This window comes from Pinus tabuliformis, chromosome 6 (assembly GCF_031772625.1).
Source record: "Pinus tabuliformis cultivar Carrire ecotype Pingquan chromosome 6, CPIR1, whole genome shotgun sequence".
NCBI classification, from domain to species: Eukaryota; Viridiplantae; Streptophyta; class Pinopsida; order Pinales; family Pinaceae; genus Pinus; species Pinus tabuliformis.
The window spans coordinates 1,066,158,589-1,066,302,767 of NC_142292.1; the positions used below are offsets into that span (position 1 = coordinate 1,066,158,589).

Consider the following 144,179-nt stretch of genomic DNA (forward strand, 5'->3'; position numbering starts at 1 on the left):
TCGCCATCTTCTTTCACTACTAGAATCGATCCCACAAATCTCCCACTAAACAGGGTCTACCACATGCCCGAGAAAAAACCCTCAGCAACAAAGGCATCCCCTTGAAGCCAAAACAGCTTCGATACCAAATGTAGGTTTTAACCCCGTACAGAAATTACCTGCATAAAAATTCTAAAACACAGAAAATAAACAATGCGAGAGCATAACACATAAAACACATATACACAAAGATTTTCCCCTAGATCCCAAAACTAGGACTACCAAATTGATTTTTCATTATATTCCTTTCAATGTTACAATACATATTTATACATGCCGAAGCATCTAATACCATGGACCGAAAACCATCGCGCCCAAAACCATGTTCAAAAACCATGCACAAAATCATAGGTAGGTCCGCCCAACCTAATATAGGGTCCAGAAAAAATTCCCCGAGGCATTGCCCTAGACCCTGTAGAGGGGGGCTACCCACCCCCCTCTAACCCCTCGGTTAACTATGATAGCTAGTCGTGGAAATAATTTAACACAACCCAACAATTGTTTTAGCATATTACGATTAGCAGTTTGAATCGACAAGGAATTTATACATGGTATTAGAGCAGAAATCACTCTAGAAGAGGAGAATACGAGTTTGTCTTTTGCAGGTGAAATCGAATTCAGGGTATCATACTTCAAAGCCAGCAAGATGTCGTTGTATGGATGGATACTTGCTTATGCCCTTGAGGGTAGTTAGAACTATATTGCTTGGAAACATAGGATGGAGGCAGTGTTGGAAAACAACGGGCTTAAGGAATTCATAGATAAAGATATTCCTAAGCCTTCAGTAGTTGATGCTCAAGATATGGTAGAGTGGAGAAAATGTGTTGCAGAGGCGAGAAGGATTATACTATTAGGAGTTCGAGATCATATTGCCTTCAACCTCCACAGTAAGGAAAATCCATATGCAATGCGGAAAGCCTTGAGATACCTGTTTCAAAACATCGGAGACCACAGGAAGTTGGCACTGAGGGACAAGCTCAGAAAAATCAAGATGGAGAAGGGTGAGAAAATACCAAAGTACTTGACCAGGTTCACCAAATGTCGGTATGAGATTGGAAGTGTTGGTGTTACAGCTTCTGAAGATGATCTGGTTAGAATAGCACTTCTAGGCCTTCCCAAGAGCTGGCATAGCTACTGGGACTCAATAAATGGGAGGGAGAAGCTACCAGAGTGGGAGTATTTGTGGTCTGACTTCGTGCAAGAAGAGATTCAGCGAAACACCAAATATGGATCCTCATCCAAGCATGATGATGAGGATAATTGTGTCTTAGCTAGAAAGGCGAAGAAAGGGAAAGGGAATTCATCTCATTCCAAATCAAATTCCAGTCAAGACGGCAAGAAGAAGGACATGTCGAATATTAAATGTTTTCGTTGTCATGAACTGGGACACTATGCCACGAAGTGCTCACACAAGAAGGCTAGAAAGAAGCCCTTAGGAGGAGCAGCAGGTGAATGTCTTGCTTCACAATTCAAGTTAGATTTCACCCTCATCACTTGCATGGTAACATCAGTGATGGGTAGTGTACGATATCTGAATAGTGGAGCCTCATTCCATGTGACCGGCAACAAAGAATTATTTAGTGACCAGGAGGAGAATGACCTCCAAATGCACATCGAAATGGGAGATGATGGGAAGTGTAGCACGAATGCCATCGATATTGTTACCTTTCAGAGGGAGTCTAGTTCTCCTCTCACATTAAAAGCTTTCATGTATGTTCCAGGTTTGAAGAAGAATGTGGTTTTAGTTTCCATGTTGGAAGACCGTGGCTATGATGTGATATTTAGAAAAGGAAAGGATTTCCTTCGTCACATAGCCTCAAGGCAAGTGAAGCAGATCGGGGCTTAGATGAAGAACCTCTACAAATTGCATGTAGAACATTATGATGCTTTTAGCAAAAAAGAAGGTGGTGCAGAGGCAAGACATCAGTGAGTTGTGGCATAGAATATTGGGTCACTTGCACCATGGAGCTTTGAAGATCGTGCAGCTAATTTCTACAGGACTTCCCAAGGGTGCACTAGAGCAAAGAGACACATGCAAAGGGTGTACATTATGGAGGTACACCAAATCTACCTTTCATGATAAGGACAGTCAAGTGCAAGCGATTCTTGAAAGAGTTCACTCAAACGTGTGTGGACTGTTCTTGACAGCCTCCACATCCAAGCATAGGTACTATGTAATATATGTTGATGAATTTTCTCTTAAGTGTTGGATTTTCTTCATGTAGAAGAAAGATCAGACATTTGCTAAATTTTGTGAATTTAAAGGACTTGTTGAGAAAGACACTGGCAAGAAAGTTAAAGCTCTCAGGAGTGATAACAGTGGAGAAGATATGTCAAATTAATTTAAGAATTTATGTGCATCAGATGGAATTCGACGAGAGTTAATAGCACCCCATAACCCACAACAGAATGGGGTGGCTGAAAGGAAGAACAAAAGTATTGTGGGAATTGCACAGGCAATGTTACATGATCAGGGCCTACCGTTGCACTTGTGGGTTGAAGCATGCAACACAGTTGTGTATGTGCAAAACAGGAGTCCTCATCGGATTCTTGGGATGAGTACACCAGAAGAATATTTTGTAGGTAAGACACCAGATGTGGCACACTTTAGGTTCTTTGGTTCATCAGTCTACTATCATGTTACCAAGGATACAAGGAAAAAGCTAGAACCAACAGCTGAGTTGGGCATATTTGTGGGGTACATTAATACACCTCATAACTATCGGGTGTACCTTCCATCTCATAGGATGACAGTGGTTTGTAGAGATGTGAAGTTCGATGAAGATAAGGCCATGATATGTTCCATTGAGAGGGAGCTTCAGTTACATGGAGAATAAGAGATTTTAGATCCAAAAAAAGGACCTCGGGATGATATGGAGCATCAACATGTAGATGAGAAGAAAGTGGAAGCACCCGCTCATGCAGATACTTCTAGAGATGGAGGGAAGCACACCAAAGATGATGGAAAATTGATGCATGATGCTAGAGAGAATGTAGGAGTGACCACATCACATTGCAGGTAGAGGAGGTCACCAGATCGGTACACTGGATACATGGATCTGATGAGCGAGAGTGTAGAGATTGAGCCATCCTCATTTGAGGAAGCAATGCAGCAACCAGTATGGGTTGATGCCATGGTTGAGAAGTATGAATCCATTATCAGAAACAATGTTTGGGAGGTGGTCCCAAGACCAGCAGACAAGTCAGTGGTGAGTTCCAGATGTCTTTACAAGGTAAAGCAAGTAGCATATGGGAGTGTGGAGAAACACAAGGCCATATTTGTGGCTAGAGGGTTCTCTCAAGTTGAGGGAATTTATTATGAGGAGACCTTTGATCCAATAGAAAGGTACTCTTCAATCAGATCTATTCTATCACTTTCACTGCAGATGGGATGAAAGATACATCACACAAATGTGAAGGCAACATTCCTCAACGGTGTGATTGAGGAAGACATGTACATTGAGTAGCTAGAATGATTTGAGGTATAGCACGAATGGCATCGGTACTATTACCTTTCAAAGGGAGTTTGGTTCTCCTCTCACATTAAAAGATGTCATGTATATTCCAGGTTTGAAGAAGAATTTGGTTTCAGTTTCCATGTTGGAAGATCGTGGCTACGATGTGATATTTAGAAAAGGAAAGGCTTTCCTTCATCACATAGCCTTAGGACAAGTGAAGTGGATTGGGGTTTAGGTGAAGAAACTCTACAAATTAGATGTAGAAGATTGTGTTGCTTTGAGCACAAAAGAAAAGAAGGTGCAGAGACGAGACATCAGTGAGTTGTGGCATAGAATATTGGGTCACTTGCACCATGAAGCTTTGAAGATCATGCAGCTAATTTATACAGGACTTCCTAAGGGTACACTAGAGCGAGAGACACATGCAAAGGGTGTACATTAGGGAAGTACAACAAAGCTACCTTTCATGATAAGGATAGTCAAGTGCAAGCGATTCTTGAAAGATTTCACTCAAGCATGTGTGGATCATTCTCGACAGCCTCCATTGCCAAGAAAAGGTACTATGTAATATTTGTTGATTATTTTTCTCTTAAGTGTTGGATTTTATTCATGTAGAAGAAATATCATACATTTGCTAAATTTTGTGAATTTAAAGCACTTGTTGAGAAAGACACTGGCAAGAAAGTTAAAGCTCTTAGGAGTGATAATGGTGGAGAAGATGTGTCAAATGAATTTAAGAACTTATGTTCATCAAAGGGAATTCGACGGGAGTTAATAACACCTCATAACCCACAAAAGAATGGCATGGTTGAAAGGAAGAACAGAATTATTGTGGGAATTGCACGGGCGATGTTACATGATCAGGGCCTACCGTTGCACTTGTGCGTTGAAGAATGCAACACAGTTGTGTATGTGCAGAATAGGAGTCCTCATCGGATTCTCGGGATGAGTACACCAAGAGAAGATTTTTTAGGTAAGAAACTAGATTTGGCACACTTTAGGATCTTTGGTTCATCAGTCTATATCATGTTACCAAGGATGCAAGGAAAAAGTTAGAACCAATAGCTGAGTTGGGCATATTTTTGGGGTACACTAATACACCTCACAACTATTGGGTGTACCTTCCATCTCATAGGATGATAGTGGTTCATAGAGATGTGAATTTCGATGAAGAGAAGGCCATTATATGTTCCCTAGAGAGGAAGCTTCAGTTGCATGGAGAATAGGAGCTTTTAGCTCCAAAACAAGAACCTCGGGATATATGGAGTAGCCACATGCAGAGGAGAAAAGAGTGGAAGCACCCGCTCATGTAGATAATTCTAGAGATGGAAGGAAGTGCACCAGAAAGGCTAACAAATTGATGCATGATTCTAGAGAGAATGTTGGAGCACCCACATCACAGTGAAGGTAGAGGAGGTCACCAGATTGGTACACTGGCTACATGGCTCTAATGAGCGAGAGTGTAGAGATTGAGCCATCATCATTCGAGGAAGAAGTGAAAAAACCAGTATGGGTTGATGCCATCGTTGAGGAGTATGACACCATTATCAAAAATAGTGTTTGGGAAGTGGTCCCAAGACCAGCAGACAAGTCAGTGGTGAGTTCCAGATGTCTTTACTAGGTAAAGCAAGTAGCATATGGGAGTGTGGAGAAACACAAGGCCAGATTTTTGACCAGAGGGTTCTCTCAAGTTGAGGGAATTGATTATGAGGAGACCTTTGATCCAGTATAAAGGTATTCTTCAATCAGATCTATTCTAGCACTTTCAACGCAGATGGTATGGAAGATACATCACACGGATGTGAAGACAACATTCCTCAATGGTGTGATTGAGGAAGAGGTGTACATTTAGTAGCCGGGAGGATTTGATACCTTCAACAGAGAGTCTCATGTGTGCAGACTCAAGCGAGCATTGTATGGAATGAAATAAGCACCCTGTGCTTGGTACACCAGGATTGATAGTTATTTCACCAGGTTGGGCTTCACCAAAAGTGAAGCAAATGTGAACCTTTACCATATTGTGGTTGAAGGTAAATTATTTACTATAGTATTATATGTCGATGATTTAATTCTAACAGGTGATGAGAAGTTGGTAAAATATTGAAAAAAGGATCTTGCAAGAGAATTCGAGATGAAGGACCTGGGGCTCATGAATTATTTCCTTGGTATGGAAGTATGGCAAGGAGATGAGGAAATATTTGTCTCTCAGGAAAAGTATGCCAACAAGATATTGAAGAAATTCCACATGGAAAGCAGCAAACCCATGGAGACTTCTCTAGCAGGAAATTGGAGGAAGTAAGATGCTATTTCAGGTGAATTAGTGGAGGTTACTATTTACAAGCAGCTTGTGGGTTCACTTATGTATTTGGTGAACACACGGCTGGACATATGTTTTGTAGTTAACCAGCTCAGTCAAGCAATGGTTAAGCTAACCAAACTATATTGGAAGGCAGCTAATCATGTGTTGAGATATCTCAAAGGCACCACTCAATTTGTTCTTTGGTACAGACAGATAGAGGGAGTGAAGCTGCAAGAATCCACAGATGCAGATGTTACACAGTATTTTGTCACACCTCCTACACTTCCCTGTGTCATATCCTGAAGTGCCCAAAACTTGGGAATCATGCAGTGTACCCATCTTGATATGCAGCTCATATCCTCCCTGAAACATTGATGGAAACATGCCTTGAGCCTTCCCTGAAGAAGTGATCTCTAAAACCCTAATTTCAAGATCAGCGTGACCCTAACACTGGAAACTCATGTTGATTGCTAGTTTCACTATACTAGCCTCACACTGCAAGCACAGTTTTTTCTTGGATACTTGTGTTGATCCCTAAAAGGAAAGTTTTTCCAAAGAGGAAAAGAAGCTTCGTGATCTAGAGGCTTCCAGAACGACGAGTTGGAGGTTGTTCGGTGTGGATGTGGTCGAATTCTCCCAATATTTCCCTTTGATCTTATCCCTATGAGATACCTCCTTGAGATGAGAGCCTTCTCCTATCTTTGGAAAGATCCTAACTCCTTTTCCCTACCTATATAATCATCCTCTCCCATTCCCAAATGGTTGGTCTTTGGTTATTTGCACCCTTATGTTGAGATAGTGCCTACATGCTACTCATTTAGCTTGGAGAAGGAATGCTTGGAGAGCTTGAGCTTGGACTTGGACATTCACTCAAGGAGAGCTTATTGACATTAAGGCTTGGTTGTATGCTTCCTCATTTACCTCATTAATATATACAACTGCTGGTTCACTTTCCATAAATTTTTGTGTTAATGCATCATTTATCTTAATGCTCCTTGATCTGTTAAGTGGATTACTTTCATTTATGTTTGTTGTACTTGTATGCTTTTTTGTGTCATTCATATCTTGTGCAAGTATCCATACGTTGTGAGTAGTAGAGCTGAGCTTTAGGCACAAGTGATTCGATGTCTTCAACAAAGGAGTATGTTATAGCATCAGAACGAGGTAGGCCATCTTCCTCTTCTCTCATTTCAATTGTAATTTAGGAAAGTGTCCTTGTAGATTGTCACGCAAGTTACTAGTCCCACTGATTGGGCTAGAGGGATCGTCTATGTCCATAGAGAGGATTTTCCTAGAAAACAAAATGGTGACTCCACTGGGGAAACTATAACCCTTTCCATCCATTCCTTCAATCAGATTCTCTGATGAGTTTGACCAACTGTCAATTTCTTGGATTTTGTCTATCATTGTAGCTATTTGCGGTGACTGGTTATTTCCTGAGGATGTTTAGCCTGCTCTAATCTTGAAGTTTTTTTATTTTTTCCTTAGTTTTCTCGCCCAATGTGTTTTCTACTCTGACAGAAGTGCTATCAGTGCTGGTTTTAAATTTATAGTTGCCCTGGTCTAGTTTTCATCACCTTTTTAACTTTAACATGTGCATTAATCCTAGAGGATAGAAGAAAATTAGGGTTTCTTCTTGTTTTCAGTGTTTTTTAACCTCTGTCAGTGATTTTCCAGTGTGACTATAGTGTATTTGTCTTGATTGACATCCTTGTGTGATTGCAATTTGTCTCTTGGATTTGTTGAAGTGTTTTTTGAAGTTTGAGTGCTTTCTAGGGTTTCTAGGTCACCCTCCGCTCATCGCTTGGTTTTCCTCTTTGAGATTAATTGTTCTCAAGTTGCTTTTAGTTCATGATTATGAAGTTATTTTCATTAGTATTTAGTCATTTTGATGCTTTGAAGATTACTTTTGCTCCATTGTTAATCATAGATTACAGTTGCATGCTTTGGAAGGATTGAAAGTGAATTCTTGTTTGGTTTCTTTGTTTCGAAAAGAAAAGTGAACGATTTCCTCATTTAAGTATTTTTTAAACAATTTGCATTCGAAACCATGAGTGAATGAAATTTTCATTTTAGTTGTTTTGGATTGCATTTTCTCCTTTGCTCATTGCATTAGTTTGCATTGTTGAATCAAAGTAAAATGAAAAAGATAAAAATTAGTGCATCTTAGTGAAAGAAAAGTGATTTTGGTTTCTCTTAGGATTGCATCTCGGCATTGCATTTGTTTGTGAAAGCGAAGGATTAGGTCTCATTTTTGCATTTTGCATTGGAAAGATAAAGAATTGTGTTTTAAATGCATTTTTCTCGATTGATGCATTATTTGGTTGTCTCTTTTCCTTCATTAGTTTAGCCTCCATTGAATGAAAAGATTTCATTTTTATCATTTAGTTTCATCATAGGTAAATGTGACATCGTTGAGCCATCAAATTGAAACTTAATTGAAGATTAACTTAAAATTTACCTCAATTAACCTAAGGAGAATTTGTAACCTAACGCAAATATCTATAGGTCTAGGCTATAGACGTGTTCATGCGTCTTTAAACATAGCAGTTGTCATTAACTACCTACATTGTATCCCGTGGGTGAAATCTCGTGCTAGTACGGAAGTATATAGAAGTTTCTTGAGTACTTTCGGGTATATAGGAGGCACTTCACTATAGCAAGTATATAGGGACGCTCTCATCGAATGGTTATGCATTAGACAGCACTAACACGGACTTGTGCTCCCCGTACTAATGAGTATATATTGGGAGACTCCACTTGGTTGTTATATTTTAGCCACAGATAACCGAGTCAGTCGCCTTGTAAATGTTATACATTGAACACAACATTCGGGGAGATCGGCCATCTTACATCAAGTCCTTGGTTTTGACTAAGGTTTATATAACGGTTCACAGATACTTAGTAAACCCTCTTGCCTAGCATTACCCATTTTGATTTATTTTTTGTTTCGTGTCATAAAATTAACTGCCAATGATAACATGTCGAACCCATGTAGTTGCTTCTTGGCCCCATATTGAGTAAATTCCTTGTAAATTTTAATTTTAATTAACCCTCAATGAATCATCTCTTCTCCTTCTGCTCTTGAGAGAAAGTCACCGTGGCTGAACCATTGAGTTCACCTCACAATTCCCCTTCGTTGTCTGATACTGAAGGGTCTTCACAAGGAGTTCACCCTGAACTTTTGTAGTCACTTGAAGCTCAAGGATTTGAACTTGGAATTGTCCCAAGCATCCAACCCCTTTCTTCTCATCCTCCACCTCGAGATTCATCATCATCTTAGGAGTCTGATCCAAAAACCCCTGAGAGTCCACAGAGGTTTGTTTTATACCCTCTAAATCCTCTATTTGATCCAATTGTGATATCTCCTCAACACCCTTATAGTCCATACGATCAACCGGGTGTTCCTTTGGAGTTATCTCCTCGTCCGTCTTGGATTCCTCCTCGCTAGTTGTTTCCACCTATGGCTTCAGAAGGTGAGATTCCAACCTCTCCTCGAGATCCTCCGGAAGTCTTTGCTACTCACACTCCTAATGTTGATAATGAGGCTGAATATGACTTTCCTCCATAAGGCTTTCCTTATGTAGGAAGAGTTCCATCTCAACCATTTCTTGAAAACTGTGGGTCTATGCTTCCACATGGTTATACAACCTTGGCTCTATTAGTTTAAGGAACTCCCAATCCTTCTTCATTGTACCAAAATCCAATTTTGTCATCAATTTTTATGCCTACTTTTGGTCTCTTTATTCCTAACATGACCTCTCAGATACTTGTGCAAACTATCGTCACTTCAACTCTGATTCAACTAATGATTTCGTCAGAACCGTTACCATCGTTTCAACTTTCTATTCCGGTGCAACCGATAGTTTCGGTTTATATGTCTGTAAGTTCTTCATTCCCTCCATCAAGTGGACAGAATGTACCACTGCCTCATTCATGGCCTGGGGGGTAAATTCCTAACTTTCCTCTTGTGTCTGGTGGAACCCATGTGAGTGGATCACAACCTCACATGGTTGACGTGAGTCAACCTAATCCTAGTGATATTCCTAATCCCATCGATCCATCTGGGGCAGGTAATATCTAGTATCAACAGCCTTACATGGCCCAGATACTGCTCCAATAGTCTTATGTTCCATATGGCTCACAAGCACTACAAAATCCTCCTTATATTCCACAAGCAGGTCCTCATGTACAACCTAGTCAAAATTCCATTCCTGGTGCATATGGTCCAATTCCATTTGGAACTTACCAATACCAACAGGGAATCCCTCAAGGAACTGTTCAACAACCTTTAATGTAACAAGGGCAACCTTTAAAGCAGCAAGGGAAACCTTTGCAGTAGCAGGGGCAACCTTTGCAGCAGTTTCAATAGCTTTTGCAATAGCAGACACATTTTTTCCAACAACCCAACCAACCCTTGAATCCGCAAGGCCAACCCTTGCAGTAGCAAGCTCAACCTGTATATCAACAAGGTCAAACCTTGCAGGCACAAGGTCATCCTCTACAGTAATAGGGCCAACAACTTTATTACATGGTTCAGCAGGTGCAGTAACCTCACAATCCATATGCCGCACATAATGTTTATCCTCCTTATGGTTATCAAAGACCTATGACAAGTCAATATCAACCCTACCCTAGACAGAATCTGCCTTATGATTAAGGTACCCCTCAGTGGGGTCAGAATCAAGTCCCTTATGGTCAAAATCCTCCACTTTGGGGGCAGAATACTTACCAACAATGCTGGAACCCACAGACTGGGCCTTATCCAAGGCCTTATATGCATTTAACCCCCAATTTCCATTTTTAATGATGTTGGAACTGCTCGATGTCTCAAGGCGTACTAATGATTTGATTCTTCATTCGCCTTGTGCCTCTAGTTCCCACTAAAATTGCAAGTGATTGCTCCAAATTTGAAGGAAAATCTAAAGAGGACCCCCAGACCCATGTGATGACGTACCACTTATGGTGTTCTTCCAATTCCTATGTTGGTGATTATGTTTGTCTCTGCCTCTTTCAGTGAACCTTAACAGGTGCTACCGCAAAGTGGTATGTTGAGTTGCCTTGAGGCACCTACGCAAACTTCAACTCTTTGGCTATGGCCTTCCTCACCCACTTCCAGTTGTTGGTTCATTATGAAACTGGTACTCATTTACTCACATCTCTCAAAGAGGATACCGCGACCCATATCTTTGATAATATCCATGAATGGAGACATCGGCGCTGCCTCATCAAATTTGAAATCTCTGATGAGTTGTTGGACGAATGGTTTACCAAGTCATTCCTAAACAAAATCACTAAAGATATAGCAATTGGTGGTTGTGTTACCGAGGACTAGGCTATTTCCCGTGCCCAGTATTTGGATTTGGTTTATTCCTGATCCGGCATGATATATGAAATGTTGCTTGATGCTCCAAAACCATCTTTGGATCTGACATCTTCAAAATCTCCTGATGTACCACCTGTTGATGGTATAATTGGATCAGTATCCCAAACTTCCACCAAAGCTTCTTCGAAGCAAAAATCTATTTCAAATACTGGTTCTAGTTATCCTTCGAAAACCCATCGAATCCTGGTAAAACCTCTGAGGTCAATGTCGTTCAATCTACCACAATAGATAAAGCCTCGAAAGGTAAGAAGAAGGGTAAAGGTAAAGAAAAATCTGATACCCCGAAACAGGATCCTCCTAAGTCATCTATTGATGATGCCTCCAAATGAAAGTCGAAATATCCTTGCCTCATTTGTGAGGAAGATCATTATACCAAGGATTGTCCCCGACATGCCAAAGTTATTCATTTATTGAAAGGGACCTCAGCTATTTTGAAAGAGCCATTCCCATCTCAGCAGACTCAGTTGGTAGACCAACCACAATCCTTTGCCTCATCTGGTTCTCAGGTTTACATGATGATGGGTTCATTTCCTATCTCTGTCGCCACTCAATCGAAAGATTATCAAACCCCTCAAAAGCATACGGTGGAAAAAGAAGCCATTGATATACCTTCTACTTCCACTCCACCCAGTTCTGGTCCTCTCCATATTGAGATACCTAATAATGAATTTGTTATCTGACTGCCTCCCAAAGGTGTGCTTCGGAAGTCATCCTATAATCCGAACGCTGGAGCTGCTCAACATTACAGTATTGTGTAGAAACTTTTTCTACAAATCATCTAGCTCTGATACCATGTAGAAACTTTTTCTACAATTATCTAGCTCCGATACCATGTAGAAATTTTGAATAATATGACACATATTCACAGAGATTACCCTGATTATACACTTATAAGCGGAACATGTATAATACATAATCTCCTCTAAGTTGATCATCAATTTACAGAAGTAGAAACATTCACAGGCACACATAGAAGCATCAATCAAACTCATTAACATAGTATGTATCCCGGGGAAAGCATCTCGCTAAAAACCCCACACTATCTGTATATTATATTGATTGAATCATGTAACATTACAAAGTACAATGCTTATCACAAGCAATCCAGTACCAGCTCCACCTGTTAGACACAATACAGCTCAGATCTGATCCCCAAATCTATTCCACTGCTTGTCTGCCTCTCTAGCTCAATACTTGCTCAAGAACTGATGAGAATGGCTTACCAAACTCGTATTTGACCTGCAAATAATCACTCACACTCTGTTGGACGTGAGCACAGGCTAAAATTCTTGATATTGGCCAATTCATTGGCATACTCAATCCCTCTGATTGTGCAAATCATCATGCACAGCTGTAGTTACAACTGATAGCAATCTGATCTCCTAACACCTATCCCTGTTGAACTGAACATGCAATGACATGCAACTAAGTTAACTGATGTATTCTATAGTTGCATTATGAGTTAATAACTTGTGAATTAATTAATAACTAATTCACCCAACTCATCTCTAGTCTATTGATCAGTTAGACTAAATACAAATAGTTTAACAAGGCTAAATTGAACACAACTCCATCAACTGCACCTCCAGTCCACTAAAATCAACTCACTTGAGTTCTAACTGAAGTCCTGCATGCAAATATTAGTCATCCCATAGGTAACCACGTATTTCCCTCTGTGATCTGCATGTACCACATCCGTAGCTCATCCTGAAGTGCTCCAAGAGAATAAGATCAAGTTTATAGTCCAAATATTATTATGAGACAATAATATTTGACTTTTCTATTTTTGACAGCCAGTCTAAAAATAGACTTTGATCACTCACACTGTGATCACTCACACTGTGGTCACCCACACTGTGATCATCCACACTGTGATCACTCATACTGTGGTCACCCACACTGTGGTCACCCACACTGTGATCACTCATACTGTGGTCACCCACACTGTGATCATCCCTGCTGGGATCAAAAATAGAACATGCGCCATAATTTGCCTACGGGCCCACTTAGTGAAGGCGACTCCTTTCCACTAAGCTCCATCATCTTGTTGCATTCTCAACAAGCATTTCTTGTTGCACACATTTCAACACTCCCTCTCAACAAGAAAGGTTTCCTCTCAAACCCGATCCTGAAACTCTGGAATGTTCTCCATGCAACACACCTAGCCGGTCCACTTGCTCTGTCATCAAAGTCTCTGATTGCTATTGCCTCTGTCGACTGAAAACTCTGCGTCTCTGTGCTCTTCAGTATCTGACTGCTCTAGCCTCTGTCACTTTGATCTCTGACTGCATCCGTGTTGTTGCTGGTTCTATCTCCCAGCATTGCATCCGCACTGCACCTCCCAACTGACCTCCCTGTTGGGCTAGAAACACCCTCTGATGTTGAAACTCGACCTGCTGCTGACAAGTGCTCCCTCTCTGACATCTGCGCTACTGCAACATCTCCATGCATCTCGCAACATTGCACACCTCTCTGTGCCACCTAGCACTGTGCAAAACACTTTTGCCTCTCGCATTACTGCACCCTGCTAGCTATGCGCTGTCCTGGGATTCCCTGCACTGTCGCTCTCTCTGCCGCTTCATCCGCATCTGTCTCTACCCAATCAGTCAGTTCCTACTACTACACATCTGGGGCTCCTGTAGCAAGGTCTCATCCAAGAGGTTGGGTACCTCAAGGATCTTGCCCTCCTCCTTGGGACGATCAATCCACATCACCCCACCTCCTACCTGGAGGTATGGCTGCATGCGATCCCTCAGCCCACCTGGCTCAAAGTTTCCCCCTATTGGAGGTTTCTGGATGAGTATATGTCTCTACTCGATCTCCTCTCATCTTCCCCTATTGTGGCTGCTCCACAACCTCCTGAAGCTGCTGCACCAATCATGGCTCCTCCACAGTTGTCTGAGACTTCTTCTGGCTCTGCATGTCGAGAGGTAATGTATGCTCCCTCTCAACCACCAAGTCTCCATCATGACAATGAAAGCATCGCACTTCGATTTGTCAACCTTCTTCCCATCATTGGAAGAACAAGATTCGAAAAGAGAAACCTTCTCCTTCCCCTTCTTCGCCTTACTTGCTAAGGCACAGTTCTCCTCATCCTGCATGGATGAAGAACCGTCTCTGGTGCTCTGTCTAATCTCCTCCTGCATCAAATCCGACCATGGTCGTTCCCAATTTGGCAGTTTCTCCCTTCCATTCACCGAGTCCTGGTAGCTATGCCAACTCTTAGGAAGGCCAAGGAGTCCTAGACTCACCATCCTCATCCGACAGTCACCCCCACACTTCCCAGCTCATCCCGGCATTGGGTGAACTTCGTGAGATACCTGGGCATACTGTCTCCAATCTCACACTGAATGTTTCTGAGTTTTATCTCTTGCTTTGGAATTAAATTTGAATTCCACCAACTCAAAACTCAACTGCTTCCGATCTAGAATTCGTGAGAACAAAGTATTTCTTGTACAGAGATTGATTGTCTGGGCATTCACCGGATATCTCACCTTCCAAAATAAGGATGAATCCAGAGGCTACCTGGCCTGATTACAGACTATGCCTGAAGAAATAAAATGTAAACACTTTCTGAATAATAGATCCGATGATCAATCCTCGCTTGATATCCTGTAAAAATCTCTTCTATAAATCAAGCAGCTCTGATACCATGTAGAAATTTTTTCTACAATTATCTAGCTCGCTCTAATACCATGTAGAAACTTTTTCTACAAATCATCTAGCTCTGATACCATGTAGAAACTTTTTCTACAAATCATCTAGCTCTGATACCATGTAGAAACTTTTTCTACAATTATCTAGCTCTGATACCATGTAGAAATTTTGAATAATATGACACATATTCACAGAGATTACCCTGATTATACACTTATAAGCGGAACATGTATAATACATAATCTCCTCTACGTTGATCATCAATTTACAGAAGCAAAAACATTCACAGGCACACATAGAAGCATCAATCAAACTCATTAACATAGTATGTAACCCGGGGAAAGCATCTCGCTAAAAACCCCACACTACTGTATATTATATTGATTGAATCATGTAACATTACAAAGTACAATGCTTATCACAAGCAATCCAGTACCAGCTCCCCCTGTTACACACAATACAGCTCAGATCTGATCTCCAAATCTATTCCACTGCTTGCCTGCCTCTCTAGCTCAATACCTGCTCAAGAACTGATGAGAATGGCTTACCAAACTCGTATTTGACCTGCAAATAATCACTCACACTCTATTGGACGTGAGCACAGGCTACAATTCTTGATATTGGCCAATTCATTGGCATACTCAATCCCTCTGATTGTGCAAATCATCATGCACAGCTATAGTCACAACTGATAGCAATCTGATCTCCTAACACCTGTCCCTGTTGAACTGAACATGCAATGACATGCAACTGAGTTAACTGATGTATTCTATAGTTGCATTATGAGTTAATAAGTTGTGAATTAATTAATAACTAATTCACCCAACTCATCTCTAGTCTATTGATCAGTTAGACTAAATACAACTAGTTTAACAAGGCTAAACTGAACACAACTCCATCAACTGCACCTCCAGTCCACTAAACTCAACTCACTTGAGTTCTAACTGAAGTCCTGCATGCAAATATTAGTCATCCCATAGGTAACCACGTATTTCCCTCTGTGATCTGCATGTACCACATCCGTAGCTCATCCTGAAGTGCTCCAAGAGAATAAGATCAAGTTTATAGTCCAAATATTATTATGAGACAATAATATTTGACTTTTCTATTTTTGACAGCCAGTCTAAAAATAGACTTTGATCACTCACACTGTGATCACTCACACTTTGGTCACCCACACTGTGATCATCCACACTGTGATCACTCATACTGTGGTCACCCACACTGTGGTCACCCACACTGTGATCACTCATACTGTGGTCACCCACACTGTGATCATCCCTGCTGGGATCAAAAATAGAACTTGCGCCATAATTTTCCTGCGAGCCCACTTAGTGAAGGCGACTCCTTTCCACTAAGCTCCATCATCTTGTTGCATTCTCAACAAGCATTTCTTGTTGCACACTTTTCAACATATTGTTGAAGATTGAGCCCACGCACCTTCGGTGATGTCTACTTTGGAAGTTCTCCAAACATGTCCAAAGCAATGGAAATCATTATTGTTTGCTATAGGAGGCATTGATCATGTTGATTCGAGCTTGATTACTTTCGATCTTGAAAAGCATGTTCCTTACCTTCCTCATCAGATTGCATTTTTTATTCAATTCATTATAAAAGGAAAGATGATCCATCAGACTGTCATTGATGAAGGTGCTTCCACCTGCATCATGTATGTTTCATGTTGGAAAGTTATTGGCTCTCTACCTCTTAACCAGTCCGTGAACACCTTGGAGGCCTTTGATGGCAGAGGCTCCCGTCCTTATTGTATTCTCACAAGTTTTCCCCTCACTTTGGAAGGGAAGACTGTCGAGCTAGAAGTGGAAGTTATAGACGCAAATCTGAATTACAACCTTCTACTTGGGTGAAGTTGGACCCACGCCATCTTTGTGTGGTTTCCTCTTTGTTCTAGGTGCTTTGTTTTCCTCATGAAGGAAAAATTGTCACCGTCGACCAATTGTCCTTTTTCTCTTCTGGTGCCTCAAATGGCAACATCCCATATGTGGGAAATACTGATATTCCATATGAGAGCATGGATGCAGGTATTTTCAAAGATTCTACCTTAATGGGAACTTTTTCTCTCCCACCTCTACATATCGCCTCGATCAACATGATCTCTATTTCTACAGACCCATGGATCATTCCTTCTCTAGATCAGGTTGATTCATTTGGTGACGCTATGCCACTAAGTCCTTTGGAACAAGCTTATCATGAAATTGTCTCGGCTTCTACAGCTGCTTCAAAAAGTCATGTTGTTCTTAGTATGTACCTAGATACCTATTCGCAATCTCCTTGGCTTGGTTCTTGGGATTCTCCAGATCCTTTGAACGAGATATTCCCCAACGACGAGAGTACTATTGAGGTTATGTCTCTTAATGAAACTCCTTGGAACGATATCCATCATCATTCCTCGTTCCTTCCAAGTCTAAGTGAGATTCCTTCGTGTCTTAAAGCTTTTGTTTCTCATAAACCAACGCATCCACTTCAAACACTTGTTCTAGTGCATGAGGTCTTGTCCGAAGGTAATATGGGAAATATTATTGCAACCATGCCAATCGACATTTCCATTAAACCTAGAATTGTTGAAAACATTCACATTCGGGTTTCTTGTTCTCCTGATGAGACCAGAGTTTACACTGACCTTTTCAAAAAATTTCCCAATGTCTTCGCTTGGTCGTATGAGGAAATTCCTAGTATTGATATAGCTATTGTGGTGCATGAAATACCCACGTATCCTGGTGCGAAGCCCGTTCACCAATGGCTTCGTCCCGTGCATCCCAGAAAGGCTACTGCTATTAAGGGAGAAGTTGAAAAAATTCTAAAGGCTAGTTTTATTTATCCTATCCCATTGACAGATTGGGCCTCTAATATTGTACCTGTTACTAAAAATCAGGGAACAATTCGAATTTGTGTTGATTACCGCGACATTAATCATTCATGCCTTAAAGATAACTATCCTACTCCATTTATCTATCAAATCTTTGATGAATGCATTGGGAGTGAGATTTTCTCTTTTATGGAGGGTTTTTTTGGTTACAACTAGATTAACATATTACCTATTGATCAACACAAGATAACTTTCATCTGTCCATTGGGGTCTTTTTCTTATAAAAATCTCCCTTTTGGTCTTATGGCGGTAAGCACGCCTCCTGCACTTCCTTGTGTCATACCCCGAAGTGCCCGAAACTTGGCAATCATGCAGTGTACCCATCCTGATATACAGCTCAAATCCTCTCTGAAACACCGATGGAAACATGCCTTGAGCCTTCCTTGAAGAAGTGAGCTCTGAAACCCTATTTTCAGGATCAGCGTGACCTTGACACTTACAACTCGTGCTAATTGCTAGTTTCACTATACTAGCCTCGCGCTGCCAGCACAATTTTTGCTTGGATACCCCATTGATCCCTAAAAGGAAATTTTTCCCAAAGAGGAAAAGAATCTTTGTGATCTAGAGGCTTCCAAAACAATGAGCTGGAGGTTTTTCGGTGTGGATGTGGTCGAATTCTCCCAATATTTCCCTTTGATCTTATCCCTATGAGCTACCTCCTTGAGATGAGGGCCTTCTCCTATCTTTGGAGAGATCCTAACTCCCTTTCCCTGCCTATATATTCATCCTCTCCCATTCCCAAATGGTTGGTCTTTGGTTATTTGCACCCTTATGCTGAGATAGTGCCTACATGCTACTCATTTGGCTTGGAGAAGGAGTGCTTGGAGAGCTTGAGCTTGGACTTGGACATTCACTCAAGGAGAGCTTATTGACATCAAGGCTTGGTTTTATGCTTCCTCCTTTATTTCATTAATATATAAAAATTTGGTTCACTTTCCATAAATGTTTGTGTTAATGCATCATTTATCTTAATGCTCCTTGATCTATTAAGTGGATTACTTTTGATTATGCTTGTTGTACTTGTATGCTTTGTTGTGTCTTTGATCTCTTGTGCAGGTATCCATACACTGGGAGCAATAAAGCTGATCTTGAGGCACAAGCGATTTTAGGTCTTTAACAAAGGAGTACGTTATAGCATCAAAACGAGGTAGGTCATCTTCCTCTTCTCTCATTTCGATTGTAATTTAGGAAAGTGTACTTGTATATTATCACATAGGTTACTAGTCCCACTCATTGGGCTAGAGGGGTCATCTTTGTCCGCAGAGAGGATTTTCCTAGACAACAGGCTCATGCATTATTTCCTTGGTATTGAAGTATGGCAAGGAGATGAGGAACTATTTGTCTCTCAGGGAAAGTATGCCAACGAGATACTGAAGAAGTTCCACATGAAGAGCAGAAAACCCATGGAGACTCCTCTAGTAGGAAATTGGGGGAAGGAAGATGCTACTTTAGGTGAAATAGTGGAGGCTACTATTTATAGGAAACTTGTGGGTTCACTTATGTATTTGGTGAACACATGACCGAACATATATTTTGTAGTTAACCAACTCAATCAAGAAATGGTTAAGCCAACTAAACTCTATTGGAAGGTAGCTCAACATGTGTTGAGATACCTCAGAGGCACCACTCAGTTTGATCTTTGGTAGAGACAGATAGAGGGAGTGAAGCTCAAAGGATTCACAGATGCAGATTGGGAAGGGAGTCCATCCGAAAAGAAGAGCACATCAGGGGGAATCTTTAGTATTAGGTCACCATCAGTTTCTTGGTACAACAGGAAGTAGAGATCAGTTGCACTCATTTTAGCAGAAGCAGAGTACATGGTTGTTAGTCAAGTAGCTTATGAGGTTATCTGGATGAGGAAGATCCTTGTTGGGTTATTTGGTCAGCATATGGATCCTATAGTGATTTACTATGACAATCATATTTGTATCAAACTCTCTGAGAATCCAATTTTTCATGATTGTTCCAAGCATATCGACATCTGGTATCACTATATACGAGATTGTGTGCAGAGGAGAATCATGTTTCTGGAGTACATTCCTACATAGGAAAAAGATGCAGATATTTTTACAAAGATGCAAATTCAAGTTTCATAGAGGCAGGATCAGGGTAGTAGATAATCCCTTTCTTGTTGAGAGGGAATGTTGAAAATGCAACAAGAAAATCCTAATTTAATTTTGTCCTCGAATTAAATTAGTAATAAAATTGTAATTCCACATCTCATGACAGCTTCTATTAGTTACCTAAGTTAATTTGACTTAGTTGGCCCAGTTAATTTGAGTTGAGGGTCTAACTTGAGTCATGTAGAGTGTCTCCTACATTATAGGAGCCCTAGTTGATTTTATTTTGAGTTGTAATTAATTAATTCAATTTAACTAAGTTAAAGTCAGTTAAACTAGTTCCAACCATTGGAGGAACTAGTGGGAAGTCTAGTAGTGTGGTGCTTCCTGCAATGATCAACCAGTAAGTTGATGATTTGCTCATAAATAACTCATGCATGTCAGATCTGAGAGTTACCCAGTTGAGATTGGAGTTCAGGGACAGTGTGTTATCAGTTTTATAATCATATGAATTGTACAGGTGGTGCATGCAATTAGAGGAAGGCCTTTGAGGATTGCGCAATTCCAAATGAGGAATTTCCCTAATTAATAGAGGATTAATTCCCAAGGAAACTACACAAGGAAATAGGGACTTGTGCAAGCATAAAATTGGTTAAGTATTGGCATGGGCTTGTCTAGGAAGTTGTGAGACAGATAGAGATAGTGCAGAGGTTGCTCAGGCTTGAGCAAAGCATTGTAATCTTCTCATACTTTCTGACTAATTCAATATACAGATAGAAAGGGTTTTTAGCTGTGGTTTTCCCCAGGAAATCATTGTGTAATGTGTTGATTGAATTATTTCTCTTGTATTCTTCATGATTTCTCGATCAATCAATTGTTTTCGTTACTAAGTAGAGTAGAGTAGATTCTAGTCTATCGTTTTAGCATATTACAATTAGAAGTTTGTATCTACAAGGAATTTCTACATAATTTGATCCTCGTGAGAATCAGACAAAGTGATTGTAATAGATGGATATAACAAATCACAATCAGGAAGATCAAAGGAACCAACGGAAGGAGGCCGAGGAGAAAGAACATCACTGGTAAAATCAAATTCAGAGTCAAAACTTGCGCTTAAATTCTAAATATGTGGGGTGGGAGAAGATGGTGGTAGATTAATGGATGAATTCCCAAGTTATCCAACCTCAACCTACTTAAATGGAGATGTTAGATGAGGAGAAGACGAGGAGTCACTTGAAACAACAACCTCCTTTTTCGCAGATTAAGAGCTCCATAACCAATCTATGTTGGGAGACTTTCGAAGGATTCATATTCTGTTGCGTCCATCAAAATATGAACAAGAAATTCAAACTTCTCTTTCATAAAATTCCAATTGACATCATCCTCAGAAAATTCATAACAAAAATGAATAAAACGATCGTTAAAATATTCAAGAGATTCATCAGGTGCTTTTCTAAGATGCGTGATTTTCTTGTAAACAGATTTATAATCATACCTATCAAAGGCATAGTAGAGCTCCTTGAAAATATGCTTGAAAGAGTGAATAGAAGCGGCTGGCAATGTGTAACACCATTCTTTAACGGGTGCTTCAAACGTAAGGACAAACAACCTGTAAGCAGTATCCTCACAATGAATTATGTGATGATTGCAAAACTCAAGAAAGTGAGTGGTGTGCTCGAGAATGGTTGTTCCACCCTCACCATCAAACTTTAGATTAAACAAGTCATTATTTATTCCCATAAGCACTTTTAGATTTGCGGTTCTGGAAAAGCATGCCGAGGTTAAGATTTGGGAAGAAGCCATTTGGAGATAAGGAAATTTCAAAAAAAATTCATGGGCTCAGTTTTTCATCTAGCCCTCCTTCTAGTGCCATAAATGTCGACAGTGTTGGACCCACCAACATTCAGGCGGTCTCCCTAATATGAAGTACCAAAAATACATATACAATTTCCAAACCACTAGTCTCAATAGTGGAACATGAAGCCAACACCTACTCCTACAAAGAAAGATACTCCCTCTATGCTAAGGAGAAGTCAAGGCTCTTAAAAAAACTCCTAAGCTTCTGATCCTAAGCCAAAATCCTGGCCAAAAGCCCCTTACATGAATAATGAGGGTATATTTATAACAAATGGGATGATTATTCATCTTCCTTTGTTACTCTTTGACTTCCCTCATGACCTTTTGACTTCTTTACATAATGGCTCTTCATATTCTGTAATTGACACTTGGACTTCCAGTTACAAAAATGTTTAAATACAAAATTACATGTACCCATATAAGACAAAATTGGGTAGAGTCAATAAGACAAATGCCATGTAAAGCCTGAGTTTGGGAAAACTCTAGCTCAACCACTTTAACTTTTAGCTTTTTGGTTACATAATGACGCCAACCTTTGTACTGTGCGATGAATTTCCCAAACTTTAAGATGGGATCAGGCTGGAAGCAGACTCTAGCCTCCATTGCATCCGGTTATACTGCCTTGGAACTAGTTTCAATTTCCTTCTTCAGCAGGAGCAACATGGTATTGATATGGACAAAGCCACCAATGTACTTTTGCATATTATGCATGTTCACCTCTAGATCTTCCTTGCTAACAATCTACTTGAGTTGTTCCAATTATTCTTCATCCTCATGTCTGATTTTATTCCTGCCTTTGGCTACGGTGGGTGAGCCCACTGAAGGGAACTTGTGTGACTTCATCATGAAATCCAAATTGTTGTACAATCGTGCATATAAGGCCTGAATTTTAGCAATGAATAAACTGAGTTGTTTGTTACTCTACATAAGCATCTAAACCCCTGCTTTCTCCAACTTAGCCTATTGGCTTGTCTTCGTCGCTAACTCATGAGGTGCGCCTTTATACTGCATTCCCCACTCATGCACGGTAACAATGGTTGTATGAACAAACTTGAGATATTTGGCATTGTATTTGCATTTATGTTGCATGTTGTGCAAGAAAAAAACTTCTTTGTGCATAGTGACAAGATCCTCATAGAGCCTTCTCATTATCTCTCCCAATGTTGATACTTCACCAAGTATGGTTGCCTTAAGTTCTTTTAGGTACACCTGCGTGGGAGTCATTTTCTAGCCCTCTACTTGGATTTGTTTCACTTGTTGCCTTGCAATTTGTAAGTTCTTCATTATTTTTTAATTATCGGCCATGAGATACTCTGTGTTTGACTTGGAAGCAACTGCAAAGGCCAAGTTGGTTGCAGCAATGACTTCTAGATTCCTTTTGGTATTCGTCACAATCACCCTTTCTCTAATGAATGTAGGAGAAGTGAGATCATCTAGAAAGTGTTTCTTTCTCGCTTGTACAATCTTCTTCTGAAGTTAATCATAGTTTAGATTATATGTATCCATTACCGGACCATCATGAAGATGAACAATTTCCTCTTCTTCACTTAGAGCTTGCTTTGATATCAAAAGAGGGGGAGACTGAGTAGTGATCTATTGCATGCTTGACATGAGATCAACATCTTGGTTTAGCTACTCTAGATCTACCTCCATATCTTAGATTACTATTAGATCTTTAATTTCTTGAGCAAGTTCCTTATCTTTTGTTGAAAATGCAGCAAGAAAATCTAGTTTTTACTTTGCCTTGGTCAAACTAGATTAAAATTTGAATTTCTATTTCAGCAGAATACTTGCAGGTATTTAATTGAGGTGACATGGATCTTGTCGCTCGGTTAACTCAATAAATTCTAGTTGGATACACTTGAGTTACCTAGTTTGAGATGGATATTCCAAGGCAATGTACTATCAGTTGTAGCATATTCCCATGTGTACAGGTGGTGCATGCAGTCAGAGATTGACCTAAGGATATTGTGAAATTCCTTGTTGTGAAATTCCTAAAAAATAGGGGTGATTTCCCAAGGAAACAATGCAAGGAAATATGAGCTTGAGAAGGCTTGAAATTGGTTAAGTGTTGGGCCAGGTTCAGTCAGTCAGGTAGAGGGATAGATGATACACTTGCAGGGTGTGCTCAGGCTTGAGAAATCAATGTATTTCTTATCTATTCTTTGATTAATGCAATATAGATAGTAAGGGGTTTTGAGCAGTTACTTTCCCCTAGATAAATCTTTGTGCATGTGTGATGTTTCTTTTTGCATGTCAATGATTCTTGCTTTTCATGGTGAATTAACTTCCATGGATCAGTATAGTAGCTTCAAGTCTTGTGATTTAGTAAATTTCATGAGTAGTATTGAATCTACACATTAATTTATACAAGGTATTAGAGCTAGAATCACTGTAGAGTAGAGATCTCGAAGTTTTCATTGCAGGAGATTCAAATTTGAAGATCAGTGTTGGAGGTTTTCTTCATGATTGAGAAGATTCCTTTCAATGGACTCAGGCTCAAGAATGCCTTGGAAAGCACCTCAAACTTTGTTGCATGGAAGGACCGCATGGAGGAAGTATTGGATGATAATGGGCTGCTAGAATACATCGAGTCAGATGTAGCAAAACCCCAAGCATCTAATGCCCATAATCTTGCTCAGTGGAAGAAGGATGTGACCAAAGTGAGGAAAATCATATTAGAGGGAGTTTGGGATCATATTGTCTCAAATCTCCACTGAAAAGAGACTTCATTTGCGATGTGGAAAGAAATGACGAAATTGTTTGAGAACTATAGTGACCATAGGAAGATGGCACTTAAGGACAAGATTTGAAGTATCAAGATGCAAAAGAATGGCACAGTTCCACAGTACCTAAGCAGGTTTACATAGTGTCATGATGAGATTGGCGATGTTGGTGTTAATGTACCTGAAGAATACTTGGTAGTTCTATCCCTTTTGGGCCTTCCCAAGAGCTAGCATAATTATCAAGATTCTATGATGGCAGAGAGAAACTATCGATTTGGGAGCGGTTATGATCTTATATAGTGCAGGAAGAAATAAGGTTGAACACTAGAGACCGGACCTCATCCAAGAGTGAGGATGAGGAGAATTGTTCCTTGGCTAGAAAGGAAACGAAAGGGAAGGAGAATAAATCCCAATCCAAAGTAGATTTGAGTCAAGGGGGAAAGAATAAATACTTGCCCAAAATTAAGTGCTTTCACTGTCATGAATCTGAGCACTGTGCACCGAAGTGTCCACAAAAGAAGGCAAGAAAGAATACCACAGGAGGAGCAGCGGGTGAATCCTTGGCTTCAAATTTCAAACTTTATTTTACCCTCATTTCATGCATGGCAAGCACAATGATTGGTAGTGTGTGGTATCTCGACAGTGGTGCCTCATTCCACATGACGGGGAAAAAACAATTTTTCAGTGACTTGGAGGGGAAGGATATCCAAATGCACATAGAGATGGGAGATGATGGAAGGTATAGCACGACCAATATTGGTACAGTTACTTTTCAGAGGGATTCTAGCTCACCTCTCAGGCTCAACAAGGATGTGATGCTTGTACCAGGTTTGAGAAGAATCTAGTTTCTGTAGTTGTGTTGGAAGATTGTGGCTACGATGTGATATTTAGCAAAGGGAAGGCTTTCCTGAGGCACATCTCCATGGGACAAGTGAAGCAGATCAGGGTTCAAATGAAGAACTTCCATAAATTAGATGTGGAAGATTTTGCAAAATTGAGCACAAAAGCAGAGAATGTGTAGAGCTGAGATGTCGGTGAATATGGCATAGAAGACATGGCCATTTGCATCATGGTGCCTTGAAGATCACGCAGTAGATTTCAACAAGCATCCCCAAAGGAGCACTAGAATAGTGAGATACATGAAAAGGGTTTACATTGGGAAAGTACACAAAATTCACCTTCAATTATCGAGATAGCAAGGTGCATGCAGTCCTTGAAAGGATCCATTCTGAGGTCTGCGGACCTTTCTCGAAAGCCTCCATGGCCAAGCACAGGTATTATATTATATTTGAATATGATTTCTCACAGAAGTTTTGGATTTACCTCATGCAGAAGAAAGACCAGACATTCTCCAAATTTGTTGAATTTAAAGCACTTGTTGAGAAAGAAATTGGCAAGAAAGTGAAGGTTGTCAGGAGCGATAACAGAGGTGAGTACGTGTCGAATGAGTTCAAAAATTTATGTGCAAAGAAAGGCATTCGACGGGAGTTGACAGCACCCCATAACCCACAATAGAATTGGGTATATGAGAGGAAGAACAAAAGTATTGTAGGAGCAGCACAGGTGATGTTGCATGACCAAAGCCTACCTCTACACTTGTGGGACGAAGCATGCAACATAACAATCTATTTGCAGAATAGGAGTCCTCACGGGATTCTTGGCATGGGTACACCAGAGCAAGCTTTTTCAGGGAAGAAACTACATGTGTCACACTTCAGGATCTTTGGATCATCAGTTTACTATCATGTTTCCAAGGAAGCAAGGAAAAAGCTAGAGCCAACAACAAAGTTGGGCATATTTGTGGGGTACAGAGAAACACCTCAAAACTATCATGTGTACTTTCAATCTCTCAGGATGAAAATAATTTGAAGGGATGTGAAATTTGATGAGGAAAAGCCAATGAGGTGTTCTCTTGAGAAGGAGCTTCAATTGCATCCTAATCAGGATCTTTTGGATCCAAAGGAAGAAACTCAGGAAGTTGTGGAGAAACCACAAGAAAAGGAGCAGAGATTGGAGACATCCACTCAAGTAGAGACATCCAAAGAAGGAAGGAAGTGAACCAGGGAAGCTGATAGATTATCGTAGGATGCTAGAGAGAATGTGGGTGCTTGTGGGGGCACCCACATCACAGCGCATGCAACGGAGGTCACCGCATTGGTACACTGGCTACATGGCTCTAATGAGTGAGCTTGTAGAGACTGAGCCATCCTCATTCAAGGAAGTTGTAGAGCAACCAGTATGGGTTGATGCTATGGTAGAGGAATATGATTCCATTTTCAGAAACAATGTTTAGGAAGTGGTCCCAAGACCAGTAGACAAATCAGTGGTTGGTTCGAGATGGATTTACAAGGTAAAGAATGCAACAGATGGGAGCATAGAGAAACACAAGGCTAGATTTGTGGCCAAGGAGTTCTCTTAAGTTGAGGGAATTGACTATGAGGAGACCTTTGCTCCAGTAGCAAGGTACCCATCCATCAGGTACATTCTAGCATTGTCAACGCAAATGGGGTGGAAGATCCACTAGATGGATGTGAAGAAAACATTATTCAATGGATTTATTGAGGAGGAGGTGTATATTGAGAATCCATAGGGGTTTGAGGACTTTGAAAGAGATTCGTATGTGTGCAAACTGAAGCGAGTGTTGTATGAACACAAGAAAGCACCCTGTGCTTTGTAAACCAGGATTGATAGCTATGTCACCAGTTTGGGTTGTACAAAAATTGAAGCAGATACAAACCTTTATCACATTGTGGTAGAAGATAAATTATTGATTATTTTTATATTTCAATGACTTGATCCTTACTGGTGATGAGCACTTGATCAGATCTTGTAAGGAGGACCTTGCAAGAGAGTTCAAGATGAAGGACATTGGCCTCATGCACTACTTCCTTGGATTGGAAGTATGGCAAGGTGATGGGGAATTGTTTGTCTCTTAGGGAAAGTATGCCAACAAGATACTTCAGAGGTTCTGCATGAGTAGGTGCAAACCCATGGAGACTCCTCTAGTAGGAAACTGGAGGAAAGAGGATTCTACTTCAGGTGAAGTAGTGGAGGCTACCATTTACATACAACTTGTGGGCTCACTCATGTATTTGGTGAACACATGACTAGACATGTGTTATGCAATTAACCAGATTACTAAAGAAATGGTTAATCCAACCAAACTATATTGGAAGGCAGTAAATCATGCGTTGAGATACCTCAGAGGCACTACTCAGTTTCGTCTTTGGTACAGACAAATTGAGGGAGTGAAGCTGCAAGGCTTCACAGATGCAGATTGGGCAGGGAGTCCATCAAAGAAGAAGGGCACACTAGGAGGAATTTTTAGTGTTGGGTCTGCAACAATTTCTTGCTACAGTAGGAAGTAGAGATATGTGGCACCCAGCTCAGCATAAGCAGAGTACATGGCTATAAGTCAAGCAGCATGTGAGGCTATCTAGATGAGAAATATTCTTGATGGATTATTTGGTCAGAATATGGATCCTACTGTGATAGTAAAAGTTGTATCAGACTCTCTGGAAATCATGTATTTCATGAACCAAACATATCGACATTCGTTATCACGATCTACAAGATTGTGCGCAGAGGCGGACTATGTTGTTGCAGTATATTCTGACATAGGAACAGGATGTATATATTTTGAAGAAGTCTTTGTTAAGAGGAAAATTTGAGTTTCACGTGTGTAGGATAGGGTTGGTTGATAATCTCGTTCTTGTTGAGAGGGAGTGTTGAAAATGCAGGAAGAAAATTTAGTTTTGACTTTTCTTTCGTCAAACTACATTAAAATTCGAATTTCTATTTCAGCAGAATTTCCTCTCACTCAATTAACTCAGTAAATTTGAATTGGAGACACTTGATTTTAGTTCTACATGATTGATTGCTAATTTTTAGCAACTTATTTCAGTTAATTTGAGTTATTGTCAGTTTAACTAGTTCTAATTGTCAGAAGAACTAGTGGAGGTCAAAGTGGAAGTGGAACTTCAACCACACTCAGTGATCAATCATCCCAAAATAATTGTTGCATGCAGAGAATTCGAGTTTACTAGTTGAGATGGATATTACAAGGTAGTGTATTATCAGTTGTAGAATATTCCCTTGTGTACAAGTTGTGCATGCAGTCAGAGATTGATCTAAGGCTATTGCATAATTCCTTGGTGTGAAATTCCTAAAAATAGGGGCAATTTTCCAAGGGAACAACATAAGGAAATAGGAGCTTGGGAGGGCTTGAAATTGGCTAAGTTGTTGGCTTGAGGGGGCTTGACCCAGATTTGGAGTTAATTAGCCAAACAAATCCTTACACTACTAGCCCTTTCGGCAACAGCCCGTGGAGCGCAAACTGAGGTCTCACCCGAAGCAGTAGGGGGGATGTTGCAACCAAGTTTTTGCACCCTTGAGATGTCTAAGGGGTCGGTTTATTCCAACTATGAATACCTTTGCGCATGTCACTTCGTGCACTATCCTGACCTGTGAGGCCTTCGCAATCTGTTATAATCACCTTCGTACAGCCTTAACCAGGGCCAAAGGTGCTTTCACGCTGCTAAAGTAGCGATCTGCGCTATTTCCCCAAGTTATACCACAGATCTTACTTATCTTCTTATAATTGTTAGTTACCTTCGCGTAAACAGATAACTTATCTTATATTTACTTAATCAACATAATCATATAAGTTCATGCATCTTATAAATAGCAGAAATATAATTTATACCTGATACATTTAATGTAGAAAACAGTAAATAAATACACAGGAATGGTATAAAACTTCTCTTTATTAATGCTTCAATAAATTACAGACTCAACCTGCCCTGCACACTCAGCTGCAGGGGTCCGCGCACTCAACTACGAACTACTAGGCCTCTGCGCCCTCAGCTACAGAGCCTTCTCCTACTCTACGACCCAAAGACTCGACTCTACACTTTAGACAAGACTCAATTCTCCATCTATTGCCTACTTCTCTAACTGATTTACAACTTAGAGCCTCACTCTATTTATACAATCCCATGGTCCACAGACCATGGGTAGATCTCTAAAGCTGACATTACATTACAAAGATGAGGGCAGACCCTATGACTCATTTACAAGCTCGCACTCTGCACCAACAAAACGCGGAGTCTTTACATTAGATTTAGTCAAAATCTAGGCTTTAAGCCCCAAAACTTCCCTTAGGGGATCCCGTGCCCAACAGGCCCCCAACACAAACATCGTGACTCGCCCTCGAGTCTCCCTGTCGATGCGGAGATCTTCACACGAGACCTCCCAACTCTGCCTAAACTACTGCAAGATTGGCAGCGCACTGAGAAACTACCTGTTGTACCTCCTGCACACGTTGTTCAGAGACCGCGGTATCTGAACTGCTTCCTTGCATTAGCTCCTGCATTCCCTGCATCTGTTTATAGTCCCGCGCCTCCTTTCAGCTACCTGGAGTGCTAAGACTGTACTTCGGTGGGCTAGTCAGATAGTTGGGCCACCCATGTATGGCTTCAACCAACTGTCATTCACTCTTCCTGGGAAAGGTTCTCCATTTAACTTTACCAACTGCACCGCACCTTCGTCTGTGACATCCTTAATAACACACGGTCTCAACCAATGCATTTTGAATTTTCCTGAGAATTTATCAAACTTACTATCATATAGTAACACCAAATCGTTCACCTTGAAGGTGCGCAACTTAATATGTCGATCGTGCCAGGCCTTTTCGTGTTGCTTTTTTACCTGTTGGTGAAAGCCAGCCAGAAATCATTCTTCCTTGAGTTCCTCCAACTATGCGAGCCTTTCCTTCAAGGCTCCGCGGTCCGTCATACCCGTGAGTGTTGTTATGCGCAGATTAGGCATGATATACTCCATTAGTATTATAGCGTTCGCTCCATAGGCCAGCCTAGAAGGCACCTATCCCATCATTTTCTTGCACATTGTCCTATAAGCCCATAAAACTGATGGCACGTGCAGGTCCCAATCACTTCGTTGTGCACTACATACCTTGTTCAGTGCTTCGTACACCCCTCTAAATTCTTCCGCGTGGATAACCTTCTACGCGATCATTCTCTCCATATTTTGTCATTCCAACTTGAGGAGCCATTTGCGCAATTGTCCCCCCAACACATGCTTATTGACCGTATCTCCCAACGTGAAGTTCATGTGCATCCGCGCAGGTTGTTTTCCATATGTCGACATCCATCTAGCTAGATGTTCGCGCGGTTTATCCTTCCCGTTGCATTTATATGTCAATCACACTCTAGGCTTCCCAAACCACGTGCGCATCATTCTTCTACATTCGCACTAGTCCTCAAATCTCCCTTTGTGCGTACCCCCACACCTCGCAGGCATAGCGCGCAGTACCCAATTCAAGGCCTAGAAACGTTGCTTTTTCAGCACCTCCCTTTCAAACTTATCTAGGAAAGTATCTACCTCACTTAACCCATCGTAAGTAGGCAAATCCCTCACTTCTGTCAATACGCAATGCAGCGATCTTGTCATCATATTGCAGTTTAGCATGGTTACCTCGTGTAATTGGTTCTGCCATCGCTCTATCTCCTCATCAGAATCTGACGTACAAGAGCTTTCACGCTCCCATGAGATTCGTCCTTCTACGGTGGGATTTACCCAGTCTTGATCTCGCACAGTTATCTTGTAGATGCAGTCCAAATCATCGTCGCTTTCATAGTCGCGCACCATCTCGGTGTAGTGCGATCCCTCAGTAGGGTCTAAGGGTATAACTACGCGCAGGGACTTCTTCTCAAAAATCATCTTGCGCTTCTTCAAATTATCCAGCCCGTTCATTTCAGTGGCCCAATCAATTCCTAAGAGCACAGGGTAAGGATTGTTGTCATCAACAATCTTTATTACTTCAAAGTCTGCTAACGCGCTCTCTCCCTCAATATCCACGGTGATTCCCTGCAATCACCCCATGGGTTTTATCTTCTACTAGTTCACCATTCGCAACTAAATAGGAGACCATTGCAGCATAGGCCTCCCCATGCACTCCCATGTCTGCTTTGGCAGAACGTTCGCGTCCGATCCTAAATCCAGAATTACTTGGTCCATCTCATATTCTCCAATCTGCGTGGTTAGCCTCATTTCCCTCCCTGTCCTAGTCTTTTGTTTTCCAATCTTCTGGACTACGCCCGATTCTCCTGGCACAATCCTATCGCATTTGTTAATGAGTTCCTGCAATCCTTTTACAGCATTACTGTCATACATTAGCTTCATGCATGTTTCCAGGAATGTCGTAAGCATAGATGGGCCCATTTCCGACTCCAGTATATCTTTTCTTTTTGAAGTGGAGGCATCAGTGAAGCTCTTCTTAGCTTCCATGAAGGTTTCCTTAGTGTGCTCCAAAATCAAACCTGCTTCTTTCGTTAGAGCTTTGCGAACCCAAGTACTATCTTCGGGTTGTTTACCTTTATCATATCCTATTGCGATTCCACTTCAGAGCACAATGTTCACATTTGGATCTTCCTCGCGCAACTCAAACCTCATCATCTGCAGGTTCTAAGTTGGGGGAGGTGGTAGCGCTCCCTTGTCGCGTATCCTAGCTATTAGCATAGGACAATCTTCCGTCTCATGATCAAACAAGGTACAATATAGACATGATGGATGCGTTGGGTTCATACAATCATGGGAATAATGTCCTGGCCCTCTGTCATTGTAGCATATCAGCTATCCGCAACCTCTTCCAGGTCCTCCTCCACCTCGGCCTTGTCTACGCCCCTCAAATCCAATTTGCGCCACTCCTGCATTCTGGTCTAGGGGCCATGTTTCAGCTTGAACTCTATAGGTGGGAGTTTTATCCATCATCAACTCAGATCTTCTACAAGTGCACTCATCGTGTCCAACTGATCTACAAAAATTATAGAACAATTGTTGCAAATTCTGTGTGTACTTCTGTAACAAATGGCAGTGGTCCGTAGCATGATTTCCTTCTATTTGCAAATCGCGCACCACAAAGCAGGTGTCGCGCTAGGTCCTGCTTGTGCTTCTAGCCTTAACGACATCAGTCCTCCTCCCACGAGGTAATTCGCGAACACAGGGCAGTGGTCCTTATCATGACCCTAACCCTTTCATTTTATGCACCACACCTCTTCATGCACTTCTGGTCGAGCTGTCCTGTACTGTTTTAGACTCTGCATCTCAAGGCATAAGTTTTTCAACTGTGCATGGATCTGTTGAACTCCCAAGTTAGGATCCTGCATCAGGGTTTCATGCAGCCTCATCACGATCTCTAAGGCATTTGCCTGAGTCATTAACTTCTCCTGTGATAGCGCGCTCCTCAAATGTGGCGTTAGCGACGCTACAAACCATTCACGGTGTTGTCCATCCATCAGATTCATATTAGCTTCACGAATCATGCACTTCAGCCTCTGATCCAACTCCTAAGGAGTCTCACCTGGTAGCATTATGATCTATTTGAATCCAATGATCGACTGTGCTTCTAACTTCGGCCTGATAAATTCCTTGTTTAACGCAATTTGGATATCTGCGATTCCAGCATTCGGATTGTCATTAGAATGCTTAATATACCAGGTCAGTTTGCAGTCCTGCAGGGTGCTAACCAGTGTCACTTTCTTTATATTGTCATCTATAACTCCTTGTGCTTCCCATACGTCTCTTATAACGAACCAAAACTGATCCGGATCCTCATTTCCTACTCCCTTGAACACAGGCAACTTTATCATGCTTGCCATATTGACTCGTGGTGATGGCGGAGGTGGTAAGAGTGAAGGTGGAGGTGAAGGTGGTGAAACTGGTGGTGGTGTGGGTGGGGGTGGTGTGTGCGGAATCCTTTTCCTTACCAAATGGATCGCACTTCGCAGAGAGACCTTTGTGAGCTCTTCCTCGTCCCCTCACGGAGGTGAAATCAAAGGGCTATTCTCTAGTCCCTTACTTCCTTCATTTTTGTAGGTTTTTCCACCTCGCGTAGCTCTGGACGTCAATGTAATTGCATAACCCTCTTTTAACACAATAACATTTTAATCCAAGTATTCAGAGACTTTACGTACTTACCTCGTGGTCCTTTAAGAAAGCGTCGCTCTGCCTCGCTATAGCTGACTGAAGTATCTATTGTGAACTCAGTAATGAATCCTCCTATAATCTGATCGAGCCAATGGTCAACAGCGTGCACAATCTTATCCTCCAATGCTTCTAATCTGCTCACCAACTCTGGGGTCCACACAATAAGATTGTCGATTTTCCACCTTCCTTGGCTATCTGCTAACTTCACTATCCACTCGTACAACTCAGTAGGGAAAGATGTGAAGAAGATTTCGTGGATCTCTGTGTATAGGTAGAAATCTAACCACTCTTCTTTTGTCAGTCGCGGGTTCCTATTTTCCTACGCCACAAACTCATGAATCCTCCTGTCCAACCAACCTTCAATTTCCTTCTTAGTTGGATTCCAATGATACGACATCAGACATCTCTCTCCAGATTCTGGTCCTGGCAACGAAATCATTTGTTGGCTTGAGGGGGCCTGACCCGGGTTTGGAGTTAATTAGCCAAAAAAATCCCTACACTACTGGCCCTTTTGGCAACAGCCCGCGGAGCACGGACTGAGGTCTCACCCGAAGCAGTATGGGGGGATGCTGGAACCAAGTTTCCGCACCCTTGAGATGTTTGAGGGGTCGGTTTAGTCCAACTGTGAATACCTTTGTGCAAGTCACTTCACACACTATCCTAACCTATGAGGCCTTTGCAATCTATTATAATCGCCTTCGCGCAGCCCTAACCAGGGGCTGAGGTGCTTTCATGCTGCTAAAGCAGTGATCTGCACTATTTCCCCAAGTTACACCACAGATCTTACTTATCTTCTTATAAATGTTAGTTACCTTCGCGTAAACAGATACCTTATCTTATATTTACTTAATCAACATAATCATATAAGTTCACACATCTTATAGACAATAGAAATGTAATTTATACCCGATACATTCAATGTATAAAACAGTAAATAAATACACAAGAATGGTATAAGACTTCTCTTTATTAATGCTTCAATCGGTTATAGACTCAACCTACCCTGCGCACTCAGCTGCAGGGGTCTGCGCACTTAGCTGTGGACTACTAGGCCTCTGCACACTCAGCTGCAAAGCCTTCTCCTACTCTATGACCCAAAGACTCGACTCTACACTTTAGACAAGACTCAATTCTCCATCTATTGCCTACTTCTCTAACTAATTTACAACTTAGAGCCTCGCTCTATTTATACAATCCCATGGTCTGCGGACCATGGGTAGATCTCTAAAGCCGAAATTACATTACAAAGATGAGGGCAGACAACCCTATGACTCATTTACAAGCTTGCGCTCCTCGCCCACAAAAAGCGGAGTCTTTACATCGGATTTAGTCAAAATTTGGGCTTTAAGCCCCAAAACTTCCCTTGGGGGATCCCGCGCCCAACATAAGTGTTAAGCCAAATTCAATCAGTCAGGCAGAGGGATAGACTATACACTTGCAGGGTGTGCTTAGGCTTGATCAAGCATTGTATTTCTTCTCTATTCCCTGATTAATGAAATATAGATAGTAAGGGGTTTTGAGTAGTTTTTTCCCCCTATTTAAATATTTGTGCATGTGTGATGATTCTTTTTGAATGTCAATGGTTCTTGCTTTTGATGGTGAATTAAATTCTGCATATTAGTAGAGTAACTTCAAGTATTGTGATTTAGTAAATTTCATGAGCAGTATTGAATCTACACATTAATTTTTGCATCCTGCAATTGCTTGCTCTCTTCTTCTAGTAGATGGTTATGTTCCTCTTCTTCAGCTTGCTTCTGTGTTGCTTCTTCTTCTTCTTTTTTCCACCTTTCTTCTTCTTATTTTTGACTTTCTTATTCTAGTCTCCTTTTCTCTTGGTCTTCCTTCTGCTTTAGTTCTACCTCCTGCTTCCTCTTTCTTTCTGATGTTATGGACACTCTCAAGATGATGGGATCTGCTTTAAACTTGCAGCTTTATTCTTCTGTCGGACTATGTACAACCTTTCTCTTGCCTTTTTTGTGCACTAGGTTGTGCCTTTCTGCTGGTTTTACGTTTAGAGTGACTTCTTTCTAAGGATTAACTTGTGATGTCCTTTTGAAGCTAACTGGTTGGCGAGGCTTAGATGTATTGAAACAATTTTGTATCGTTTCTTCCTCGGGTCTAGAATAAGTCTCGCTCGGCCAATTGAAAAGAATCTTTGCATAGTTTTTCTTCCAAATGCTCGTAGGATCATACTGGTTAAATTCCATGCGATTGAATGAAAATTTCTTTATCTCTTTGCCTTCAGTCTCAACAACCTTTATATTCTTGGTCTTGAACAATCTAATTTCAAAAGGAAGGGTAGGCCAAGGTGCTTTCTTATTCCTCTGCAATAATCCTGCCAAACCTGTGGAAAGATGATTAGCTACTTACTACATGACCAATTTATCGGTGGCATACCTTGGTAGCATATGTGGAGACTTCTAACTGCTAAACACTTTGAGGTAAGTGTCATCTAGTGAGGAAAACTAATCATCCAACTCTAACACTGCTTCCATCGCCTCACGGGACATGCAAGGTGGGTCTCCCTCAAAGATCAACTTGTACAATGGTATGAGGAAGTGATTAGCTATATTTTCCATGACTCCTTTATAGATACACTTTGAAAGCAATGAGCAATAAATGTGCACAGCAGTTTCATTTGGTGACCAAGTCCAACACATGCCAGGAAAAGAGTTCTGAGCACATATCGCATCCAACAAATAAGCAGACATGTAGAGTCTGGCTTGCTTACCTTTGGGAGGGTTCTTAGCATTAGTGACATGAATCCTCAACTGTTGAGCCAGCAAGTCCGACTAGTTAAATGGTTTTCCTTCGGGAAAAGGTTTCAGTACTATGTTGACCATAGATCCGGCAACATAGAACTATAAAGTATTGAAAATCCTTCATAAGAGATTTGTTCTTGTAGGTGTTGTTGGGTGTCTAGCGGAACTTGGATGGCTCTTTCACCCAACCTTTGATGACATCCTTTGTGCTCAAGTAGCTAGTGACTACATATAAGCGTGAATCCATGTAAGATTCCGGTATCAGTAAATGATACATGCTCTGAAAATAATGTGCCATAAAAGAGGCAAGCCTTTGTCCACTGGCACTATTGAGAGTCATGGTCTTTGTATATGTATGTTATAGAATACAGTTGACAATGTTTGCACATGGAAAGGTTGGATACCTACATGTAATCTTGTGTAATCCTAACCTTTGGACATTGATGTAAACCTACTTGTCTTTAAGATCTGCTTTGAAATTGCTTGTTGTGTAAATATATTTCATTGTGTGCCATGTAATGTCTGAGTATTTCGTAATGAATATTTGAGTATCTGAAATCACTAGCATAGCATAATGGAAGTAACATTCTCAACTATCTAATCGATGTTACACTTTTTTTGGTGTCCTTTGAGGTGGATCTCTTTGGTGCCATGATGATAACAACTAATGGAGAAAGATAACCTCAAAATCTGTAGTACTTGTATGACAAAATGCACTCATGGAAAACACAAATTAGATCAAGCAAATTAGTCTATTCAACAACAACTCACACATTGATAAGAAGGATTGTGCAATTCCTGGGTTGATGGTGGTATAATGGCATCATGAATTGTGCATTGCGTAGTCTCAACAGTCAAGGAGGCAGCTAGAGGCTTGAGACTGCGCAATGCACAGGAACCACTTGGGTAGAGTGAGGGAAGGAATTGTGCATTACACAGTCCCTGTGGTTAGGGATGAGGGTTGAGGGTTGTGAATATGAAATTCTTATTTGGGTAAGCCAGTGTCTGCCTATTATGCAGTCTCAGAGGCCAAGCTCGAGGCTTGTCTCTAGGATACGTGAAATGCGTAGTTAGAGAAGGGAATTGTTGGCCATGATTGTGCAAATATACCTGGGACAGAGAGAAAACAATGATAGATATGAATGTTGGGGCAGGGAGAAATGAATATTTGGCTAAGGGGAAGATATATCAGTAAAAACTAAGTGTCAAAATCCAACATGCAAGAGGAAAAATGAACATGCAAAAAAAATTACCCAACAACGTCCACAACTAGGGGGTAAAAAGAAAGAACTTAATGTGACACTTGGAAAATGTGAACGATATACCAAACCAACACTTGTACAAGCTAATATAATTTAAAATGTTATCTACTATGAAAAGAACCAGGCAAAATAACACTCATAGAAGCAAAAGCGACAAATGCGATAGAAAAAGCGACAAAAAGCAATACATGCACAACTTACTCAGAAAAGTGTTACAAACTCAGCTGAAATCTCCTTGAGCTCCTTGGGAAGGATAGAGCTCTAATATCAAGTGTGAAAATGATCTTTGAGGGTGTATATTAAATATATTTAGGCGGGTTAGGGTTTCTGACACACATGCCTAAAATCAAGGAAAAAGTGCCACTTGTTTGAAAGTCATAATTAGCAACTTAGTGGACTTACCCAGACATTAATTAGGCAACGCCTAGTTTTTAGGGATTCCAACTCTGCTTTTATGAAAACTACTTTTTCACATTGTCAAAGGGGATTGCGCAATTCCCAAGCTCAATGGCTTATGTAATTCCTTGCCTTAGTGAATTACACAGTTTCTGAGGGCTAAGATAGTTTTTGTGTAGTTTTCAAGCTCAAGGATGGCCTACCTTCCAAGATTGTGCAATTCATATCCTCAAGCTCATCGGAATTTCTAGAAGCATTGGATTTCATAGTTCCAAGAGGGAATACCAGCAATGTTGCAAGGTCAATGCAGGAGATGGCTTGTGTTAGAAAAGTTTCAAACCCTGGTCAAAATAAAACATCACAAGCACTGCATGGAAGGACAAGTCTTTAACATAGCATGAATACTTGTGAAATTTAAAGATTGACTCCTATAGACAAAATAGAGGCTCCAAAATCAAAGCATGAGCAAAATTTTAGAGGGGTGTTGTAGCAGCTACAACACACTCTGAATTGCACTTGTTGATTTTCATCGATTTGCTTGGTATATTGAAATGTTTTAAAAATTTTATTAAAGTGTCAATATGTTTCAATATTGACTCCCCAACACATGCACTTTAATTTTGTATATTTGTAAACACAACAAGGATGGACAAAGTGTGGAATTATAGTTTGAAGACTAATGAGCCCTGACATGCCAAAAAATGCCCCCCACCCAAAAACACATATATTGTTATGTATAATAAAAAACATTATAACCCTATATACAATGCAATATATTGTTTTTCATTTATTTATATTTTTTAACCCCTTATATGAACAAACATGTTAATATGTTATACAACTAGGGAATTCCCCATGTAAAACCATGGATTAAACCACCATGCACCATAAAATCACTAAAAGCAGAAATTGTGTGTTGAAAACTGCCAAATATGGACATAAAACACCTCCTAAAAAATCGAGGACTTTGCACCCCCTATGAACACCCCCCCACCTCCCCCAACCCACATTACCCCCCAACTACACTTAGTGGATATGAATATAATACATATCCAACATTGATTCCTTCCATGGAATTTTGTGGTCCTTTCAATTTAGACACATGTGGAGGTTCATGGACATAATGTATAAATAAATAAACATGAAATATATTATGAATGTTTCCTAAATGGAATGATAATTAAACATACTAAGAAATTAGTTTGATCCCTTTTAACAATCTTGATTGGCCCAATTATTCTAGGAGATAGCTTTGTTCCTTTACCAAATGAAAAGGAACTCTTAGTATGCCTAACTCCAGAATTCTTCACTACTTTCTTAATAGATTATGTTACTATTTTGGAATCTACATTAATTTTTTTTCGATCCCTATATTCCTTAAGCCTTTGCTTAAACTTATTTATATGTTCCTCCATTTCATGAATCAATTAGATTTCTAACCTGGCTTGATCCTCTAATTGGTTCCAACTCAAAGAGGTCATACAGGGTCTACCGTATAGGAACACATATGGCATTCTAAATGAAATTGTGATAACTTTTGTTCTAGGAAAAATCAACCAAAGATATAAACTTCTCCCATTGATTTTGCTAGTCCATGCTACATGTTCTTAACATATCCTCCAGTACTTTTTCAACTCTCTCTATTTGACCATCTATCTTTGGATGATATGTAATATTGTAGTTTAGCTAAGTTCTTATAGGAATTTAGAAGCTTTGCCAAAACCTTGACATAAATAAAGGATCTTTAAATGAAAGGATTTTTTGAGGCACCCCATGTAAATGAATAATCTTCTTAAGAAAAACATGGATAATGGTATGTGTGTTGAAGGTGCTCTTAACAAGGATAAAATAAGCAACCTTCATTAGCTTGTAAACTACCACCTCGTTCCAATCATTCCTTTAGTTAGTCATAGATAATCACCCCATTAAACCCAATGATATGACCTCCCATTTGGTTTCTTTATATCATCAATTTATATCAGGATATATTATAATAATATTCAACATTAACTTGTTAACATTCTAGACACTAGGCCACAAACTATATTATATCTTCCTTAATATTTCCCCAAAAAAAATATTTTACAAATATGAATGCATCTTCTCTATTGCAAGGTGAGTGGGATATGGAGGTCGATCGAACCAAATGGAACCATCTTGATCAACTTTCAGGATAATAGTCAAAATGTGGAAATTTAACCCAATCACTTTATTCAAACGTGGCGCATGAAAAATTAGGTGGATCTTAGAGTGGGCCAAGAGAACCCATCTATAGATAGCTTTCTAATTTGCTAGAGGATATGATCAGGGTAGTGGAACTTGATTGCTAGATTTTGTGGGCTCGTCTCCATGAGAGATGTATGCTTATAGTGTTTTATACATAAAAACACCTAATTCCCGTATTCATACTTATAGTTTTTTGAGTGATCTTGATGTACCCATTACTTCATTCTCTTTGAAACTATGATTAAATTGTCCTTGAGTATATATCAAATGTGAACTCTTACATTAAGAGTGATATCCACTTCTTAAACCTTATATGTGTTTGGTAAGTACAATACTATAGATTAGGAAGGGGGTAGAGAATCATACATAAAAAACCTCATAGGGGGACTATGATAGTTCATATTGTACCATCTTTATGTTGGGTTACTATTAACTCAATCAAAGAGAAATTAAGTTAATCTTGGTTATTTCAGTGATGGGCTTACCCTTGTGGTTTACAAGCCCATGACATTGGGTATTTAGTGGTACTCACTCATGGTATGTGATGTGATAAAGTATGTTTAAAGGATTGGGGTTATCTAATCTAAAATGCCTCAAGTGCCATGTTTTTTGGTATACTTGGGCATCTTGGCCAAGGGTAATAGAAGATATATATTTGGATGTCAGTTTTCTTAGCAAATGGTTTTTAACGTAAAATATCTTTTACTTTCATGCTTGTTCTCTATTTATTTTGTTTGTCTTTATGTGCTCACTTTTATTTATGATATCAAAGCGAGATAGACTTAGACTGATTCGGGTGGATATCAATGGCCACCCATTTATTCCACTAGCTCACAACATTGTTTTATATTTTGACAGTTTTTTTTACATTTTTTAGGTCCTAAACTTTCGGAGTCATTTGATGCCTAAACGAAGTTTTTTTGGAAACGGGAACTCAAAAGTTATAAACTATAAAGTGCAGTCGAAAATGTACTTATAAGAAATATCATTCAAAAAAGCTATCGTGTGCACCAAATGGAGATCGTATGTCAAAGTTACGACCCCAGGAAGTTGATGTTCCAATTTATCCCATCGAGGCCCACAAGCCTTTGGCACTTCATCTCCTAGGGTTAGGTTTTTGGATGTTTAGGGTCTATTATTGATTCTTTACAATAAAAAAGGCCTTCAAGCCTCATTGTAAGATAGTTTTGAGTGAAGGCATGTAGCTATCACATCTCTTCTCATAGATAAGCTATTGTCATTGGAGCTAGTTTCTTTTCAATCTACATTTATACAGTTTTAGTATTTTCCATTTATTAGTAGAAGCCAAGTTTCATTATATCATTACGTTTTGGTTATAAATATGTATATCATTTCATTCCTTTCATAAATTTTGTAGCAATTGTATTATTTTGGTCTTCCTTTATATGTTTTTATATGTATGTCCCCAATGAGGTCAGGCTATAAGGAGTTGGGACTCAAACTGCTTGAGCCCTTGCAGGACAATCCTTGTCGACCTCCCATAGCAGAAGAAAAGAAATACTAGGAAGGAGGAGATATTATTATATTGTTGCTCGAAGAAGCCCTCGAGCAACAAAGGAATGAGATGATGGATATTTTTTTCCAGATCCTTCGATTGATGCCAATATGTGACACATCTTCATCCAATGGCCACTTTGGAGGCACCACCCCCTTTAAGGTACAAGTTAATTTTTATATTCCCGTATTTGAAGGCCAAATATATGTGGATGCTCTAGATAAATGGTTAAATTAGCTAGAAGGGTATTTTTTGGTCCACAAATTTTCCAATAGAGAAAAGATTACCTTTGCACTCCTTAGGTTCCCTCCCATGTCAAGGATTGTTGGGAAAATTATTGTGTCAAGTAGAGGACCATGAAGGAATCTGCATTGTTTTCAATCGCACCCACTTGGGACTCTTTTAGGGATGTTGGTAATGAATAGTATCACCCTTTTGAAAGCTATGAAGACTAGTACATGAGATGGACCACACTACAACAGGAAAGACACCAAGCATTGCAAAGTTCACAAATATTTTTCATATATTGCCCACCATGATGAGTATCAAAGACTTTGAGTGATATATGGTGCTCAAGTTCCGTTGTTGGTTGCACAGTGTAGGTTTTAACCCTATAGAGAAATTACCTACAGAAAAATTCTAAAAAAAGAAAATAAACAATGACGAGAATATAAAACAAATACACAGATATTTCCCCTGGATCCCAAAACCGGGATTACCAGATTGATTTTTCATTATATTCCTTTCAATGTCGCAATACATATATATGCATGTCAAAGCATTCATAAACCCCAATCCATTAACCCTGTATTAGAACATAATCGTAGTTCCCTTGGCGGGATCTACAAAATACCATGGAAAAAAAAACCATCATGCCTAAAACCATGTGCAAAACCCATGCACATAACCATAGGTAGGTCCGCCCACCTAATATAGCGTCCAAAAACAAATTTCCCCTGAAACCCCCTAATAAGGGGGGGTTTCACCCCCCCCCCCCCCCCCGTGACCCCCCTGTTGTGCCCGTCACAATGAACAAGGGGGGCTAACGCCCCCCTTGTGACCCCCCCTCCCCCTTGCACGTGTGACTAGTCATGAAAAGAATATAACACACAGATACATTTATATAGAAATGGAGTTAGTGGACATCTCCTCACTTGGTGTGCATATTGATATGCTATCAAAATACAGAAAAAATGTAAACAAAAGAAGCAAGACTTTGGATCTATGAATCCTTCACAACAAAAGTAGGGAAACGGCATCTCCAAATCGTAGAACAAAGGAAAGAGACGGAGTGGGCCTCCCTAGGAAAACCCACATTAGCCACAAACAATAATGGTAATGAGAAGATGAGGAAAGACACTGGAAAGTGGTGTGATTTCCACAAGTGCCCCTCTCATAACACCAATAAATTTTGTGCAAGTTAGTCAATGGTGGTTGAGCTAAAAGCCTCAAAGTCAGATGTAGGTTCTGACTCTAAACCAAACCTAGACAAGGGGAAACAAATCATTGATGCAAAACCCAATGCTATTTTTTCCACCACCAAGTTCCAACAAAGAGAGCCCAAAGATATGGAGGAAGGTGAGTGCCTCATTCACTCACAAATGTGGGTGAAGGGTGCTCCACTTTGTTTCATTATCGATAACAAGAATCAAAAGAACCTCATCTCAGTAGAGTTTGTTAAGTAGTTAGGCCTACTAATAACACCACACTCTCATCCATACACCATCAGGTGGTTCCACCAAGGGTGAGGTCTTTGCATCAGCCAACAGTGTCTCCTGCCCTACAACATCAAGCCTTCTAAGGATGAGGTATTGTGTGGTGTTTCTCCCCTTGATTTTTTGATGTTTTCCTAGGACAACCATACTTATGGAAGTGTCATTTGTATATGAGCCTAGACCTCATAGTGTTATTATTACTTTGGGCAATAAACTATACACCACACCCTCATCCATACACCATTAGGTGGTTCCACCAAGGGCGAGGTCTTTGCATCAGCCAACAGTGTCTCTTGCCCTACAACATCAAGCCTTCTGAGGATGAGGTATTGTGTGGTGTTGCTTCCCTTGAATTTTTTGATGTTTTCCTAGGACAACCATACTTATGGAAGTGTCATGTTGTATATAAGTCTAGACCTCATAGTGTTATTATTACTTTGGGCAATAAACTATACAAGATGCCAGAGGTAGTCTCGCCTACTTCCATTTGTTTGATCTCTGCTGAGCAATGTTGTAAGGTCATCTCATAAACTGGAAAATGTGTTTTCTTCTTGATTTGATATCAAAGTAAGGATAAGATTGTGGCCACATCCAAGGCCTCCACATAGGGATCCTCTATGTAGTAGAGGCAAGTGGGTAAGGTTGTGGAATAATACAGAGACATGTTCTCCTCACCCACTAGGGTACCTCTGCACTGCCAGGTCAAGCATTCAAAAAATTTGTCCCCCAATGCACCTCTACCGAATGGGTCAATCTACCACTAGTCTCTTCTGGAAAATGAAGATATCAAGTGACATATATAAGATTTTCACCAAAAAGGACAATTAAATCGAGTTCCTCACCCTATGGAAGCCTAATTGTACTCATGCAGAAGAAAGATGGGACATGCCAACTATGCATTTATTATCATGCCTTGAACAAAATTATCATCAAGAATTGGTACCCAATTCCCTGAATTGATGGCCTTCTTGACCAGCTAAAGGGAGAAAAGTAAATCAGTCAGATTTATTTGAATTTCAACTACCATCAAGTCCCAATAGAGCCAACTAATATGTGGAAGATTGCATTCAAGTCCAAGGAGGGCCTTTTTGAAATGTTGGACATGCCCTTTGGTTTTACGAATGCCCCAACAAATTTCATGAGGCTGATGGAAGATATATTTTCGCCTTTCACAACTCTTTCGTAGTTATATATCTAGATGATATCCTCATCTTCAGTAAGAGTTTGGCAGAACATTTGCAGCTATTCAGCAGGCCCTTCACACTCTATGGTAGCACAAGTTATGTGCTAACTTGGAAAAATTATCCTTCAACATTAACAAGGTCTAATGCCTAGGCTATATTATTGATGAGGAAGGTATGCATGTGGATCTAGCCAAGATTCAAGTCATTCATGATTTGTCAGCCTCGATGAATCTAACAAAGCTTTGTAGCTTCTTGTGACTTGCTAACTTTTACCAATGATTCATGTTGGGTTTCTCTTATATCACTTAGCCCTTAATTCAAGTGACCAAGGGTAGAGCAAAAGAATTTTTTTTTGGATTGAGTCACAACAGAAGGAATTTGATGAACCGAAACACCACCTTGCTCTGCACTGGTCCTAAAAGAACAAGTGTGTTAGCTAGAATTAAAAGAACAAGTGGAGTTAGCCTCCCAAATTTTAGGAGGATCTAGTTAACTAAGTGTATTGACTTTTGTTAACTAGAAAAGCTCTAGTTCAACTCCTAATTTAGAAACTTAATAACAATAGCCAAATTTAATTGCTTATAATGAGATTGTTGGCACACTTGTTATTTATTCTTGAGCATGAGTTTGTGAGCAAGAGAGATTGTGGAGGAATGAGCCAAGAGTTTCTTGTGCGAGTTATTGTGGAGAGCATTTCTTCTTGGAAGTGCGCATAGAAATAGGGGAAATCACTATTTAATAGGACTTCAGTGTTAAAATCTGAAAGTTCTATGCATAAACTTAACAAATCTTTGGAGAAACTTGAAATTTCTATGCAAAAAACTGAATGTACTTTGCAGAAAATTGAATGTATTATGCTCTTACAATTACTTAGAATGAAAATTTCTTCTTCAAAACTTTTCAGATCAACAATTGTAGACAGAACATAAACTTATGGATCATATGAATACATGCAAGCACAAATATGAGACGCTGAGATTTAGGTCCAATGACTAGAGCAAAACCTGTCAAGGGAGAAAACCCAAATGATTCTTCTTCCATTAGATTTATTTAATTGTTCAGCGGAGTACAGAGAGAGAGAGAGAGAGAGAGAATCAAAATGAATAAAGTAACTAATGCCTGATCAACTTGTGGTCGAAGTGCTCTTTCTCTTTGCTTAAAGATCTTCTCCTCTTGATCAAATCTTGTCCTTCACTCTTGCTCCAACTCTTCTCTTGCTCTTGCTCTTTACTTTCTCTCACACTTCTCTTGCACACACTCAACACTTGTTCTCCTTCTTCACAACGAACATGCTACACTCAACTCTTACTTGCTCTTGCTTAAATAGATGAGAAAGGAGCAGAGTTACAAAATGAATTCATGCCTTGAGCAAACAATAGATGAATCGAATTCCATGAGGGAGGGGTTACTTGAGAAAAAGTGTAACTCATCCCATGAATAGAGAGAGAGTTACACTTATACATGAGAGAATAGTTGGTGAGAGTTACAAATCCAATTAAATGAGGGAGTTACAAGTGCATTTAATGAGGAGTTACACTTTTTCCATACATCGAATAAGTGAGGGAGATTTACATTCTCCTAAATGTGGAGTTACTATTTTATTCCAAGAGAGAGGTTTGATTTTCCATGTAAGAGATTCTCAATTTAATTGACTTATTTCATGAGACTATTGAGAATTCGTTTTTATTCATTCAATAAAGGTGAATGACTTTAGACTATTTTATAAATAATAGTATCATAATAATAATAATACTTGTAAGGATAAAATATTAATTCTTGACTTCTATAATAATGATTGATTTGATTTTAAAGTGGATTCCATATGTCGAGATCATCCTTGATCATTTAGACATGACTTTCTATTTTTGGAAAGTCACTTCCAAATTGAGATGTGACTTACTATTTTTTGAAATTCATATTAGAATTGTTAGAAATGAAATTTTATTATAGATGGTTCAAACAAAACTGAAATATATGATTTCTTCTAGAAGAAACTCATTCTTGAGCTGCCAAATTTTAACACTCCCTCTTAGCTAAGGAGGAATTTCTTTTTGCATCAAAGATATATGCTTCCTCTGATCTCTTTCATTCATCTTGATTCAACTTTGCTTTGTAACAACTGTAACAATGAAGTCGCAATCTAAAGAAGAATCATCCACTTGACACAAATTTGGAAAAGAAAGGATCATCACATGTCACATAGAAAAGGATTACACTCAAGCAATTTTAATCTAAGAAATTAAGTGATAGAATATAGGCATCATATAGACATGACTCAAACAAGTCACACAGACAAGAATCAAACACAACCAAGTTTCATTAAACGTCAAGTGGTGGAACACCTACATCCTAAAGAATTCATATAGACAAGTCTCACTACACCTATTGGCCAGATATATGGCTCTTCCCACATCCCAAACTATGGGTCAGATGCATATTGAGGCCTACTCTTGTGGCACACACTACATGAGAGGTCCCTCATCCTCAATATATTTCTGAAATCACTACCCTGATCCTATGAGCTATGATAGGGGGAAAAAGCAACTCATTGTTCTTGATCAGCCGTGACCACTTCCAAAAAGGGTCACGTCCATAAGTCCAAGTTTCTCTCTAAAAACCAATAACTTTTCTTTCGATAAAGGCTTGGTAAGAATTTTAGCTATCTGATCATTCATGGAGATGTGATGGAGCCTCATTTCTCCTCTCTACACCATATCCCAGGAATATTAATACTTGATCTCAATATGGTTTGACTTGTCATGAAACATATGTTGGGAATCATGATTTTGGTTAGACCAAAACCTGCAGGTGTTAGTCCACGATCGCATCGCCATAGATAAGGATCCACGAGAGGTGGTTAGTCCATGTCACAAAGCACACAAGGAGTGGTGGTTTATCGCTTTTCCAACAATCTCCCCCCCAAAGCGAGCTGGGAGTGTATCGAACTCATGACCTATGCTTTGATACCACTTGTTGGGAATCATGATTGTCGTTAGACCAAAACCCACATGTGTTATTCAACGATCGCATCGCCAAAGATAAATATCCACGAGAGGTAGTTAGTCCATGTCACAAAACACACAAGGAGCATTGGTTTATCCAATTTCCATCAACATAGGTTTTTCTGCAAGACGAATCCCACTCTTATTGTCACAATATATAATAAAAAATCTGGAACGTGTTCAAATAGTTCGCCAAAAATCTTTCTTAGCCAAACTGCCTCACATCTAGCCATGCTAGTAGTGACGTACACAACTTCAGTTGTACTCAATGCGACATACTTTTTCTTTCTTCTCATCCAAGAGATCATGGCAAATCCCAAGATAAAGCAACATTCAGAAGTGCTCTTTCTATCAGCAGAGTTACCAGCCTAATCAACATAAGTATATCCATGAAGTCTTACATTTTTAGCAGTGTATTTCAATCCAAGATTGATAGTTCCATTCAAGTATCTGAGTACATGTTTTGCAACACGATTTGCCAAATTAGGTCCTGCACCTTTGCCACATAATTTCTTAAAGTTCATTTCCATATGAGTATGCATGGACTTACATTCTACCATAGAAAATATTTTAATAAACTTAACAACATATTTTCCTAAAGAAATATAAATTTCACCAAGTCTTTACTAGTCCTCTAGACCCAGAAATTAATGCATCAAACCAAGTTATTTCATTTCAAATTTAGAATCTAAATCACTCTTACACTGGAGGATAAGAGGTTCTCCTCCTGTCAAGAATAAATCATCAACATACAATATCAAAATCAAAGGTATACCTTGAACAATATTGAAGTAGAGGTTTGGGTCTGCACTACTTTTGGTGAAACCAAGCTTCATCAGGTAGCTATCAAATCGAGAATACCAAGCTCTTGGAGTTTCCTTCAGCCCATATAAGGCTTTCTTCAATCTGCAAACATGGGTTTCCCTATCATCCTCTTCAAAACCTATTGGTTGTTACACAAATACCTCTTCCTTGAGGAAATCGTGCAAGAAATCAGTTTTCACAGCCATTTCATGAAGATTCCTTCCTTGGCTAGCAACTAAGGAAATAATAGATCGAATAGTAGTATATCAAGCTATAGGTGCAAAAATATCATCATGATCTATTACCTATTTTTGAGAGAAACCTCTAACTACAAATATATCCTTATAATTTTCAATACTATTATCTTCACCAAGTTTAATCTTAAACAACCATTTGGAAGAGACAACAGATTTACCATGAGGTCTAGGAACAACTTCCCAGACATCATTATGGATGATGGACTCATATTATTTAGTCATGGAATCTTTCTAGACTTGTTCTTTTGCATCTTCTTGAAAGGTGCATGGTTATGCCTGAATGATGTTTCTCATGGCAACAACATACCCTTGAAATAGACTTGGCTTCTTACTTTCTCTGAACGTTCCTCTTGGGGAAGCATGTTGCTCAACATCTTGCAAGGTATCTCGTAGCCATATTGGTATCTTTCTAGTAGGAGGATCATGCGGTGGAGGATCTAGAGGATCCATGGAACCCATGGGATTCATAGCAAGCTCATTCTCAGGTTCGAGCTCAAACTTTGATGTAGGCTCTTTTTCAGCAATGGCAAGAGGAGGAGAGTCTCTTGGTTTTATAAGAGTTGCATCTTCATCAAATTTTATGTATCTTCTAAACTCTATATTTCTTTGACCAGGTACATAAATTATATAATCTTTTGAATTATCACAATAACCAACAAACATACCTTTCTTACTTGAAGCTTCTAGTTTGTTCCTTTTCTCTTTCGGCAAATGGAAGTGAACAGGACAACGAAAGATTCTCAACTAATTCACCTCAGGCCATTCACCAGTGAGGACTTCTTCAGGACTCTTATTTTCTAAATCCTGATGAGTATTTCTATTTTTCACATAAACAACAGTATTTGCATCTTCTCCCCACAAAAACTTTGGTAGCTTTTAATCATGCAGCATGGCTCTGACCACTTCCATAATGGTTATGTTCTTTCTCTTAGCCACACCACACCATTTTGTTGTGGATTGTATGACACAATGGTTTCTTTCTTTATTCCAACATCTTTTCAAAGATCATTAAAATCATTGGAGGTGAACTCTCCCCCATTATCAGATCTAAAAGCTTTTATAAGCTTTCCAGTTTGATTTTCAATCAGAGCCTTGAAATCTTTGAACATGTCAAATGCTTCCCCTTTATTTTTAAAAAGAACATCCATGACTTATGAGAAAAATCATAAATAAAAATCATGAAATACAAGTATCCACCAAGAGAAGTAGCAGGCATAGGTCCACATAGATCAGAATGTATGAGCTTAAGTACCTGACTTGTTTTTATTTTGCTTGAGTGGAATTGTCCATTTACATGCTTTCTACTTGCAGATCCTGGGAAAACTCCTTCGTGATCCATTCTGATCTCAGGCATTCCAAAAACCATCTTCCTTACATGAGGTAAGGCTTTGTAGTGTATGTAAGCGAATATTTTGTGCCATAGCTCACACTGAAAATCGGTATCATGGACCAGTCCATGAATGAGTTTACCATTGACTTCGTAAAAAACTTCACATATTGATCCAAGAATGAAGGCTTCTCTCATAATTGAGTTCAAAGGCCAAGTTAGAACTTTTCTATTAATAAAAGAAACTTTCATTCGTTTATCATCTAGAGCATATATGGATACAAAATCCTTTTTCAAACCAAATACATACAAAACTTCTTGCAGAAAAATAGATTTTCCATCATCTAACTGAAATGAAACTAAACTATAACCTTTAACTTGGTGATAAGAATTATCTCCAAGGATAAAATTTAAATTATTCTCCCTCTCACCTAGATTAGAGAGTGCTTCTTTGTAACCAGTAAAATGTTTGGAAGCACCACTATCAACTAACCAGCAATAAAATGAATTTGCATAAGAAGAACTGGAAAGAGCGTAAACAAGAAAATATATTGATTGAGTTCTTGTTGCATTATTTCTATATCTTTGATTTATTGTTTTCTTAGGATGGCATTTTCTTTCATTTTCAAAAGTATATTTTCTAGAATCGGATTTTTGTTTGAATCTAGGTTCTCTTCTTCTTTCTCTACAATCACGAGTAACGTGACCATGCTTTTGACAGTTAAAGAATCTAACTTTTGACATGTCTATGTTATCTTTAAAGGAATCAATTGATTTTGAAGCAGGTTCTTTGAAAAATGATAAGTCTCTATTACCTTTCTTTCTCTTGTCACAAGTTGAAAATGCAGTAGGTTCTCCTTCTTCATGATGTGAAATTCTACCTTTGGATATCATTTTGGCCTCCTATTGAATACACTTTCCCAATAGCTCATCAAATGTGGGAATAGTGTTGCTATTGTTGATGGTGGTGACAAAATTCTCCAAAATAGAAGAAAGGCATCCAAGCGCAGTCAACATCATTTCTTTGTTAGCTAAAACTTCACCCATTGTTGACAGTTGATTCTTTATTTGGGTCATTATCAGAAAGTATGCTTGAACCGTCTCTCCTTTGTTCATATTGATGTCCTTTAGCTGATTTTGCAAGGAAATAATATAGTTATTGTTACTAACTGTAAACATGCCAGTTATTTTTTCATACATTTCTTTAGCTTTCTTAAAACCAGAGACAAAAGTAATGAGATGGTCACTAAGAGAATCAAAGATAATTTTTCTAGCTTTGAATTCACTCTTTTTATGTTTGGATTTTAAAACAACGATTGTGTTCTCTGGTGGTTTAGCTATTGTGCCTTCAACATACTCCTGAATTTTGTGTTCTTCAAGAGTGATATCTAGCACTGATTTCCATGGACCAAAGTTTGAAGCATCATTCAGCTTCTCCTCCACCTTGAAGTAGGATGATGTCATCTTGATCGGAAAAATTTGGCAACAAGTGGGGTCTCTTCAGGTGATCTCTGGTCTCCTTGGACTTGTCTTCACCAAGGTTCTGATGCCATGTTAAAATATTAAAGTTCTATGTGGAAAGTTAAAAATTCTTTGCAGAAACTCGAAAGTTCTACGCAGAAAACTGATTGTACTTTGCATAAAATTGAATGTACTATGTTGTTACAATTACTTAGAATGAAAATTTATTCTTCAAAACTTTTCAAATCAACAATTATAAATAGAACATAAACTTAAGGATCATATGAAGACAACAAAGCACAAATATGAGACATTGATATTTAGGTCCAATGACCAGGGTAAAACCCCTCAAGGGGGAAAACCCAAATGATTCTTCTTATATTAGATTTCTTAAATTGTTGAGCAGAGTACGGAGAGAGAGAGAGAGAATGAGAATAAATAAAGTCACCAATGCCTGGTCAACTTCCATCTAAAGTGTTATTTCTCTTTGCTTCAAGATTTCCTCCTTCTCTTGATCATACCTTGTCCTTCACAATTTCTCCAACTCTTCTCTTGCTCTTGCTCTTTACTTGCTCTCAAACTTCTCTTGCATGAACTAAACACTCGCTCTCCTTCTTCACAATGAACATGCTACACTCAACTCTCACTTGTGCTTGCTTAAATAGATGAGAAAGGAGAGGAGTTACAAAATGAATTCATACCTTGAGCCAACAATAGGAGAATCGAATTCCATGAGGGAGGAGTTACTTGAGGGGAAGTGTGATTCGTCCCAAGAATAGAGAGAGAGGTACACTTGTCTTGGGGAGTTACAATTCAAAATAGAAAGAGAGAGAGTTACACTTATACATGAGAGAATATTTGGTGAGATTTACAAATCGAATTGAGTTAGGGAGTTATAGGTGCATTTAATGAGTTACACTTTTTCCATATGTTGAATTATTGAGGGAGAGTTACATTCTCTTAAGTGTGGAGTTATTATTTTATTCCAAGAGAGAGGTTTGATTTTCCAAGTAAGAGATTCTCAGTTTAATTAACTTATTCCATGAGACTATTGAGAATTCGTTTTTATTAATTCATTAAAGGTGAATGACTTTAGCCTATTTTATAAATAATAGTATCATAATAATAATAAACTAGTAAGGATAAACTATTAATTATTGACTTGTAAAATCATGATTTATTTGATTTTAAAATGGATTCCATATGTCGAGATCATCCTTGATCATTTATACATGACTTTCTATTTTTGGAAAGTCACTTCCAAATTGAAATGTGCTTACTAGTTTTGGAAAGTCATATTAGAATTGTTAGAATTGAAATTTTATTATAGGCGGTTCAAATAGAACTGAAAGATATTGACTTATTTCATGAGACTATTAAGAATTTGTTTTTATTAATTCATTCAAGGTGAATGACTTTAGCCTGTTTTATAAATAATAGTATCATAATAATAATAATACTAGTAAGGATAAACTATTAATTCTTGACTTGTAAAATCATGATTGATTTGATTTTAAAGTGGATTCCATATGTTGTGATCATCCTTGATCATTTAGACATGGATTTCTATTTTTGGAAAGTCATTTCCAAATTGATATGTGAATACTATTTTTGGAAAGTCATATTAGAATTGCTAGAATCAAAATTTTATTATAGGAGATTCAAATAGAACTGAAAGATATAATTTCTTCTATGAGAAATTCATTTCCGAGCTGTCAAATTTTAACACTCAACCAACGCTAGGAAATAAGGGTCTATTTCTTAAGGATTTGCGCTATGAAATAGGAGCATCTAATGCGCATAGCAGGGGGAAGAAGATCAACATCTTGCAGGTCATTTCAAGTAGGTTGTTTCAAGCCTAGACTAAGGTTGTGAGATCATATTATGCTCTATATTAAAGTAGGGTTATTTTTAAGAGATCTATTGCTCAGTTTTTCCTCAATAAAATTCTAAAGCAAGTGAGGGTTTTCCTTATTGGGTTCCCTAGAAAAATTGTGTTGTTTTTGTGTGAATTTATGCATTTTATTTATGTTCTATTCCATCTCTATATGGTAGAGAAATTATGTGTCTATGTGAAAAGAAAACTTGTTTTCAAATTGTTCATACTAGCGGATCATAATTTCATGGAAATTCTACACTGGGTTACATATGGCTTCATCCATTCAGTGAATCAAAATAGATCAGGCTCCAAGAAGGTTGAGGAACTAGTGTATGTTCATTCGAACCTTCACCTCCTATCACACAAGAGTGATGAATACAAATTTGGGCCCACCAAACTATGGGATGTGGAACCAAAGTTTCCTGACTTGGTTATGACGTTGAATGTGATGTCTCATATGACTTTCTTTGATGGGGAGGCAATAATAATTGCATCTTCAAGTGGACATGACAAAAATGCTACCACTCCTCAATAGGATTTAAATGTTGAAGTGGATTTTAATTACCTGGATGAAGACATATTTCATGATATGTAAATGTAATTTATGATGATGTTTGAAACTTTGGAAAAATGAACATTGAATACCATAATATATCATACATTAGTAGATTGCGAGTCATAGTTCATTTTATAATTTGTATTATGTAGTGTGTTAGTTTTTGTAGCATTGAATGGTGTTGTAGTCTTGAAACTTTATGGAGAGGCTAAACACAGGAGCTCTCCAAAACCCGGAAATTGTTTCTGGAAATTCCACCTAGAAATAACTCAATTAAATTAATTGATCGATAATTAAAAAATGCCTAAGTCTAACTTAGGGAAATCAATTAATTAATATCAATTAATTGAGAAATGTGGGAATTCTCTAGAAACTCACACGAATCGACTTGGAGATGATCTCAATCATTGATTAAGTTTTAATCTTGGTCATTGGAGTCCCAATTGGAGATTATAAGAGAAGGTCGATGGGTAGATGGAGAAACACACTTGGAGAGTGGGTTTCCTTTGGAAGTTCGATTTTCCATAGAGAAGCATTATGTCATAAGACTTTGAGCCATAGAGGGCACACATAGATAAAGAGGGGCAAAGATAGTGAGTCCGAAGGAATTTTTTCAGTTCCAAAGAGGCAGCTACAGGAGGGCTGAGTTTGCTCAATGAGGCTGCACAAAAGCTTCAAAGGTAGAGTTAGATTTAGCTATACAGTGGTTTGATTTATTTTTTGGAGGTCAGGAGGATATCTGGAGGATCCAACGAGTCATTCTTAGAGGCTGAGTTGGGCTAGACATCTTGATCACAGCAACTTCCAGGCCAAGTGTGTGAGGGACTGCATATCATTGGCATAGAGTTTGATGCAGAGGTTTTGTGGAGCCTATTTTGTGCTAGTTTTGGAGCTGGATCATTTTCAGGTGATACATAATTTGTCTCACTAATTTTTATAGCCAGCCTATCTTGTAGCGGATCACTAATTTTGTGCATCTAGTTGTACTCAGAATTTCTCATTGTTGCATAATAATAAAACCCCTAGCTATTGCACTTGTTTTCCCACATTGGGTTTTTTCGGCGACATTTGGCCAAAGATAATAGTGTCAATATTTATGTGTGTGTGCTAGCATTTCTTAGTTCCTATTTTTGCTTCTGCAGTATTTTATTTTGAGAAGAAATTGTAATGTGAATATTTCGTTATTTTGTCATAAATAAAATAAATTGCATAATTAATATATCAATTAGAAGAAATCTTTCTAGTTCCTACATTTCAAGGAATTTTCACATGGTATCAAAGCGTATTTGATGAACAAGAAGCTAAGAGGAAGAAGAGGAAAATTTCATTGTTAAGAGGGAGCAGCAAGACAAACTTTTCAGGTGTTGGGCAGTGCCTAGCCAGGCAGTGCAAATTGTTGGATAGAGGGTTCAAATTTCATTTGCAGAGTGGAAAAAAAAAATTGATTTCTCTAGAATAGAAATTCTAGTAGGCTGAGGGAGCAACAACAACTTAGTATTTTCACAGAGAAGATTTCTTGTCTGGGCACAGAGGGTTTTGCAGTATTTTGCTAGAGCAGAACCAGTGTCAGATGGAAGAGAAAGTGTACACACAGAGGGAGATTTATCTTAGAGGGTTTCTAGTTCAGGAATCCAATATTTCTAGTTATAACAAGCAGTAGAAACAGGAAAAGTTTTCTCACTCTCGAAGGGAGTGCGAATAGAAAATCTAGTAGCTGAGTAGGAGAAAGAGGGAAATTTCCATTAGAGGTCGAGCTTTTGCAGAAAGTATTGTACAAATGTGAAGCAAAAGGCATCTAAACACACCTACCTTATGAAAAAGTGCTCTCCCCCTCCATATGAGGATGATACAGATATCAATCTCTACTGGATGGCCACAACAACTCATGCATCCTCCTACATTTACTCCTTATCCTTCCTATCAGGTCCCCCTTCTGACCTATCGCCCCCATATACCCATACATAGATATATAATCATCCTAATACGACCCTCTTGGTTTATTACCAACCTTTACACCCTATCATCCTTGACCTTGCCTTGAGCCTTTACCTTAACCTTGACCTTGACTTTGACCTTGATATCTGATTACACAAATAATTATAATAGGTCTAGGTGTGAGACGTCCATTCGTAATGTTGTGAGTTATGTTTTCAATAATTAGTATGGTTCCCTTTCTTCGCATTGGTGAACCTATACATGTGGGTGTCACTTGTTCAAGAGTTCAGCCACATCAACTTGACTGGGAGATAAGGAAGGTTGCAGGGTGAAAAGGATTATGTTTGGAAAGAGGATGTTGGGTGGTGGACAAAGGGATTGGTTTGGTGTATGCGACTAGTTAGTGTAACGTTTCATTATGGTGTATGCACATATTCATTTGTGGTGTGATAGAAAACCCACTACACTACAGGGAGGAAAGAGACTGTGAATGGGCTTACCTCACTCTCATTTTGGTAAAGCGAGAGTTCCTCCTCATCATATAGCCATTTCCCGAATGAAGTGTTATGTAACTATACCATTGAAATAGTCATTAGTAGGGTTTTTAGAAAGATATCTCCACAAATAAGTGCTCTTGAACTGCCTCATCATCATAGCAGGAATGTTGGTTATTATTATATGTGTTATCGACATTAAAACACCTTTGTTTTATAACCTCCACTCAAGCTTTTAGAGATTGCTCCCTTGTCCACTAAGTGGAGGAAAGGGTTATTAATTTATGCAAGTTTTGTCCCAAATTGTATTCTTGTATAAAATAAGAGATTGGTGGGTGAATACGATCATGTTATATATGTAGTGATGCAACCAGATGAAAAGAAGCAATGCATGTGTTGCTTATTAAATATGTGAGTATTTGAGATGCCAATGGATAATGACGTAAGTGGTGGTGAGGTCAAATGTTTGAATTTGATGACACTTAAAGTAAATGGAGCATTGATAAACATCCTCTAAGGCCAATATAATGAAAACATGACTTAATCACATGTAGATGGGCATATTGATGTAAGATCTTGTTTAGGCATACATACCCCTAATTCGATGGTCCATTAGTGTAAAGTCTAAAAGTAAACCTGGGTGACATAATTAAAGTGGGGTATGTTATATTTTTGGATACTTGGTTCATAAGCTTTAAGTGGGGTAGGTGTTCATCCAAAATCAAGTTTAAAGGAGGGAATAACCTTAACTTGGTAAAAAGTAATTATGTTAACCTTGATTAGATCAGTAATGGGTTTATTGTTGGTCTTATGGGCTCATGGTGTTTAAGGTGATAAAGCCTATTTAAAATATCTATGTTCTCTATTGTAAATTGCTCAAAACAAATTATTCTTTAGCTAGACTGGGTGGATTTGCCAAGGATGATAGAATTTTTATCTTTGTGGTTGGTTTTGCCAGTAAATGGTTTCCAAGGTGTTGATTTTTTTCCAGTCAAAGGAAAATGAATAACATTGAGAGAAGATCTTATGGTAAACAAGAAAGACTCTCCTCTTTTTTATAAAGGTGGTAGTACTATTTTGATAGATGGAATATTATTCTATATGTTTTCTAATGAATGCAATGAGTGAGTGCTAAAGAAAAAACCATAACAAATATTTCAATAAAGCTCTTATCTAGCATATTTTCTTATTAATCACATAAAGAATAAATATGAATGTAAAGATATTTTACCTATTGGATCTGCTTTCAACAAATATTTACCTTCCTTCTAAAATAATGTGAATCTAGAATCAAATTTTACTTTGCAAGATGAAAGGAAAATACAATGGACAAGTCATTAAAGAAATTTAAAAGATTGTTGTGTTAATATCAAACAAGGTTTTAAAACGTCACTTGCACGAGAATCCATTGATACATCACCACGTAAATTCACAAATGCAAAATGACATTTGAATAGTTCTTTGTGGGGAAAATTAACAACAAAATCCCAAAAGTGAAAAATTTAACAATGTCTCGGACTATTAGATAAATCGTAATTAAACTGCGTACACTTTTTACAAACTATGGATTTTGTTTCCTTAGACCTAAAACGTTATGGAAGTTTTCAAAAGAATAGAGAAAATCATAATTGGACCTATATTAATCCACTTGTTGAGCACACAAAAAAAATCTAATTTGAAAGAAATAGGAGAAGGAAAGATGAAAGGAAAAGTCAAATAGGATAATTCACAAAATTCTTTGAAAGGGAAAAATCACCTTCAACAAAAACCCTAAGAAAGAAAACACTCTATTTGATGTGTGACATGAAAACACATCAACACAAGGTAAAATCTCTCGTGCCTTTATGATTTCTTTTTGTTTATTTTGTTTGTATTTCTATACTCAATTTTACACTTTTTTCAAGGGTACCTATTAGACCCACTAGCCCTGTCAACCTAATGAAAAACATCTCAAAAAAAATTCCAAGCACTTCTAACCATTTGTTTGGTGGTGATAAGTCATGCTCATTTTCAATTGGGTGTCTTATAGTTTAAATGGCTCATGCTAGAAACTGTTGGTAAAGGTAGGATTATTAGCTATTACAATTGAAGTTGGCATGTAATTTAAAATATTATCCATGAATACTTGAGCCACTATGGATGACTTGAATAGGTTATGTAAGGTGCAAAAGTATGAATATTTGGAAAGACATTTAATAACCATCACATTGACATATTTTTTGCTTTTTAGGAAGCCCAAAAATAAAACCCATGGAAATGTCATCTGAATTTATTGTAGGGATCTATAGAGGCTACAATGTCCTGAGAGTTTTCATTTCTTTACCCTTATTTGCATAACATTTTTCATATTCAACTACAGATGCACATGCCTTTCTACAATCATCTAAAAAGAATGACTTCTTAACCCATTCATGTTTTTTTTAAATGTTATAGTGACCTACAATGGGAGAGGAATGCAATTCTACAAACTTATATGATTTTAAAGAAGGATTCTACACAAAAAAGATACATCTGTTATACTTTAATGTGCCATTCTACCAAGTAAATCCTATAGGGGGGGCTTGGATCTCCTTATCTTTGTTGGAGCAGATGAATGATATTAGCATACTTCTACAATCCATTTGGCATCAATAAGGAAAATAGGAACCATTCCTCATAATATTTTGAGACAAGGCATCAACCACTAGGTTCTCCGTACCCTTCTTGTAGTCAATCTCATAATCATAGCCTAACATCTTGGTGATATATTTTTTTTGTTTCAATGAAGAAACGTGTTGATGTCTATATTAATATAAAAATGTCTCTTAATTACATAAGGGCATCATGTATCTACTACATGAAGTATGGACATCATTTTGTTTTTCATATGTAGACTTGACCATTTTTTAATAAAATAATTATTTTGTGAATGCTAAAGGATTCTCATCTGGTATGAACACTACCCCAAGAGGCATCAAATTCTAAGTTGAAAGCCTTCATGAAGAATTCCTAAGACCAAAGAAATACACATATCTTCCTTTAAGGCATGAAAGACATCATCCACTGCAACATTCCATATAAAGGCATCATTTTTTAACAAGGATATTAATGGGGTTGCAATTATACTATAGTTCTACACAAATATCATATAGTAGCTAGAAAGACCAAGGAGACACAGGCCTTTGAGTTTCCTTGGGCATGGCTAGGCTTTCATTGCCTCAATTTACTTGGGGTCAACTCACACCCCTTCCCTACTCATGAACTGAACCAAATACTCCACTTTGAAAGTGACATAAGCACACTTGGAACATTTAATGAACAAATGATTATCCCAAAGTAATTTTAATGCTTGATTAACATGTGCCAAATGTGTCTCTCAAGTTTTATTGCAGATCATATTATCGTAAAGAAAATGAGCATAAAGTGAAGCAGAAAGGACTAGAAAAACTTGCCTGCGAGGTTTTAAAAAGTAGATGGGCATTGCAAAAACCAAAATGCATCACTAAAGCTCACAATGTCCTTCATGTGTATGAAACATAGTCTTAGAAATGTCTACTTCTTCTAAATTTGGTGATAACCAAAAGGAAGATCAAGTTTAATGAATAATTATATCCCATGAAGTTCATCAATATGCTATCAATTATTAAAATGAGAAACTTTCTTTAATCAACAACTTGTTAAGAGTGTAAAAGTTAACGTGCGTGCATCATTTTCCTTCTTTCTTCAAAACCATGACAACTACAAAGCAGTAAGGGGTAATTCTAGGATGTATCGCTTCTACATCCAAAAATTCCTAAACAATATTTTCAATTTCATCTTTAGTGCAAATGGATGTCGATAAGGATACATATCAATTGGTTAACTTCCTAGAATTAATGGGATGCCATGATCATGCTTGCCACATAAGGAGGGTAATTTGTGGGGTATTTCAAAGACTCAGTGATGCTTTCCCAAAATTAATTATAAATCAAGGATGAATTGCTTATGGGGCTATCCATAACTTGGATGGCATTGAATTATGCAATATTCCTTGAGTGAGCCTTCTTAAGGATCTTTTCCATGTGATGATAGATGATGTCAATGCTCAATATAAATGAATCAAACAAAACAGTGAAAATACCTTGTGGGGAAATCAAGGGGGAAAAGGGAGTGGAAACTTGAGTTTCACTTAAAGGCATAAACTCACTAATTACACCATTAGATTTATTAGATTGTTAAGCTAGTTGAGTTGTTTCCCTTTGTTAGCCTCCTATACCAATAGGTTTTCATTTCTCATGATTGACAGTGGAAGTGCCAAAAAATGTTCATCTTCTGTGGTACTAAGGTTCCATTTTTGTGAAAGAAACAGACAGTTAAAAAATGTAAAGAGGGTATGCCTTAAAAGAATAATCAAAAGGCAAGAAAATGAACTCGTCAAAGAAAAAATAAATGAAATGAACCCCAAATAAAGACCATGAAAGTGGCTAATCCAAAATGCCACTGCTGCTTTGATGGGTGGTCCAACAGCTCAAGCTGGGCCATACCATGTTTTAAATTGCATGTTTTAGACTAGAGAGGAAGTACCTGCTCAAACAGTTCAAGCTTGACAGATGACTAGGTGGATAGAGAAAGGAAGGAGCCCAACTGCTTAATCTGGGCCCTTGGAAGTCATAAGGGTAGACTTAGATAAGAGGACAGCAAAAAGAAAAGAGAATTATCAGGGTTTGCAAGGCTAAGTGCACCCATCCAAAGGAAGAAAGAATGTTAGGCATATTAGGCAGGGTAGGCAGTTGAAGGTTGCAGAAAACAAGATCTAAGCATATGACATGAGAAGAATCACATCTGATCTCACCAGTAGGAGAAAGGCAAGAGCAATGGCCTATTTGGAAAACTACCAAACCATCACTAACTTCCCTCATCCCCTTTAGAAGTTTCTTACTAACATCCCCTTGAGCACTGTAGGATCTGCCTAAACAGTCCTCCTTACATTTCTCATTTGCAAATTTCATGTCAAGTTGTGACCTCTCTCTCTGAAAAGAAGCCACATTTCCTGTGTAAAATCATTCTTCACTCCCATCTGCTTCTAAATCTAAGTTTACTCATTAAACTTAGCTCTCTATTCCTCTCTCACATCCCCAATCCATATTAATTTCTAATTTTACTATATAAATCCCTAAGTGCTACCCCTCCCCCTACTATTATTACATTCTATGCAAGGAACCCAGAAAATATATAAATATCCCCCCCCTTTTAGCATTATAGCTAACTAGCACTTCTGTGGGAGACATTAGTCCATCAGGGACTCTAGTCAACCCTTACTCTGGAATTACTCTAACCCCTGGTTAGATTAATAGCCTACACTAAACCCTCACCTACCATTTTCCCGAAAAAACCTATGAAAACCCCCCCCCGTGATCAAACCTAATGTTTAAATGTTGTTCGACCCCGACACATTAACCCTTATGCGTTTGAAACCCATTAAAACCCCCATAACCAAAGTTTTGAACCCGCCATTTTAAATATTATTTTATTGTTTGGCGGGTCCCCACCCAAACTTTCATGCTGGGTCGGGGCGCCCGCCAGCCGCTGATCTTCCGCTGCCCCCAATCCAAAGGTGGGCGGTCAATTTGAGTCCTGGACCTGCCGTGGTTTAGCGTCCGGGGAGCGGGTGGTTTTGCTCCCGTACGCTGGACACGTGGCGGCCACCAGGGTTGTTCGGAGCCCCTCTCCCCATTACCACCTTTCCCCAATAACGGTGCGGGGAAACCGAAAACCGCCCTCCCGCAATCCGCCTCCCCTGTCGCGTCACTCCCGCGTCATGATTACGTCATACCCAAAGCCCCCGCCACCGCGCCATGTCGCCCTCCACGCCATCTTGCCGCCCCCACGTCCCTCCACCGTGTCCCGCCACGCTGGCTTCCAACTCAGCACCCACGTCATCATCCGTACCCGGGCCCCGCTAATGACGTCATCGCGGAAAAGCGCCAAAACCCATATGTGCCGAATTTGTCGTTATAAACGCGCAATTGAACCGTTTTTTGTCATTTTCGCTGGAAAAGAGAGGGAGCCATTCTGCTCGTTTACTCCAAAAATTGCCTCCACACTACGAATTCAAAGCTTGGGACGCCGCCACTTACCAATTCAGCTACATTCTCCATCCATTGCTCAACCCGGCAGCTCTCGGCGCTAATTATCCAGGTATTTCCCGAAATTTACCTATTTGCCCATGTTCTTGCCATTTCTCTGCAAAGTTCTCCACTAATTACCTGGTAAATCCTAAATTAAATTCTCTCATTCAGTAGATGCTGGCCCAAAATAATCCACATTGCTCCCTTGTTCAAAATTCACTGTTGAACAATCATTCTCGGCCTCAATTTGCAATTGGCCCTCCAACTGTCCGGCATTGTTCCCTTTTGCCAAGCATATAATTCAAGAACTTCACTTCAACGAGTTATAGTCTTACCCCCCCTCTGCAATTTATCCTCACTATCCATAATCCTTGTGAATTTACCAGAGCAAATCAGAGTCAAGTCTGCTTATTCTACTTACTCCTTTTGAAGATATATCTGGCATCACCTGCATTCAGTCTGCCACCTGACTTCTAAAAAAGATTTACAAGCTATTACATTCACACTGCTACACTCAGAAACTGTATTCTAAAGATAACACCTAAAGGGCTATACAATGGCTGCACCCACAGCTCTCAGTGTTGCCCCCATGAATCCACCTAACAAAGAGCTTGAGGCCATGCCTCTTGCTGACAGAGATTACCTCATCCAAGACCTTGTGGGTGACAGGAACCATTTACAAACCTTCCGGGAATTGAGGGACAACTATTTGAGCAACAATGACACATATGGGATATGGGAATCCAATCTGCCTCACTATTTTCTCCCATCTATTAACATTTTTCCAGAAATCATCCGCTTATGTGCTGAGAATTATGATCCAAATCACAGAGCTGTCAAGTCTCCATCTGGGAGCATACTCTTCCACATCAATCCTGACTCCATCAACCAGATGCTCAACTTCAAGCAAACTCAGCTGATGTTTCCCTTCTCCATGAACTATCTACTGGATACAGGCACCAAGCTTTCCACTGCTGACATTGAAAAGATCACCAAGACATTTATGAGAGCTGACCGCCAGCCCACAGGGCCACCTCCTTTCTTGCATGTCCATTTTACTGATGTAGGCCAACTTCTGGTTGACATGATTTCCTATGTGTTGGGCTATAAAACCAGTGAGCACGTTGATGAGACAGTGCTGGTGTTATTAGCTCCTTACAGCCCAGGCCAACCTCCTGCCTACAAATATAACTTTGCTAAATTCATAGCCAACAAAATACATGACCAACTCTTCAAAGTGGACAGGGAGGGTATATTCAAATATTCATCATATATCTACCACTTGTTCATGTATTATCAATCCGAGGCCTTTCAATGCCCTATCAAGAAGCTAGATTCTAAGGGAGAAAGAAGGTCTGTCATCTTCTGGTCATCAGTTTTCCACCAAGTCTAAGATTCACCATATTCATACTGTGAATTTATTGACCAATTTGTCTACCCGATCTCCTGCCTATTGATGAGATCCCCTCCTCCCAGATTGTCATTTGAAATCCAGAAAACTCTGCAGCTGTCCAAAAATTATAAAATAGGTGATTGGTACCAATACCAAAATCATACAGTCATCAGAATTAATGGCTGCGAGCTCTGTCCATATAGGCTCCCGAGATATGTACCAATGAGACCGTTCGCCTTGGAGTACTATAGGCAACTCATTAACTCTGACCTCACCCACTTTCATAGTGCCAAGAAGAAAGCCCACCTCAAGTTCAAACACCACCTGGGCCCCTTTATCATGAACAAAAAAGAGGGATGGCAAGAGGCTGAGCAAATCCTCAAAGATAAATACAAGCTATCAAGAAGCTTCTGGTGGGTCCCTTATGACCCTGAAGGCTTCATCAGTGCTAGAAGAGTCAAGTACAGGCTGCTAGGCTATGAGCACTGTAAAATTCCACAAATTGAGCAGTATGCCAATCAGCAAGAATGGTTGCAAGACACATTAATTGAGGAACTAACTCAAGAAGAAATAATGCAAAGAAATGTCAAGGATTTGGAAAAAACTCTTGACTTAGATTCTGTGCAGCAGGTAATTTTCAAGCAGCCGCATCCAATTGGAGAAGGAACCTCAACTACTACAACTGCACCAGCCACCCAGGCGCCATCTACAGCAGCATCAAGCACAGATAAGGGCAAAGGAATAATGGGTGATGAAGAAGAGATAGTAAGAGAAAAGCCCGCCTCCTCAATTGGGCAGCAACAAGAGCAAACCCCTCCACCACAAACAGAACCACCAACAGTGCCTGCATTGCAGACCCCTGCACATGAGGAAAGCGGCAAGAAACGGGACCGAGAAGAGTCCACACCGGCTAGTGGATCCTCCCAGCTACCTGAAGCCAAGAGACAAAAGGTTGACTCCCCGGTCATAGAAGAAATCAGCGAGGAAATCCTTGAGAGCCCAAGGAAAGAAAGAAGAGACAGTCAGCAAACAGCTACAAGCTCTTTTCAACAAGAGCAAGGATTACAGCTTGGCATGGAGGTGTCCTCCTCCACTCAGCAGAGCAAGAAGCCTTCCAGCACCAAGGCTTCCTTCAAAGAGATAAAGGCACAAAATGAGCTGTTGAGAGTGGAGGTATACAAGCAATTCCTCAAAGCAACACCAACTAAACAAGAGAGGTTGATGTCAGTGTATGATATACAAGAGGAAAAGATAATCCTCAGCCACTTCAAACCCAAGGTACCGCAGCCTCACTCAGCTGCAGATTTTGTAAAAACAAAGCTGGAAGTCATGGCAAAGGACATTCACCCCATGGACCAAATAGAGCTGCACAAGCAAACGGGAGAAATGGCCTATGCCACCTTGGTAGACAGGGCCACAATGGCCCATGAATTGAAAGAATCACTGAAGAACACCAACATTCAGCTAGATTTCGAGAGAATGTCCTCCACGGCCAAGGACAATAGGATTAAAACACTGGAGGACATCATTGTGGACCTAGGACATGATCCTAAGGATCCAAAGGGTGTGAGGGCCCTCATGAAAAAGAAAGAAGATGATATTGCTGCATTGAAGAAAAGACTGAAATTGCTTCCCACTGAGCACCCTCAAACAGCAGAATTGCAAAAGGAAAAGGAGTCTGAAGATCAACTCGATCTAATAATGCAGCTGAATCAAAGAGTTATTGATCTGGAGAAGGAGCTTGAAGGGGCACTGCAAGACAAACAGGGAGAATCAACCTCCCAACCTCCTCAAACTACCTCAACCACTACCACCACTACAGAGGCAGCAGTAACCCCTGCAACAACTACAGCAACAACGGAAGCAGCTGCAGCAACAACAACAGCTCCTGAGTCCAGCTTAAACATGGATGAATTGACAAAGGTTATCAAAGAGCAGGAACTTCAGGCGACCGAGATCAAGCAAGCCAAGGAAAAATTGGCAGAATTGGAGGCTAAATATGACAAATCAAAGATGACTGTAGCAAAGCAAACTAGAGAAATTAAGGCCCTCAAAGACAAAATAAAGGCCTTAGAGAAAAAGCTCAAACTTGAAAATACTCTGGCAGAAATAAAGAGGATTTTGTGGGCCCGGATTGACCACTCCCTTACTAGACAATGGAAGTCAATCAAAACAGTGCATGAACAAATGGAATTGATTGGCCAAGCACAAATTGAGAGCCAGAAAGCCAGAACAGCACTAGGGAACAGGCCTGAGCAGGCCAACAGGATGATAAATTTTCTCAACAATCAGACCAAGGAGGAGCTAGCAGCCCTGGACATCATCAACAGAACAGATGCTGTCCTTACAGCTAAAAAGGTGCTGACTCTCAGAAATTTTGTACAAACTGTAGAGAGAAAATGTCATGAAATGCAGGCTGAGGTGGATGAATACAAGCTCAAAATGGGAGCACTGCAAGAAAAGGGATTGCCCAGTCTACTAACCAGCACAGGAAGACTGCTCCCCCGTGAGCAATATGCTACCAGGATGACAAATTTTATTGAAAATCAAATCACTGCATCCGCCAGTACTTCTGAAGAAACAGGGCCTCCAACAGGGCAGGGCCTCTACGACAATCTTGAAAATCTATTTTTTATTGAACATGAGATCAATCACTTATTTGAGGTTCCACCAAATTTTTATAGGTATACAGAGGCAGATGAAACCTTGGTAAAAATACGAAGACACCAACTGCCCAAAGAGGATTGGTGGCAGGGAATGCTGCAAATTTTGCCTCAGTAATCTCAGTTGGTCAGTCCTAGTCAGCTTCAACTCAGCCAAAGGCAAAAAGCAGAATTTGGACAGCATACAAGGCAGCCGAAAAGGGTGACTCAGCATGAAGACAGCGACAGCAAGCCAAAACATAGGAAATGCGCAAATTTTGGGCAGCACGGCTTCAGCCGACTCCATCGGTCACAAAGTCAACATTCTCTGACCATTTTGGACAGCTAATACACTAAGCAGTTACTACAGCATTTATTTTCTCAGCTGCAATCCTCCAGGAGTTGGCACAATATTAATGAGCCATTAACTCACCAGCTAGATATTTTTGATGTAAATTTTGTATATATACCTCCCCTGGCAACGTATTTGGGGTTGGTGATTTTCACTCTAAGGCAATATATTGTATATTTTCAGATGATCTAATAAAAAAGGCTGGAAAAGCTCAGTGTTTCCTGAATGCTTGATGTCTCAATGATGCTCTGCGTGCTGTTGCAGAATTCCTGTGCTGTCTAATGGAACAATAAGTTTTCTCAATATATGTATTATCTTCTTATGTTTGTTTGAATCATATGCATGTTTCACCAATCTAACAATAGAGAAAAAGAATAGTACAGGATATGTTTGATTACACCCTGTATTCAATCTTTGTTGTTGAATATGTTTTCTCCAGAATCAATCATGAACATGAATTCTTAATTGCTCATGTTTGTATCAATTCTATAAATATGAATGTTATACAGGAATTCTTCAATGCTCCTGAGTAATATTCCCACTTTTCTCCATATCAGCTTACTGAAAGATCCTTAGTTGCCTTTCACGCCCTGATTCCATCACATCCAATTACATATTTAAAGAATTGTTCCTTGGACACTTATCTGGCTCTGTAGCATCACTGTTGTATCAACGCAGACATATCAAGCAATTAAACATCACTAACTCCATGCCCAATGGCCTAGATCACCCTGCAAACATATATCTGTTCTGACTGAAATCATCATCCAGCAAAATTCAAAACAAAACCTTGAGCATCATAACTAGCCTAAAATATTATACAAACAAAGTTAAATCACAAAGAGAGAGCCCTCTCTGGTTACAGGTAGGCTAGAACCTGTGACCCAAAGATTGGTTAGTGGTTACCTTGGCCGTATTCCCTTGGGAGTCAAAGGGAACAACCTGAGTGTTAACATAATTGGCGACTCCGCTGGGGACCCAGAGTGTATTTTTCAACTGCTGTCTGTTTTTAGACAGTGGTTCCAAAAACTTGAACGGTTCCTTAACAATTCTAAAAATATTCTCAAAAATACCAAAAGCAAGTTCAGAAGCTGGCTCCTAAAAAGAGAACTAGGCATACCAGGTCAAATCCTGACCCGAATCCTCCACCTGTTTTCGACAATCCTAACTTGATTCCCAAGACCCTTAGGAGCCAAAAGGAACCAGAACAATCTCCTGAATCCATCCCTGAGGCAGTTCAGCAAAGTTTTATTCCAACCCCTGCAAAACCATCAGTCCACCTTCATATAACTCATTCTTTCCCTTCTTCATAATCCACTTCACAAAACATATTGTCTACACCCAACACACAAACTGCTATTGTTGTCCCTGTTGTTCCAGTTGTTCCCTTTCTACCAGTTGTCCCACTTATCCCCCTAAATATGGCTAATCGTTATGCTCCCCTTCAGTTACCTGGTAATCCTGGGGCCATGCCTTAGGACTACCAAAGTAAGATTACTTATTTTGATGGAACCAGTACATACACTGCCTTACAGCATACCAAGAAAATGCAAGATTACTTTGAAAATTATGAGATAGATGATGATGATGTGAGAATGAAGATTTTCGTGCAAAGTCTGACAGGCGAAGTAAGAACTTGGTTCAAGGCACTGGCTGCAAATTCCATAGCTGATTTGGGTGCCCTTTATCAGTCCTTCCTGGATAGATGGGAAAAGAAAAAGGACCCTCTACACATTTTATCTTAATACGACACCATAAGAAGAGGCCCTCAAGAAACTGTCTTGGACTATTGCACTAGGTTCAACACTATCTATAATGCCATTCCTCAAAATCTTAGGCCTCCACCTGATTTGGCATTGATTAAGTTCCCTGATGGGTTTGATGCTGATATGGCATATCAACTAAGAGAAAGAGCCCCTGCAACCCTAGCAGACATGCAAAACATAGCTGTAATTGTAGAGGAAAATCTGATTGCTAAGAGAAACCGGGCAAGAACTGAAAGAAGAACTACTTTTAAAGAAGAACCCTCATCATTTGAGAAAAAGCTAGATGCCATCATCAAAGGGATGGACAGACTTGGAGACAGGGTGGAAACCATAGAAATAAAATCATCATGGGAAGGTCAAACAAGCAATATTAGAAACCCAAACTTTAGAAAGAATCAAAATCCTAATGTTGGAAGGACTGACCCTGACCAGCATGTCAGACCTCCTTTCCAAGAAAATTATGTTGAGGCTTCAACATCTAGTGAACCTAATGAGGACCCTCACATCAACCTAATGGGTTTTGACAGTGAACATCAAGTCTTTTTAACACAAGAAGATCAAGAGGTTTTTAATGACAATCAATACCACACTAAGTCAGGAGAATCATTCGATTTTAAAGAAGGGTATGATGCAGCTGTGTATGAGGTACACAAACAGTACAAACTAAGGACTAGAATGATAGATGTACCTGCACCTCTTAAACCAAAGGAAAATAAACAGTCAAAAAAGATCAATGATAATACCACTCTCCCACAATCAGCTGGCAGCCCAAACCCACCTACCACAGAAGTCACTGTGGAGGACATCTCAGAACAACAGCCCTCTGAAAACCAGCCAGCTCCACACCATCCTTCAAAGACAAGGGCAGATACCCCCCCGGGAAACAAACATGGCACCAGTTTTACTCAAAATCAAGCTAACTATGAGCAAAAGACCACTGACAACCCAGCTGAAAGGGAAAAATCTGTTGCACTGAATGCCAAGATTCAAATCGAAAAACCTTTTAACTTGGAAACATAAATAAGTAAGCTAAAGATATCAGTTCCTCTTTCGGAATTAGCCAAACATGAAATATACAGACAACAAATTAACAAATCACTCCAAGTATCAGACAATAAAGACGCTGTGAATGTCCTAGATGACCAACCAGAGTTGCTGTTCGGACCTGAGGTTAATGGAAAAACAAAAAATGGAGGGGTTCCACCCTTCTATGTCAGTCTAAACATTCATCATAAGGTTCTACATAATGCAATGTTCGATTCTGGGGCCTCTCACAACTTAATGCCCAAATCTGTAATGGAAAAACTTGACCTAGACATCACAAGACCTTATAAAGATCTATTCTCATTTGATTCAAGCCAGGTCAGGTGCTTAGGCTTGATTAAAGATTTATGTGTCTCCCTGGTTCAATACCCAACCAAAACTATCTTGATGGATGTAGTGGTAGCTGACATACCCCCTAAGTATGGCATGCTCTTGTCCAGATCCTGGGGGGCCAAACTCCAAGGATCTTTGCAATTAGATATGTCCTATGCAACTATCTCAGTCTTTGGGCAGCCAAAGAGATTATACCGTGAAACTTTGATGAAATATGTGGTAAGCAGTCAAGAGAAGCCCCAAAACTTCCCAATCTATTCAATACACTCTAACATGGATTCATTTATTCTCTACAATGCCGACATCTGCAACAAAGCTTATGATGAACTGTTAATGATAGTAGAGGCAGAGGAGTTAGATGAGCAACGCGCTTTCAAAGACCAAGGGACTGTGGGTATAGCTGATAAGACAAAGGAACATGATGTATCAAGTGATTTGCAAGAAACCAACAGGCCCATGATCCAATTCTCCAAAAACCTCAATTCAAATCTTGATCATGAAACCTTATGGTATTTGGAATTTGACGGTTCCGTAAACAAGTTAGGAGCTGGGCAGGAGTCTGGATCCATAATATGCACAATGACCAGGCTGAGGGTCATGCATATAGGTTGAACTTCTGATGCACAAACAACATGGCTGAATATGAAGCCCTTCTGTTAGGTCTGAAACTCATAAAAAATCTAGGTGCAACCAAAGTCTCAATCTTAGGAGATTCAGATCTGATCATACAACAGATGAAAGGAAACTTTACCACAAATGATCTAAGGTTGAGAGCATATAAGGGAGCAGCTATTCAGGTACTTGAGAGCTTCTCACAAACACAGTTGACTAAAATTTCCAGAGAACTCAATCTACATGCTCACAGCTTGGCAACCTTTGCCAGCACTTGTAAGTTGCCTTTCAAAACCAATCATATGTTTACTGCTGAAATCAAACATAGACCTTCAGTTCCGGATAACATCAAGAATTGGCAAGTCTTCGAGAGTAACACACAGATAAATAACTTCCTCACTTTAAAGGAAGAATTTTCCGGCATGAAAATTGACACTAGCACTAGAGATGATCAACCACAGGCATGCAAAATTACACAGAAAATATCAGCTGAAACAGCTAATCTAGTTTTGCATCCTACCACCTTTGACAAGGAAACTATACAGGAGTTGAAATAGCTAGATGGAGAGGAACTGGCTGAAACAGAAGCAGAGGTAATTGAGCTAAAAGATAATTTTTTGCCCACGGGTTTAACCCCTTTGGAGGATCTGTTTGATTCAAATGATGTCTCAAGAAAACCAAAAATGCAACCATTGAATGCTGAAATAGAAGATTGTAACAATGGGACTCCTGAAAATCCCAAAATGGTTAAGTTATCCAAAGCATTACCACCTGAGCAGAAACTGAAATACATTGAGTTATTCAAAGAGTTTCAAGATGTCTTTGCCTGGAGCTATGAGGACCTTAAGTCTTATGATACATCAGTTATCCAGCACACTATACCTTTAAAAGAAAATCAAAATCCTTTCAAACAAAAACTCAGAAGAGTGAACCTTGTGCTCCTTCCTCTTATTGAAAAAGAAGTGAAACGTATGTATGAAGTAGGAATCGTTGCTCCAATCAGATTCTCAGAATGGATTTCGAACCTACTGCCTACTAGGAAAAAGACAGGAGAAATCAGATTGTGTGTTGACCTAAGAAATCTGAACAAAGTCTCTCTCAAAGACCATTATCCCTTACCTAAAATGGATCATATCCTGCAAAGGGTAGTGGGAGCCTCTAGGATCTCCTTACTAGATGGTTTCTCAGGATTCAATCAGATTCTAGTGCACCCGGATGATCAAGACAAAACTGCCTTCACAACACCTTATGGAACATTCAAATATGTCAAAATGCCTTTTGGGCTTAAAAATGCAGGGGCCACATTCCAAAGAGCAATGGATATTGCCTTCGCCAAGGAAATTCATGATTTCCTAGTTGTTTATCTCGATGATCTTACCGCCTTTTCAAAATCAGATCAAGAACACTTAGAACACTTGAGGCAGGTTTTCACAATTTGTAGAAAATATGGTATATATTTGAACCCAAAGAAATCATTGTTTGGACTGGAGGAAGGTAAACTCCTGGGGCATATAATCTCGAAGGATGGTATTAGGATTGACCCAGACAGAATTCAAGCTATCCTACAAGTACCACATCCAAGAAACATCAAAGAACTACAAAGCTTTCTAGGAAAAATCAACTTCTTGAGGAGGTTCATTCCCAATTTGGCTAAACTCATAAGACTGTTAAACAATATGCTGAAAAAGGATTCCAAGGTCAAATGGACCATGGAAGCTAGACAAGCCTTTGAGGATATCAAAAGAGCACTAACAAACACACCAGTCCTAACAAGCCCTAGATTTGATCAAGATTTTATCATTTTTTCTTTTGCATCTGAGCACACAATTGCTGTTGTTCTGCTACAAAAAGATGACCAGGGCTGTGAAAAACCCATTGCATTTTTTAGCAGAGCCCTTAGAGATGCTCCCTTGAAATATCAAATCATGGAAAAACAAGCCTATGCATTGGTAAAAGCCATCAAGGACTTCAGAATCTATATCCTGTACTCTCATATAATTGCCTATGTTCCTAATGCAGTGGTCAAAGACATTCTAACCCAAGAAGGAATTGAAGGCAAGAGGGGCAAGTGGATTGCCAATATCTTAGAATATGACATTGAGATTAAACCTACCAAACTGATAAAAGGACAAGGTCTAGCCAAACTAATGACTGAAACCAATTTTCAAGCCCTTGACATTAATGAACTGGACGACGAACAGGAGATGGCGACTCCACAGATCAACCAAGCCTTTATGCAATCTCCCTGGTATGCTGATATATGTTTTGTATTATTAAACCTGCAAGCTCCTCCAGGGTTGTCCAGAACCAAGAAAAGATTCTTGAAAATGAAAGCATCAAAGTTTTGTATTATTGACAGTGTTTTGTTTTGGAGAAATCATGAAGGGATCTTACTCAATTGCTTAACATTAGATGAAACTGACAATGTCCTCAAAGAATTTCATGCAGGTGACTGTGGAGGACACTTATACTGGAAGTCCACAACTGATAAAATCCTAAGGGCTGGATTTTATTGGCCCTCCTTGTTTGCTGATGTGAAGAAATTTGTAATGTCTTGTCACAAATGCCAAATTTTTGAGGGCAAGAGAAAGCTGTTGCCTTTACCACTCAAACCAGTTTCAACTGAGAGACCATTCCAGCAATGGGGTTTAGACTTTATTGGTGAAATTCACCCTCCATCCTCTGGCCAGCATAGGTGGATTCTCACTGCCACAGACTATTTTACCAAATGGATAGAAGCCATCCCCTGTAGGCAGGCCAATGACTCTATTATCATACAATTCCTAGAAACCAACATCTTGTCCAGGTTTGGTTGTCCAGATAAAATTATTACAGACAACGCTGCTGCTTTCAAGTCCAAAAAAATGATCAACTTTTGTCACAAGTATCATATGACCCTAGGTCATTCCACTGCCTACTATACTCAAGGTAATGGCCTAGCCGAGTCTTCTAATAAAAGTCTCATCAACATCATTAAGAAAGTTTTGGAAGAAAACAAAAAGAATTGGCATAAGAAGTTGGTCAATGCATTGTGGGCAGATAGACTAACCACCAAGAGATCAATTGGCATAAGTCCATATGAACTAGTTTATGGGCTAGAAGCAAAGTTTCCTTCATCTTTAGGAATTCCTGTGATCAAGTTGCTGCAAGAAATACAAGCTGAGCCTAATGACATTCAAAGAAGAACCAATCAGACAATTCACCTACAGCAAACGAGAGAGGAAGTCTATCAAAGAACCCAAGTACTGCAAGAAAAGCTCAAAAGAATATTTGACAAAAGAACCAAAGCTGAAGATTTCTTTATAGGAAACAAAGTGCTAAGATGGGATTCCAGGAGGGAGGACAAAGGCAAACATGGTAAGTTTGATTTCTTATGGAAGGGACCTTATGTCATTTATGCTATACAAGGTAACAAAACCTATTTTCTAAGGAGTTTGGATGGCTCAAACATTGAGGAAGGCCCAGTCAATGGGAGAATGCTCAAGCATTATTTTGACCCCCTTTGATCAAACACTGAACAGTCATATATTGTACATAAATATTTGTATTTTCCAGTATTTTCATTTACAGCAGATAAATAAAGCACCAAGTGGAGCAGATTTTGAGAAAGACCAGGGTGCTGCACTATTTTCTTTTTTGGAATATGTTTTGATCCTAGCATTAGAAAGCTAGGAAAAACACTGGGGAACTATCAAGGTGATGAGGAAAACTTTGAGAAACAGGTAAAAAACAGAGCTGTAATTTCACAGCAAATCAGCTCAGTAGGTACTGCTTGCAAGTATCTAAGATCCAGGTCAATAGTCTCCAACAACAGAGAAATTCAGACTACAGCAAGAATGGAGAAATTAGGCAATCTGACCTGCTGTTCTTGGCTTTTCATCTGGAAAAGCCATCCCCAAGTGGAGCCACTGTTAGCCTCCTATACCAATAGGTTTTCATTTCTCATGATTGACAGTGGAAGTGCCAAAAAATGTTCATCTTCCATGGTACTAAGGTTCCATTTTTGTGAAAGAAACAGACAGTTAAAAAATGTAAAGAGGGTATGCCTTAAAAGAATAATCAAAAGGCAAGAAAATGAACTGGTCAAAGAAAAAATAAATGAAATGAACCCAAAATAAAGACCATGAAAGTGGCTAATCCAAAATGCCACTGTTGCTTTGATGGGTGGTCCAACAGCTCAAGCTGGGCCATACCATGTTTTAAATTGCATGTTTTAGACTAGAGAGGAAGTACCTGCTCAAACAGTTCAAGCTTGACAGATGACTAGGTGGATAGAGAAAGGAAGGAGCCCAACTGCTTAATCTGGGCCCTTGGAAGTCATAAGGGTAGACTTAGATAGGAGGACAGCAAAAAGAAAAGAGAATTATCAGGGTTTGCAAGGCTAAGTGCACCCATCCAAAGGAAGAAAGAATGTTAGGCATATTAGGCAGGGTAGGCAGTTGAAGGTTGCAGAAAACAAGATCTAAGCATATGACATGAGAAAAATCACATCTGATCTCACCAGTAGGAGAAAGGCAAGAGCAATGGCCTATTTGGCAAACTACCAAACCATCACTAACTTCCCTCATCCCCTTCAGAAGTTTCTTACTAACATCCCCTTGAGCACTATAGGATCTGCCTAAACAGTCCTCCTTACATTTCTCATTTGTAAATTTCATGTCAAGTTGTGACCTCTCTCTCTGAAAAGAAGCCACATTTCCTGTGTAAAATCATTCTTCACTCCCATCTGCTTCTAAATCTAAGTTTACTCATTAAACTTAGCTCTCTATTCCTCTCTCACATCCCCAATCCATATTAATTTCTAATTTAACTATATAAATCCCTAAGTGCTACCCCTCCCCCTACTATTATTACATTCTATGCAAGGAACCCAGAAAATATATAAATATCCCCCCCCCTTTTAGCATTATAGCTAACTAGCACTTCTGTGGGAGACATTAGTCCATCAGGGACTCTAATCAACCCTTACTCTGGAATTACTCTAACCCCTGGTTAGATTAATAGCCTACACTAAACCCTCACCTACCATTTTCCCGAAAAAACCTATGAAACCCCCCCCCCCCCCCCCCGTGATCAAACCTAATGTTTAAATGTTGTTCGACCCTGACACATTAACCCTTATGCGTTTGAAACCCATTAAAACCCCCATAACCAAAGTTTTGAACCCGCCATTTTAAATATTATTTTATTGTTTGGCAGGTCCCCACCCAAACTTGCACACTAGGTCGGGGCGCCCGCCAGCCGCTGATCTTCCGCTGCCCCCAATCCAAAGGTGGGCGGTCAATTTGAGTCCTGGACCTGCCGTGGTTTAGCGTCCGGGGAGCGGGTGGTTTTGCTCCCGTACGCTGGACGCGTGGCGGCCACCGGGGTTGTTCGGAGCCCCTCTCCCCATTACCACCTTTCCCCAATAGCGGTGCGGGGAAACCGGAAACCGCCCTCCCGCAATCCGCCTCCCCTGTCGCGTCACTCCCGCGTCATGATTACGTCATACCCAAAGCCCCCGCCACCTCGCCACCTCGCCCTCCACGCCATCTTGCCGCCCCCACGTCCCTCCACCGTGTCCCGCCACGCTGGCTTCCAACTCAGCACCCACGTCATCATCCGTACCCGGGCCCCACTGATGACGTCATGCTGACGTCATCGCGGAAAAGCGCCAAAACCCATATGTGCCGAATTTGTCGTTATAAATGCGCAATTGAACCGTTTTTTGTCATTTTTGCTGGAAAAGAGAGGGAGCCGTTCTGCTCGTTTACTCCAAAAATTGCCTCCACACTACGAATTCAAAGCTTGGGACGCCGCCACTTACCAATTCAGCTACATTCTCCATCCATTGCTCAACCCGGCAGCTCTCGGCGCTAATTATCCAGGTATTTGCCGAAATTTACCTATTTGCCCGTGTTCTTGCCATTTCTCTGCAAAGTTCTCCACTAATTACCTGGTAAATCCTAAATTAAATGCTCTCATTCAATAGATGCTGGCCCAAAATAATCCACATTGCCCCCTTGTTCAAAATTCACTGTTGAACAATCATTCTCGGCCTCAATTTGCAATTGGCCCTCCAACTGCCCGGCATTGTTCCCTTTTGCCGAGCATATAATTCAAGAACTTCACTTCACCAAGTTATAGTCTTACCCCCCCTCTGCAATTTATCCTCACTATCCATAATCCTTGTGAATTTACCAGAGCAAATCAGAGTCAAGTCTGCTTATTCTACTTACTCCTTTTGAAGATATATCTGGCATCACCTGCATTCAGTCTGCCACCTGACTTCTAAAAAAGATTTACAAACTATTACATTCACACTGCTACACTCAGAAACTGTATTCTAAAGATAACACCTAAAGGGCTATACAATGGCTGCACCCACAGCTCTCAGTGTTGCCCCCATGAATCCACCTAACAAAGAGCTTGAGGCCATGCCTCTTGCTAACAGAGATTACCTCATCCAAGACCTTGTGGGTGACAGGAACCATTTACAAACCTTCCGGGAATTGAGGGACAACTATTTGAGCAACAATGACACATATGGGATATGGGAATCCAATTTGCCTCACTATTTTCTCCCATCTGTTAACATTTTTCCAGAAATCATCCGCTTATATGCTGAGAATTATGATCCAAATCACAGAGATGTCAAGTCTCCATCTGGGAGCATACTCTTCCACATCAATCCTGACTCCATCAACCAGATGTTCAACTTCAACCAAACTCAGCTGTTGTTTCCCTTCTCCATGAACTATCTAGTGGATACAGGCGCCAAGCTTTCCACTGCTGACATTGAAAAGATCACCAAGACATTTATGAGAGCTGACCGCCAGCCCACAGGGCCACCTCCTTTCTTGCATGTCCATTTTACTGATGTAGGCCAACTTCTGGTTGACATGATTTCCTATGTGTTGGGCTATAAAACCAGTGAGCACGTTGATGAGACAGTGCTGGTGTTATTAGCTGCTTACAGCCCAGGCCAACCTCCTGCCTACAAATATAACTTTGCTAAATTCATAGCCAACAAAATACATGACCAACTCTTCAAAGTGGACAGGGAGGGTATATTCAAATATTCATCATATATCTACCACTTGTTCATGTATTATCAATCCGAGGCCTTTCAATGCCCTATCAAGAAGCTGGATTCTAGGGGAGAAAGAAGGTTTGTCATCTTCTGGTCATCAGTTTTCCACCAAGTCCAAGATTCACCATATTCATACTGTGAATTTATTGACCAATTTGTCTACCCGGTCTCTTGCCTATTGATGAGATCCCCTCCTCCCAGATTGTCATTTGAAATCCAGAAAACTCTGCAGTTGTCCAAAAATTATAAAATAGGTGATTGGTACCTATACCAAAATCATACAGTCATCAGAATTTATGGCTGTGAGCTCTGTCCATATAGGCTCCCGAGATATGTACCAATGAGACCGTTCGCCTTGGAGTACTATAGGCAGCTCATTAACTCTGACCTCACCCACTTTCATAGTGCCAAGAAGAAAGCCCACCTCAAGTTCAAACACCACCTGGGCCCCTTTATCATGAACAAAAAAGAGGGATGGCAAGAGGCTGAGCAAATCCTCAAAGATAAATACAAGCTATCAAGAAGCTTCTGGTGGGTCCCTTATGACCTTGAAGGCTTCATCAGTGCTAGAAGAGTCAAGTACAGGCTGCTAGGTTATGAGCACTGTAAAATTCCACAAATTGAGCAGTATGCCAATCAGCAAGAATGGTTGCAAGACACATTAATTGAGGAACTAACTCAAGAAGAAATAATGCAAAGAAATGTCAAGGATTTGGAAAAAACTCTTGACTTAGATTCTATGCAGCAGGTAATTTTCAAGCAGCCGCATCCAATTGGAGAAGGAACCTCAACTACTACAACTGCACCAGCCACCCAGGCACCATCTACAGCAGCATCAAGCACAGATAAGGGCAAAGGAATAATGGGTGATGAAGAAGAGATAGTAAGAGAAAAGCCTGCCTCCTCAATTGGGCAACAACAAGAGCAAACCCCTCCACCACAAACAGAACCACCAATAGTGCCTGCATTGCAGACCCCTGCACATGAGGAAAGGGGCAAGAAACGGGACCGAGAAGAGTCCACACCGGCTAGTGGATCCTCCCAGCTACCTGAAGCCAAGAGACAAAAGGTTGACTCCCCGGTCATAGAAGAAATCAGTGAGGAAATCCTTGAGAGCCCAAGGAAAGAAAGAAGAGACAGTCAGCAAACAGCTACAAGCTCTTTTCAACAAGAGCAAGGATTACAGCTTGGCATGGAGGTGTCCTCCTCCACTCAGCAAAGCAAGAAGCCTTCCAGCACAAATGCATCCTTCAAAGAGATAAAGGCACAAAATGAGCTGTTGAGAGTGGAGGTATACAAGCAATTCCTCAAAGCAACACCAACTAAACAAGAGAGGTTGATGTCAGTGTATGATATACAAGAGGAAAAGATAATCCTCAGCCACTTCAAACCCAAGGTACCGCAGCCTCACTCAGCTACAGATTTTGTAAAAACAAAGCTGGAAGTCATGGCAAAGGACATTCACCCCATGGACCAAATAGAGCTACACAAGCAAACGAGGGAAATGGTCTATGCCACCTTGGTAGACAGGGCCACAATGGCCCATGAATTGAAAGAATCGCTGAAGAACACCAACATTCAGCTAGATTTCGAGAGAATGTCCTCCACGGCCAAGGACAATAGGATTAAAATGCTGGAGGACATCATTGTGGACCTAGGACATGATCCTAAGGATCCAAAGGGTGTGAGGGCCCTCATGAAAAAGAAAGAAGATGATATTGCTGCATTGAAGAAAAGACTGAAATTGCTTCCCACTAAGCACCCTCAAACAGCAGAATTGCAAAAGGAAAAGGAGTCTGAAGATCAACTCGATCTAATAATGCAGCTGAATCAAAGAGTTATTGATCTGGAGAAGGAGCTTGAAGGGGCACTGCAAGACAAACAGGGAGAATCAACCTCCCAACCTCCTCAAACTACCTCAACCACTACCACCACTACAGAGACAGCAGTAACCCCTGCAACAACTACAGCAACAACGGAAGCAGCAGCAACAACAACAACAGCTCCTGAGTCCAGCTTAAACATGGATGAATTGACAAAGGTTATCAAAGAGCTGGAACTTCAGGCGACCGAGATCAAGCAAGCCAAGGAAAAATTGGCAGAACTGGAGGCTAAATATGACAAATCAAAGATGACTGTAGCAGAGCAGACTAGAGAAATTAAGGCCCTCAAAGACAAAATAAAGGCCTTAGAGAAAGAGCTCAAACTTGAAAATACTCTGGCAGAAATAAAGAGGATTTTGTGGGCCCGGATTGACCACTCCCTTACTAGACAATGGAAGTCAATCAAAACAGTGCATGAACAAATGGAATTGATTGGCCAAGCACAAATTGAGAGCCAGAAAGCCAGAACAGCACTAGGGAACAGGCCTGAGCAGGCCAACAGGATGATAAATTTTCTCAACAATCAGACCAAGGAGGAGCTAGCATCCCTGAACATCATCAACAGAACAGATGCTGTCCTTACAGCTAAAAAGGTACTGACTCTCAGAAATTTTGTACAAACTGTAGAGAGAAAATGTCATGAAATGCAGGCTGAGGTGGATGAATACAAGCTCAAAATGGGAGCACTGCAAGAAAAGGGATTTCCCAGCCTACTAACCAGCACAGGAAGACTGCTCCCCCGTGAGCAATATGCTACCAGGATGACAAATTTTATTGAAAATCAAATCACTGCATCTGCCAGTACTTCTGAAGAAACAGGGCCTCCAACAGGGCAGGGCCTCTACGACAAGCTTGAAAATCTATTTTTTGTTGAACATGAGATCAATCACTTATTTTAGGTTCCACCAAATTTTTATAGGTATACAGAGGCAGATGAAACCTTGGTAAAAATACGAAGACACCAACTGCCCAAAGAGGATTGGTGGCAGGCAATGCTGCAAATTTTGCCTCAGTAATCTCAGTTGGTCGGTCCTAGTCAGCTTCAACTCAGCCAAAGGCAAAAAGCAGAATCTGGACAGCATACAAGGCAGCCGAAAAGGGTGACTCAGCATGAAGACAGCGACAGCAAGCCAAAACATAGGAAATGCGCAAATTTTGGGCAGCACGGCTTCAGCCGACTCCATCGGTCACAAAGTCAACATTCTCTGACCATTTTGGACAGCTAATACACTAAGCAGTTACTACAGCATTTATTTTCTCAGCTGCAATCCTCCAGGAGTTGGCACAATATTAATGAGCCATTAACTCACCAGCTAGATATTTTCTGATGTAAATTTTGTATATATACCTCCCCTGGCAACGTATTTGGGGTTGGTGATTTTCACTCTAAGGCAATATATTGTATATTTTCAGATGATCTAATAAAAAAGGCTGGAAAAGCTCAGTGTTTCCTGAATGCTTGATGTCTCAATGATGCTCTGCGTGCTGTTGCAGAATTCCTGTGCTGTCTAATGGAATAATAAGTTTTCTCAATCTATGTATTATCTTCTTATGTTTGTTTGAATCATATGCATGTTTCACCAATCTAACAATAGAGAAAAAGAAAGGTACAGGATATGTTTGATTACACCCTGTATTCAATCTCTGTTGTTGAATATGTTTTCTCCAAAATCAATCATGAACATGAATTCTTAATTGCTCATGTTTGTATCAATTCTATAAATATGAATGTTATACAGCAATTCTTCAGTGCTCCTGAGTAATATTCCCACTGTTCTCCATATCAGCTTACTGAAAGATCCTTATTTGCCTTTCACGCCCTGATTCCATCACATCCAATTACAGATTTAAAGAATTGTTCCTTGGACACTTATTTGGCTCTGTAGCATCATTGTTGTATCAACGCAGACATATCAAGCAATTAAACATCACTGACTCCATGCCCAATGGCCTAGATCACCCTGCAAACATATATCTGTTCTGACTGAAATCATCATCCAGCAAAATTCAAAACAAAACCTTGAGCATCATAACTAGCCTAAAATATTATACAAACAAAGTTAAATCACAAAGAGAGAGCCCTCTCTGGTCACAGGTAGGCTAGAACCTGTGACCCAAAGATTGGTTAGTGGTTACCTCGGTCGTATTCCCTTGGGAGTCAAAGGGAACAACCTGAGTGTTAACACCCTTAAGGGTACTAGTCCTTCAATTATATGTGTGTTGATTTTGAAATGTACCATATGTTAGTGGTCATGTGCTATTAAATATTCCATTAGTATGCAAATTTGGTCCTAAACAACTATCCAAGGCTAGTCTAAATGATGATTTTAATTAAATAATGCAAAAAGGGTTGTTTATATAGTTGTTAATCATTGTAAATCAAATATGAACATGTCAAATTCTATATTATTATAAGCTAGAACGAAGGAGAAAAAACCTATGAATGTTATAAATCCATAACTAAATTGTCGTGTCAATAAGCTAATTAGCATTAGACTCTAACTTTAACCATCTACATAATAAATGCATGAACCAACATGACATAAATGTATAACAATTGCTCATAAAATCATGAAACCACACAAATATATGTTAACTAGGTCTAACATGTTGATAAGAGAAACTACTCAAACAACCAATAGAGATGAAATCAAATAATGTACAAGGAAAAGATGAATGCAAGATACCCCAAATATTTTATTAAACAAACCCTAATAGTCATAAAACCAATTTGGTTTCCTATAAATGAGATGTTTCCAAAACCATATTGTTCATGAAAAATTAAAATATATGCTAGATGATGCCCCAAACAAAAATGTATCCTTTGTCAACTCTCTACTCATTTTGATTGAAGGCAATTTGCAATCGCGACATAAATAGTCATGTAGAAAATTACATTAAAATATGTTCATAAAGTAAATACATAAATTTTACCTCCAAAGGGAAGCACATAATCTTTCACCCTTAATGTTGGACCCTAACTTATAACCTTCTAATAATTGTCGTCATTGTTAAGTTATGAAATGGCTAAGACAATGCAAAATTGAATAAAACAAGAGAAAAACAAAGTTATACATGCTCTCTCTTTCCCCTCCCTTGAGATAGGTACTCTTCCTCCTGTTTATAGAAGGATGAGTGGGTAAGTGAATAGTCATCTCAACCTCTTGGTTTTCCTCTAGAAAATAATTTATGGGGTACTTCAATTTTAAATGTAGAAGGTGTGAATTTGAAAGGGAAAAAAGGTCAAACTCTTGGTTCCCCAGGCTAACTAAGGTTTGAAATCACTAGTGTACACTTTTTCTTTCAATATATTGCTTGAACAACACAATTCCAAATAATATTTGTAAGCTTATTATTATCACTTTGAAATTGCAAACATTGGCATAAAGAAGACCACAATATTCACCATATATAAACAACTTGTGTATGTGTACCATAAGCTTCATTACATCCTTACAATAAGGATACAAAGAATAAGATAGGTATGTACATTATAAGATAAGTAAATTGGGAGGGTTATGGTTTTATATAGGTCCAAGGGTTGTTTTCATGACATATGGAGGAGGAAGCCATATCATTCCTAGAAGACCCAATAAAGGGCCATCAGGTCTGATCTAATCTAGTGGAATCCCTTAAAATATATGAATTCTATTTGATATGAAACATTCAAATGGAGGTTCAACAATTGGAGTATGAAACTATTGTGATTTTTTGTGAATTGGCATGAGCCCTCTCTAATAGCCATAAATCCAACATATATTTTTCATGCAATATGACATAAGGATTGGTTAAATTACATCCATCATGAATTCAGCTTCAAACGAAGGTGGAATCTGGGAAGTATAGGTTGGATGATGTGGCAAATCAGGGGTTTTACTCCCTTCTCATGGAAATGGGGTAACATTTACCCCTAACATAAAGGAATTTATCATGTGCATCAAACTCCTCTAATGGTGTACCTTTAAACTTAACATCAAACCCTCTTGTCCCTTTTATTCTAAATAAGGATGGTGATTAGGGGGATTCCATATCTTAAGGATTCAATGAAGGGATACGAATTTGTGATCTAATGATTGGAATATCCCCAACGAAATCTATGACAACTAACCAAGAAGATTTGGGATCACGAGGACTAGAGAAGACTATGACACATCATAAGTGTGTTAGGTGGAAATAGGATATGGTAAAATCACCATAGGGTGACATCAAATTGCATGACATTATCAATTTATAGGACTTTTCCAAAGTACATTTCTTATCAAGAAAAATAATGGGGTTAAAACCCTAAAATATTAGATGCAAGAAAAGTTTGAAGTGGTGTTAATATACCCTCCTTGCAACATGGTCCCAGTTAATAGATGGATGATTTGGATACTCATGTTAGAGGATGAGACAAACAAAATTCTATAATCTAGATGGAAACGGGGCTTGTGATCTCTATCCCTTAAGAAATGACACTAGGATTTTGATACCAATTTAACCCATATGGAATTTTTATATATTTAGGTAAGCTTGCTAGGCCCCCCCTAATACTATGGCTACATGAGGTATTTAAGGAAATCGGAAATGTATTAGTTTTATTTTATGAAGTGGATAACTCTTATAGTGAACCTAGGTATAAATTGGCATGGCTAGAACATTTATTGGAATGAAGATTTTAAAATCTTCGCATACTCTATCATTGTTAAAAAGGGCCTTGCAATTCTTTATCAATCCCTAGATTATGAAGGAGTCCCCTTAAAATGTAGAAGGCACCATGCTTATGAGCATTTACAAAAGGAATTCCCACTTCCAAATAAAATAAAACTATGGGCATGCAAGGTGCAACAAGATGACAATGTCATTTCTTAGTCCCCTAAGAATAAGGCTCCCTCTAAGGATACCTTGAAAAATATCTCCTAGGGAAAATTCCTTTTTGAAAACATCAACAATAAAGCTATAGAATAACAAATGGTGCATCCCCTATAACATAAAAGTAGAAATGAATTCTTGGAATAATTGGCAAAAAAACTCCTCCTAATTATGAACTTCAAAAGAATTATGGAAACTTGTTTTTTGTGTCTTAGGAGGTAAGACTAGAAAATTTCCTATCTAGACTTTCAAATGTTAATTGTCCCAAGCCTCGTTCTCTCATCCCTCTAGATGGATTGGAAGGGTTTCAAGGAGGTGAGACTCTTTCATTATGAAATTATGAGAATTCACTTAGCAAGATGGTCAAACTAAACTCTGCCATTGAGTGCCAAGTCTTTGAGGTAGTATATTTAACCTCAGGCCAAGGGTTATAGAAGTATATTTTCTTTTCAAGTGAGATAGGGGAGGTTTGGGAATTCTAGAAGAAAAAGACTCCAAAGTGGCTTAGAGAAGCAGAAAATCCTTTATATCCCTAGCTAAAAACCAAGCAAATTCTAAAGCTAGAAGTGGAAGACAACTCTCACTAATTAGGGACCTTAGAGAAAATTCCCTCATGGATGTTTGAAAATGACTTTCTTAACCCTAAACTATAGTGAAGTTTCCAATTCCTCAAAAACAATTGGCTGTCAAAATGTTAACAAATGCTCACAAGCCATCCATCATTTTTTTGTAATAACTTATGACAATTTGATCACTAATGAGATAATTTGGTCTTAATAGTGATCATGTTGTCAATATTTCCAAATCTTTGTAAATATAAAAGATAATGAAGTCTTAATGTAAAAATTAGGTAAATAAGAATTTCTATAAACCCTCCACACCTTTCAAAAGGACAAATACCATGGTTCGATGGCCCCTTTGTAGGCATTTTTTGGCCCATTGTTATGACTTCATTGAACAAGACTTACAAAGGGCAGTTGAGGCATAAATATTTGTTGTACACTAAATTCACCCTAGCTAATTAAATCCTTTAAATTGTAGGTGATTGGGGTAGATGGTATCACGTTCACAAATCTGGCCGGTTGATCCACTCCCTTTCGAAATCAGTGGTGGAAAATGGCTCATCGAATCAGTTCATGCCCAATTTTAACTTGATCATAAATACCGAATGGAAATAAGATCTGGTCAACCCTTTTTTCCCTTAACCATTTGATGCATGATCGCCTTCTCGATCCACTTTATCACACCCAAATGTGTGCGGAACTTAAAGGTGGGCTTTCTGCCCAATGAATAGAGACAGTCGAAACCGAGTTCATCTGACGATTCCTTATTCACATCAAGTTGGAACATGCACAGTAGATAACTTATTTCGCTAACCCGATGCTATCCCAGTCATCTAATCTCTCGATCATCAACAGTTGTCAGGTTCCTACCCACTCGAATTTTAACCATGTGCCTATACTCGATGGAAGGGACCCATCTTCTCGATCTTCGAGTCTGCTAGTTACTGCTCGATAGCTATTACAATGCATTAATTATCCTTGTAATCCTCATTCAACCTTAATACCCCAAACCTTTTGCGATTCATTCATTTAGCCTTTGCTTCTACATGTCAATCTGGGAACCTGTCAATGGTGGAAGTTAACCTTTAAGCAAGCATGACATAAATAATTCACTTCCATTAGACCGATAAGTTCATTTCGCTTGCTTCGCTTTCGCCATACTGGTAATTTATTTGCGTAAATTCATAATGTCTGAGGCGTCAGTTAAAGAAGCTCTGGTAAATGAGCTAGCCAGGGTTTGGGACACTAAGGTCTATCTAACGGATGTTCTAACACTTAAAAGGACTTTAACCTTTCCACCAGCGTATCAGACGATGATATGTTCCTATTAAAGCCTGGATTCTTAGACGATGCCCTTCCTCCCATCCATTTCGACCCCAACTCCATTTTTTTTCTCATCAGGCATTATGAGCTCTAACAGCAAGCATTTTTATTTCAGTCTAGCTACAAATTTTTCCAGAAATTAGATGAAGAAACAATTTCCAAAATGTTAGGCATTCCTACCCAAGGAATTGATATAACCGATAAGGGGTTAGACCAAGAGTTTATTACTTGGGCAGAAGATGATAAATTGGAATTTATGAAAACCTTACTCGAAAGTCCTAATCCAAAACTAAAGTTGCAATTTCCCATACTGACACAATCGATGAAACCTTTTTTTCAAATGCTAACCTCTCTTTTTGCCACTATATTTGGGTTAGCAAATGATACAAAAATGGATGAGTCAGTGTTCTTAACCATACGACTTGTCACTCTTCAATCAGACTGTCAGGTGATTAATTTTCCTATATATCTAACCTAAGTAATCACAGTCGACCTATCTATCGCTGTCCCATTTAGCTCTTTCCGCCACTGTATATATTTAATCCATTTAGTCTTGTTCAATTACCCTTCTTACTTTCTATCTACCATGCTACTTATGAGCATTACAGATGTCAACAATAAAGAAAAGGAAGTTTACAGATGGACTGATGTAATTTATCCTCAGTGTATTCGTGACTCATACGCCCAATATATGGATTGTTTTGCATATCCTCTAAAAGTCAAATTAACAGAAGCAGAGGTAGATAGAATCTTAAAATAACAGAGAAGAAAATGAAGGTTTACTAAAGAGAAAATCATAGGGAGTTGATTCATATACCCTAACTTTACTGTGATTCATTTATATGGTTTCAAAAAGTAGCCCTTTCAGAGTACGTTTCACCCTTATTGTTTGCTTTTGAAATTCTTAGACAAAAGATTGTTGTGAATGAATTGCATTTTTTCTCCAAGAAAAAGGGGGCATTATTTAGTTATCCATATGTTATTTCACCCCTAATTGCTAAAAATAAGAATGCTATAGATGCCCTGGAAAGAGAAATGTTGTCATTCGGACTTCTGCGGGACAATATCTAGCATTATGATCCTTTGGGAATCATCTCTAGATTAAAGAAATAGGTAGGGTTATCAGCCTACATTCATGAGATCAAGATTGAAATGGAAAAGGTGGTGAATGTTCTATTACCTATGGATGATATCGTACGAGCTGTACCACCTGCACCTATCCAGGAACAACTCACATTGTTCCAAGTTGTACTGAAATGCAGATGCAGGAGATCAACACGAAACCAGTAACCCCTGCCTCTTTAGCCTTTATAACAAAAAGAAAGTTGGATAGTTTAACCCCATATGAAGTATCAAGACAAGTGAAGGCAAAGGAAGATGATATTGACACCGAGATGTTTGAATGAGAGATAGATCAATTGGATAAAGAAATGAAACAAGCTATTGATGACATAAGGCTGATAGATTCATGGGCATAGACCATTAACATTAAACACAGCTTTACTGAATAAAACAAATTAACAGGAACAACTCATGTTGTTTCAAGCTATACTGAAATGCAGATGTAGGAGATCAACACGGAACCAATAAACCCTGCCTCTTTAGCCTTTACAAAGAAAAGAAAGTCAGATAGTTTAACCCTGTCTAAAGTATCATGAAAAGTGAAGGCAAAGGAAGATGATATTGACACCGAGATGTTTGAATGAGAGAGAGAGAAATTGGATAAATAAATCCAACAAGCTATTGATGACATAAGGTCGAGAGATTCAGCGGCATAGACCCTTAACATTAAATACATCTTTACTGAAGAAAAATAGATAATGGCAACCAGTGCAGAGTTGGATTTATTATCAGAACAATCTCAATCAGTAGAGGTTCTAGCACTTAAGGACATAATTTCTACAGGTGGACCTCGATTTATTTCTGCCACTGACTTTGAAATGAATATTTTGAACCTTACAGTTGTCTAGCCATAAATTGGGGAAAATCAATAGGTGTTGGGATCTTGGACTTCTTCCCTGGCTATTAACTTGGGGAAAGTCTCAGATATGGATGTTATCAACTTTCACCGACAAGCAGGGAAAATTGTGGCCAGAAGATTGGTTGACTCAATGGCAGGAAATAGAAAAATGCAAGAAATGTTTGAAAAGGTTTTTGACCAGTTGCATGTGGCACGAGTGGCTCTAAGGATGAAAAAAAAATTATAAATTAAATAATTAGAAGATATAGTAATTCGGCAACCCGAATAGCCTAAAGAAACTGGGCCCATTAATAAGTTGTTGGAGGAGAAAGAAAAGGAGATCAACCCTCATGTTGTAATTGAGTCTTTTGAAAGAAAGGAAGAGGTTGAAACCCGCCTTCAAGAGATGGAAATAGCCTTGCGGCTCAAAGAAGAAGAACAGCAAGAGACACTTAAACAAATGGATCTCCTAAAGGAAGAATCCCACAAAAAGGAGGAGCACCACCTCAAGCTCTTGGCAGAATATAAAGCTTCAATTGATCAAGCTCTTAACTCTGCCCAGGCATCTGAAACTGAATATTCAAAGCTGCTACATACTAAAATAACTTAGTTAGAGCAATAATTGGAAGTGACCGAGTCAGAGTGGAAAAGAGTCAAACATAGAGGAGAGAATTTGATAAAAAATGATGACGTCGAACAAATTCAAAGCACTCTAAAAGAAAAGCATGATGAGATTAAGACCCTACAGGAGGTAATTAGACTTACCCTCATGAGAAAGCAGGTGTTAATACAGGACAAAGGAGAGATATGGAGCGAAGTCAAATAGAAGATCTCTACAGTCAGAGCTTACATCAAATCTTTTTGAACTGTGAAAAGGGTATTATTAAAAGTTAAAACTTAGAAGCGAAAATGGGAGAGTTGAGTTTACCTCCCAAATATCAATGTGTCTTCTCACTTTGTATGTTAAAAGAAAAGTGTGTCTTGATGCAAGTAATGTGGGAAGAATTCAAAAAGGCTACTAAGGAAATAAATGATTTTAGAGCCAACTGGAACTATCTCGGTAGGTTTGGCATGCCCTCGTTTTGGGGAAAAGATAATTGGGTAATATCTCATAAGGAATTCTGTGATAAACTAAGGAACACAAAACGATACCTCGATTGCTTGGCCATATAATGTGAAGAAGCAGTTTCACTAGCTACAGTCATAAACAATATTTGCAGAGACTTTACCATTTTGGCTAGGATTAACAAAATGATACTGAACCTTCCTACAACTTGGAACCAGATTAGATCTCAACTGGTGGTGGTTATAAAGAAATATAAAAATGTGCCCTAGTTTCCAACTGCAAAATGGGATAAAATGGCTAAGTTGAGGAACCATTTAAAGCGAAATCTCTTCATGGAGTAGGTTTCCTCAATGACTGAAGCAGTACATTTGGTTCCACCAATGCAATCCATAGCAGAGCAGCCGAAATATTGGAGCAAAATTCCTTTAATCACTACTCAAGCACTGAGAGTCAGGATTATGGGGCCCATAGTTTCTCCCCTATGGGCACAGAGAGTCAGGATTATGGGGCCCATAGTTTCTCCCCTATGGGCATGATGAATAAAGTCAAAACTTCGAAGCCGCGAAGGCGTCATAACGTCTAAACATTTTATTTTATGAGTTATTTTATTTTAATTTGAATATGTTACATTTAAGACAGTTACTCAAACAGTTATTTATCAGACTAACTATTTAAGACCTTGTTTCCCGTAAAGCGGGGGTTGTTGACAGAAGTGATAAATTTTAATTTTGTGAAAATTGCTTGTACATGATACACGGTATTTTATTACATCATTGAAGTTATTCCTTATGTTTTGATTAATCTTGTTGTGTTTATTTGTTTGTGTATGACAATCGTAGAACTGAATCTAGGACTTGCTCCCATTTAGTAATTATTTTGTTTAGTCTTTTATGATCTGATATCCATATTATCAATTTGAATGACTGGATGATGAATGTTTGGTTGACGCTAACTTTAGAAGCTTGTCTCTAAATTTAACAAAAATATTTATCTTACGTGTTTATATTTTGTAATTTGTTTGTGCGTGATATCATTTGCATCTTAAAATCTATAAGTTTCACTATTGTCTCTGCAATTCTTAAGTTTAAATATTTATTATTGAATATGGCTATCTCCAAATAATTGAAATGGAAGCTTGAAGAACATTTGTACATGTTACAATGATCTCTCATTATCTTTGAAATTACTTGGTATCTTGTATCTTTATGTCTGTTCTTATTCTGTCTTTCTTTTTCCTTCTTATAAACTGCCCTTAAAATTTCATTATTAAGGTTCAGCATTTACATCTAGATCATAGTTTTCAGAGATTGCTTTGGATATAACTTCTTCTTCTTCTGTTAATGCCACAAAACTACTACAATGAATAAATTACATCATCTGACCTTATTATATTTTCTTATTGAAAATTATATAACTATCATCAAGGTTACCTCTTGTGGTGCATTGGTGGTCAGCTTGTAGCGCCTAAACAGGAGGGATTTTAAGTCCTCACTGAATGCATATTTGAGTCGTTCATATGTGGGGACGATTTGAGCACTAACAAGATCCGGGGGGGGAAGGATCCTTTAACACAATATTCGTAGCTTTGATCCTTAAGTCTAAGAATCTCTCTTGCTTTGAAAATTTCAAACCAATCTCCATGTGTAACTACATCTACAAAATTATCTGTAAGATCATAGCTAAAAGGATGAAAGGAATTCTCTCATGACAAATATCTCTTAAACAATTTGGATTCTTTTAAAGGCATCAAATTCATGAGGCCATATGATGGATTAAGAAGGACTAACTTGTTAACGACCAAAAATATAAGATCTCTCTAAAGCCTTCAATTGAGTTAGTTAATTCTTCATAAGATTAATTCTTATTCATTTGGGTTATTGTCACCAATTTATTTCTTGGGTAATGAGTTATATAAGCTAAGTTTCATTTGCAATCTTGATGAATGGTCTTGCATCTCCTTTATTCAAGCAATAAAGGGGGACTAGATAGAGATGTCCTCTATCCCTCCTTCCTTTTCTTCTCATCATAGAAGGTCTTAGTAGATCTCTAGATGTGGCCCTAGGAAATGGTGGTCTTAAAGTGATAAGTGTGAGAAAATCTTATAAAATCACTCACCTACCTTTTCTTGATGACATTTTGAGAAGGGTCTAGAAGAATGGTTGAGAAAATTTATGAGATCATTGATCTCTTCTATGAGGCAAGTAGTACGATGATAGACTACGCCAAATTAATGATCAGTTTTTGAGGTCTCCTAGAGGGAAAAAAATCTTAAATATCATAATTAATCCCTTAAAATGTAGTAGGTTTAGATGTTGGAATGAAATATTCATCATTTCATTTGAAATATAAATTGGATCAAAAAGATGACTAGTGGTGATTGATAGAAATGGTGGATAAAAATATAAATACTTGGTGCAACCAATGGAGATCTAGTGGTGGCAAACTAGTACTAGTCAAAGTGATCCTTGAAGCTATTCCTATCCATTAAATGCCCCTCCATTAGACTCTGAAATGTGAATTTAAAATAATTAGAGAAATATGTTTTAGGTTCATTTGGTCTTGAGAAGTAGGGAGGAAAGGAATGTTGTTGGCTTCCTAGAGAAAATTTGCAGTTCCAAAATCTCAAGGTAGATGAAGCTTCAAGAACATTTCCTTTTCTCAAAGGATTTAATTGCAAAGAATGTTTCGAGACTTGTCCAAGGTTCTAGGATATAGGCTTAGGTCACAAAGGACAAATGTATTGCACCTAACTTTAGAGAAGATTTGGTAAGAAATAAAAAATAGAAACTAAAAAATCCCTAAACACATTAATTATATGGACAACAATTGTCTCAACATTCCCTTTCATTGGAAATTGAATAGTATGGTGAATTGGAAAAGAAGACAAGGTTCAACCAGGATTAGATCCTTGGATTGGAAGAAAGGATTCTTACAAGCATCCAACCCAATTCTGATACATGATTTGGAGAACAAAGGATGTCATGCCTCCATGTAAATTACAAGAGTAAACAAAGACGCTAGCTAGTAGCAACAATGGTTTTCGAGGAGAGGGCTAGGTAGAGGGAAGAGGATGTTGAAACATGGGAGAATTACATATGAAACCTAATAAAGTTTATCATTAGACTAAAAGATGAGAATGGTCAAATAATACAGTATTTGAATCCTATAAGGAAATTTGAACCAAGAATAAGGTATAAAGTAGTTGCAATTGAAGGTAATGACAGTCCACAGAGCTGGTGGTGTAAAGATTTGTGAAAATTTAAATGTATAGAAAAATCCAAAATTTTCATGTGGCTCCTTTGGAATGAAAAAGCACTAACACATGGAATAATACATAAAAGAAGCTTTGAGGTCCGATGACGTTGTTGTCTTTTGTGTGGTATCTTCCGGAGTCATCACATTCATGTTTATTTGTTATCTTTGTCTTTGTCAGCTCAATAATGAAACCAACTCATATCTCATTATGTCTTGCAATTTTACAAAGGATTTTTGGTTGGAGATAGAAGGATTGACTAGCTTGGACGATGCTTGGAGAGGAAATAATTTAGAGGAAACCTTATAAAATGGTATTTGAACTAGGAAACTAAGAGGAACTAATCTCTTCCTCTAACCATTTTAGAACAAGATACCTTTCCTTTTGAATACACCATTCAATTTTTAAATAAAATATTTACTTTTAGTTTGAATAAGGATTTTTTACTTATAAAACAAATTATTGAATAAGTCATAAACAAGGAAATGTCATGGGATTTCTTAGATGATGCCTCTTAGGGAACACCCTCTAGAGGAGGCGCTAGAGGAATTCGATATTTTTCCTCCAACCACTCTATCTTCGTCAAAGTTGAAATAGGCAATGAAACAAACAATTTATGTGATTTAATAGCACTTAAATTAGTGCTAATGTTGGCTGAGGAAAATGGAGTTACTCAAATTCAACTATTCGGGGATTTACTTCTTGGTATTTAATGGATCAAAGAAGAATTCATCCTAAGGAACTTCACTCTAAACTTTTAATTCTCGATATACTAAACATTTAATCGGCCTTTTCCCATATCATCTTTGCACATGTCTATAGGAACAAGAATAGGGAAAAAAATTATTTATATAAAGAAGATGTTGAGTTGGGACAAGGAACATAGGGAGATCTTCAAAATCCCTTGAGGGCACCCTTTTACTTATCAGCATGATCCATATTTTTAAAATATTCACTTGTTTAGATTTTTGGATCTATGACTTCTGATAGAAAGACTAAATGAATATCACCATGTATAGATTAGAATTTTTACATAGCAGTGTTGCAAAAGAATGATTAGACTTAACTTTTTGGTTAGAAACGACTTATTTTATGGAGGTGGAAAAACTCTATGTATTTTTAAATTTCAAGATTTCTATAGACATAAGGTTATCTCAAGTATTAGGATACAAACCTTAAAAATGGACTCTATAATGTTATTCAACATCTAACTTTTTAATTTTGTTTATATAAACAAAACTGCTTAATAGTTTTCCTTGGAATATGTGTGTGTGTGTGTGTGTGTGTGTTCACGCACGCAAGCATGCATCCAATGTAATAGCACTAGTGAAAATTCCATGTAATAAAAGTTAATGAGGGCAAAATAATAACCACGATCATGGGACACTTATTCCAAGTTGAATGTTGGGCAAAAAAATCCTAGTGTGGGTGTTCATCTGGTTTATTATGGCTAAGGAAATTGGCAAAGGCAATGGGCTTTGGAAAGGCAAAGTGGCATTTATTGGCATTTATTTATGAAAATAATGGAAATTAGGAGAAAAGGAAGGTGAAAGGTCTAGGTTGCATGTGAGGAGGAAAACAATGGAAAGAAAATAGAGACCTCATTAATAAAAATGATTATGAGGATCAGTTCATGACTTTTGGTCAATTCAATTTTGGAGCTCTCTCTCTCTATTCTCTCTCACACAGACTCTTGGACACTTAGATTTTTCTTGGAGCACTTCAGCATTGCATCAAGAAAGGCAAAGAAGGAAAGAGGAAGCAAAGATCAAGCAAGGAAGAGCAAGATCTAGCAACTACAATGGGATTATTTGCATGTATCTATTTGAATGTGTGATTTCCTTGTGATATTTGGCATGTATGGTTATGCATGTGTGTTCTTGGTTCTCTTGTTTTCATGGGCATGGGTTTTTCCAAGTGTGACAGTGTTTTTCAGCCTAGCCTTGCCATTTCTGGATAGCCATGTTATGGTGGATTCTTTTGTACGTGGTTGAGTTGGATTACTGGATGGACTCGAAGGTGAGTAGGGTGGTAGCAGGATTATTCACAAGGCCTATGAATCCTGGGATGGATACATTGTAAAGCCTGAATGTGAACACCTCGATTGAGCCTAGGAATCCCTTGACAGGTAATGGCAGGATACACGGTAAAGCTCAGTGGTGAGTAACCTTAATTGAGCCAAGGAATCCTGGGATGGAATACACGGTAAATCCTAGAGGGTAGAGACCTCGTAAGCCTAGGAATCCCTTGACCTACAATGGCGGGATACACGGTAAATCCATGAGGTTGGGATGGACAAATTCCTCATGGTGTAGGTGGAGATATCTGGTGGCATCCATGCTTGTTTTTGGCCTAGTGATCCGACGAGGATTACGGTAAAGTCGGTATTGTATGTTTATTGTTTATGGCCTAGTGATCTGGTGGGGATTGCGGTAAATCTTGGTATTGTATGTTTATTGTTTATGGCCTAGTGAGCTGGTGGGAATTGCGGTAAAGCTTGGTTCTATTGTTGAGGATGAGATGGTGTAGCCTCGGGAATCCCTGGTTGATTTTGGCGATAAGTCCCGCATTCATGCTTGGAATATGGCACGGGGGTGATTGGCTAAAGAAATATTTGGTTCAAACAATCTACGGTTGGGTGGAACGTGGTAGTCCCACACCAGATTGGATTTTTCATTCATTAATGAGACTATTTATCTTTGGTATTTTATGAGAAAATGTATTGGTTCATTGAGAAATTTATGGCTGATGTATCCTTGATATTTATGTTAGTTATATGTTCGTTATAAGCATGTTTTATGATAGTGATGATGTAGGGCTCTCGCCATGTTTTGATTTGTAAATGAATGTACAATGAATATATGACCTAATAGATGATAATGTAGCTAATGTGAAAAGGCATCAATGCTTCTTAGCGATTCTCGGATAAGTATGAGAGCCCTATGCTCAGAGGCATTTTTATGACCAATAGAATTCATATTTGTGACATGTTTGACAAAATGCATGTCATGTCTAGTAGGGGTCCAATCAAGTATTTGTTCAATTATTTGCATCTGTATCGTTGTTTCGATGATACTTTTCATTCTTCAAAGTTTCATGGAGTTCTGGGCAGTGGCATGAGTCTTGGCCCTGAAAAAGTGACACAAAATCTAGTGTCACGGGCTCGGAACTAGCTGAAAAATACCCCAGTCGCTTGCATGCCCACGTTGTGAGAGTGACTAGAGGGCCCCAGTTGCATGCATGCCCATGTCATGGGAGCGGCTGAGGCTCTAAGGCAGTTAAGTGTCAAGTTGTTGCAAGGATTGATCACCTGGAAGGGTTGGTTGGCTCCTATAGGTTTTATGGTATGTGCATAAGGTTAGATTGGTTGTGTTGTGTCACTTCCACTTCCTTAAGGTGACCTAGGAGGTTGAATCAGATTGTAGCAGCCTCTCGTCACATATTTACCGCAGCGGACCGGTTAACTTGGGTAAATGTGGGAGGAGGGTGTTACGAAGTAGTATCAGAGCATGGTTCACCCCTTGGATTGGAGGAGTGGTGTGTGTTGGTAATGCATTCATGTCGATTGCATATGTTTTCTCTATGTTGGTGGTCTATGTACTTGTTGTGTAGGCATGGTGTTGGTCATGGTTGTAGTGATGTCGTCATGTGAAATTGGATGGTGTGTTGTTGGATGTGTTTATCATGAGTATAGGTCGGTTATGCACTCATTATGCATGTCAGTGTTTGTATGCATCGTGTATGCAAGCATGTCGTCCATATGTTGATTATGCATACATGGATATGGGTGTAGTTGCCATGCATGAGGTCATTAGTGTGGTGTATATGGTCATACATTGATGACTAGAGTATGGTTAGGACAATATCTATATTCTGTTATGATTATGTTTATGCATGTATTTTATAATCTGGTGGATCTTGAAGACGAGATATCCTCCCCGAGCTACAATGAGGTACGTTGACTATGTTTAAATTCTGGTTTAGCTGACATGGTATGTTTGGTAGGAAAGAGATCAAGATGACTAGCTAGATAGACTATAGTTCACAAGACGCTCCCTATGGATCAGATGAGAAATATGGTGTTGGCATTATTCTAACTTAGGAGACACATTGAGAAGCTTCAAGGAAGAATTAAGGACTTGTAAGGCAGATAATGACAGAATCATGCAGGCACAGGAGAAACAAGTAGAAGTCAATGTAGTAATCTTTCAGAGTTTGTCAGACTTGCAAACACAGGGACCACTTTGGAACAGCAATGGAAAGGAGAATATGGCTAATGGGGCATATGGTATTAGATCTTGTGGTGGGCACAGGTCGGATAGAGATGACATAGTTAGAGATGGCAGGTTCTTGGAAACTTTGTATCGGAGAGGTGATGGACACAGGTACTATTCTAGTTCTGGTTCTGATAGGCACTGTGATTGTCATCATTATCATCCTTACAGGAGGAGTGACAGAGGATGTTTTTCAGGTGAGTTTAAGAAAGCTAATCCACCTACCTTTGATGGATATTTGAAGAAGCCATAGGATGCAGAGGCTTGGTTACTTTAGATGAAGAAGTTCTTTGAGTTGCATAATTACACAGATAATATGAAGGCCAGAGTAGTTATCTTCAGCTTGAAAGGTAAAGAATACATCTGGTGGGAAGATGTGAAGCAGGTTAGAGACATCAGGAAAAAAGAGTTGAGTTGGCATGAATTCAAGAGACTTTTCAGGAAGAAATACTTATCAAAGAGGTACTACGACAACAAAGACAAGGAATTCTATGAGCTAGAAATGGGATCGATGACAGATGAGTAGTATACGACTAAGTTCCTAGAGATATTGAGGTATGTACCATATATTAAAGATGAAAAGGCTAAAGTTCAGAGATTTGTCAATGGATTTCCATTAGCATTTAAGGATCAGATTGAGTATGATGAGCCTTGGTCACTTGAGGAAGTTATTGGGAAACTAAATCATTGCTATGAACATTCAAAGTGTAAGAATGAATCTCAGCAAGGGTGGAAAGGGAAATATAAGGTAAAGATAGATGGCAATCGAAAAGAACAAGGCCTCAGAATTCAGAAGAGAAATATAATGTTGCACCATACAAAAATTTCAACGTAGCTAGACAGGGACATGGGTCTAAACAGAAAAATAGAGGTGATGGTACCAGACAGTTGGAGTGTTGGATATGTGGTAAATAACATCTTAAGAATGATTGTCTACATTATTAAGGTGGTAGGCCTCAGATTTACAGTGCACAGGAGGCACAAACTGTTGGAAATTTTGGGCAGAGCATTCCTCGTATCTATGCAGCATTGAATAATAGGTGGGTAGGTCACCAGGTGTAACACCCCCTCCTCCTAGGTCTACCCAAGCAACCAACCAGCCGAGGTAAACATGCTATGAGAGAGGTCATTATAAGGGATTCGAACTCCTTGGTGACATTAAGGAAGTGGAATCAGCGGAACATATCAGACAACCCATCCACATCAGCAACAACACCCTCAGGAGACAGTCAACCACTCAGACATCCTGTCCTTGAGTCCCACTGATGTTTTACGCCTTTTAACCCTGGTTACTCTCATGCTATAGGCATGACAACGTCCAGAAGCCAAACTATCTCTCACGGGCCTATGTGTCCGCGTCCTTGGACTCTTGTCAGCAGACCTGTGCTAGCGTCCCTAAGATTTGAGCCACTTTCCTAGCCCAGAATCCCAGCCTCTGCCAAAAACTTGTTACAACCTCCAAAATCCATCAAAGCCATGATGAAAATATAAACAAATCAAAATTCAACCTCAAGACTAGTCCTGAGTATCCCTAACCAGGACTGACATTCTATCAAAAACTTGGCATCAATGCAACCTACAGGTCTAGGATACAAGACAGAGCATGAATGACTGAAAGAACTTATTAAACATAACCAGAAGGATCACCACCTTCTCCATTGAATTGTTATAACATCAATTAGGTCTTGCATCCATCCATTTAACAATTACAAGTAAATACATGAAATAACCATGACATGAACCAGTGATATAACCATGCTTATAACCAGCATAAAACCACATAAATATCAGAGATATGATAGCCATTAAATCCACATATAAATAAGTGAAAAAGTAAGAGAGCTTATCTTTTATTAATCATAAGCAAATCTAATGTGGTTCGGGACTTCCACGTACCACCCGAACATAGACATGGTTGAACCAAATCTCTCTTTCAGCCATCCACCCCCGTGACATATTCCAAGCATGAATGTGTGATCTCATAGAACAACCAAGGGAATCTAGAGGTTAAACCACCTCCAACCTCACCAAACTGTGATTAGACCAAACCCAGTGCTCCGATCACAACCGAGCCAAACTTGGAATGCCATCCAGAATCCATCACTATCCTTGAGGAATTTTTAGTCTCCTTATCTCTCAAGCTTTACCACATTGCAGTCCTGGATCACTAGGTCCTAAATTGAGACCAGTCTCTCAAGATTTACTGCAATCCAAACCTGGATCACTATGCCCTAAATCAAGACTTATCCCTCAAGCTTTACCGTGTATCCCACCAAAACCAGTCAAGGTATTCCTAGGCCTTTGGGAATGAAACTTGAGAGCAGCTCCGCCATGGATTCTGAAATCCATCCAGTAAACCAAAGCTCAAATCAAGATAAACATCCCAACATACCATGGCATCTGGAAAAAAGCAAGGCTAGGCCGAAAACCACTGTCATAACCCGACAAAACCATGCCACCGACAACAAGAGAACCATACACCAACATGAAAAAACATGCATGTCCAAACCAACTAGGGAATCACACATGCAAAAGGTTACATGCAAGTATTCCTTCTGAAGCTCCCTCGTCCTTCTCTTCTTCCTTGATCCTCACTTTCATTCCTTTCCCTTTACTTGCTTTTCCTTCCTTCCTCCAAAGCTAGAGTGCTCCAAGAAAACTCTAAGTGACCAAGAGTGAGAGAGACAAATAATAATGAGAAAGCTCCCAACTTGAACTGAAAAAAGGTTACCAATTGATCCTCATAGGCCTTTTTATTAATGAGACCTCTAATTTCTTCATTTTCCATTATTTTCCTTCAATTTCCTCCTCACGTGCAACCTATGACCTTTCACCTTACTTTTCTCCTAATTTCCTTTATTTTCATAAATAAATGTGCCAAAAATGCCTTTTTGCCTTTTAATGCCTTTGCCTTAGCCTTTTCCAATTTTCCTTAGCCAAAACACACATCCAGTGATGCCCACTAGGATATCTTTGCCCAACATTCAGCTTTGAATAAGTGTCCCTTAACCGTGGTCTTATTTTTCCTTTATTGACTTTTATTACATGAACTTTTCACCAGGGTTGTTACAGAACCCTCACCCTTGGGGAACACCATCCTTGGTGCTAAACGACAACAAGGCCTCAGCAAAACCATAGAAAAGCAAGCATACTACCCATGGAGCTTTATAACTTAGCTCATTGTAGTATTTACAATCAAATACTTCCCCAAAAGCAAAACATCATGACAAGATAACAACCATAATAATATGACACCCATACTACTTATTGGAGCTTTAGAACTTAGCTCATGGCTGTATTTATATCCATATACATATACAAAAACAACAGAAAAACATATGCCAAACATATACCAACATAGAACCAAAACTTCTTTGCCTCAACCGGAAAACAATGAAGGATACAAGGTCTGCATCTGATCCGCCATCTCCCATGTAGCTTCTTTAGGCCCAAAGTGCCTCCATTGCACTTTAACTTGCTCTATGGCTCAGTTCCTGAGCATGAGATGCTTCTGCTGCAATATGCACTGAGGCTCCGGATGGAACTCTCCTTCTTGCTTCGCCTGCAATACAAACCAATCAATAACATGATCAACATACTTTATATACTTCTTAAGCAATGAAATATGGAAAACATCATGGACTTTCATTGTTGAAGGCAGTGCAAGTCGATTTGCAACTGGTCCAATCCTCTCAAGGATCTCAAAAGGCTTGCAATACTTTGGTGCCAACTTGGCACATGATCCAATCCTCAAATATATTTCTTGGGCTTGATGCACAAATACACATGCTCCCCAACCTAAAACACCTTAAAAATCTTGTGTTGATCCGCTTAACTCTTCTTTCTATCTTGTGTTACCTTTTTATTCTTCTTTATAACCTGCATTTCCTACTCCATGTCTGCCAACATATCTGATCCAATAAGTACCCTATTCACTAGATCACTCTAGTTGATGGGAGTGTTACACCTTCATCCATGCCATGCCTTGAAAGGGCTCATCCTCAATTACTCCTGATAACCATTGTTGTATGTGAACTCAACCAATGGAAGATACTCCTCCCATTTCCTTTACTGGTGCATCACATACATCATCAACATATCCTCCAAGATCCTATTGACCCTCTTTGTTTCTCCAGCTGTCTGTGGATGACAAGTTGTATTGAAGGTCAACTCTATACCCAAACCTACAAATAACTCCTTCCAAAACTTAGAAGTGAAATTTGCATCCATGTCCAACACAATCTTCTTTGGAACACCATGCAGTCTCACTATCTCTCTGATAAACACCTATGCTACCTCACTGGCTGAATATGTAGTTTTTACCGGAATTAAGCGAGCTACCTTGCTCAACATGTCAACCACAACCATAATATAATCATGCTACCTCACTGTCCTTGGAATACCTATAATGAAATCCATGGAAATGACCTCCCATTTCTATTCCAGAATTGCTATAGTCTGTATTAAACCACCTGGATGCTTACATTTTGCCTTGACCTACTGACAATCTAAGCATCTAGCCATGAACTCTGCCACTTCCTTCTTCAAATTCATCCAATAGTAGAACTTCTTCACCACCATCAATGTCTTCTGATATCCTGGGTGACCCGAGTATGGCTTGGTGTGAAACTCCCTCAAGATAAGCTTCTTGAGCTCACTGTAATTCAGCACATAGATCATGTCTCTAAATCTCACCAAACCATTTGCCATGAGATGATAATCTACATCCTAATCACTTGTACCTATACCTAAACATGTACAGGCACCTATACCTGCAACTATAATTGTACCTACTCTTGTACTTGTACCTATACTCTGTTGTAACTTGTGCATAATCTCCATTTATTTGTCATCCCGTTGTCCTGCCTGCAAGATCCTATCCTGTAACTTTGTCCCATAAGAGCTCATAGCCGCTATATTATTTACATGTACCTTCTTGCTAAGAGCATCCATAACCTAGTTCTCCTCCCCTTAGATGTATCTGATCTTGAAGCCGAACTCACTAAGGGTAGCCAACCATCTAGCTTGCCTGGCATTTAGATTCAGCGGGTCAAACAAATACCTCAACCCACCATGATCACTCATCAATGTAAACCTCTCGCCAAGAAGATAGTGCCTCCACATCTTCAATGCATGTATGATTACTGCAAGCATTTGTACACACTACAAACTCCTTGTCCAGATCTGCAATCTTTAGCACTAGTGCATGTGTTAACAACTACTTAAGCTGCTCAAAACTAGCCTCACACTCCTCTGTCCATTAGAACTTCTTACCTTTCCTCTGCAATGATGTGATAGGATATACAATGCGTGTGAAAAGTTCCTGATGAACCTCTTATAGTAACCTGCCAATCCCATAAATGATCTCACCTCATCCACATTCTTAGGTGTTGCCCACTCCATGATCACCTTTGTCTTTTCTGGATCTACTACTATGTCATCCTTGGAGACAACATGCATCAAATAATATACCTCGGTTTGAAAGAAACTACACTTGCTAAGTTTATCATACAACTGATGCTCTGTTGACAATGCTGGACCCGCCAACATGTCAGGGGATATCCCCGGTAAGAAGTCCCAATTAGACCTCAGACCATTTGGTGTATGAGTCCCAGGTGTTTGGTGTAATATGTCCCTGTTGGTAGCAAGGGTGTGACATATGCATGAGCGATTCTAACACACGGAGGGTGAGGTGAGTGTGCCCCTTAGAAACTTGTGATAGCAGGAGTTAAGAAGGGAACACACGAGCAAAGATGCATCACAACATGGAAGGCAAGTAAGCTAGCAATCCAAAGTGATGGTTAAACCAACAACACATTTCAAAAAGATTCATATATACATATACAGAAATAGCTACACATGCATGCATAAACAAACAGATACATATATCATTTAAAGTACTCAAGATAGATGAAATACAATACAACATATGTGTTGTCCTTTGAGATAACCTAAGGTAAATTGGCTATGCCAAAGCATCTAAAAATTTTTGTTGATTTTAATGGTTTGGATGACTAGTGAACTGTTTAAAAAATAGGTGCTTTAAACTTAGAAAGATCCTTAATAAAACAAAAGGTTGTTCTTTAAATACATATGGTTATTTTGATTTAAGTGGGATGGAAAAGTAAAATATAGAGAAGTATAAGTGATTTAATATTCAAACTGAGTATTTAACCATTTATAAGCAGAAATCAAGAAAATAGTGTTTCCTAGATCAACAGAATATAATTAAACTATTACATAAATCTAGTGCAATTTAAGTTATAAGAGGAATTTACAATAACATATAGTTCTACAAATTAATCTCTTATTTAAATGCAACTTCACAACGGATTCAAAATGAAACTGAGATTCAATTAAATTTTCAATCAAATCACTGTAAAAGGATTAAATTATATGAAGAATACATAATGAAAAAAACTCACTGAGAGACAATCCATATGAAGTAAATCCAGAATCTTTATTTAATCAAAAATGCTCCAGCTTAGTACAAATATGTGTGATAACTAGTTAAAGGGTGCAACCCCCAATACTTCGACAGGCATAAGTATTTAAACAAAATTACAAAATTTTACAATAAATGCCTGAGTGACACGGCATTCTATTATTAATCAAAACTAACAGAAACAGAAGTAATTTGATCAAAAGGAATGAATGTAAACATACGACCCAGTTTTGAAGGAAAGTTGTTGCTGAGTGGCCACTATTCGGTTGCTTCGTTCGTGAAGTTGACGTGTCTTTTAATCCTGAAACTCACAAAACTTCTCCCACCTTTCTTTATCTGAAATGGCTATCTTGGTTACTTTGCGGTAGATTTCATCTACCTCATTATACTGAGCAAAAGTGGGTTTTACAGTGAAAATATGTTTTATCTCATGTTGAATAAAACTAATGTTGTTGATGGTTTCGTAAAACGCTCTGCCTGTCATAGAAGCTTTAATGTTGGAGGACTTAGTTGTGTCCTTGGAAATGTCCTGAAGCTTCTTCATATAGTCTTGCCTAGTCATTAATTTATCATTAATTACAAACAATGAAGGCAGACCCTTCTTGTTCAATGCCTCAATTCATGTGAAAAACCTGTTGACTGCTACCTCTAGAGTGTGACACTTCTCTGTCAACTGTACAACTAATTTCTTCTTGGTCAGAACTTTCTTCACCTCCAGAATGGTTTATGTTCTGTCATCCACTCCTAGATCATCCAGCTCATATCTATTTTTGGAGTTGAGGAATTTTATAATGTTGTTGGTTGTAGCAGGCATCTCTCCCAATTGAGCATTTATATTGGCAATGGTCTGCTTTGCCTTTTCCATCAACTCCTTCTGCTAAAAAATAATCTAGATACATGGCCAGATTTCATCTATCTCCTCAATGATGTTGTTCCATATGATTTCCTTGACATGACCCAAAGTGTGGCCAATGGAAGACTCAGTTGTTGACTTCTTCCATACTTCTATCTAATTCTGAGCTCTCTGAAGCTCTGTTGCATGAAAAATCTCAGATTTTTGGCAATGATCCTCTAGAAGTTTCACTTGATCCTGCAACTTCTTGATTTCTTCAGTCTGGAGAGACATTTTTTGCATTGCATTGGCCAACTAGTCTACAGCATCTCCTGTACTTGTTGTAGTAGCTATGGCTATAGGAATGACTGTGATAGGGAGTGCTTCCAAGGGGGCAGTATTTTTAGCAGCCTTTTCCTTTTCCTTAATTAGCTTCTCCATATATGTCTCGGTTTGCTTGAGTTGTGCAATCTGCTCAATGATGAGCTTCATCATATCTTACTTTTAAGTCTTTGTCTCTTCAATATACTTGGCTAGAGGATCTTCAATAGTTGGCATTTTTAACTGCTTTCTTAATGCTGTTATGTCCAAATTCTTCTCCTTCACAAGTTCTTCCATAGCATTGATGTTTGATGGATCATAACTTAACTTAATTACCAAGTCCTCCAAGGTTTTAATCTTGGTGTCTTTGGCAAGTGCAGAGACCTTCTCCATCTTCCGCTGTGATTGGACATTTTCCAAGGTAACTTGCAATTTTGATAAAGTCATGGCAGTGTTAGTGACAATTGAAAATATCATTTCCCCAATCTGCTTATGCATCTCCATCTGATCGATGGGATGTATATCCTTTACATCAAACTCAAAAGTTGTCTTTTTGTAGTCTGATGCAGTCTTGGGCTCAGGAACTTGTGCTTGTAGGAATGCCATTTTCATTTTCCCCTTTTCTGAGTCAAACACTGATAGCAGCCTGCTTTGGGCACCAGAAGTCTGTTTCCAAAACTAGTTGTAGGTGTTAATCTTCAAGGCTTCATTTCTGACTTTTATCTCCTTGAAGATGTCCATTATTCTCTTCTCTGACTCGCCTAAAGTAGATGTACCTGTCTGCATTATTTGTTGCTGCTCTTGTGAAGTTGTGGAGGTGGTAGGAGACTCTTTGCACTGATCACCCACTAATGAGGAATCAGGTGGCTCATTAGTGGTGATAATGGTCTATTGCTTTGAATCTTTGCTAAGGCTCAGTATGGAACTAAGCTTGGCCTTCTTTCTGTACATTATCTTGAATCCCTCACTGAAAATGTCAGTCCCTAAAGGGGACTCTTCCTCTCTACTTCTCTTGGTTGTCTTCTCCTGCATGGTAGGAGTCTGCACTGTGGATGATGATACCTATTGTTCTTCTGCCTCCTGAAGGGTATTTTCAGCCCATTCTAACTGATTCTTGTATTTCTCTATCTCTAGCCTGGATGTGTGAAAGTAAGGAGTAGACTTGGTTTCTACCCTTAATTTAGAAATGATCCCTAATGGATCATATGACTAGGTGAAGCTTAAGCTGAACTACATTTCCTTCAGGAGCTTATTTGCTTCTTCCCCTGTTGCCCTGTTGTTGCAAATGAAAGGGCCAACTTGTGTTTTGATTTTAAACTGGGACCTTTTCTTGGCAGCAACAAAGTGGATTTCATCCATGTTGATCATCTGCCTTATGTACTCCAAAGCAAAAATCCTCATTGGGAGGAATTTTGGCAGCTTGTAAGGTGGGAGTTCACATCCAAATATTTTGATTTCTGTATAATTCTCATAAAGGTACCAGTCTCTTGTCTGAACTTGATTTGATAGTTGCAACACCCTTCTGATTTCCTCACTGATCCTCGGTTCTATTCTGCTGCTTAGGAGACCTATTGTTGGGTGAACAAACATCTTTGTAAACTATTTATAAGTGTACTCTTTCTACTCCTTCATGACCAGATTAGTCCAAAAGATGACTGACTGTTGGTTTCACTTCTCATCCAAATTTTGCAAAGATAGATTGATGTTGTCCCCCTAAAAGTATAGGAACATGTAGACTAACACAGAGGCATACTTGAATACCTCTTTAGTTGGAAATTTGATAAGTTGCTGATGAATGGATTCTGAAAGAAATTGGTTGAAGTTAAATACAATGGAGGGCTTAGAATCAGCAGAGAAGATGGACAAAAATCCTATAATGGCCTCATCTACCCATTGATCAGAGTAGTATCCAAGGAGGTAGGAAACAACTGTAATAATTTTCTTGTCTCTCTCAGGGAAAATGGAGGAGGAATAAGGAGGATTTCTCTTTGGTAATGAAGCATATTGTATCAAAAACAACTCTCTTGGTAAAGTTTAGTTTCTGGTATAGTTCAACCAGTGCTTCATAGGAAAATGGGGTAGCATTCTCTACTGAGGGGGCTTGCATCATCTGATCAATGGCCTGAGGAGTTATGGTAAACAAAATTTCTCCAGTGGGGGTGACTATGGCCCTTTGGCTTGGAAAATAGGATGCATGACATTTTCTAATAAAATCTGGGGTGTTGTGGGTATGAGGAAAGATGTAGTGAGGTAAATTTGACTCCCACAACTGGATGTCATCAGACTTGTCAATGTATTTGTCCTTGAGCCAGCAATACATCTCAAAGAGGTCAAGTTCACAGAGTGTCTCATGGATTTTGTAGTCTTTGTCAACCAAAGGGATGTGGTGAAGATCTCTGGGAGGAAAGATCATAGGATTGGCATGTTCCTCTGGTCCTTTATCCTTTGGAGGAATATTGGCTATGGCTAAGAACATGAGTGAAAATGAATGGAGGTTTGAATGTACAGAGAGGGATCAGGCTTTGGAGAAAAAGCAAAGGTAACAAGTTGAAAATGATCGAACAGAGAGTGTCACTGGCGGTTGAAGATGATGGGATTGAGTCCAACAACCTGTAACAAATCAATTAACAATGATAATGCAAGAGTTCAGTAACCTATTCTCAAATGGGAAGGAGGTTTATATAACAAATTTGGTTTTCTGTTGAAGGTGGCATGGGTCCATTGAATTAACAGCTAAGCCAATTGAATGCTTAACGGGTTAATTCCGGAGGGAATGAATGTGATTTGATGAAGTTTAACAGAAAGATGAGGTGGCGGAAAGGGAATGGCGGGAATGCAACGGATAGGAAAGCGGTATCAGGAGCAATGGAATCATCTTTTAGAGGGAGGGGGAGTGGTCAGTGGTTTCACTCGAGGGGGATCCGAAATACTATGAAGCTGACACAGTTCGGTATATCACCCATTTCGGACCCTCCCCCGACGATAAAGTTTGGATGCTGAGGGGGGGCGAAATCGCATGCAGGTTGTCGAATGTGGAAAGATGGGTGCAGATGAAGCATAATATGGTGGAAGGTTAACTTATGTCATGATGGGACACCCAGTGGGAGTTAAATACTTAATGCGTTGGGAATATGTGCAATATATGAGGGGAAATATGGGATTTAAAACTTAGGGATAAGTAAGTAGAAGTAAAATATGAGCGGAGGGAATAATGAATTGGGAATTTAAACTTGGGAATAGGATAAATACCAAAATTATTTGATATATAAACCTTAGAGTAAACCTTTACTCCTTTGCGTTAATATGTGCTCATGAAAATATGATTTCATGTTTATTTGTGGTGCATTTAGACTAGCAGCCTATGCATTTATAAAAACATGAAATGAAGCCTTTCTTTTCTTTTTGCTTCCCTAGCATTTTATTTTCCTTTTTCCTTCTTTATTTATGGTAGTTACCACCTAACATTTTATTGATATGGATGCCTATAAAACATAAAATTTTCCTAAAATTTAAATTTTATTTCTTTTGCATCCATATCCTAACTTAACATTTTGAATTATTTTGACTAATATGCTAACTTATCAAAACCAAATAATGTTATAACATCGGCTCCAGATGGGGACTCCTTCCCCCTTTGGGATGCAGAGAACAAGCAAATCCAAGTGCCTTCTCCTTGGGCTATGGAGTCTTTGTTGAAATAGATACTCACTTGCATTTTTTTTATAAATTAAATAAACTCTTCAAATATTTACAGATGATAAATGAATGGAAAATCAATACTGAATGTAATGTTTCAAGTATCTCCCATTGACTGGCAATGAGGAATACTCTCCTTTCAGGTTTTGTAGGATGAATGTATTGTTCCCTTTGACTTTTCCAATGGTGAATGGACCAAACCAAAGGTTGCCAAATTCTACATGCTTGCCTTTATCTTCTCTCCTTGTATCTCATCTGAGCACTAAGTCACCCTTCTTGAAATTTATTTCTCTAGCCTTTCTGTCAAACGGTTCTTTCATCTTATTCTAGTATTTTTGTAGCTTGTACTAAATTTCATCCCTATCTTCATTCAACTCAATAATTTGATTAATCCTTCTTGAGAAATCATATTTTTCTTCATAGGATTCCTGGAGGAATCTCATAACAAGTAAAGCTAAATGAGTAGGAAAAATTGCTTCCTTGCCATAAACCAATTGGAAAGGAGACTTGTCTGTTGATCTTTTAGGAGAAACTCTGTTAGCCCAAATTGCATGGATTAGATGGTTGTCCCAACTCTTTTTATGGTCTTCAAGAGTCTTCTTAATAAACTTGACTAAGGTCCTATTGGAGGACTCTGCCAACCCATTGCCCTGTAGATAGTATGGTGTAGAATGGTGTAAAAGGATTGAATACTTTTGACAGAATTCAATCATTTTAACACTGTTGAAAGCTGCTGCATTATCTGTAACAATCTGTTGAGGACATCCAAATCTTGATAGGATGTTTTCTTCAAGAAATTTTATCACAACAATATCAGTTGCATTTTTAACAGGTATGGCTTCTACCCACTTGGTGAAATAGTTTGTAGCAGTTAAAATCCATCTGTGTTGATTACTGGAATGTGGATGAATTTCCCCTATAAAGTCCAACCCCCATTGTAGAAAAGGAGCATGGACAGATACTGGGACCAAAGGAAGTGCTGACAGTTTTTGTTTTCCTGCAAATAATTGGCATGGTTTGCAACTTCTTACTCTTGCTCCAACTTCTTTGAAAAGTGTGGGCCAATAGAAACCTGCTTTTAAAATTTTGTAGGTTGTTTCTCTCCAGGCATAGTGTCCACCACAAAACCCTGCATGGAACTGATCTATAATTCCCTCTGTTTCATTTTCAGTTAAGCACAGAAGAAGGATATTAAGAGGGTCTTTCCAGTATAGATTAGCATTGATAATGCAATATTTCACTGCTTTAAGCTTCAGAGCTTTGCACTGTTTCAAATTAAGATCAGTTGGACATTGAAAATCTCTAAGAAACTACACAATATCAGAATACCAATCAGAGAGTAGATATTTCTGATCTATGTGAACAAGAATGGCTTGATCTGAAGAAATAGGTTCTTGTGGATTCTCCCCTTCTCTAAGAGGAGGAGGTTCTTGTGGATTCTCCTCTGATATCAAGGAAGGTTCTTGTGGATTCTCTCCTGATACTAAGGAAGGTTCTTGTGGATTCACTCCTGATACTAAGGAAGGTTCATGTGGATTCTCCCCTGATGACATTTCAAAAACCTTATTAATCCCCAATATGGATTGGAGATTTCTGTGGTGTGGTTTTTGAGATAGTGAGTTCGGATATTCCATAGTCTGCATTTTTATGTCTACGTTTTGAGTCTAGAACAAAACTCATCCTCAAGACTGAATCTACAAAGAAGAGAAATAAGGCTATATATATGATATGTTGTGTTGCAAAGATGAGGAGTTGATGAAAGGAGATTTTGTGGGTAAGGCTAAAACCCCTTTCTTTATAAAATTTGATCATGAGGCCTATGGGTTATGGGCCCACAAGCCCTATCGGAAGCGTTCATTCACGCTTAGGCTTCAAAACCCGGGACCATATAACATATCAGAATACAGGATTACACGGGAAAAACCCGACCGAGCGCTTTAAACCGGGCTTCAAAAACATTACACCCACAACTATAATTATCGGCAGGTTCGCACCCCAAACCATTTCCTTCCCGTTGCGCTCTTCATTCTCTGATCTCTGATCAGTTGATCTCCCCCGTCCATTTCTTCTCCGATACAACAACGATCGGCGCATCGCTTTATCAGCATTCCATCACGTTGTCCACTAGCCCTTCACCTCTGCAATCAAACCGTGATCGTTGATCTAAACTTAATCTGACGGTTGTCATTAATTTCAGATGCACAACTTGCACGACAATCCTCCACCATCGATTTTCCTCCATCAGATCTGACGGCCCACATCGATTTCGGTCGGACAACTTATGCGAGGATTAACCACCTGATAAGCGGTTTCCTCTCTCCTCTCGCTGCTACATGTCGAGTGGCTAATGGAATTGGGTGCTCACCTCTAATACCACTTACCACTTTTATGTCCGCCCGAAAACCATTTCCTCTTGCGAAACTGCTTTTCTTGCGCATTAACGCCCCCACAGTTTACCCACGCAATAACCATCGATCTAATGATCCGACGGTTCTCATTCTTGTCGCCTATGCCGTTGATCTTCCCGATCCAACAGATCTTGTGCATCATTTCTCCAGCCTCCTCTTGGACTTTATCTCTTTCGATTTGATAGATTTCTATGTTTTAACACGGATCTGCCACATTCCATTTCACACACGACATTCATATAAACAGTTAATCGATATCTTTATATTACCATCGATCCTATAGTGATCTATGGTCAATCAAACCTACATCACTTAACATTCTGACTATCTATGAAATATACACACAGACGCATGATTTCAACACTAGCACACTTTTATATTATACACAAGCAATTACAAGCTAAGGCATTCCAGCCTTAGAACAAACTCCCTCTCGACTACATTGTATCTATCTCCGTTACACAATTTCTATTCTACGCTCTTTGTCTCTCTGTCTCTATTGAAAATGCAGGTTCATCATATATATATAAGGAACATTGGATCAAATCACTATGAAGGAGCCAATCACATCCTCTCCATGAATCACTCAACTGTCCCTAATTCTCTCTACATGAATACATATGTGGCAGATTACATTTAATGAAGTATTCGAGAGACTTTATCCATTCCATCATTTACTCTATTTTAAACAGATTTGTCCCCTGTTCAGCTTCGATGGTCCACATCATCCTCCTTCTCCACTCAAAATTTGCAATTTTGATTAAGGGGTCAGATGCTCCTGCATCAGAATCTCGAGGCACAAAAATTTATGACCTCCTGGTCATATGCTTCTCCTTGTCCTTAGCAATTCTACCCACTTCTCAGTGGAACTACCTTCATAATCTTTTATGAGCTGCAACTAGCCTCTGCAGTAACAGTCTTCCTCTGCTACATGATACCTCACCAAGCTTTCTCCGGGGCTTAGTCTTTTGGCATCCTTCTGGTTCTCTCTTCTTTGGAACAACTTGAGCACTGTTGGGTCTTGAAAATGTCATTCATTTCCATTACACTTTCACTATTATGTCCATTATATCACCTCCATTTCACTACTATGTCACTACATTCATCCCAATTTCATTATCATTGGGCCACATTTATGTTTTTCCAAACTTTATTAACTCTTAGCCTTTTTAAGTAAATTTGTGGTTAAAAAATAGAAAATAATATGCATATGCTTATACCTAACAAGTGGGTTGAGATTGTTGACATGTGTAGGTCAAAAGGAGGCTTCTAGAAGACCTTTATGTGGCACCCTAAGGCCAAATTCGAATTTGAGTGGAGATAATCATGAGATCATGAGGATATGTGTCACATCTCCTAATTGTATTGAAACTCTAAGAAGACATGTGTCTTATCAGTTCCTATTTTGATTAGGACTCTAGAGGTAGAGGGAGAGATTCATGGACTCTCATTAATGAGATGGCTTCTCATCTTTTTGTATAAATAGGAGATCTCTCTCCTTCATTTGTTAGCTTAGCTTGGCTTTTTAGTTCTTTAGCTTGGAGTTTGTAGTTCTTCCTTGATGGCTTTGGAAAGCTTTGGAGAGCTTTGTTGTACTTTGTAATTTTGAAGAATTTGAATAAAGCTTTGATGTTCTCAACATGGAAGGAGATGTGAAGTAGACGTCATGGAGCATATTAGAATGTAAAGTAGAGTAGATTTTATTTTGTAATTTTGTTTTGATTTCATTTATGTATGTCATTTTATTGATTTCAAGTTTGATAGTTTAGAGGTTCCATTCATGCAATTTTAATTCATGCAAGTGTGTTCAACCGGTTGATTGTAGATTAGTTTTTCTTTACATGTTCTTGTATTTTCTTATTAGTTTTTTGTTCGAGCTTTTTAAAATATTTTTTGCATCAAGTGGTGATATGAGATTTGCTTCTCTGTTGAACTTTAGCTTTTAAATTTCAGTCATTATGTTTTGATTTCAGTGAGATTTGTTTGCTGCTCTTAGCTAGTTTAGATATCAAGTTCTTCATGTTATTTGACATTATCTCCGGTGCCATGGCTTAACCCGAGAAGTTAATTGGCGAGCTATCGGATTATAAGTGAAGTAATTTGATTTTGCTTTCATTAATCTGCAGGTAGGTAATTTAGATATCAAGTTCTTCATGTTATTTGACGTTATCTCCGGTGTCGTGGCTTAACCCGAGAAGTTAATTGGCGAGCTATCGAATTATAAGTGAAGTAATTTGATTTTGCTTTCATTAATCTGTAAATAGGTAATTTAGATATCAAATTCTTCATGTTATTTGGCGTTATCTCCGGTGCGATGGCTTAACCCGAGAAGTTAATTGGCGAGCTATCGGATTATAAGTGAAGTAATTTGATTTTGCTTTCATTAGTCTGCAATTTTTTGTTTTGAGTGCAGTAGTTTAGATTTTATTTCTATAATTAGATGGACAGCAGAGACAGTAACCTCATGTTCAGTACTTCATCTTTTGCTTGATTTAAGTAGTTGCATGTTTACGCTTTTGTTCAAGTTCTGATTTTATAGATAGCATGTTTTGAGATCTTTGAAGTGCTAAGTTTGGAAATTATCATAAGAAGCATAAACCTTGTCTTCAACTATACATCCACACTTGATCTTTAAAAGCATTCTTAAAACTTTAAACTGGGATTTCCATTGCATTAGAATACTTTAGGAGACCAACAGGAACAAAACCCCAAAACAACATAAATTTTAAAACAACGAAGTAAGAAAAAAGGTTAACTAAGCACATATGGTGCACCACACTTCATCAGTTTACGATACCCGGATTGATAATTTATGTAGAGCAATTTAAGATGTTAAATTGACTAGACATTTTGGCACCGTTGTCGGGGAAGTGTAATTAGGAGACCTTATTTCTTACATCTAAAAAAAATTAATAATTTCTTGAGAATGCTCTCCTCCTAAACTTTGTGTGATCCGGAGGATCAAAAAAGGAATTGTTATGTTAAAAAAAAAGGACAAAATAAACTTCATCATTTCATTTGATTCAATAATAAAAAAAAACAAACAAAAAAAATGAAACCCAACTGCTTTGATAGGTTCAGCTATCCAAGATTGACTGGTTATGGTTTATAGTGGTCCTCAAAACACTGTGTCCTATTTTAATAAGATTTTGCAAATTAGCTGCAAAATGCAGTCTGATTCCACAGCTAACTGAGAATTTCGCAGCTAATTCCAAGGTTTAGCATGTTACAGGCATCCAATGAAGAAACTGACCACATAGGCATCTCTGGAATCATCCCAACATGGATCCTATCCTAGTCACCCAGCTTAGATCAATGAAAAAATCAGCTTAAGACCTCAGTCAAAATCCTGTTTTTAACATATTTTACTTGAAGTCTTTGCTGCCTGAAATTGAAAATCATTAATCATTTTTATAAAATTTCACAATTTCAAAGAAGAAAAACAACCTATGGTTATCTTCAATCCTAGCTTCCACTATGGCCTCAATAGAAAATCTGCATTCTTTGTAGTAATTTTGGTACTGATATTAGATGTCGATTTGGGTACAAGTGCCATTTTGCCCATGGTGAAAAGGAGCTTGGGAAGGTAAATGTAGTAACACACAATCTCAAAGATGATCTGGCAACAAGACCTTTTGGCAGTAGGTTCCCAGTTGGTGGCTTAGATGGAAAGCCTGGAGGTCGTCCTGGCTATCGTGAGGTTACTCCTCCTAGTATGGCAGCTGTAGCTACATTTGGTGCTTCAGCAACTGCAAGAAAAATAATAAATATCGATGTTGCACTTGCTGGTGTTTTGATTTGGAAAGGTGGTGTAAAATCTAAGTAAATTTGTCATTCAACTGGTGCAAAATTGGCTATAAGAGACCATGAGTCTGATACTAACCTGAAGAATATTGAGTGGGAAAGCAGTTTTGATCAGATAAAGGAAGCTGGTGCCTTGGTTTGTCAACTGATCGTGCACATGAGTACTACACTGCTTGTGAAGTAGATTTCATTTACTATAAACAATTTCAAAACCACGGCCATCAAGAATCAATAAGCGTAAACAGCGAACCTGTAAATGAAATTCAACCATAGCAATTTAGGAAAAACTCAAAACAAGAAAAAACGTCAAACTTTAATTGCACGGTCTAGCCAAATGGAGATGAATTTGGGAAAAATAAAACATGAGTTTTTTCAGAAATAGGGTCAATTAAATAACCCAGAAATCGTTTTAAGGAATTTGAAGCAGTTTGGGAGATCTCCTCGGTTCTCTGGAGCCCATTTTTTCAAACTGCGAGAGAAAAAAACCGAATTTGAATTAATTGACTGGCACTCTGATTTAATTCGGCTGCTCCCGACTTGAAATCAACAGCGTGTTGATAATTAACCGTTTGCTAATAATACATCTCTCGCCTCTTGCCACCCATCTATAACTCATTAACACTTGCTCTGCCACTTCCCGTTTAACAGCAAGATGGTTGAATATGACATTGTTTGAACGGTTACTTAAATGACATGATTCAGAAGGAAGGACTCTTAGAGGTTATTAATGAACTGATAAACATGGCTTTTCCTCACCGAAACTCTCGACTTCTACTCCCGTAGCCTTTTCTTATAAACTCAAACTTCTCCAGTTTTACTCAGTCTTGCAAGTTCTGTTTACGAGTAATACTCTGTCTCTGCGTAAACTATCTGTACACCAAGCTTTACAGCCTTCATCCGTTTCCATTCATATGAGTCTTCTTACTTTGTAAACCCTTCTTAATGCAACCTCATACTCATCGGTTTCTCAGTTCCATACCCATCGATTCTCTCTCCCCAGTCTTCTTCCATCGTCTATATAACCATTTTGCTTTCATATAACCGTCATTTACAGAGGTATTTACACAGTGAAAAAAGGCAGAATGGGTCTCATTGTGAGGATAGAGCCCGAAAGAGTCAAATTCATGGAAGGATACCCACAGCTAAAAGGAACATTGAAAAGGCTGGTTGGCTGAAGTTCATCAAAAAGTTCAAAGGCCATAACAAAAAGGTTACAAAAACATTTGCAAGAGCATTCAATGGAGTAGAAGTGGAAATTGGGGATGTCAAGTTTTCAGTAATTGAGACTTCTATTGCAGTAGTAACAGAACTGCCAAAAGCATGGAGAAAGGTAGTTCAAAAACATTGCCACACTTGCCACATTGCTGTCAAGTTTGCTGGTTATCGAATCCTTTGCTGAGTATCTTCCATTGGGTCATTTTGCAGTTAGGGATATGCATCAGATGGTTGCTGTAGGATTCATCAAACTTGTTGAAAAGATCATACATTTCCATTTCTCTTATATATTTTCATGACTAAAACTTTTTTGCTTCATATACCATTTACAAAGTTTTTATTTTTCAGGCAGACAGTGAAGAAAATTAAAAAATATATATCAGATCATGAATAATTGGTCTTGTGCACCAGCTGTGATATTAGGTTCTCTCTCCCTGGTACTTGGCTGCATAAAATCTCTTTTCCAATAACTTAAATTAGAAAACTGATGGTTGGTTGTCTTTTAGCTGCGGAATGCAGCTCTGTTCCGCAGCTAACTGACAATTCCGCAGCCATTTTCATACTTCTATAGGTTATAGGTGTCAAGAGATGAAACGAACCACATGGGTAGCTGGGAAAATGTCAGTAAATGGATGGTGTCCTATCCATTTGATCCAAATCAATGAAAAGACCGCGGTCAAAGGGAAGTCAAGGTGTGTTTTATCACTAAGTTGCCACACTAAGTCGCCGCATGTCAGAAAAAAAAAAAAAAAAATCGAATCAATGAAATGAATAAGTTATTTACTCACTTTTATGAAGGTATTGACTAATTTTGGATTGATGATGAAAATGAATGGCTAACTTTTTATTCAAGATTTTTAGCTACAGAAATTGCACGCGTTCCGCAGCTAAAGTCATTCCACAGCTAAAGCCATTCCGCAGCTGAAAAACCTCATTGTTCAAATCAGCCTAACTTTCTCATACGAAATCAGATTTTGATGATTCAAGTATCATTGAAAAGATATCAACAAGATCTACACAATGAGAAATCCATCATTAGAGTTTGAAATGGTAAATAATTAAATAAATTGCTAAAAAGAAGCAACATTCAACTTGAGGCATTAATTCCAAAGTAGGTATAAATTCTTTTGATTTTTCCTTTGAGAACTTGTTTCATTAATACAAATTCTTAGTTTTGTGTGTAAATATCATAACTAGAGAGATTGGTCATCTCTCTCCTTTTATAATCTTATATTCCATTGCAGAAGAAGTATTAGTTTTTTTTGCAGGTTCCAAGAGGAAGGACAAATGACTACAAGTGAATGGTGTCTCTCGAAGAGACCAATTTGTTTTATAAGAGGATGATCAGCAACAAAGAGGAAATATGTTAATGCAAAATCAGATCCAAATACTTGAAAATTTTTCAGATACCATTGTCTCCATCACATCCATACTTCATAATAAACCATTCACCTCATTTCCCTCCATATTTTTCATTTACATTCAGATCCAATTTCTATTACTTTTTCTCCATTCATAACCCACAAATAAAAGAAAGAGGCTCATTCACATGCTTATTGCCCATTGCCATTTTTTCTCTCCATTGCCATCTTCCATTTTTATCTTTCATTTCCTGTCATTTTCATTTCGCAAATAAGCCCTGCTTCAATGCGAATTATTGAGTCCATAGTCCTTTGAGTCTAAGTTCTTTGTAAAAACAACTTGAGGCTTGCATGCCTTAATAGCAAGTCCTCATGCTGACAAACAATGGAAATACATTAATGTCCCTTGTTCATCAGATCTTCTAGGTAACTCGACATCAGCAAATTCCATCGTACTTAGCAAGATGTGTTTGGGCATCTTGACTCTCATTGTCATCAATGGTGAGAGTTCTCGTGTTGACTAGTGGCATCCATTAATGGTCACTAAGTTAAAAATTTCCTGCTATGTTCGACATCAGAACATCTTTTCACATAGTAGGAATTGTGCCAATGAGTTTTGAAGACATGAAGACTATTATTTTCAGCATTTTGGTGCAGATTCAGAAAGTTTTAGTAAAAGAAATAAAAAGTCATCTTAACTCGTTATCCATGACTCTTCTTGTTCAGCCACTTGAAGAAGAATATGATCATAATTTTGCAGCCACCACACATACAACTCATCCATTCCAAAGGGTAAGTTAAGGTACGTCATTTTCTAACTTTCGACCATAGAATTCCATAAAAAGCTAGAATGATAATTTTTGGAGAAACATTTCTCTTCCTCATTTCATAAAATTGCCAATACCATCAGTTGGGGGGTAAATACATTCATTTTCATATTTTGCCATGTCCATATCATATTCAGGAGCCCACATACTTCCAACATATATTAACTATTACATTGTTATTATGAGCATAGAATGGCTTTTCAAAAAGTGCTTAAAGAATAAATTGGATACAAACAAAATCATGGTTGTCACACAAGAACCAACCATCATGCAATCCAATAAAGATATACTTTACAACAATAATCAAAATATCATTATGCAAAGTTCAAAAATCAAAATAGAATGCAAAAACAAAAAAATAGTTGTAACACAAGAACCAACCATGTTGCAATTCAAGTAAAACACTTTGCAAAAATATGAAGTTATCAAATGATATCAGGCAAAGTTAAGCCAAAACTCAAGGATCGAAAGAGTTAATGTAATATATATTGCATGAGGACATGCAATAACTTCAGTTGGGGGGTATGTTGGGTCTTGAAAATGTCATTCATTTCCATTACACTTTCACTATGTCCATTATATCACCTCCATTTCACTACTATGTCACTACATTCATCCCACTTTCATTATCATTGGGCCACATTTATGTTTTTCCAAACTTTATTAATTCTTAGCCTTTTTAAGTGAATTTGTGGTTAAAAATTATAAAATAATGTGCATATGCTTATACCTAACAAGTGGGTTGAAATTGTTGACATGTGTAGGTCAAAACGAGGTTTCTAGAAGACCTTTATGTGGCACCCTAAGGCCAAATTCGAATTTGAGTGGAGATAATCACGAGATCATGAGGATATGTGTCACATCTCCTAATTGTATTGAAACTCTAAGAAAACATGTGTCTTATCAGTTCTTATTTTGATTAGGACTCTAGAGGTAGAGGGAGAGATTCATGGACTTTCATTAATGAGATGGCTTCTCATCTGTTTGTTTAAATACGATATATCTCTCCTTCATTTGTTAGCTTAGCTTGGCTTTTAGTTATTTAGCTTGGAGTTTGTAGTTCTTCCTTGATGGCTTTGGAAAGCTTTGGAGAGCTTTGTTGTACTTTGTAATTTTGAAGAATTTGAATAAAGCTTTGATGTTCTCAACATGGAAGGAGATGTGAAGTAGATGTCATGGAACATATTAGAATGTAAGGTAGAGTAGATTTTATTTTGTAATTTTGTTTTGATTTCATTTATGTATGTCATTTTATTGCTTTCAAGTTTGATAGTTTAGAGTTTCCATTCATGCAATTTTAATTCATGCAAGTGTGTTCAACCGGTTGATTGTAGATTAGTTTTTCTTTACATGTTCTTGTATTTGCTTATTAGTTTTTGTTCGAGCTTTTTAATGTAGTTTTTGCATCAAGTGGTGATGTAAGATTTGCTTCTCTGCTGAACTTTAGCTTTTAAATTTCAATTGTTATGTTTTGATTTCAGTGAGATTTGTTTGCTGCTATTAGCCAGTTTAGATATCAAGTTCTTCATGTTATTTGACGTTATCTCTGGTGTCATGGCTTAACCCAAGAAGTTAATTGGCGAGCTATCGAATTATAAGTGAAGTAATTTGATTTTGCTTTCATTAATCTGCAAGTAGGTAATTTAGATATCAAGTTCTTCATGTTATTTGATGTTATCTCCAGTGCCATGGCTTAACCCAAGAAGTTAATTGGCGAGCTATCGAATTATAAGTGAAGTAATTTGATTTTTCTTTCATTAATCTGCAAGTAGGTAATTTAGATATCAAGTTCTTCATGTTATTTGAAGTTATCTCCGGTGCCATGGCTTAACCCAAGAAGTTAATTGGCGAGCTATCAGGTTATAAGTGAAGTAATTTGATTTTGTTTTCATTAGTCTGCAATTTTTTGTTTTGAGTGCAGTAGTTTAGATTTTATTTCTATAATTAGATGGACAGCAGAGACAGTAACCTCATGTTCAGTAATTCATCTTTTCCTTGACTTAAGTAGCTGCATGTTTACACTTTTGTTCAAGTTCTGATTCTATAGATAGCATGTTTTGAGATCTTTGAAGTGTTAAGTTTGGAAATTATCATAAGAAGCATAAACCTTGTCTTCAACTATACATCCACACTTGATCTTTAAATGCATTCTTAAAACTTTAAACTAGGATTTCCATTGCATTAGAATACTTTAGGAGACCAACAAGAACAAAACCCCAAAACAACATAAACTATAAAACAATGAAGTAAGAAAAAAGGTTAACTAAGCACATATGGTGTACCACACTTCATCAGTTTACGATACTCGGATTGATAATTTATGTAGAGCAATTTAAGACGTTAAATTGACTAGACAAGCACTTCTTGCTCTAGGTTGCTGCAAGTATTCTCATCTTCTACTGCCGCTATCTACACGATAGTAAGACCACAAACTCTCCAACTTTAAACAACTGTACCTCCTCTCCTACTTGCAAACTCTTCCTTCTCGTAGGAAATCCTTTCCCTGCTCTGATACCAAATGATGAAAGGAGATTTTGTGGGTAAGGCCAAAACCCCTTTCTTTATAAAATTCAATCCTGAGGCCTATGGGTTATGGGCCCACAAACCCTATCGGAAGCGTTCATTCATGCTTAGGCTTCAAAACCCAAGACCATATAACATATCGGAATACAGGATTAGACGAGAAAAACCCGACTAAGCGCTTTAAACCAGACTTCAAAAACATTACACCCGCAACTATAATTATTGGCAAGTCCGCACCCCAAGCCATTTCCTTCCCGCTGTGCTCTTCATTCTCCGATCTTCGATCGGCTGATCTACACCATCCATTTCTTCTCCGATCCAACGGCTATCGACGCATCGCTTTATCGCCATTCCATCACACTGTCTGCTAGCCCTTCACCTCTGCGATCAAATCGCGACCGTTGATCTGAACTTAATTCGGCATTTGTCATTAATTTCAGATGCACAACTTGCACGACAATCCTCCACCGTCGATTTGCTTCCATCAAATTTGACAGCCCACATCGATTTAGGTCGGACAACTTGTGTGAGGATTAACTGTCCGATAAGAGGTTTCCTCTCTCCTCCTCCTTGCTACGTGTCGAGCGACCAATGGAATTGGGTGCTCACCTCTAATGCCACTTACCACTTTTGTGTCTGCCCCAAAACCATTTCCTGTTGCGAAACTGTTTTTCTCGCGCATTAACGTCCCCGCAGTTTACCCACGCGATAACCGTCGATCTAACGATCTGACGGTTCTCATTCTTGTCACCTACGTCGTTGATATTCTCGATCCAACGGATCCTGTGCATCATTTCTTCAACCTCCTCTTGGACTTGATCTCTTTTGATTTGATGTAGTTGTGTGTTTTAACATGGATCTGCCACATTCCATTTCACACACGACATTCATATAAAAAATTAATCGATATCTTTGGATCGCCATCGATCCTATAGTGATTGATGGTCGATCAAACCTGCATCACTTAACATTCTGACTATCTATCAAATATACACACAGACGCATGATTTCAACATTAGCACACTTTTATATTATACACAGGCGATTACAAGCTAAGGCATTTCAGCCTTAGAACAAACTCCCTCTCGACTACATTGTATCTATCTATGTTACACAATTTCTATTCTACGCTATCTGTCTCTCTGTCTCTATTGAACACGCAGGTTCATCATATATATATTAGATCGGATCACTTTGAAGGATTCGATCACATCATCTCCATGAATCACTCAATTATCCCTAATTCTCTCTACATGAATACATATGTGGTAGATTACATTTAATAAAGTCTTCAAGAGACTTTATCCATTCCATCATTTACTCTGTTTTAAACAGATTTGTCCCTGTTCAGCTCCGATGGTCCACATCGTTCTCCTTCTCTACTCAAAATTTGCAATTTTGATTAGGGGGTCAGATGCTCCTGCATCAGGAGCCGACCAGTTCAAGGTGAATAATTACTTTTTATTAAACTTAATTTATTTGGACATATTTTTATTCTAATTCATTATTTATTAAGGCCCTTAATTATATCTTTAATTTTATTATTTATTAATCCCCAATACTTTGCAGTTGGATTCAACTAACAATTTGGCCAGGCCTTGGCCTTTTACTAGCTTTGTGGTTTTAATTTCAAGGTCAAATTCAAGGATTTTAGCAATCCATCTCCCTCTTCTTCCATCAGTATCAGGCTGAGTCAAAACAGTTTTGACAGCATGATTAGGGACATAAGCTGTAATGTGTGAATGCAAGATATAGGTTCTAAAGGCTTTGAGGGCTTGAATTAAGGCATAAGCTTGTTTTTCAATAATATCATACCTAAGTTCAGCATCCCTCATAACTTTGGAAAAGAAGGCTATAGGCTGGTCATCACCGTTTGTATTTTTCTGTAAAAGTACAGCAGCTAAGGTTGTCTCAGATGCAAAAGAAAATATGCTAAAAGGTGAAGAATAGTCAGGGCTAGCTAATGTAGGGGCCTCAGATATGGCCTTTTTGATATGATCAAAAGCATATCTAGCAGGGACTGTCCATTTCACTTCATTGTTTTTCTTAAGCATATCGGTTATATCTTTAACTATTTCAGCATAATTTGGGACGAACCTTCTGAGAAAATTGATCTTTTCAACGAAGGTTTGTATCTTTTTCTTATTCCTTGGTAGAGACAAGGTTTGAATAGATGAAATTCTCTTTGGGTCAATTATAACTCCCTCCTTGGAGATTATATGCCCTAGTAACTTCCCTTCTTTCACATCAAACAAAGGTTTCTTCGGATTGATGGATATGGTAAATTTCTTGCACCTGTCAAAAACCTTGCTCAAGTGTTTTAAATTATTTTCATCAGAATCAGAGAAAATAGTTAAATCATCTAGATAAATGACAGTAAATTCAGATGTTTTTCCTACAAATTCTAATTCCATGGCTCTCTGGAAAGTGGCTCCAGCATTGGTTAACCCGAATGGCATTCTGGCATACATGAATGTACTCAAAGGAGTGGTGAAAGAAATTTTGTCTTGGTCAGCTTGACTTACCATAATTTGGTTGTAACCAGAAAATCCATCTAGCATAGAAATCCTATTGGCACCTGAAACTTTCTAAAGTAGATGGTCCATTTTAGGCAGTGGATAGTTATCTTTTAAATATGATTTTTTCAAATTTCAGAAGTCTACACATAGCCTAATCTTGCCATTTTTCTTTTTGACAAGAACTAGGTTGGCTACCCAATTAGAATACCTTAAGGGAAAAATGATATGAGCATCAAGCAGCTTTTTAAGTTCTTTATCAATGGTTGGCAGTGGTATGGGATTAATTCTTCTTAGCTTCTGCTGGAAGGGTTTTGCTTCTAGTTTCAAAGGAGTATTATGCTCAATCAAAGATGTATCATAATTTTTTACCTCATTATAAGACCAGGAAAAAATGTCTTTGTAGTTTTTAAGAAGATTCAAGTATTTGGTTTTTACGTCTGAAGGTAAGGTTGATGACAATTTGATATTTCTCACATCATCCACAGTCCCAATATTGCATTCTTTGATTTCTTCTTCATGTGAGTGAAACAAGCGATTTTTAGAGACATCATTATTATCAAATAATTTTTCTAATGGGAATAATCCTTTAGGAATAAAATTATTAGATAATTGGATAATATCATGATCAAGAATTTTAGGACTGAATGAAGTTTTTGGATTTTGCTGATTTAATTCTGGAATATCATTTTGATCTCCTTCAATTGCATATTTGAGAATTCATCAATAACTTGAAGGAAAGATTTCAACTGTTCATCATCTTCAAAAATCTGCCAGTGTTTAAGGTTATCAGGAATTGATGGCCGATACTTGACTTGGATTTGGTATTCTAATGATACTGGCTCAGGGATTTTGAAAGAGCTTGCTGAGACAGCTAGTGAATCAGCATGCATGTTTTCATCTCTGGGAATAGCAGTTATGTTAAAACCTTGGAAGAAATTTTCAATTGTATCCCAAGCTTCATTTTTGTATGACCTAAGCCTTGGGTGTTTAGTCTGACACAGATTTCTAACCTGGTTCACTATAAGCTCAGAATCAGAAAATACACTCAAGTTTTGAACCTTTAAACTTCTAGCTAACTCAAGACCAAGAAGAAAATCCTCATACTCAGCCACATTATTGGTGACCTCAAATTCAAGTTTACATGATTGAGTAATTTTTTCCTTATTTGGTGATATTATAACAATTCATGCTCCTGCTCCTTCTTTTGAGCAAGAGCCATCAAAGTAAAGTTTCCAGACATTTGATTCTACAACTTTAGGTTGGGAAAGAACATTTTCAATGGCAAGTTGAGTATTTGACGAATTTTGTGAAGACAAGTGAAAGCAACCAAAATCCTAATCTACTGCATAGATAGGGTGGTTTTTTGCTTGATCAAACCTACAAACAGTATGAAGGAATCTGACTTCGCTATATAACCTTAAATGCTCACCTCCATAAATTGGGATAGTAGCAAAAGACATGTCCATCTGAAATGATCCTCCAAGTTTAGCATGTCATGATCTAGATAGAAGCATGCCAAACTTGATAGGAATATCAGTGACAATGATGTCTAAAACTATACTTTTGACAGGTATTTGAGCTAAGGTCGCAACTAGGTCTTTGATTAATCCTAGGCATGGTACTTTCTTTGAGTCGAAGGTGTAAAGGTCATGATAAGAATGGGTGACTTGTAACTGAAGTCGGTCCATAATTACCTTCGACATAAGGTTATGAGAGGCTCCAGAATCCTGCATGCAGTTGTACAAAAGAAAATCATGAGCTTTTAATGCTACATAAAATGGTGGAACAATTTCATCGATCAATCAGGACTAGGGCCAAATACAACCAATGGTTTTTCATCCTGCATACTAATAACATCTCCCTCAGCATCTACACTAGAAGAATGTATCCATTTAGACACTTGATTTTTGTAACCAGGATTTTTTGAAATTTCAGCTAAAGGTATAGGAATCTTGAGCCTTTCCAATTCCTTTTCAATATTAAAAGTGGTCAAAACAATCTTGTCAGATGAAAGGGTTTCAGTGGATGACTCTGTAATCTGAGGTGTTGAAGTTTGTGTTTGAATGGTTTTCATTGTAGGTTCAATTACAGTGGTAGATTTTGGAGGTCATCCAAGTCCTGATCTAGGCCTTAGATCATACCTTTTATTCAATTCTGCAATCAAAAATTCAAATAATGCTAACTATTTTGAAAGTTGAGCATCTCCTGGTTCTTGTTCAAAAGATTGAGGTGAGGATGAAGGAACTATGGCCATTTGTACTATTGATGAATCAATATTATTGATATCTTCAGTGATTAAAGGGCATGTATCATGTGACTGTTGATCATCAATCATCAAAGGTGGTTGAATGTTTTGGTCAAAACCTGGTCTCTGAAGAATTTACATTTGAGGAGTTCTTTTGAATTGAGTTTGAGCTTGAGGTCTGATAGCAGTTTGTTGTTCTAGGTTGTGTTTCAATTTTGGAAATCCTGTTAGAAAGGTTCCTGAGAAAAGATGTAATTTCATAAATTTTCTAATCTTCAAGTTTAGATTTGGAGGACGATGAATCATCAACCTTTGCTTTTAGTTTTCTTTCTTCTTTTTTTGCTTTAGCTTTCAGTTTGCTAGAAGCTGGCCTATTGGCTTCTACCTCTATAGCATTTGTCTGCTTGTCTTCTACTGTATTAAAAACTCTTTCCCTTAGCATGACTACAAAGTCATCATCAAATGACCTTTGCAGCTGCTACTGGTGGTTTACAATCAGCAGGCATTTTATGATAAAGTTTGTTAAATCTTTTGATGAATTTAGCAACTGGTTCACCAGGGTTTCTCTTTAATTCTTCAAATTTAGTAAGGAAGTAAACAGGATCTTTCTTTACCCCCCATTGATTTTTGAAGATAGTTATGAGCTCATTCCAAGTTCTGATAGAGTCAGGTCTGAGTTGCCTAAACCAAATCCTAACATTTCCTTCTAAAGATTGTATAAATAATCTCATATAAACATTTTCCTTTTCTATGTTCATATCGTCAGCAAAATCTAGGAAGGTTGATACATGATCCTCTGATAAGGAACCTATTTCTCCATTGAATCTTGGCAGATTTTTTAGATAACCATCAGGAAAATTTCCCAAGTTTGCAGGGAAAACTAGAGCATCATACCTAGCTTGCACAATCGGTCGAAAAGCCATAACAGTAGGAGGAGTATGGGGTGTCTGTGTGGATGTTGATGAGGAAGCGAAAGATGCTGAAGATGAAGATGAGACACTAGGTGTATTAATATGTGGAGGAGAGGGAGGAAACCTCTTTAAGGATTTGAAAGGGGTTTTAATAACCAATTTATGAACTCCTGGTGGGAAGTCTTCCTTATTTTCAAACAAAGGATTCGAATAGATAGAAAATGTCTCTTCAAAATTAGTTGAGGAAGATGGATTAGAATAAGGAGTTGGTGTAATTAAATCTTGAGGTTTGAATTTAGGTAAATGTAAACCCAATTATTCCTTAGATGAAGGTGATTTGATAGGAATGGATGGAACTTGATATGATTCAGGTGACTATATTAAAAAGGCTGATGGAATGTCTACTCCTCTGGAAATAAGATCAGAAACCCTAGGAGGTAGTTCAGTCCAATCAAGATGGGTTGGTATAAATGAAAAGGGATCTACAGATGGAATGTCTTTAGGGTGTAAATCTGAAGAAGAAGAAGGTTCTACGTCTTCTCCTTTAAGAGGCTCCCTTGATGAGTCTTTCTGGGTCTGGTAGAGGGTTAACAATCTTAGAATCAGAACGTGATCTAGTATGCTTATAAGGAGCCAGCTTGGACCAGTGGAATCGCCAAGTGAAAGATTTTGACCGGTAACCTTATCCTTTATTCACCTTAAAGGAAAGGGAAAATCGTCGGCCCAGGGAAAATTTAACTTTCAGTACTTCACTCCCCGGCAATGGTGCCAGTCTGATGTTGTCCTTTGAGATAAACTAAGGTCAATTGGCTATGTTAAAGCATCTAAAATATTTTGTTTATTTTAATGGTTTGGATGACTAGTGAATTGTTTAAAAAACAGGTTCTTTAAACTTAGAAAGATCCTTAATAAAACAAAAGGTTGGTCTTTAAATACATATGGTTATTTTGATTTAAGTGGGATGGATAAGTAGAATATAGAGAAGTATAAGTGATTTAATATTCAGATTGAGTATTTAACCATTTATAAGCAGAAATCAAGAAAACAATGTTTCCTAGATCAACAAAATATAATTAAACTATTACAGAAATATAGTGCAATTTAAGTTCAAAGAGGAATTTACAATAACAGATAGTTCTGCAAATTAATCTCTTATTTAAATGCAACTTCACAGCAGATTCAAAATGAAACTGAGATTCAATTAAATTTTCAATCGGATGACTGTAAAAGGATTAAATTATATGAAGAATACATAATGAAAACAACTCACTAAGAGACAAGCCATATGAAGTAAATCCAACATCTTTTATGTAATAAAAAATGCTCCAGCTTAGGACAAATCTGTGTGATAACTGGTTCAAGGGTGCAACCCCCAATACTTCGACAGACTGAAGTATTTAAAAAAAATTACAAAATAATACAATAGATGTCCGAGTGATACGTCATTCTATTATTACTTAAAACTAACAGAAACAAAAGTAATTCGATCAAAAGGAATGAATCTAAACATCTGGCCAAGTTTTGAAGGAAAGTTGTTGCTGATTGGCCACTATTCAGGTGTTGTGCTATTGAAGCTGACGTGTCCTTTAATCTTGAAACGCACACAACTTCTCCCACCTTTCTTCATCCGGAATGAATATCTTGGTTACTTTGAGGTAGATTTCATCTACCTCAGTATACAGAGCAAAAGTGGGTTTTACAGTGAAAATATGTTTTATCTCATGTTGAATAAAATTGATGTTGTTGATGGCTTCATAAAATGCTCTGCCTGTTATAGAACCTTTAATGTTGGAAGACTTAGCTGTGTCCATGAAAATGTCCTAAAGCTTCTTCATATAGTCTTCCCTAGTCATTAATTTATCATTAATTACAAACAATGAAGGCAGACCCTTCTTGTTCAATGCATCAATTCTTGTGAAAAACTTATTGACTGCTAGCTCTAGAGTGTGACACTTATCTGTCAACTGTACAACTAAGTTCTTCTTGGCCCTAAATTTCTTCACCTCCAAGATGGTTTCTGTTCTGTCATCCAGTCCTAGATCATCCATCTCATATCTATTTTTGGAGTTAAGGAATTTTATAATGTTGTTGGCTGTAGTAGGCATCTCTCCTAATTAAGCAATGGTCTACTTTGCCTTTTCCATCAACTCCTTCCACTAAAAAATAATCTGGATACATGACCAAATTTCATCTATCTCCTCAATGATGTTGTTCCATATGATTTTCTTGACATGACCCAAAGTGTGGCCAATGGAAGACTCAGTACTGACTTCTTCCATACTTCTATCTGATTTTGAGCTCTCTGAAGCTCTGTTACATGAAAAATATCATATTTCTGGTGATGATCCTCTAGAAGTTTCACTTGATCTTGTAACTTCTTGATTTCTTCAGTTTGGAGAGAAATGTTTTGCACTGCATTGGCCAACTAGTCTACAGCATCTCCTGTACTTGTTATAGCAGATATGGCTGTAGAAATGACTGTGATAGGGAGTGCTTCCAAGGGGGCAGTATTTTAAGTAGCTTTTTCCTTTTCCTTAATTAGATTCTCCATATTTGTCTCCATTTGCTTGAATTGTGCAGTCTACTCAATGATGAGCTTCATCATATATGCCTTTTGAGTCTCTGTCTCTTCAATATCCTTGGCTAGAGAGTCTTCAGTAGCTGGTAGTTTTAACTGCTTTCTCAATGCTACTTTGTCCAAATTATTCTTCTTCACAAGTTCTTCTATAGAATTGATGTTTGATGTATCATAAACCAGTTTGATTACCAATTTCTCCAGGGTTTTAATCCTAGTGTCTCTGGCAAGCGCAGAGACCTTCTCCATCTTCAGTTGTGATTGGACATTTTCCAAGGTAACCTGTGGTTTTGATAAAGTCATGGAATTGTTAGTCACAGTTGAAAATACCATTTCCCTTGTCTGCTTATGCATCTCCATATGATTGATGGGATGTATATCCTTTACATCAAACTCAAAAGATGTCTTTTCGTAGTCTGATGCGGTCTTGGGCTAGGGAACTTGTTCTTGTAGGAATACCATTTTCATTTTCCCCTTTTCTAAGTCAAAGGTTGACAACAGACTGCTTTGGGCACCAGAAGTCTGTTTCCAGAACTGATTGTAGGTGTTAATCTTCAAGGCTACATTTCTGACTTTTATCTCCTTTAAGATGTCCATTATACTCTTCTCTGACTCGCCTGAAGTAGATGTACATGTTTTCATTATTTGTTGTTGCTCTTGTGAAGTTGTGGAGATGGTAAGAGACTCTCTAGATTGATCACTCACTAATGAGGAAACAAGTGGCTCATTAGTGGTGATAATGGTCTGCTGCTTTGAATATTTTCTAAGGCTCAATCTGGAACTAAGCTTGGCCTTCTTTCTGTAGGTTTTAACCCCATACAGGAATTACCTGCATATGAATTCTAAAACACAGAAAATAAATAATGCAAGAGCAGAACACATAAAACACATATACACAGAGAATTCCCCTGGATCCCAAAACCGGGACTACCAGCTTGATTTTTCATTATGTTCCTTTCAATGTTATAATACATATTTATACATGTCGAAGCATCCAATACCATGGACAAAAACCATCGCATTCAATACCATGGACCGAAAACCATCGCGTCCAATACCATGGACTGAAAAACCATCACGTCCAAAAAACATGTGCAAAAATCATGCACAAAACCATAGGTGGGTCCGCCCAACCTAACATAGGGTCCAAAATCAAAAAATTTCGAGGCGCTGCCCCAGAGCCCATAAAGTGGGGTTATGGGTACCCCTCAAACCCCCTGTTAACTACGTGGAAAGAATATAACACAACCCAACATTTTCCCACTTGTTGTTTTCTTTCCACAGGGGGCCACAGGAGAGCTCAGTCATTTTTCCATCCCTGAAACACCCATTGTTTCTCTACACCAGGAGAACTTCTCAGAGCTCACAAATTTTTTCAATGCATCTACAGTATTATTCAAAGTGTCCACCTTTACCAGCAACACCTTTTTGTCTTCTATCATATCCCTCACAAAGTGATACTGAACATCAATGTGCTTTGTCTTTGAATGATATGCAGGGTTCTTTTCCAAGAAAATTGCACTTTGGCTGTCACAGTCTATCCTTATAGCTTCCTGTACTAACCCCATACTTGAACACAATCTCTACAACCAAACTACTTCCTTGCTTGCATGAGTCGCTGCCATGTATTCTGCCTCTGTAGTTGATAGTGCCACTACAGATTGTTTCTTAATCATCCAACTAACTGCACCTCCAAATAGGTTAAACACATACCCACTTGTATATCTTCTCTGATCCAGATCTCCAGCCCAATCTGCATCAACAAAGCCATGAATATCGAACACTTTGTCCAATCCTGGTCTTCCTTGGTAACACAAACCATAATCACTAGTGCCACGCAAATACCTGAAAACCCGCTTCACTGTTGTCCAATGCTCCTTTCCTGGTTTTGACATAAACCTGCTCAATACTCCCACTGCATTTGCAATGTCTGGTCTAGTACAGACCATTGCATACATCAGGCTACCGACTGCACTTGCATATGGAACACAAGACATATCCTCTTCCTCTTCTTGTGTCTTGGGACAATGTTCAGCAGATAACTTTGCACCTACAGGAATAAGAACCTTCACCGGTTTACTATCCTACATATTAAACCTCTGCAATATTGTCTCAACATACTTCCTCTGGTTTAACCAGAGCTTCCTCTTTCCCGATCTCTTTTAATTTCCATGCCCAAAATATAGTTTGCAGCACCAAGATCTTTCATGTCGAATTTGGAGGAAAATTGAGTCTCCAAATCCTGGATAATTTCTTTGTCATTAGCAACCAGCAACATATCATCCACATACAAGACCAGATAAATAACACAGTCACCAATTAATTTAAAATACACACAATGATCTGCTTTGCTTCTGGTGAAGCCAAGTCCCTGTATAAATGTATCAAATTTCTGACCCTTCACCGCAAAGCCTTCAGGTTGTTTCATGTAGATCTCCTCTTCCAAATCCCCGTGAAGAAATTTTGTCTTCACATCCATCTGTTCTACCTCAAAATCAAAAGCAGTAGCAACAAATAAAAGTAATCTAATAGAAGTTACCTTGGCAACAGGAGAAAAAATATCACCAAAATCAATTCCCAGCACCTAGGAATAACCTTTTGCTACCAACCACGCTTTGTATTTCTCCACTTTTCCTTCTGCATTTGTCTTCTTTTTGAACACCCACTTGCTGCTAATGCGTTTCCTTCCAGCCGGCAACTCCACCAGATCCCAAGCCTCATTTTGTGCAAAGATGTCATTTCATCAACCATGGCCTCTTTCCAGATTTTTCCATCCTCTGAATCCACTGCTTCCTTCACAGTTCTGGGATCATCATTAGTAATAGATAAAGCAAAATTTTAACAAAAATCAGATGGACTATACCTTTCTCGCTGCCTTCTTTCTCGAACTGATCTACTTACACTCGGAGTTTGTGGCTCTTCAGCTTCTAATTCCTCCTCTGCTGTAGAGTCTGATTCTTCCTCCTTTAGCTCAAACTCTATCTTCTCAAGTTCCTTTGGTTGGACTCCATGTTTAATAACATCTTTCACCTCTCTGAACACCACATCTTGGCTGTACACAACCTTCCTTGTTACTGGGTTCCAAAGCTTATAGCCCTTCAAACCATCCTTATACCAAATAAAGATGCATTTTTCAGATTTACTATCCAACTTGGTTCGTTTCTCCTTTGGAACATGTACATATGCATCACATCCAAATACCCTCAGATGCGAAAGAGAGGGTTTCTTATCAGTCCATACCTCTTGTGGAGTCTTATCCTCCAATGCTGATGAAGGTGACCTGTTGACCAGGTAACATGCAGTATCCACCGCCTCTACCCAAAATTCTTGTCCTAACCCGGCACCACTGAGCATGCTCCTTGCCCTTTCCATCAACATCTTATTCATTCTTTCTGCAACTCCATTTTGATGAGGTGTATATGGAGTAGTCTTCTGCCATGCTATACCACACTTCTTGTAGAATTCTTCAAATTCCTTACGACAAAACTCTCCACCATTATCTGTCCTCAGCACCTTTATCTTCTTCTTTGTCTGGTTTTCCACCAGAGCCTTAAATTCTTTAAACCTGTCAAGGACTTCAGATTTCTTCTTAAGGAAATATATCCATGTATTCCTTGAGAAGTCATCTATAAATGATACATAGTACACAGACTTACCCAGTGATGGAACCTTCACAGTTCCAAACACATCACTGTGCACAAGCTCTAATATCTGTTTCGCCCTCTTACCACCAGAGGGGAAACTCACCTGATTCTGCTTCCCATATACACAATTTTCACAGAAATCAAAATACAGAGAGCTATTACTCATACCTTCTACCATACCTTTACCATGAAGTATTTGAAGGCCCTTCTCTCCAATATGTCCAAGCCTTTGATGCCACAGCATGGTCTTTTCTCCAGAGACCACTAGATTTTCTGCTCCACTTTCAGGAACCACAGAACTGTTGCACCCATCAATAACAGTGCTACCTTGCAGCTTGTATAGAGTTCCACTTCAAACTCCCCGCATCAATACCAGTGCTCCTCGAACCATTTTGTAGGTATCCTTCTCGAACATTGTTTTTTCACTTGCATCATCCAGCTTGCTAACAGAAATCAGATTTCTAGCTAATGCAGGAATATGCAGAACACCCGGAAGTGTTCTAACCCTTCCACCTTGCAGCTTCAACTTTACTTTTCCACGACCAATGATTCTAGCCTTCCTGTCATCCCCCAAGAAGACATCACCACCATCATATTTCTCATACTCACAGAACCACTCCCTATGGCGAGTGAAGTGAAAGGATGCACCTTAGTCAATCAACCATGCCTCATGATCTACATGTGTACTTGAAGAAGCCAAGTACACATCCCCACCTTCATCTGAGGTGGTTCTTGCCGTTGCAGAAGGAGCCTCATCAGATCCCTTTCCTTCGTCAAGAGCTTTAGATTTATAGTCCCTTTTGAAGTGGACTTCCTTTCCACATTTCCAGCACACCACCTTTACAGGTTTTCCTGGAGATTTAGATCTCCCACTCGATGACTTATTTTTGTTTATGTTTTGGGACCGTCCTCGTACAAACAAGGCATCACCATTTTGGCTCTCCATATTTTTTCGTCTCATCTCCATCAGCAAGGCTAAGACTATTTCATCAAACTACAAGGCAGTTGCATTGCTACCTATTGCAATAACCAAACTATCCCACAAATCTGGTAGAGAGCACAACAAACTGATGCACTTATCTTCATCTGAAATTTTAATATCAATAGATGCTAACTGACTTACCATAGTATTAAATGCATTCAAATGCTCTATCACCGAGTCTCCATCTTTCATCCTCAGGTTATACAGCTTTTTCTGTAGGAACAGTTTATTCACCAGAGACTTAGATTGGTACAAAGTCCCTAACTTGTCCCACAAAGCCTTCGTCGTAGCTTCCCCTAATACATTCAGCAATACTAAATCTGAGACACACAATCATGTTGTGCTCTTTGCCTTCCGATCCAACTTCTTCCATTCTTCATTGGACACTCCTGTTGGTTTAGTACCCGGATCTACCGTGATCCACTGATCTTTATCCACCAACAGATCCTCCATCTTGAGTTTCCACAACTCAAAACTTTGACCATTAAATTTCTCGATCTCTATCTTTCCACTGCTCACCATCTTCTTTCACCACCAGAATCGATCTCGCAGATCTCCCACTGAACAGAGTCTACCACAGGCCCGAGCGAAACCCCTCAGCAACAAAGGCGTCCCCTTGATACCAAATCTGCTCTGATACCAAATGTAGGTTTTAACCCCGTACAAAAATTACCTGCATATGAATTCTAAAACACAGAAAATAAATAATGTGAGAGCAGAACACATAAAACACATATACACAGAGATTTTCCCCTGGATCCCAAAACCGGGACTACCAGCTTGATTTTTCATTATGTTCCTTTCAATGTTATAATACATATTTATACATGCCGAAGCATCCAATACCATGGACCAAAAACCATCGCATCCAATACCATGGACCGAAAACCATCGCATCTAATACCATGGACCGAAAAACCATCACGTCCAAAAAACATGTGCAAAAATCATGCACAAAACCATAGGTGGGTCTGCCCAACCTACATAGGGTCCAAAATCAAAAGTTTCTGGGGCGCTGCCCCGAACCCCATAAAGTGGGGTTACGGGTACCCCTCAAACCCCCTGTTAACTACATGGAAAGAATATAACACAACCCAACACTTTCTGTACATTATCTTGAATCCCTTACTGAAAATGTCAGTCCCTAAATGGGACTCTTCCTCTCTACTTCTCTTGGTTGTCTTCTCCTGCATGGTAGGAGTCTGCACTGTGGATGATGATAACTGTTGTTCTTCTGCCTCCTGAAGGGTATTTTCATCTCATTCTAACTGATTCTTGTATTTATCTATCTCTCACCTGGATGTGTGAAAGTAAGCAGTAGACTTGGTTTCTACGCTTAAATTAGAAATGATCCCTAATGGATCGTATAACCAGGTGAAGCTTAAGTTGAACTACATTTCCTTCAGGAGCTTATCTACTTCTTCCCATGTTGCCCTATTGTTTCAAATGATAGGGCCAACTTGTGTTTTGATTTTAAATTGGGACCTTTTCTTGGAAGCAACAAAATGGATTTCATCCATGTTGATCATCTGCCTTATGTACTCCAGAGAAAAATTCCTCATTGGGAGGAATTTTGGCAGCTTGTAAGGTGGGAGTTCACATCCAAATATTCTGATTTCTGTATAATTCTCATAAAGGTACCAATCTCCTGTCTGAAATTGATCTGATAGCTGCAACACCCTTCTGATTTCCTCACAGATCCTTGGTTCTATTCTGCTGCTTAGGAGACCTATTGCTGGGTGAACAAACATCTCTCTAAACTATTTATAAGTGTACTCTTTTTGCTCCTTCATGACCAGAGTAGTCCAAAAGATGACTGACTGTTGGTTTCCCTTCTCATCCAGCTTTTGCAAAGATAGGTTGATGTTGTCCCCCTGAAAGTATAGGAACATGTAGACTAACACAGAGGCATACTTGAATACCTCTTCAATTGGAAATTTGATAAGTTGCTGATGAATGGATTCTGCAAGAAATTAGCCAAAGTTAAATATAATGGAAGGCTTAGAGTCGCAGAGAAGATGGCCTCATCTACCCATTGATCAAAGTAGTGGCCAAGGAGGTAAGCTACAATTGTAATAATCTGCTTGGCTCTCTCAGGGAAAATGAAGGAAGATAAGAAGGATTTATCTTTGCTAATGAAGCATCTTGCATCAAAAAAAACTCAAGAGTTTGGGCTCTCTTGGTAAATTCTAGTTTCTGGTATAGTTCAACCAGTGCTTCATAGGAAAATGGGGTAGCATTCTCTACTAAGGGGGCTTGCATCATCTGATCAATGGCCTAAGGAGTTACGGTAAACAAAATTTCTCCAATGGGGGTGACTATGGCCATTTGGCTTGGCAAATAGGATGCATGACATTTTCTAATAAAAGCTGGGGTGTTGTGGGTATGAGGAAAGATGTAGTGAGGTAAATTTGACTCCCATAGTTGGATGTCATCAGACTTGTCAATGTATTTGTCCTCGAGCCAGCAATACATCTCGAAGAGGTCACGTTCACAAAGTGTCTCATGGATTTTGTAGTCTCTGCCAGCCATAGGGACGTGGTGAAGATCCATGGGATGAAAGATCAGAGGATTGACAAGTTCCTTTGGTCCTTTATCCTTTAGAGGCATATTCACTATGGCTAAGACCAAGAGTGAAAATGACTGGATGTTTGAATGTACAGAGAGGGATCGGGCTTTGGAGCAAAAGCAGAGGTAACAGGCTGAAAATCATCGAACAAACAGTGTCGCTGGTAGTTGAAGATGACAAGATTGAGTCCATCACCTGTAACAAATCAATTAACTGTGATAATGCAAGAGCTCAGTAACCTATTCTCAAATGGGAAGGTGGTTTATATAACAAACTTGGTTTTCCATTGAAGGTGGCGTGAGTCCGTTGAATTAATGGCTAAGCCAATTGAATGCTTAACGGGTTAATTTTGGAGGGAATGAATGTGATTTGATGAAGTTTAACGGATAGATGAGGTGGCAGAAGGTGAATGGCTGCAACACAACGGATAGGAAAGGGGTATCGGGAGCAATGGAATCAGCTTTTCGGGGGGGAGGGTGGTTAGTGGTTTCACTTGAAGGGGGTTTGAAATGCTATGAATATGACACATAGGGGCAGGCACGGTTTGGTATACCGCCCATTTCGAACCCCCCCTCCCACCGACGGAAGTGAGGGGGTCTGAAATCGCATACGAGCAGTTGGATGTGGGAAGATGGGCGGAGATGAAGCGTAATATGGCACAAGGTTAACTTATGTCGTGACGGGACATCCGGTGGGGCTGGCGGGAGTTAAATACTTAATGCGTTGGGAATATGTGCAATATATGAGGGGAAATATGGGATTTAAAACTTAGGGATAAGTGGGTAGAGGGAAAATATGAGCGAAGGGAATAATGAATTGGGAATTTAAAGTTGGGAATAGGATAAATACCAAAATTATTTGATATATAAACCTTAGAGTAAACCTTTACTCCTTTGCCTTAATCTATGCTCATGAAAATATGATTTGATGTTTATTTGTGGCACATTTAGACTAGCATTCGATGCATTTATAAAAACATGAAACGAAGCCTTTCTTTTCTTTTTGCTTCCCTAGCATTTTATTTTCCTTTTGCCTTCTTTATTTAAGGCAAATACCACCTAACATTTTATTGATATGGATGCCTATAAAACATAAAATTTTCCTAACATTTTAACTTTTCTTTCTTTTGCATCCATATCCTAATTTAACATTTTGAATTATTTTGACTAATATGCTAACTTATCAAAACCAAATAATGTTACAACAATATGCATGAAACGTGTTGGCTCTATTATATTAAGAAGTGTAATTTCCAGTCATACAATACATCCATGTCCAACCACTAGTCCCGACAGTAGAATGTTACAGCCACAACCGCTTGCTCCTCCAAAGAGACATACTAGCTCTGCGAAGTGGAGAAGCCAAGGCTCGTTACAATATTGTCCAAGCTCTCTCTAAGATAGTCTTATCGGAATCTTGGCTGACCAAAAGCCTCTGCAATGAGTTATGAGGGACTATTTATAGCAAAGTGTGGGGTGGCCCTTGACATTCCCCTTTGTGATAGTTCATCTACCCTCATGACTCTTCATCCACTCTATGATTGTTACATCCAACTATCGACACTTAAACTTACACTTGACAAGATGTTACATTACAATGCACATGTAGCCATGTGAGACAAAATGGCTTGAGTAAGCCATGCTGTTAGAAAATTATATATTACGGAGCAATGGAACACATAAAATATTGCAAAAATATAAACACAGAAAACACATAAAACAAGAGAGACACAGATATACGTGGTTCACCCAGTTTGGGCTACGTCCACCACGAACAGCGAGTCCTTCCTTTCTATTATCTAGCAAAATGAAGAGACACAACCTACAGCAGATCCGCTGAAATATCCTCTGTTTTCTCTCACAGTCTCACCTATCTGTTTCTCGCTCACAGAATACACATCTATTACACAACCTCAAATACAATGCCCTCATACAAAGAGAGGGGTTTCCTTCTAGGGCAAAAAACCCTAAACTAAACATAAGTTCTACCGTCAGATCATCTGCCTAATGAACGGCCCAAATTGACTAGAAATTACTATACTTTTACAAGGAAATTTTACATCTGTTTTTAGCTTCGAGGGCGTTGCCCCTGAGCCCCCGGACCCCCCAGCCGGGGGGGATCGGCCCCCCCGGACCCCCGCGGGGGGACAAGTCCCCCCCACGTGGAGGGGTGTACAAACTTCCTAGGGTATACATCCGGCTGAAACAAAGACCTCTGAACAATCATGCTCCACACACAACAATCTCCCACTTGGAGAATGATTTTAGCAACTCCACCACTACTTCATTTGCTGGACAATGACTCCTCTTTGGACCTGGCTGTTTCTCATCTTCATCGTCATCCTTTAAGACCAATTGAAACTGAGCATATTCTTAGTTTCTCCCTGGTTACAACTTTTGTTAACATATCTGCAGGATTATGGCTAGTGTCTATCTTTTCCAACTTCAACTCTCCATCTTCCAACACTAATCGTATGAAATGGTACTTGAGCTGTATGTGTTTAGTCCTAGAAAGAAATGTTGAGTTCTTTGTAAGATGAATGGCACTTTGGCTATCACTGTATAACGTGCCCATATCATGCTCCATACCCAATTCACCCATAAACCTTTGTAACCAAATCATTTCTTTACTAGCCTCTGTAGCAGCAACATACTCTGCTTCTGTTGTTGAAAGTGCAACAACACTTTGGATTTTTGAAACCCAACTGACATTTGTTCCACCAACAGTAAATACATATCCTGTAGTGCTCCTCCTGTTATCTTTGTCACCTGCCATATCTACATCAACATATCCCTGTAGGGAAATGTTTGAACCACCAAAGCATAATGCTTGATTTGTGGTACCTTTCAAATATCTGAGAATCCATTTCACTGCCATCCAATGTTCCTTTCTGGATTGTTCATGTACCTTCTTACAACTCCCACTGCATGTGCAATATCAGGCCTTGTGCAGACCATTGCATACATTAAGCTTCCAACTGCTGATGCATATGGAACTTTAGACATATAATCCATGTCTTCTTGGGTCTTTGGGCACATTTCCTTACTAAGTTTGAAATGGCTAGAAAAAGGTGTAGTAACTGGTTTTGCATTGTGCATATTAAATCTTTTCAACACCTTTTGTATGTACTCATTCTGAGACAATATTAATTTGCGATTTTTCCTGTCTCTAGTTATTCTCATACCAAGGATTTATTTTGCAACTCCCAAATCCTTCATTGCAAATGAACTTGCCAATTTTCTTTTGAGCACATTTATTTCCTGCATGTTAGACCCTGCAACAAGCATGTCATCTACATACAATAACAATATAATATAGCTGCCATCATTTTGCTTTTTCAGATAAACACAATGATCAGAGTGGCATCTAGTATAACCTTGTTCAGACATAAACTTGTCAAATTTTAGATACCACTGCCTTGGAGCCTGTTTTAAGCCATACAAGCTCTTCTTTAACCTGCACACTAGTTTCTCCTTCCCTTTTGCCTCATATCCTTGTGGCTGCTGCATATATATCTCTTCCTCCAAATCCCCATGGAGAAAGGTTGTCTTTACATCTAACTGCTCAAGATGCAAATCTTCAGCTGCTACCAGACTTAAAATAGTTCTGATTGAAGTCATTTTAACAACAGGAGAAAATATTTCATCAAAATCAATACCTTTCTTCTGTGCAAACCCCTTCACCACAAGTCTAGCTTTGTACCTCTGTTTTCCTCCATCTTCTTCCTTCAACCTATAAACCCATTTATTCTGCAATGTAGTTTTACCTGCAGGCAACCTGACTAAGTCCCAAGTCTGGTTATGCATTAAGGAGTCCATCTCTTCTTCCATTGCTGCCTCCCACTTCTTCCTGCTTTCAACCTGCATTGCTTCTTCATAACATTCGGGTTCACCAAAATCAGTCAACAATAAATAATATAATGAAGGAGAGTATCGTTCAGGGGGTCTACTTATTCTAGTAGATCTTCTAACACCACTTTCAGGTGTTTGGGGTGCCTGTTGCTATTGTGGTGGTTGTTGTTGTTGTGGTTGTTGATTATTATTATTTTCATGCACCTTTACTTTTTCAGTGATTTCATCAAGAACTGCGTATTCTTTGTTTTCTTTTTTCTGCTTCTTTTCCTGCAACTGATTCTTATATAAGACCTTTTCATTGAATATTACATCTCTGCTCCTAATGATTTTGTGATTTTCATAATCATATAAGCGATAACCAAAATCATTAACACCATATCCAACAAAGGTACATTTCTTTGACTTTGCCTCAAGTTTTGTTCTATTTTCTTTATCAATATGGACAAAGGCCTCACAACCAAAAGGCTTTAAAAAATAGTAGTTTACCCTTTTACCTATCCATGCTTCCTCTGGAACACTACTATCCAAGGAACTTGAAGGCCCTCTGTTTATTAGATAACAGCAGTATCTACAGCATCTGCCCAAAACTGTAAAGGCAATCCTGCATGCAATCTCATGCACCTTGCACGCTCCATGATTGTTCTGTTCATCCTTTCTGACACACCATTTTCTTGTGGTGTTCTTGGAACTGTCTTCTCTCTACGAATTCCATGCTCTGAACAGTACCTATCAAACTCTATGCTGCAATATTCACCTTCATTGTTTGATCTAAGACACTTCAATTTCTTTCCTGTCTCAATCTCAACCAAAGCTTTCCATTTCTTGAAAGTATCAAATACATCAGATTTATTCTTAATACAATAAATCCAAGTTTTTCTAGTTGCATCATTAATGAAAGTAACATAATAACGAGAGCCACCGAGAGATGATACCTGAGTAGGTCCCCATACATCTGTATGCACAAGCTCTAATTTTTCATTCTTCTTTTCTTTCCCAGCTCTCAGAAATCTGACTCTCTTCTGTTTTCCATAAATGCAATTCTCACAGAAGTCCAAATCAACATTCTTCAAACCCGGCAACAAATTCCTTGAGTGAAGAATCTTCATCCCCTTTTCACTCATGTGTCTGAGCCTATGATGCCATAATGTTGCATCTGCTCCTTTGGAAGTTAAAGCATTAACAGAGTTAGAAATACCATTGCATAAATACAATGTACCAACCTTTTCGCCTTTTGCTATTACCAAGGCTCCTTTGGTGACCTTCCAAGATTTATCTGTGAAAGTTGTCACACAACCTTCACCGCCTAACTGCCCTGCTGAAATCAGATTTTTCTTTAGATCTGGAACATGCCTTACCTCCTTTAGTAGCCATTAGTTTCCATCCTGTTGTTTTACAAGAACCTTACCCATTCCAACAATTTTACAGGGTTTATCATCACGCAAACGAACTTGTCCAAAATCTCCTTGCACATAGTCATGAAAGTATTTCTTATCAGGTGTGGCATGGAATGAGGCCCCTGAATCTACCACCCAGGAATCAATGATATTTTCGAAAGAAAGAAGCAAAGCATCTTGTAACACCTCACCTGTAACATTTGCTTCATGATTGTTTTCTTGCTGTGCATCTCCTTATTCTCCCTTCCAAGATCTACAGTCTTTCTTTGGGTGTCCTTTCTTTCCGCATTTCCAGCACACTATCCCCGATCTGGACTTGGATCTTCCTTTCCTTGATTTACTGCAATATCCTGAGCTCTTTCCTCTTTCCATTTTTCTTCCCCTAGACTCTGCACTCAAAGCATTACCCGATGTCTCACCGGAGCTTTTCTGTCACATTTCCTCGCTAAGGATAGCACTAACAACATCATCAAACTTTAAAGTACTAGATCCAGAGACAGAGTTACTAATGGCCATTACTAAACCATTCCAACTTTCTGGAAATGAGCACAATAATAACAGAGCTCTAACTTCATCATCAAAGTTTACCCCTACAGAACATAACTGACTTGTAACAGTATTAAAATCATTTAAATGATCTGCAACAAATCCACTTTCCGACATCTTCATATTAAATAACCGTTTCATAAGAAATACCTTGTTTGAGGCTGAGGGTTTTTCATATAGTTTCGACAACGCCTGAATCAAAGTTTCAAACCCTCTGTCGTTGTTTCCTTCGAAATGTTGAAGGTGACCGACGCTGCAAGGCACAATCGTATTGTTCCGAGTGCCTTTCTATCGAGAAGGTTCCATTCTCCATCTTTCATACCCGTCGGCATCTTTGCTTTTCCGCCCAATGGTAAGTATAGATCTTTTTGATACAGATAATCTTCCATCTGCATCTTCCATAACGATAAGTTTTGGCCGTTAAATTTCTCGACCCTAAACTTACCATCTTCTGCCCTTGCTCCCACTCGATAGAGGAACCCTTCTTTCCTGCGAGTTTATCAGCCAAATAGACCTTCGACTCTGATACCAGTTGTTAGAAAATTATATATTATGGAGCAATGGAACACATAAAATATTGCAAAAATATAAACACAGAAAACACATAAAACAAGAGAGACACAGATATACGTGGTTCACCCAGTTTGGGCTACGTCCACCCCGAACAGCCAGTCCTTCCTTTCTATTATCCAGCAAAATGAAGAGAAACAACCTATAGCAGATCCGCTGTAATATCCTTTGTTTTCTCTCACAGTCTCACCTCTCTGTTTCTCGCTCACAGAATACACATCTATTACACAGCCTGAAGTACAATGCCCTCTTACAAAGAGAGGGGTTGCCTTCTAGGGCAAAAAACCTTAAACTAAACATAAGTTCTAACATCAGATCATCCGCCTAATGAACGGCCCAGATTGACTAGAAATTACTATATTTTTACAAGGCAATTTTACATCTGTTTTTAGCTTCAGGGGCGCTACCCCCGAGCCCCCGCCAGGGGACTGCTGGCCCCCGGACCCCCCAACCGGGGGGGATCGGCCCCCCCGGACCCCCGCGGGGGGGACAAGTCCCCCCTCCACCCCCCCGCATGGAGGGGTGTACAAACTTCCTGGGGTATACATCCAGCTGAAATAAAGACCTTTGAACAATCATGCTCCACACACAACACATGCAAGACATCACTATGACTCGGACAATTGTTGGAAGACCAACTCTTCGACATCCTCACGGTGGTCAACAATAGCAAACTGATTCCAAGCTCGGTAGTCCGCGATGGTGTCTGTGTACTCTAAGGTGACATCTTTCTGGAAACGAACTCATGCCTCCATAGTATTCGGGTACACTGCTTGGGCTCCTCTATCCAACTCATATGATAGCATGCGCATCATTGTCTTGAGTGTGGTCGGACCAGCGACATACTTGTGCATGGTCTCTGCACTGATTGACAAGTCTGGGTTGGTGGTTATGCGCATCAACTCCTCAAAGTATGAGTTAAGCTCTAGTCAGACCTGTGCCTTTATCTTCGTCTAGGTGAGAGTCCCAATAGATGGGATTGCATGTGTGTGCATAGAAACATCCATACTCTTGAATACACATGCATGGGAAGCCTGTAGACAAGTGATGAGCTGCGGGAGCTCTTCATAATTTTGGATCTGACTTTGGATGCATGCCTTCAGCTTGATCGCTCTGGGCTTCATCATCATAGGCAAGTGAAGCGAGGCTCCCTTGTATCTCATCGTCCATGTTTGCATGTAATCAACAGCAGCATGCACATTCGATAGGATATGTGCTCTTCTAGCACATCATTGTTGCTAACCATTGAGATGGACGACTGCCTTATGCACAGTACCAAACTTGGAATACAATGCCCTCATGACTGTGTCAAGGGAAAATGCTTCTCCAGTATTTCCTTCTTCAATTCTACTCGGGTGGATGTTGTAACCAATTCCTCTCCCTACTTGGTTGTTTGTAGCTCCTTCGCCATTCGCTCATTCTCAGCTATCAGGAAGCGAACACTCGAGCTAGTGGCTTTGGCATATGCTCTGGTAGCATCGGCCAATGTTCTTGGATGTTTTTGCACGTTAGATACGATCACTCGTTCCTCAAATTGCACAGGAGATGTATGATCCTTTAGAGTTGACACTCTACGAGATTGCACAACTCTATGTTGGTTCTACATCTCTCCTTCCGACTAATCTCCAAGGCTCTTAGTGTCTTAGTTGCTTGGGACTTGCTCCTCTTCTGGATGCGGTGAAGCTTGTGGGTCGACCTCTTGATGGTGAGGCATGAGGTCAATGTCTTGCTATAACTCCTATTGCTCCATATCTATATCCATCTGTTCAAGTGCTTGCTCTATCTCCTGAGCGAAGTCCTGCTCCTACGATGGTTCACCCTGTCTGCCTTATGTCAGCTATTATGATGAGTCTACTATCTGTATGGGCACAGTTTCATCTATCTGCACAAGTTGTGCTCCCTATTGTACCTATTCCTGCTACACTTCCTTCTCATGTCTTTGCAACTCCTGTTCCTTCTGGAGTTTCTCCTTCAACTCATGCAACTCCTTCTCTATTTCCTCCATTCTCTGTTTCTCTCTCTACCTTTGCACGTTTCTCTTTTCACCTTGTTGACTCTTTGCCTCTATGGCCAAAGCTGTTTTCTGCAAAAGTGGGTCTGCTCAGAACTTGCAGGTTTGCTCTTCTTCCATGTGGTCTACAATATTCCTCTTGCCCTTGTCACGCACTGGTATGTTCACCTCTATTGCTGCTGCTGCTTCTGGTGCTCTCCAGGATGCTGCTTCATGCTTCTTCGCTATCCATTCCACAGTGAGGCCGAATGGTTCATTCAGTCTGGAGGAGTTGTAACAATATCTCCATGGGTCTTCCTTCACCCA

General features: G+C 38.9%; 1 pseudogene; it reads left to right on the top strand.

Moving 5' to 3' along the window:
* The first annotated feature begins 17,015 nt into the window (after positions 1-17,015).
* LOC149262622 (zinc finger CCCH domain-containing protein 14-like) lies at positions 17,016-114,362 on the top strand (annotated as a pseudogene).
* Positions 114,363-144,179: the final 29,817 nt, after the last annotated feature.